A 144179-nucleotide genomic window follows, 5' to 3' on the forward strand; every position below is an offset into this window, starting at 1 on the left:
AGAGCCCGCTCTGCCAGACTGCTCAACAGCTTTTTCCCCCAGGCTGTGAGAGCCCTGAACTCAAATCACCCCGCCCCTCTCTGAACCCCCATACAAACCCCCTACCTCCTGAAACATGGACCATCTGAAACTTATGGACCTTTTTTTTTTTGTGCAATCAAAGTGTGCTACATGCAGGTGAGTGGGCCTGTACAAACCACCTGTAGTAGCACACTCTCCTCCTCTATGCGCACTAGTCACTTTCCACACACACTGCTGTGTACAAAATCCCACAAAAAGACTCAGTAATATATGTATGTTTACATGCTCATGCATTACAAATCATCCTGCACTGTTCCCCAGCCAGCTGCTGACTCACTATGTTTCTCTTCGCACATGTACAGTATTTATCTGAAGCACTCGTATAGTTTGTATTTTTTAGTTTATGTATAGGTAATTTTTTTTTTTTATATATATATATATTTATAGTCAAAATTTATCAGTAGGATAGTTGTGTATAGGTTTATATTGTTTTACTTCTACCTGTATTTATGTAGCACTGTGGTCCTGTGAGGCACGACATTTCGTTCCACTGTATGCCCCTGCATGTAGCGGAATGACAATAAAGCTCAACTTGACTTGACTTGACTTGATTCTTCCTCTCCTACAATAGAGAATTAATAAAATTGTTCCTCAGGGGATCTATAGTGCGCTATCTGATGCGATACTGTAGCTGACGGCTGCAAGGATACGATTTTATCTCTGATAGTATCAATCTTGGAAGTAAAGTAGTTCATAAAGTCATTACTGCTATGCTCTTGGGAAATGCCAACACCTGTTGATGCTTTATTTTTCATTAATTTAGTCATTGTATTGAATAAATACTGAGGGTTCACTGTATTGAATAAATACCGAGACAACGCCCCTCCTTCAGCGCCCCTCCTCTCTCACACACCCACTCCCGTCGGGAGCCTGGTGAAGGGCGGCGAATAAGGGACGGGGTGGTGATGATAATAAGGGGGAGGCAACCAACTCATCACAATATATATATATATATATATATATATATATATATTTATATATGTATATTAGGGTGCATCAAAAAACACAATTCTTGAATTTTGATATGTCTGGGTGCTAAAAGTGTTCCAATATATGTAGAAACATCACATGCAAAATATTTTTCCAGTACATGATGATTTAGGGGTGCCATCGCACATCTGTTTTTGTTGGATAAAGTGGTTAACAGTGCTCAATGGTCGCCATTGAGATCTGAGGTAAACAATACTACAGCTCAAGAAAACTGAGGTGATCTTTCTGTTTGAGGTGATCTTTCTGTGTTGGGTATGTATTATTACATATTACTATCATATCTATAGTTGTGTCTTTGTATACTTATTTATCATAAGTCATTTAAGTCATATTTATAGGTATTTGGTGCTCATTACATCTAGCTAACGTTAGTTTGCCAACCACAGTTAGCTATCTATGTTAGCTAAGCTTAATAGCTTAACATAAACAGTATTCTAGAGTGGACAAAGTCATATTCAGTGTATACAGTGGGTACGGAAAGTATTCAGACCCCCTTAAATTTTTCACTCTTTGTTATATTGCAGCCATTTGCTAAAATCATTTAAGTTCATTTTTTTCCCTCATTAATGTACACACAGCACCCCATATTGACAGAAAAACACAGAATTGTTGACATTTTTGCAGATTTATTAAAAAAGAAAAACTGAAATATCACATGGTCCTAAGTATTCAGACCCTTTGCTCAGTATTTAGTAGAAGCACCCTTTGATCTAATACAGCCATGAGTCTTTTGGGAAAGATGCAACAAGTTTTCACACCTGGATTTGGGAATCCTCTGCCATTCCTCCTTGCAGATCCTCTCCAGTTCTGTCAGGTTGGATGGTAAACGTTGGTGGACAGCCATTTTTAGGTCTCTCCAGAGATGCTCAATTGGGTTTAAGTCAGGGCTCTGGCTGGGCCATTCGAGAACAGTCACAGAGTTGTTGTGAAGCCACTCCTTCGTTATTTTAGCTGTGTGCTAAGGGTCCTAAGCTGTGCTAAGCTGTGTGCTTCCGTTCCCAGCGGTGAAGATCAACTCTTCACATCACCTCACCCCTCTCCAAGCCACGTACTGTCCGGGTACCGACAGGCCGATGTCGTACCTTGAAACTGTAGGGCTGGAGAGCTAGGTACCATCTCGTGATGCGGGCGATATGATCTTTTATTGTGTGAATCCACGTCAATGCTCGATGGTCCGTCTCCAGGTCGACCTCTCTCCCCAAGAGGTAGTATCGGAGGGATTCCAGGGACCACTTGATTGCGAGACACTCCTTCTCGATCTTGAAATACCTGGTTTCTCTGGGCAACAGCTTCCTACTCAGGAACACGACTGGCTTCTCCTCTCCTGCAGTCCCCAGGGCTAGTACCACTCCAATTCCCTTCTCTGAAGCATGCACTTGCACCAGGAACCGCTGATCGAAGTTGGGGCTTTGTAGGACTGGGCCGGAGCACATCCTCTCTTTTAGGGTGCTGAACACTTCCTCACAGGCACCAGTTCATGCTACCATGTTCTTCCCAGTTTTGGTTAGCAAGTCCATTAGTGGTGTTGCAGTGTTAGCAAAGTCCAGGATGAATCTGCGGTACCATCCCACTAGGCCCAGGAAGGATATCACCTACTTTTTCGTCCGAGGTCGGGGACTGCGCTGAATCGCTTCCACCTTGCATACCTGGGGTCACAGTTTGCCATTGACCAGATGGTATCCCAGGTAGCTGGTCTCTTGCCTAGCCCACTTTCACTTTGCCACATTCAAGGATAGTACCGCTGCTTGGATCTTCTCCAGAATCTGTCGTAGATGTTCCAGGTGGTCTGCCCATGTATTGCTGTAGATCACAACATCGTCCAAGTATGCAGCAGACCGCCCTTCGCAGTCCTGGAGAACTTGATCCATGAGTCGCTGGAAGGTCGCAGGTGCCCCTTGCAGCCCAAAGGGTAGGACCGTAAACTGTAACAGTCCCACTGGTGTTCTGAATGCAGTGTATGGTTTAGAGTTTGGATCAAGGGGAACCTGCCAGTACCCCTTACACAGATCCAAGGTAGTGAGGCCTGGTCCTATACGCTCCAGCAAGTCGTCAATTTTAGGCATCGGGTAGGCGTCGAACCTTGACTGGGCATTAACCCTCTGGGGTCTGAGGGTGTTTTGGGGCCCCGGAGAAGTTTTGACATGCCCTGACATTTGTGCTTTTTTCAGTTGCTTATAAACATTTTAATGGCTAAAGTCTAAAAACACTGTATTCAGCACAAACTGGGCTACAATAATATGTGAGCAGCATATACATACATGATTGTGTTTTTGAGAAAACGTTTATGCGTGGTTAGAAAAAAACTAAAATTTTAAAGTAACTGAAATAAGGCCATAAAACACATATAGAACATTTGTTCACAAGACTTTTGAGAACTGGATCTTGTAGCCTAGAATATTTGCTTCAAAATGATCTGAAAATAATCTAACTCACTCATTCAGAAAACAATATATTTATTTAAATTTTCTAAGTCACTTTTTGAGTGGAAAGGCTGAACTATCCTGGATAATGCTGTGACTCACACCTGAGAGGACAAAGGCCCGCATAATGAGCTCCATAATGAGCCATTCAGTCAGGTGTGTGACTCAGAGGGAATTGCTACAAGAAAGAATGTGAGGAAAAAAGAAATGTGTATACATATAACTATCACATAAAATAACTTGAGATTCACTTGCGAGTGCAGTTAAACAGTTTATTAGGAACAAACAAACAAATAAACAACAGAAGAGTCAAGACATCGTGGGTGCAATATCCAAAATATCCAAAACAGTGGCAGGAAACTGGAACCCATGAAAACGGAGTTAGCAGAAACTGCATGAGAAAACACAAAACAGACGTGAGCAACACAATGAACAGACAAAGACAAAGCAAACATGGTGACAATTCATACACTACCAATGGTTCAGGTCATACTTGGTTCAGGTCATACTTAGAAGGGAGAGGTTATTATGTGAGTATAGGAGAGCATAAGTCTAAGTGGACGTCCATGACATGCGGAGTCCCACAAGGCTCAATCCTTGCATCGCTCTTGTTTAGCCTGTATATGCTCCCACTAAATCAAATAATGAGAAAGAACCAAATTGCCTATCACAGCTATGCTGATGATACGCAGATTTACCTAGCCTTATCTCCAAATGACTACAGCCCCATTGACTCCCTCTGCCAATGCATTGATGAAATAAACTGTTGGATGTCCCAGAACTTTCTTCAGTTCAATAAGGAGAAAACTGAAGTCATTGCATTTGGAAACAAAGATGAAGTTATCAAGGTGAATGCATACCTTGACTCTAGGGGTCAATCAACTAAAAACCAAGTCAAAAATCTTGGGGTGTTTCTGGAGACAGACCTTAGTTTTAGTAGTCATGTCAAAGCAGTAACTAAATCAGCATACTATCATCTCAAAAACATTGCAAGAATTAGATGTTTTGTTTCCAGTCAAGACTTGGAGAAACTGGTTCATGCCTTTATCACCAGCAGGGTGGATTATTGTAATGGTCTCCTCACCGGCCTTCCAAAGAAGACCATTAGACAGCTGCAGCTCATCCAGAACGCTGCTGCCAGGATTCTGACTAGAACCAGAAAATTTGAGCATATTACACCAGTCCTCAGGTCCTTACACTGGCTTCCAGTTACATTTAGGATTGATTTTAAAGTACTTTTACTCGTTTATAAGTCTCTAAATGGCCTAGGACCTAAATACATTGAATATAAACCTAACAGACCACTCAGATCATCAGGATCGAGTCAGTTAGAAATACCAAGGGTTCACACAAAACAAGGGGAGAACCAGTGGCTCTTAGAATCACTTTTACTATAATCAATACATTAATTTAACCAGAGGTTAGACACACAATGAGTTGTGTTTATTCTCAATGAGATCAGCTCAGTAATAGATGATTGTCATTATAAATATATAACAACCAACTACTGATCACTTCCTCTGGGCTTTTGAGTTGTAACAAATATGTTTGAAGAACACATGGTTACAACAACCAGAGAAAAAGAGAAAACAAAAAAAATACTGACACAGAAGTCAAGGGTCAAGAGCCCAACTAAAGCAGACACTGATCTCTAACATGGTTACTTCAAATGAAACAAATCAACATCTAAACCTTAGTTAATTCTCAATAAGATCTTCTGTAGATGTCTGACAGAAATAAAGTCAGTCTGGTTATTAATAAGTGGAGCTGGTGATGCTGTTTGTGGGGTTGTTTAATCAGATCTTGAGATTTAATGTATTTTATTTCAGTTGATTTCATCTAAGCATGTGTCTAAAGTCAGTTGTTGTTCTTGTGTTTCTCTTTCTGTCAGTGATTCTGTTTGTTAACAGCAGGTGTTCATCACTAATGCTCAATCAGCACTTAATTAATCACTTAATTACTTAACTGCAATGTATATCTTATTTTAGTGAACTCAACTGAAATAAGTTCAGAGTACTCATCACTATTGGTTTTAAAAAACTTAAATGTTTTAAGGCAATCAGGTTCCTCAAACTTTTGAGTTACCCTAACTTGTTGGGTTTTACAGTGTGGGAGATGTTAAACAGTTGATCTCTGCCAACTTCCTCCAGTTAAATTAGTCTAAGACTGAGGTCCTACTCTTTGGCTCCCCTGCTTCTACAGAGGTTGTGGCCAGTATAATGGGGCCTCTATCTGGTAATCTTCATTCACATGTCAGAAACTTAGGCGTTACTTTTGACTCTGCTTTGACTTTTGATAAACAAATCAATGCTGTGGTTAGAAGTTGTTTTTATCAGCTAAAGAATATCGCAAAGATGAAGTCATTCTTAACATTAAGATACATGGAGTCTGTAATACATGCTTTTATCTCATCCAGATTAGATTATTGTAATGGATTGTATTTGGGTGTTCCACAGTCCCTACTGTCACGTCTTCAACTTGTTCAAAATGCTGCCGCTAGATTGTTAACTGGAACAAGAAAGAGGGAACATATTTCACCAGTGCTGATCTCTCTTCACTGGCTCCCAGTTAAATATCGTATCCATTTTAAAACATTGCTGTTTGTACATAAGGGTTTGCATGGACTGGCTCCGTCATATATCTCCGATCTCCTGTTTCACTGTAATGCTTCCAGGGAACTTCGATCAACCAGTAGTCTTCAGTTGACTGTTCCAAGGACACGCCTGAAATTGAAAGGTGACCGTGCCTTTTCAGTGGCTGCCCCATAGCTTTGGAAAAATTTGCCATTTTATATAAGATCTGCTCCAACATACGCTGATTTTAAGTCTCTTCTTAAAACATACTAATTTACTGTTGCATATGGTCTCATGTAAGCACAGTGGCATAACTGTAGTGTACTATCTGTTGCTGTGTTTTGTTTACTTTTGTATTTTGGTATATGTTTCAATTTTGTACAGCACTTTGGCCAACAGCTGTTGTTTTTAAATGTGCTTTATAAATAAATATGACTGACTGACTGACTGACTTAATCCTCACTGGAAATCCTCACAGATACCACTTTTTCTCTAAGAAGAAAAATAGTTGTGAGGATCCTACCTTTTCTAGTATTTTTGACACAAAAGGGAGATTCGAGATCGGTCTGTAATTAACTAATTCTTTAGGGTCAAGTTGTTTTTTTAGGGGGGTTTTTTGTTGTTTTTTTATGAGAGGCTTAATAACAACAAGTCTGGAGGTTTTTGGGATATATCCTAATGACAATGACAAATTAATAATATTCAGAAGAGGATCTATGACTTCTGGAAGCTCCTCTTGTAGTGGCTTAGATTGAATAGGGTCTAACATACATGTAACATGTTGGTTTAGATGATTGAACAAGTTTATACAATTCTTCCTCTTCTATAGCACAGAATGATGGGAATTGCTGCACAGGGGATCTATAGCGCATCTGATGCGATACCGTAGCTGACAGCTGCATGGTTACAATTGTATCTCTAATAGTATCGATCGTGGAAGTAAAGTAGTTCATAAATTCATTACTGCTGTGCTGTTGGGAAACGTCAACAACTATTGATGCTTTATTTTTTGCTTTATCGTTTATCTGCATTATATCCGTTTTTTTGTTTGTTGAACATAAATTAAATTGTTACCCTTAAATTGTTTTGGACGTTTTTGTATTTGTTAGTTCGGGGAACAGACACATGTCTCTATAGTGTGATATCTAGGTGAAAGAGTCTATATGTGCTGAGAATTAACTGACTTCTGTGATGTGAGGCGGCTAGCAGACGGTCGGTTTAGCCAGTCTGTCTGCTTCCTGTCCTGGGCTCCAGTTAGTCAAATACGAACTCTAAGACTATGTGCCATATTTCTAGAGAGAAGTGCGGCACCACCCCAGGAGGGATGAAGACCATCTCTTTTCAACAGGTCAGGTCTGCCCCAAAAACTCTTCCAATTGTCTATAAAACCTATGTTATTCTGCGGGCACCACTTATACTTATGCAGCCATTGAGTGATGACAGTCTAATGTATCTCGTCACCATGGTAAGCAGGGAGTGGACCAGAGCATATTACAGATGTCTGTATTTATCAAGTGCTACTGAAGTGATTAATTAGCTGGTTCACTTGTGTTTGATCAGGGTTGGAGCTTTGCAGGATGGTAGATCTCCAGCAACAAGAAGACACCCCTGTTCTACACTATTCTGATTAGTTAGCCTGAGGGGCTCTTATACTGTTTCTAGCTTTTAACATGATTGAACATGCATTCTTATGCCACTCAGTAAAATTTTGTAATAATAATAATAATTGATGTAACATAATAATAATAATTATATAATATAATTATATCATATAATAATACATATAATAATTCAAAAATATTTTAATAGCTCATTATTTTCAACGTGTAAATATGTGTATTAACAAGAAGTTCAACAAGTGAGACATAAACTGAACAATTTTCACAGATATTTGATGAACAGAAATATAACAATCTGTGCCTGAAAAAGGGACTTTACATTTGTTGCCAATATATGTCTCAGCTGCTGAACTTCCTATGTTTATACAAATATTTGCACGTTAAGAAATTCTGAAAATGAAAGCAGTCTATTATGAGAGGATGTTTCTTTCTTTCATTTCCCGTGTATTCCTCATCTTTAAAAGAGTTTTACTAATAAATAAATAAAAATCGAAACTTTTTTTATTAGAATTTGAGTCGTACGAGAATCTGTATTTCTTATTATGAACAGAAGACACTGAGATGTCAGATATGTTTATATATATATATATATATATATATATATATATATTATTTTTAATAATCTGTACTCATCTGCATATACTGTATCTGTAAAATATTAAATAAATATAAAATAAACTCTGCAACCTTTCATCTGAAAAAGAACGAACGTAGCTACGAATGTGCGACAAAGGTACTGCTATGCTTTTGAGAAACAATCGTGACAAGCTAATTAAGAGTAATTTTTCCAACAATATAGGCATCGAAGCATGGTGGTTAAGCAGTAAATTATGTCGTTGTACGGTAAACGGACTCATAAATAAGGTAGGCTACAACTTTAGTTAAGATTATCTCAAGAGCTTGTAACATTATAGGAACCTCGGGCTTAGATGGCTATGTTGTTAACTGTGGTTTCAGTGTGCTGAAGGAGGGGCTCCGCGTGAATGCAGTCTGAGCTGCCGCTGTAGTCTACAGGTCCGCGGATGACTGAGCACATGATAACGCGCCTCACCGCGCTGCAGATGCGCCTTCTTTTTTATTGACCTTTAACGCCATTCTCAATTTATTAATGACGGAAAAAACGATCGGGTTAACCTTTACAGAAGAGGGGAATATGCTCTCTCGCTCACCCACAATATCATGTAAGTGAATTGACTTGGTAGTAACCGGTTCGCGCTCACCTGTTTTCCACTGTACAGTACTTGCTTTTTTTCTTTTGTCTTACACCTATGATAAAAAGTAAGGTATGTGTTGTTCTTCAATGCGAGCTATTTAAATGTTAGACGTCAGACTTATAGGCTACTTAATTCGCGTATGTCATTTCACCATCAAATATGACTGCATGCTACTGAAAGAAATTGAAGCATGCATTATGATGCTGTTTCCTTTGATCGAATTGTTTGTTTGATTGATTTGTTATTTCAATATATTTATATACAGTATATTGTAGCCCACGATCTATTTAGGAACGACGTTTTGATGATTATGATTATAGTGAAATAGCCTATATATTGAAATGTGTTATGATGTTTGTTGCTTGGATTCTTATAATGAGAGAGGTGATTGTTGTGATTTCAGATTTCAGTGTTTGTTTTTTTCTTCTTTTTTTTCTGTCAGAACACTATATATTAACTATTGTTACTAAAGTAAAACTGTGGCCTGTGGCATCTTAGCCATGGGTATTAGCCACCTCACAGTAACCAACCAACCAACAAACAAATAAATAAATATTGTAAACACCTCTTACATTGTTTGAATGAGATCCATTGTAGATTTTTACTTGTTTTAAAACAATAACTGGAGTAACTTTTGACAGATAACCATTTTTTTGAAGTTCAAAAGTAACTGAGTTTGACATGTTAATCGTGTGATAGTACTGATAAAGAAAAACATTAAATGCATTAATACATTAATAACATCTCATGGCATCCTGTTATGTATTTTTAAAGGCACCTGTATTTGTGCATGCTTTAAAAGAACAACAGCAAAAAAGAAAATTAGATTATAATGTTCATATCCATTGCTTAAGCACAATGTTTTTTTTCTTATCAGCAAATGGCTCGGTCATTGGAGTTGTACAGTGGACATCAAAACGAAATGTGGGGGTGGAGGGATTGTATTATTAATACATGTAATATGAAGCTGTATTTGTAAATATGAAGATGCATTTCTGTAGCTCTGACATTAGCCAAGTTCTTCATCTTAATCTTGTTGAGCTGTATGTACAACGGACATTATTTGCTAAAATAAACACAACATTAACAACAACACTGAAATAAGAGTGCACATTACAGTTGCTGTTACTATAAATAAAATCACGCTGGTCCCCTGAAAGTCACTGTGTATATGCATTCTATATGTCTGGTAAAGACTGCCATGATATGCATTGCATGTGCACTGCATTTGGGTTTAGTTTAAACATACACATACTGAGCAAGTTGGCAGTCACAGCAGCTGCACAAACAGCCTATTGGTGGGATCTATCATCACTGTGATTTGTGTGGTTGGAGAAGGATTGTTGGTTTTCCTGAAGGGCTTTCGTACTAAAGTTAGCCACATCCACAGCACAGTTTCCTTTGCTGTGGCAGCATTAAGAGTTTTTTTGTGTTTTGGGAGATTAGATTTAAGCAGAAAACATGCAGATTTGTTGGCTTTTCTCAATTCTTTATGGTTAATGCGAACATTAGAAATATGTATTTACATTAAGGCCTCCAATAATGCATATTTGCCATATAGACCATCCATCCATTCATTGTCATGTGTACGGTCCACGGACCATTGTCTGAATGTCTGATGCACACGACACACACTTAGCTGGAAACTCTTCAGGAGTTTTGCAATCATCCTCTGACTGGTTGAAGTGTACAGGATTTTCAGGAGACGTGTGTGTCGCGTTCTTTAAAACAAATATGCCACGATGCCAAACCCCGTCATGGAAGAAGAAAGCCGTTGTGTTTACAACTGTGATGATGAGCCCTTATCAGGATCAACTAAACACTGGGTTTTCAAAAGTATATGAAATATTTAAAGTATGTGGCACAGAATCTTTCAAATATGTCCAAGTTTTACACACCTGAGGTTTGGCCATGCGAGACGAAGAGAATGCTGGAGCCTGTGCTTAGACTTTTAGCCTTTTAATGAAATCAGTTAGTTTATATTTAGAGTTAAATAAAAAAAATGTCCCTGGGTAAAATATGAGATATTGTCAGGAATCAATAAAAAAGGGAAAATCTTACCGTTGACACTGTATGGTTGAGACATTGCTTTGTCTTGAGTGTAGTAGACTGTTAGATGCAGATGAAGTTTTGCATTGGAAGGCCAGACATGCTGAGCAGTAAATTATAATGTTGGGTTTTAGAAGAGGGAAGACAGACTCCTGATGTAGCACTCTTTTGAACTGTTTCTTGACAGATTAAAACATTTAACCATTTGGGATGATGATCTGTATGAATGAGGACAATGAATAGGAAAAACTATTCAGTTATGATTATTAATATCATGTCACCTAATTCAAATTCGTGAGCCAGGCTGAAAAGATTTGTAACTCCCCCTTCCCCTTTTCACACAGTTCTTACACACTTATAGTGTCCTAGTTGTCTTTAAAGTTTGATTTTTTTTTTTGCCTTAAGATATTAGATAATTTTAGAACAGGGGTGTCAGACTCAGCTCCTGCACTGCAAAACCCAACAAGTTAGGATAACTCAAACCGTTTGAGTAAACCAATTCCCCTGGGCTTAAACCATGTAAGTTTTAAAACATGCAGTTAAGTAATTAAGTGATTAAGTAAGTGCTGATTGAGCATTAGTGATGAACACCTGCTGTTAACAAACAGAATCACTGAAGAAAAGAGAAACAAAAGAACTACTTCAACTGACTTCAGCCATAGCCTTAGATGAAATCAGCTGAAATAAAATACATTAAATCTCTCAAAATCTGATTAAACAACCCCACAAACAGCATCACCAGCTCCACTTATTAATAACCAGACTGACTTTATTTCTGTCAGACATCTACAGAAGATCTTATTGAGAATTAACTAAGGTTTAGATGTTGATTTATTGTTTCATTTGAAGTAACCATGTTAGAGATAAGTGTCTGCTTTAGTTGGGCTCTTGACCCTTGACTTCTGTTTTAGTTGTTTTATTCAGGCTCCTTTTTCTCTGGCTGTTGTAAACATGTGTTCCTCGAACATATTTGTTACAACTCACAAGCCCAGAGGAAATGATCGGTAGTTGGTTGTTATATATGTATCCTGACTATCTGTTAGTGAGTTGATGAATTCATAGACTAATTGTGTGTCTAGTCTCTGATTAAATGAATATTGTATTGATTATAGTGAAAGTGATTCTAAGAGCCAGTGGATCTGTGACAGTCAGTTAATATAAAGAACGTTCTAAACAGTTTGTCCATAAAAAGTTTTCCTCTATGGTAGCAATTAGACTCACACAGACATCAATCAGCTTATTAACCTCAACAATGGTGACCATTAAAAAAAAAAATCAAAAATTCATGCTTCAATGCATGCTGGGTACTAGCATAGTACAAAACTCATCCATGGCTCCCAGCATGCATTGCTGCATGATTTTTTTAATGGTCACCATTGTTGAGGTTCACAAGCTGATTATTGATGTCTGTGTGAGTCTAATTGCTACCATAGAGGAAAACTCTTTGTGGACAAACTGCTTGGTTGCTCTTAGAATTGCTTTTACTATAATCAATACAACATTTACTTAATCAAGGACTAGACACACAATGAGTCTACGTTCACTCTCAATGAGCTCAGTTCACTTACAGATTATTGTCATTATAAATATATAACAACCAACTACTGATCATTTTCTCTGGGCTTTTGAATTGTAACAAATATGTTTGAAGAACACATGGTTACAACAGCCAGAGAAAAAAAAAACTACTAACACAGAAGTCAAGGGTCAAGAGCCCAACTAAAGCAGACACTGATCTCTAACATGGTTACTGTGTTACAGGCGACAGCGGCAAGGAACCAAAACTCCCTCTGTGACAGAATGGAGAAAAAAAACCTTGGGAGAAACCAGGCTCAGTCGGGGGGCCAGTTCTCCTCTGACCAGACGAAACCCGCAGTTCAAAAGTTTATATTTCTATTTTTATTTTGTTGCAATTTCTAACAATAATAGTATTATGTAGTTAGGTATTTTATTATATTTTTAGTTATTTTGTAATATTTTTAGTTTTATTGTATTTTAATCGAGGTCTTCATCGAGGCTCATCTAGGTGTCCTGGTCTCCGCTGGCGATCAGGGCTGTAGACATCATCTCTTGGTGCTGATCCACCATCTGACCGGATACAGACTGAGAAACAGAATAGGAAAGAAACAGACAAATATTAGCGTAGATGCTATTCTACTTACAATGTAACGAGTACATCGTGTGTTATGGGGAGTGTTCCCGGTTCCGGTTGATCTAATTAATGCAGCCTAACAATCCTTTAACGGATTTGAATAATAGAAGCGTATTAGTGTGTTATGTGTAAGCCAGGCTAAAGAGATGGGTTTTTAATCTAGATTTAAACTAACAGAGTGTGTCTGCCTCCTGAACAGTGTTAGGTAGATTGTTCCAGAGTTTGGGTGCTAAATAGGAAAAGGATCTGCCGCCTGCAGTCGATTTTGATATTCTAGGTATTATCAAACGGCCAGAGTTTTGAGAACGCAGTGGACGTGGAGGACTATAGTGTGATAAGAGCTCGCTCAAGTACTGAGGAGCCATTCAGGGATTTATAAGTAGTTAACAAGATTTTAAAATCTATCCGATGCTTGATAGGGAGCCAGTGCAGTGTTGACAGAACCGGGCTAATATGGTCATACTTCCTGGTTCTAGTAAGGAATCTGGCTGCTGCATTTTGGACCAACTGTAGTTTGTTGAGCAAGCGTGCAGAACAACCACCCAATAAAGCATTATAATAGCCTAACCTTGAGGTCATAAACACATGAATTAACATTTCTACATTTGACGTTGTGAGCATAGGTCACAATTTAGATATGTTTTTGAGATGGAAAAACGCAGTTTTACAGATGCTAGAAACATGGCTTTCAAATGAAAGATTGCTATCAAACAGCACACCTAGGTTCCTGACTGATGAAGAAGAATTGACAGAGCAGCCATCAAGTGTTAGATAGTGTTCTAGATTATTACATGTGGGGTTTTTAGGTCCGATAATTAACACCTCTGTTTTTTCAGAATTTAGCACTCGTCATCCAGTTTTTTATATCGACTATGCATTCCGTTAGTTTCTCAATTTGGTGTGTTTCACCGGGCCGCAAAGAAATATAGAGATTATACTCTATATTCTATACTCCTATACTCTAGAAGGGTGCTCTTGTACGAAAATAGCAGTGAATGGGATAGACTTTCAGTATCACCTTTACTTAACTGATAAAATCTAAAATCTAACCCTGTTTATGTGAATTAAGCCTGCACCTGAGCAGGTTTGAGCTTACAGACCTGTTGGCAGAAACTCCAGGATGTGCTTTAAAGAATTTAACAATCCGGAATCATTAACTGGACTCCAAGTAACAGATTGCCATCAAATAACACACCCAGGTTCTTGACCGATGACAAAAGACTTGACAGAACATTGTTGTTGTTGAATTTAGTAGCAAGAAGTTACTAGTCACATCAATTTTAATATCAACTATGCATTCTGTGGGTTTTGTAAATTGGTTTCCCCAAGCCTCAAAAACTAACTCCATGTGTGTTAATGATATCTCCCAAAGTTAGCATGTACAGGGTGAAAAGCAACGGTCCGACTACTGAGCCTTGCGGTACTCCATGCTGCAAATGCAATCTCAGTAATTGCAATATAATTTTAAAGCCTATCCAAGAGAATGTTGTGGTCTATAGTATTAAAGGCAACACTAAGGTAGAGTAACACTAATACAGAGATGCAACCATGATTGGATGATGAGAACAAGTAGGGGTGTTCTATATGACGATTTTTGATCGTAGACGATAAAAATCTCTCTACGATCTGCTTTTGAAGAAATATCGTAGTACCATGCTACAGTGCACATTCTATCAATTACAGTTCTGGCAGCTCCATCTCTATATACTGCAGAACACGACATACAGCGGTAGAGTTACTCTGACAGGACACTGCCCTTATTCGTGATCGCAAAAGTACATTATTTGCATACAAGCCTTGCCGGTTCTGCTGGTCTGACGTGCGCTTTTTCTGAGCGCATACACCAGAAGCGCGTGCGCTAAAAAGCCTGTCTAACAGTGCCTGATCACTGAACTAATTTATCTATAGATTAATTTATCTAAAGATAAAATTGATCTTTTGCGCTAATACTGTCAAAACACACAAGGTTTACATATAGACTCAGTTGGTTATGTCTAAAATGAAAGTAAAGAGATGAGAGAGAAATGTGTGCAGGTCTTAAAGGGACAGTATTAAACATGCAGCCGACTGTCATTAAAGGGATAGTTCACCCTAAAATGTTTATTTACATTATTTACTCACTCACATGTTGTCCCAAACCTGTATTAATTTCTTTCTTGTGCTGAACACAAAATAATATATTTTGAAGAATGTTGGTAACCAAACAGTTGCTGGTCCACATTGAATTTGATAGTAGGGAAAATATCATGTGTAAGTCACTGTGGACCTACGTTTTCCACGTTCTTCAAAATAGAATTTATGTTCAGCAGAAGAAATAAACTCAGGTTTAAAACAACTTTTGAGTAAATGATGGTATAAAAATAAAACATTTTGACAGAATTGACAGACAGATGACAGATTTTTATTTTTTTATTTTTTGGGTGAACTATTCATTTAACGTTAATAAAACAACAAAACTCAAAGAGAAAAATCAGTCACTTCTCTTGACTGAAAAACTTTAAAACAGTTGCTTTAGGAATCAGTCTATATAGTGTTTTATTTTTATATTTGTTCATTCATGCTAAATACACCTATTGTACCTGAAAATAAAACACTTTATTTGTATTTTATGTGTATTTGTAAAGTGTATCTTTGTTCTTATTTTTTAATAAGAAATAAAATAATGACAAAGATTTTTATCTTCACCCACTTTGGCCTAAATATCTGCCATTCTTTTCTTTTTTTTTCTTTTGTTACCTTGAAAGGCTTTGTCTTTATAATAGGGACATTAGTTTTGCTGTAATGCTCAGACAACTTGCAAAATAGTAAAACCAACATGACAAAGAATCGTGATAAAATCGTGAACCGTGATATTTCAAAAAATATATATTTGTGATGGGTTTTTTTCATATCTCCCACCCCTAAGAACAAGTAATTTGTAGCTCTGATGAGTGCAATTTCAGTGCTATAAAATGCAGTGCAATGTCTGGCATGATACTTTGGGATTAGGGTTAGTAGAATAAGTTGACATATACTTGCAAAGTTACTTATAGTCAGTAGAATGTCTTTTTGGGGGGCCATCCAAGTGTTAGCAGATGATAATTGGACAGTCTACTATATTCTAATTGCTGGTAGTAGGCATGTAGTTGAAAAGTTACTTATAGTTAGTAGAGTAAGGTAGACTATCAAAAAGTGTTACCAATTTAAAATACACAAATTTATTTAGAAACATAGGCAGTAATAGATGGCATCCGTATACAATTAATTAATATCCAATTTAATTTAATTTCAAATGAATGAGTAAAATAAAGTCAGTTTAAGCCAAGGAGCTCTCTAAAAGAATTTTAGAATCATTATCTGAAGCTAATGGCTGATGGGGTTGTGGGGCATTCCTGGGAAGCTTATCAGTGAAGTGTGGCACATTAAAAACTGTATAATTTATTTAATTTTTTATAAACTTTATATTTCACAACTTTATATGCAGAGACAGCTATAAGCCTTTGTTGAATTCTTTGGATAGAACAATGTGGCTCTCTCAAATAATGTCATGTGTTTGGGGTGAGATTTGTTTGTCATGGGTAAAGGTCTATCCATTTTCCAAACCACTCGTCCAACATAGGGTTGCAGGGATGCTGGTGCCTTTCCATCATGAAAAAAAAAATTCTAGGAGAAAAAAAAAAAATAGCATCATAGTTCCTTCCTGTCAGGTCCATGGTTTTGTTCAGTTTTGATTCAGTTCTGTTCTGTCTCCCTGTCATGAGCTGAACTGGTGACCTAGTTTGTTTCCTCAGCTATTGATTGCATGTTATTTATGCTGGTGTTTCCCAAGTTCATTGTTCTGTGTCATCATTTGTTGGTTGTGGTGTTTTCTGAGTTGGTTTATTAAATTAAAGACTGTTTCCTCAAAGTTCCTTGTCTTCATGTGCTGAATACTACAACCAAGCATGACACTTCCTGATTTCTCTATTCTCTATTTCAGTAGCATGTTTTTTATTTTTTTTAATAGCCATTGTTGATGTATAATTTGCCACATTTGATTTTAATATTTAAACATAACATTCCTGAAAACTTGGAATGCAAAACAATTGTCTTAATCAACTGGAGAAGTAATGGTGTCTGTTAACATTTCTTTACTGAAAAATAACATACATGGATTTGCTTTTGAAATTTCAAGTAGTTTTCAAGGTGTTATAAAAGGTTACAAAAATGTTCTGAGTGTTTGTTTTAGCACAACTCAGAACACACCAATCTTCAGTTGTTTATTTCATTCTTCTTTCTTCTTTGTTTTGATACAAAAGTCCTTTTCTTCTTTTCCTCTCAGACGTAATGAATGAAGGTCTTTGTTTTAATTGTCTGTTCTTGTACTGTTCATTCTAACTATTGTAATGAAACAACACTGATATTTGTGTGCTCACAGGCCATTCTGTTACATTTTATTCATATTCTGTTATATTCTGTTACGGGCTTCTAAAGTTGATATGCTGCCTTAAAATGAATGACTGTTCACATCTATTACCCCTTTTCCACCAAGGCAGTTCCAGTGCTAGTTCGGAGCCTAGTTTCAAACCAGTTCTTTGTCTTTTGACACCCAAAGCACCAGCTCCGAACCAGGAAAAGGGGTTCATAAGTAGCACCAAAACATTGCTGGGCTAGATGGAAGAACCGCTTGCGTCAGGGGCTGGGGCGGGGTTACCGTGACCAACAAGACGACAGAAACTTTGGACCGCCATATTTGAAGTAGCAGCTAAACACGAACACGTTGGATTCGCCGTGTTTGGATGTCAATGTAGGTTCGCAAAGCCATGAACATCAATAGCAACGCAACGTCCGCCATTGATGATAGTTAGTTTAGGCTTGTTCGGGATGGATCGGCGATGAACGGACCGGTTGGTGCGAGGCATCGGGGTGACTGGAAAGCAGACAGCTCTTTATGCTCTTGGATCGCTCTCGCGATGCTTTTGTGTGTTGTGTGACGATCGATCTGTCTGCGTGGCGTCGATGTACCTCAAACAAATCTGTTGTGTTTGGCGCTGCCTCGGCCGTGCTAGTAAAACGAAACATGAAACGTATTGTGATGTAAGACCTGGCTCTATATTGGCTCTCTAGCCTGTGGAAAAGCAACTGGTTCTTAAAGCCAGTCAAACCAACTAAGAACCGGCAATAGTACTGGCTCTGAACTAGCACCTGGTTCCTTCTGGTGGAAAGGGGGTATATATGGTGTACAATTAAATGCATATTATAGTTCAGCAACCAATAGTTCCTCTACTATAGTTCAGAATTACAGAGCCCTTTAAGGGACATGGTGGTGGGAAAAATTCAGGGTGAGTGGAAAAAATTTGGGGTGGAGGAAAAAATATTTTTCAAATGTTTTGCGTTCTCTCGCAAAACCATTTGTTCGAACAAATTCTTACTGTTTACTTTACAGCTTGCGGTGGTCACAGCTCGTATGTTCACAATGGAGCAGTTCATAGAGTTTTATTTTGAACTTGGACTAAATAAGTCAGTGCTTAGTTCAAGGCACGGTTTTGGGACATAATAAAATGCTTAATGTGGCTTAATGTTTTAAAACAGTGACATTGGAGGACCAAATTCGATAATAATAAAAGCTGATAAAATTATTAGGCTAATATTAATAACCTTATTAATAATATTAGGCAAGGCAAGGCAAGTTTATTTATATAGCACATTTCATACACAGTGGTAATTCAAAGTGCTTTACATAAAAGGAAGTGAAAAAGTCATTAATAAAAAGTCACAACAATAAAAACAAGGAATTAAAAAAATAATAATAATAAAAACAAGATATAAATTGTTTAATTGATTTAAAAAGAATTTAAAATAGTTAAGAATAGAAAATGATTATACATAGTGCAATCAGTTCGGACGTAGCACAGTGCTCATTTAACGAATGCACAGCTAAACAGTTAAGTTTTGAGTCTGGATTTTAATATGGCTAGTGTTTTAGCACATCTGATCTCATCTGGAAGCTGGTTCCAACTGCGGGCGGCATAATAGCTAAAAGCGGACTGCTCTTGTTTTGTGTGAACCCTTGGTTTTTCTAACTTACTCCTAATGATCTGAGTGGTCTGTTTATATTCAGTGAGCATATCTGCAATGTATTTAGGTCCTAGGCCATTGAGTGATTTGCAAATGAGTAAAAGTACTTTAAAATCAATCCTAAATGTAACTGGAAGCCAGTGTAAGGACCTAAGTACTGGTGTGATATGCTCAGATTTTCTGGTTCTAGTCAGAATCCTGGAAGCAGCGTTCTGGATGAGCTGCAGCTGTCTAATGGTCTTCTTTAGAAGGCCGGTGAGGAGACCATTACAATAATCCACCCTGCTGGTGATAAAGGCATGAACAAGTTTCTCCAAGTCTTGACTGGACACAAAACATCTAATTCTTGAAACGTTTTTGCTGCTTTGACATGACTACTAAACCTAAGGTGTGTCTCCAGAATCACCCCAAAATTTTTGACTTGATTATTAGTTTTTTGACCCCTAAAGTCAAGGTATGCATTCACCTTGAGAACTTCATCTTTGTTTCCAAATGCAATGACAGTTTTCTCCTTGTTTAACTGAAGAAAGTTCTGGCACATCCAACAGTTAATTACATCAATGCATTGGCAGGAATAGTCATTTGGAGATAAGGCTAGGTAAATCTGGGTATCATCATTTTATTCAACAGGAATAAAATCGAGACCCCTCTGCAGAAAAGCCTCCAGACTGTTTCTCGGCTCTGGTATATATACACAAGATTTTAAGGCAGTTCCTATGCATTTAGGAATCTCTCTTGATGTATACAATTCTACATTTCACTTACGTATGCAATTCTATCTCTCCCTTGGGAGAGGAGACCTCCTAGACTTTGTTATGGTAAGGGGATGTAATAATTTTAGCTCTTTATTGAAGCTTTTAATTTGAATTTTAGCTTTAGGGAATCGAATCATAGAGATTCGCTGGATCTGATTAATTGGTATTAATCAAAACGTATAATTTATACTTTCTTAATGACTCGAGCCAGCGAGCATTAAACCAGTATATTTGAGCAATTCTGTTTATTTCGTGGCCCCGATAATAATACAGAATTCGTTGGGTAATTTTGAGCAACAGGTAACAAGATCTTTGGCAAATAGTTTCAAACTTGAAAAACACAGTACTAAACCATTCATCATAAACGAAACGAAAGTTTATTTACTATTCTATGATACAATACTAACACAAAACATACACACACATACACACGTTCGGGCAAGAGGGTTGCGATTTGAAGAAAGTTTAAGGTTCTCAGACCTGATGGAGTCACAAACAGAGGCTTTGACTTTACTCTTAAAGATTAATTCACATCAGCTCAGCAAATAGAGATGTTTTGTTTGGTTACTTGCGTTAAGTTGACTTGAAGGCTGAGCTGGCTCTCTGTATGGTTGCTTGAGGGAATCCCGGAGCTGATTTTGCGGCTGCGGAGTCGTTGTTGCGTGACGTCACTCCTTTTGGATTGGTGGCTTCCTGGCCGCGCGCAACTGGCAAAGCTTTGAAGTCCTTACGCTGCAGGCTTTGCAAGTTTCTTTGTCAGAAGTTGATAGTGTTGAAGTCTTGGATGGTCAACCTGATGTTAAGGCTGTAGACTTTCCAGCAGCAAAGGTTGTCCAGCTGCAAAGATCTTTCAGCGGCCCAGTTTTCAGCAGCAGCAGCAGCCCATTTTTTTTTTTTAGCAGCTTTTGCAGCTTTGTGTCATGGAGTTTTAACGTTCTGCATTCTGTCCACCCACTAAAGGCATCTTCCAATCAGATTGTCTGTACAGGGCTAAGCCACGCCCCGCACGGTTTCTTTCCGTGCATATATTAAAATAATGCTTCGTCTATCATGCGAGGGATATTTCTAATAGATGGTTATAAAAGTATTCACCCTTCATATGAACCTGAACATCGACATAACATTAATTACAACTTCCTGCATTTGAAATACGCTCTAATATGATACTACATACGGGAATCTATTCAAAAGAAAGTTATAAGGTAAAGATCAAAATATAGCACACCACGCATAACATAAAACATCAAGCATATATGTAAGACATCAAACATGTTATTTGTTGATACACTTGCATCAATGGCAATGGAAATAAATGATTGTCTTTAGAGATCATTTGTGTAAGTTAGTGTTTCTTTTGTTGCAAGAGAAAAGTTGGAGACAGAGCACGCGGGAGTCATCCGACAGTCATGTTACAGATCTCGTGGTTTTGATGGCCTGAGGGCTTTAAGTTCCTTTAATGGTCCTTTTCCTGTTTGAAATGTATGGATCCCTATATCTTGACTAAATCACGCGGTTGCTCCACGGGTTGCAAGAAAGACTCTTGCAGTTCTTTAAAACACAGGAGCTTTGTTTTTCCTGATTAAGTTAGTCATTATCATCCCTCTGAGTGGATGAGAAAACACTGACAGGAAACGGGTCAAACCGTGGTCTGAGATTAATCGTTAACTAGTCTCATGATCGTAGATGGCTGGTAGAGGACTTCTTTTAAGGACTGTGCTGTTTTCGCACTAATTTTGTGTGTCCGTTTGTTGAGGTCCTACATATCCCCCTTTTGCATGGTGAGGTTCCCTTTGCGAACGTCGCCAGGCACTGGAACAAGAGGCAGAGAGAACAGGCACACACAAGACACAAACAACATCTCCATCACTGACTGAATCCTGGTGCAGGGTAATTTGGGAATGAACGGGTTAGAAACTTGAGAAGACGTCGGAATGCATTCTTTTGGATTATTTGCAGTGGGGTCATTCTCTGTGGTTTAATTGTCAGGGGTTCGACGAGGCGGTTTTGGCGTGCTCTTGATCAGGTTGGTTGAATTCTCAGGTTCGGGTTCTTGGTAAATTTTATCACGTCAGAAAACGCGCGGGATGCAAAGCTCTGTGTCAGTGGCAGACCAAGACCGAATGATTGGCGCGCCAGCGGGCGGAAGGCGAGCAATAGCTTCTAAAGCTGTATCAAAAGGAGTTTAATCAATGAGTTGCGTTCCTTCCTCCTTGATCCTTTCTTCCAATTCTGGATCGTGGACGAAGGAGTGCTGTTTGAAGAAGGGTGAGATTTCGGCCTGATACTCGTCGTCGGTAAGGTGATACAAGGCTATCTCGTCAATATGGAGGATCGAGCCCTTAGGGACAGTGATCCATAGAGTTTGGTTGGGCAGGATAATGCGCGTGGCTGTATCGTGTTGGTCGTATGTGAGGGTCGCTGTACGCGCTGGGGTGTTGACTAGCCATCGGGTTCCGATGATTTCGGCTTGTGTTACTTCAACTTGAGAACTTGGTGTTGCTTCGGCAGGGCAGCTAGTGTCGGGTCGAATAGATTTGAGGCCGCAGATGCCCTCGGTATTATCGAGGACGAAGGGTTTACTCGGGCAGAGGTAATGAATGTCCTTAGTGAGCGTACACATTTTTAGGTTTGGGGCCAGATACAACTGCTCGTTGTTATCGTGATACGCAACGGCTTCAGGAGTGTGGATTTTGATGTAAGTGTACCCTTGCCAAAATCCCACATTCACAATGTCCTTGAGCCGGTAAATGTTATTAGAGTCGATAATGGGCAAACTGAGGAGAAAGGCCAAGTCGCCTGCTTCTGGGTCTACGTACAAGGTAATAGCGCTACCCAGGGAAAAGGCGAGATGGGTTTGGATGGGACTAGAAGGGCCCACGGTGGCTGAAGTTAGGATGTTTTGGATAAGGCTAAGAGGTATCAAGTAGTGTGGAATCCTACCCATGGCTAAGTTATCAATCGAGGAACTTACTTCACGTAGCATGTCAGTCATGAGGGTCGTTAGAAGTTGTGTCTGAGCTACATTGTTTTGCACAACCGAAAATAGTTTATTAATGGATTTAATAGTTTGGTTTAGAAGGGTGCTATGGGTATTTAGAATTGTGATGGTGCCGTTCAGAGACTTCCCGAAGGTCTGTAGGGCGTGGCTCTGGACTAAGAGCTGTTGTCGTATCCCCAGCATTTCAGCCTGGATTTCGCCAACATGCCGCCTAATGGTGGCCAGATTTACAGCATTAGCGGTGTTCATGCCAATGTTAAACAGAGTTCCTACAGCCGCAGCAGCCCCCAGCAGGGCGCCCAAAAATCGTTTTGGGATGCCGGTTGTACCCGCTTAATTCAGCTTGGGTTACAGTCATTTTCTGCAATTGGTGAAGCATGTGGTTCACATCTGCCTGGGCATGAGCGAGGACTTTTCGAGTCCAACGGGCTCCAGCCCACGTGGTTTGAGCGGCTGAGAGGGTGTAGTGAGCTCTGACAACATCACGGGGATCAAGTCGAACATACACCTTTTGGGCGTAGGTTTTGCAGTTCGTTATTAATAACCCCGGTTGTTCACGGAGTACTATCCCTGATGCTGGTCCCGGCAATGCAACTTCTGGCTGGGGCGTAACCCCGATCATGCAGAGTAACAAGGCGGCGAGTCTGAGCATCTTCCTGGTAACAGAACAGACAGAAGGCAGAATTAGCTGCGAAAGACCATGATTTGGCAGGTCGCTGCGCCCTTGTCTGATTTTGATTCGGTAGGCGACAGGTGAGAGCTTGTCTGTTATCTCGTGGGGTCCTGTCCAGTGAGGTAGGAACTTCTTTGACAGGCGATGAGGAGCGTTCTGCCTTGGTTGAGCGAAGCTGTAGTACCACACTTTGTCTCCGACGTCAAGCTCATGGTGAGAGGCCTTTTGGTCGTAGTAGGCTTTACGACGTTCCGCGCTTCTTTGGAGTTGCTGTTGCGCGAAGGCGAAAGCCGTTCTCAGGTGCGTCATACTTCTCCCTGTCATCATTGTGAACGGGGGTATTCCGGTAGACTGATGAGGGGTGGCCCGAGCGGCCATCAGTACCAAAGGAAGTTTGATATCCCAATCCTTTTGATTGGGAGATACATACTTCTTCAACATGCTGACCACTGTTCTAACTACGAGCTTTGGCACAGTAAGGGGCTCAGGGACATATATGAGAACGCCGTCTCGTAGATGCAGCATGTGCTTGATAGGGTGGAGCGTGCGGAGCTCGGAGGAAGTGGCCAGGTCGGAGGTGGCAATTGGATGAGTTAAGGGGTCGGAAATGTGAAGTGCCATAGTTCGCAGTGTCGGATCCGCATGACCTCAAACCTTTTTCCAGTAAACGATCATGTCGTGTTTGGTGACAATGGCATCGCCTGCTTGGAAGAGTTCCTGGTGCTTGACAGGCTTGTTGTTAGCTGTCTTGAATCCATTCTTTTTCCATCCAGCTAAATGGCAGGTGAAGCTGAGACGGGTGTAGTTCGAATCGGTACAGATGAGGAGTTCTTTGATGTCATGGGATGCAGCCATTTGTAGTGTGATGAGGATGGCCGCTATTTCTGCATACTGCGATGAATGAGGGCCTAAGTTGAATTGTTGCGGTGGGCAAGGGTCGTTGTAGCAACATGTGGTAGACTTTGGTGTCTTTGCTTCAATATTCTAAATAGCTTCAGGCTAATGGCTGAGTTTTCTGCCCACAAGGCTAGTGTCGCATCTGACACTGACGTGCCTTGGACATCTATTGCCGTCATGATTCGAAGGGGGCCTGTGTTTGATTCAGGCTCTTGCAGTGAGCAGAGGAGAGGGTCCTGGTCCTTGCTGCTTGAGCTTGGTTCAGGCCTTGGTTCTGATACTGCGTCATCATTCCGTGAAGTGGGGGCGGTGTCTGTGACTTGGCACTGCGACTCGTTGGAGTCTAATGACTGGCAAGGCAGAGGTTCGCGGATTTGTGTCCACATCTTTACATGCTTGAAGTCTATTAGAGGTTCGAAACGATTAAGCAGATCTTTCCCAATGAGGAATGGGTATGTTTTGAGTGGGGAGACATATATTGTATGAATGAGATCCATTGATCCCACTATCAGGTGGATTGGAGCCATATGTTTCAGTCGTAGGCCCGTGTGGGAATACGCTTGGAGGTTCAGCTCACACCTTTGGAGTTTGAGGGTTCTGTTAGTCCTCTTTGCTCCTTCTTGGACTTCCTCGAGGAGTTTGGCAGACATTAGAGTAATCTCGGCCCCCATGTCCAGAAGGGCTTCGACCCTGATGTATCGTTCGATGATGATGGAGAGGTAAAACTTTCTTGCTATACCTTTCTCAATGAGATCGCCTAGGAGTTGAGGGACTGGAGTTTGGGAGGAAATTGTTAGGTTTTCAGGACTGATGTGGTGTTCGTCGGAGGAGTGGCAGACGACCAAGATAGCACTTTCAGGAACTTGATAGGATTCGTCAGCAGGTGTTTGTTGGACGCTGCTGTGATCTGGAGCATTGGGTGTTGAGTTAGTGTCTAACTCTGTTGCTAGGCTTTCACGTGGGATTTCGTGTCCACCTGAAGTTAGGGTAGTTACGGTTCTCTGATAGTGAGGTGAGGGAGTGCTGTTTTCTGTGTCTGGTTGGGTCAGCTGGTCGCTGCCTTCTCTTCCGGCCGCTAGTCAGGCTGAATCTGGTTTCTCTTTCTTTTCCCACTTCCGATCCTCCTCCTTTCGTTGGAAGAACTCTTTCATCATCATTTTCATCAGCTCTTGTGAATCGAAACACGGTGATGTCTTTTCTCTTATGTGGATTCAGTTTGAGCTTGGTCAGCTTGGATTCTTTGTGACTTCCTTCGTCGATTCCTTGGACTGGTTGCTCCAGGGTGAGTTTGTCGTTTTCCCTTGAAGTTTCCGTCAGATTCCCATGAGCTTTTCCCTCTTGAGTTTCCAAATGAGCTTGGCTGGTTCCACAATCTCTCCCATTGATTCTCCTGAGGCCTTGATTGGTCCCATGACTTCTCCCAGTTCCGTCTAGGTGAGCGTTGACGTCCACGCAGTCCATCCCAGCATTCGTACCTCTGTTTAGATCGGGTACCAGCATGGGAGTCTCGTTCTTTGTTGGACGAGGGTGCATTCCACTCTCTGGGTGGCGGCTTGGCAGTGTCTTGGCGTTGGGTTAAAATCATAAGGACAGTTCATAATTTACTTAATCACTGTATTATCAAAGTAATGAGGCCAAGACCCAGAATTAATTCCTAATAAACCAGTTATTAAACTGATACCCGTTAAACCTTACCCAAATGCTTATTAAACCACAGGTGAGATTGCTAACTAATTTCCTATGATAATTAGCCACAGTGCACCGTAATGGTTTATTTAAGTTTGTATTTGTTAAAGTTATTTTAAATGGGAGGTGAGCGATAATAGATTCAGGATGATTAATCGCATCAATACTTCAAAACACTGCAAAACACACTGCATTGACATCCACAAGCTATGCTACGTGCTAATAGCTAGCCTTCAATGCTACTAGTTTGGCCTATGCTTCAATGCAAACTCATTAGCTAGCTTTTTTTTGCTATGCTATTGTTTACAAAAGCTAAAAAATGGCGGTGGGGCGGGGCCCACGCACTGAAAGTTTTCCGGAAAAGAGCCTTGGAGGACTTCCGGCCGAGGCTGTCAGTAACACGCCCACTTCGGCCGGTGAGTTTTAAACTACGGCTTGTCTAACTCACATGAACTAGCTCTGTCCTGCACAACCAAAAGCACTATGACGATTCTTGTCTCTGTATAGCACAGAATAATCTCAACTCATTTAGAGCGAGATAAATTAATCTACAGATTAATTATTATGACCCTTCTCAGCCCAAAGCTGTGGGTGCCTCTCACACTTGGAAAAACCACAAGCACTATTTTTAGATTTTTCTATCTTTATAGCGCTGACCACTCTCACTCCTTCGAATGAGGTGAATTCATGTACAGATTTACTGCAATTAATACAATAATGCTATCGAGGCCATGGCGGACCTCGTAACGTTACTTCTGATCTGTTTTCACAGACAAAACACCGTGGACTTTTTGAATCACACAATTTTCATTTCTTGATCAAGATCAATAATTCTCCCACAGAACGCGTTTGGCCACTCCTTCTGAGTGCCGCGTTTTACATTCACTGTTTCAGTGAATCAAAGTGGCAGAGACCATTAATTAGCTAGATTAATTGTCATCAAAACCAGGGAGACATAGTTCAATCGAAAGTGGGACACGCACTTGTCAATTAAAGCTATGAAGGCCTTATGACAGAATAAACAAGGAACACACTTGTTTTCCTATCCTATCCTATCTTTTGTCTCACAGACAAAAATATTACCGCAGTTCATTTCCTTTTAAACAACTAAAGTTGCTATTTCATTCAAAACGCCTCGTGTGCCACAACTAAGCATAACCACAAACAAACAAGCAAAAAAACAAACGCTGTCTCTCTGTATCTACACTATTTCTTCCGGTTAAAAATAGACAAGATACACAGATTGGCTGTTATGCATGTGTTATGAATTTTCAAATCAAACTAATGCCAGCTTTTATTCACTCCACCATTAATGTAATAATTTTAGCTCTTTATTGAAGCCTTTAATTTGAATTTTAGCTTTAGGGAATCAAATCATAGAGATTCCCTGGATCTGATTAATTGGTATTAATCAAAACGTATAATTTATACTTTCTTAACGACTCGAGCCAGCGAGCATTAAACCAGTATATTTTAGCAATTCTGTTTATTTTGTGGCCCCGATAATAATACAGAATTCGTTGGGTAATTTTGAGCAACAGGTAACAAGATCTTTGGCAAATAGTTTCAAACTTGAAAAACACAGCACCAAACCATTCATCATAAACAAAACGAGAGTTTATTTACTATTCTATGATACAATACTAACACAAAACATACACACACACACACACATACACACGTTCGGGCAAGAGGGTTGCGATTTGAAGAAAGTTTAAGGTTCTCAGACCTGATGGAGTCACAAACAGAGGCTTTGACTTTACTCTTAAAGATTAATTCACATCAGCTCAGCAAATAGAGATGTTTTGTTTGGTTACTTGCGTTAAGTTGACTTGAAGGCTGAGCTGGCTCTCTGTATGGTTGCTTGAGGGAATCTCGGAGTTGATTTTGCGGCTGCGGAGTCGTTGTTGCGTGACGTCACTCCTTTTGGATTGGTGGCTTCCTGGCCGCGCGCAACTGGCAAGGCTTTGAAGTCCTTACGCTGCAAGTTGATAGTGTTGAAGTCTTGGATGGTCAACCTGATGTTAAGGCTGTAGGCTTTCCAGCAGCAAAGGTTGTCCAGCCGCAAAGATCTTTCAGCGGCCCAGTTTTCAGCAGCAGCAGCAGCAGCCCAGTTCTTTTTTTAGCAGCTTTTGCAGCTTTGTGTCACAGAGTTTTAACGGGCTGGATTCTGTCCACCCACTAAAGGCATCTTCCAATCAGATTGTCTGTACAGGGCGAAGTCATGCCCCGTACGGCTTCTTTCCATGCATATATTAAAATAATGCTTCGTCCATCATGTGAGGGATATTTCTAATAGATGGTTAGAAACGTTTTTCATAAAAATCTAAATCTGAAAGTTGTCTTTTACATTCCCGCACATAATCAATATTATTCTGAATGACAATTGCTCCCCTTTTATCTGCAGGTTTAATCACAATTGATGTATCAATCTGTAAATCATATAGTACGCACTATATGATTTACAGATTGATACATCAGGGGATCCTACTCAGATGTTCAAACATGAAATTCATTCTGTTCTTGATTCTATGTTTCAAACTGGTGTAATTACTAAAAGAGAACTTGATTTCTTGAAAATTAAGAATCCTGTTATATCTACTTTCTATACCTTACCAAAAATTCACAAATGTCTTGAATTATGACAATCACTGAATCAATCACTGGTGGTGGATGAGGAGATTTTAACAAGAATCTCACTGATATAAAAAAATCTTTTTACTGTAGAGGCTATAAGACTAATCAAATTCAAGTAGCGGAACAAAAAATTTATAATAAGTCTCGTTCAGACTTATTATTGAAAAAAGAAAAAAAGAAGGCTAATTTCTCTGTTATGTTTACTACTAAATACACTAAGCGTTCAGAGCAAATAAAAAAGATAATTCATCAACATTGGCATATTTTGCGATCAGATGTGAGACTTGAATCTCTTCATAATCCCCCTCTTACGGTGTTTAAACATGGACGAAATTTAAGAGATTATTTAGTAAAATCAGATTTGTCTCCTCCACCTAAAGTAGCTCAAAGTACATTAACACCTATTCCAGAAGGTAACTATCGTTGTGGCTCTTGTAATCAATGTAACTACACGTATCGTTGTACATCGTTCAAACACCCACATACTGGTAAATCGATTCCTATTAAAGGAACTATAAGCTGTAAAACCAAAGTGGTCATTTACATTATAATCTGCCCCTGCGGTAAATCATATGTTGGAAAAACAAGTAGAGAACCTAAAATGCGCATTACCGAACATCGTAGTACCATAAGATGTAAAAATATGAATTACCCATTGGCAGTACATTTTATTGATTTTAATCATCCTATTACTTCATTACGTTATATAGGAATTGAGAAAATATCTTCACCGAGGAGAGGTGGTGATTTGGACCAAATACTACTTTTAAAAGGGAGGCTTTCTGGATTCATAATTTGAAAACGTTGACTCCACTTGGCTTAAATGTTGATTTTGATCCGAGTTGTTTTTTGTAAATTTATTTTGGATAGTAATCTGTATTTACATTCATATTTTGTCTGTATAGATTATTTTTCATGTTGGAGTCTAATTGTTAATTATTGAATGATTTGGATTTGATTATTTTCAGCTGTGTATAATTATCTTTATTATTTACACTGGTCTCCATGTTTATGAAGTTATACCTTGAAAAAGGCTACTAGCCGAAACGTTGGTTAATAAATGTGCTTAAGTGAGTGTGCAGTTGTTCTCTAATTTATTTATATTTTTTCCTTCAACTTGCACCTCATAAGGTGTGCGTTTGCCTTGCTGTGCTTGCTCTGAACCATTTGAGTACCATCCCAGAAAGCTAGACCCAGTTTTCCAGTCTCTCTAGAGGTATGTTATGATCAACAGTGTCAAACGCAGCACTAAGATCTAGTAGTACCAGCACTGATATTTTGCCAGAATCAGAATTGAAGCGAATATCATTTATTATCTTAATAAGCGCTGTCTCTGTACTATGATGCGCTCGGAGACCAGATTGAAAATTGTCCAGGTATCCATTTGAGTTTAAGTAGTTGTTCAGCTGATTAAAAACTAACTTTTCAATAACCTTACCTATGAAAGGAAGATTTGACATTTGTCTATAGTTACTCAACATTGTGTTATCAAGATTGCGCTTTTTTAGAAGGGGCTTAACAACTGCAGTTTTCAGTGAGTTTGGAAAAGTCCCAGTAAGAAGTGAGGCGTTCACCACTTCTAAGAGATCTGCTTCTAAACAGTTAAGCACACTTTTGAAAAAAGATCTGGGAAGTGTGTCAAGATAGCAGGTTGACGATTTAAGGTGCTGTACTATTTCTTCCAAAATTTAGCTATAAATTGCTTCAAAAACAGACATAGTCACTTCTTTTTGAAATTGCGGTCGAATCTGTGTGACCTCTGCATAACTTGAGGATGTGCCAATCTCCTTTCTGATATTATTGATCTTCTTAGAAAAGAAGGAAGCAAACTCATTGCATTTGCTGTCGGAGAGCATTTCACTGGGAAACTGACTTGGGGGGTTTGTTAGTCTCTCAACAGTAGCAAAAAGAGTGTGAGTGTTGTTTATGTTACTGTTTATGAGGTTTGAGAAGAAGGTCTGTCTAGCTGTGGCTAGTTCCACATTGAAAGCATGAAGGCTGTCTTTATAGATGCTATAGTGAATTTCAAGTTTCGTCTTCCGGCACATCCGCTCAGCTTTTTTGCATTGTCTTTTCATACTCTGAAGTGCTGTTGATTTTCTCCAAGATGATTTTTGTCTGCCATTCTTCTTGCTGACTTTTTCAGGGCGATATCATCAATAACATTCTTAACTTTTGAGTTAAATTAATCCAGGAGAAGATCAATAGAGTCTGCAGAAATGCTTGAAGTTGAAGATATAGCCTTCATAAATAGCGCACTAGTTTTCTCGTTAATGCATCTCTCTCTGACAGAGACAGATCTAGATAGCAGGTAACAGAGATCAATATATCAAAGAAAATACACAAGTGATCAGATAGTGCTACATCCTTAATAACAATAGATTAAGTATTTAGACCTCTACTGATGAGTAAATCTAGAGTGTGTCCACGATTGTGTGTGGGTCCATGCACATGCTGAATCAGGTCAAAAATGTTTAAAACAGTTATCATTTCTTTTGCAGTTTTGATTATCTATGTGAATATTAAAATCCCCTGCAATAGTAAAACAGTCAAACTCTGAGGAAATTATTGATAACAGTTCTGTGAACTCTTCCATAAAGGCTGGAGAGTATTTTGGAGGCCTGTAAATAATGATAAACAGAATGCGTGGAGCACCTTTCAGCACAATACCTAGATATTCAAAAGACAAATACTGACCAAATGACACTTGCTTGCGTTGATAAACATCTTTAAATAGAACAGCTCCACCTCTCCTAACAGTCCTGCAGACACTTGTAAAATTAAAGTTAGGAGGGGCTATTTCATTGAGGACTGTTGCACTGCAGCTGTCTTCTAGCCATGTTTCATTTAGAAACATAAAATCCAGGTTGTTTGTGGTTATTAAATCATTGATCAGAAATTATTTATTTTTTAGGGAGCGAATGTTTAAAAATGCTAACTTGATGGAATTACATTTTGTCTCTACAGCATTCTTAGATTGGTGCATTACAGGCCACAGATTGGGTCAGCCGTACGGCTTGAGAAGGCCTTAGACTTTCTATCACGTGCTAAAACAGAGACAGAGAAAGCTACAGGCACACTGGGTTCCCGCTTGTTCTGTAAACATTTGTGAATGTTGCTGCTAATATAGCGGGGAGCTGACACATATCACTGAGAGCTGTTTTCAGTTGTTTTTGGTTCACCTACAGCCGATGGAGAAGGGTTTGGGCCCTGGCGTTGTGGCAGCGGTCGAAGAGCTCTCACAGGAGGAGGAGGGAGAGCTGGGCCTGCAGTCTTTGGTGGTTGGGGGGCCCGCCGTTTTTTAGTTGATATCTGGGGGCTTGCAGTGAAAGAGTGGGAGAGTTTGGTCCCAGCATACACCAGTTCCTCCGTTTTCTGTGAGAAGCTTATAAGTGGAAATGCTGGAGAGAGGGATAATGTGTCTGGTGAGCGGGGCTCTGGCTCTGGTGTTTCCGGTGGCTGTGATATGTTGTCCTGGCTTCCCTGGCTGTTTTCCAGAAAGTCGTCCTTGGGTGCAGAGTCTTGGAGCTGATGTAGTACGTCACAATCTCTTTGTGATGAGCTCTGTGGGCAGGGCTCAGCTGGGATAGTCTCCGTGAGGAGAGCTTGTTTTGGCTGCGTGGTGTTATCAGTGTCCTTGTGGGATGTGTCAACCATATGATGACTCTGAAGCTGCTATGGAGTCCTGTGGTCACTCATATTCTGTCTAGGTGTGTGTGTGCCATCCAGGCTGAGTGGATTGGCACACACCACTGAAGGATGATGGAGGGAGAAATAGATATTGTCCTTTAGCACTCTTGCACCAAGTTTGTTTGGGTGGAGGCCATCCAATTTAAACAGCATGTCTATGGTCCCAGAAAAGATTGAAGTTGTCGATGATTTTGACTCCTTTTATACTGCAGGTTCTTTGTAGCCATGTATTCAGCCCAAGCAGCCGTGAAAACATATTAGTTCCCCTTGCTGGGAGTGGTCCACTGATGAACGACTGAACTTCAAGTCTTTGAAGTGTTTCAAAGAGTTCACTGAAATCCTTCTCAAGGAGTTCTGACTTCTCTTTCCAAATATCATTCTTCCCCACATGGATGATGATTCGATTTTCAGTCTTGTGCTTCATCAGAATGTTCCGAAGTTCCTTGTTTACATCAGAGATGGTTGCTTGAGGAAAGCAGCATGTAGTTGTAGTCCTGCTACTGATGTTTCTGATAATAGAGTCACCCACTATCAAGAGTCCTGGGCTCAGCTGCGCTCTGAGCTGAGTGCCGCTGTCTGCTTGACCTCAAGCGTCTGTTAGTAGCGATGGTAGCTGCTGGCTGATGCGATCTATGTTCAATCACATCTGGGGATTCCTCACCCACATTCATTAATGCTTCAAATCTGTTCTCAAGATGTATAGGGGGTGGTAGAATACCAGTGTTTACAAGTCTTGTCATAGCCGTATCTGGGGTAGAGGATGCTACGGCAGCAATACGAGATAGTTGTGACAATCTGATGTCTCAAGTGCCTTTGGGTCTCACTCCCTGTTTGTGCCATCGATTAGTCTGTTGATCAGTTTCGGCTTGTTCCTCTACACTTGGTATAAACTGTTGAGATTCACAGGACTCACCGGCTGTATGCTGAGGGGGTCCATGATTACCATCTGCTGTGTGTTCCGCCTGTTTTGGAAGTCCAGAACATAACTTTGCTTCAAGAACCACAATCCTTTGTATTGCAGCAATGCATCATGCAGCAAGTAGATTCCACGAGAGGTATTTTCTCTTGTCTGTTTGAATGTAGACAGCTGTGTTTTCCCATCTCCGGAATGTAAGCTGCTGGCAGTGGGAGGCAAAGAGTAATTTTTTTCCAAAAAAAAAAGTGTTGTTTGAGCACTGTGCTGATCTGCTGAAGTTAAAATCTTAAGTGCATAAATAGGGAGCAAAGCGCAGAGCATTAAGCAAGAGTGTCCGAACAGTAGCGAAGCCGGAAGCGGAACTTACTAAGCAGAATAGTCCAGAATATGAACGCAATGCCCTGCATGTAAGCTTTTTCTCCCCCATAAAACGCTTAAGGTAGGCTAATGACTGAAAACGGTGATTTAAAAATACCAAATCTGTTGCATTCATATTCTGGGCTATTATGCTTTATTAATAGTAATATTATTAATAAGGTTATTATTATAAACCTAATAATTTTATTAGTATTTGTTGTTGAATTTGGTCCTCCAATGTCACTGTTTTAATACATCAAACCACATTAAAGCCTTTTAGAATGTCCCAAAACCTTGCCTTGAACTAAGCACTGACTGTATTTCTTTATACTTGAGTCTAAGTTCAAAATAAAAACTTTATGAACCACTCCATTGTGAACATAAGAGCTGTATGAACCTTTCATTAGCCTACCTTAAGTGTTTTCTATGGGGAAGAAAAGGCTTAACGTGCAGGGCGTTGCTTTCATATTCTGAACATGCTGAACATTCATGTTCTGCTTTATTAATAGTAATATTATTATTAATAAGGTTATTAATGTTAGCCTGTTAATAATGGTAGCACTGACTGTATTACTTTGAGTCCAAGTTCAAAATAAAACTCTATGAACCACTCCATTGTGAACATATCAGCTGTAACCACTGTAAGCTGTAAACAGGAAGAGTTTGTCCAAATTCTTTTGCGAGGGAATGCAAAGATATTTGCGAGAGAACGCAAACGTTTTGCAAGAGAACGCAAATGTTTTGCGAGGGAACGCAAAGTTTCTTGAGGGAACGCAAAAGTGTGTCTGTTAGTTCCCCTTTGTGTTTTCCCTGCTGCTGTACCTCCTTTGTTAGTTCCCATAGTTACCCCCATGTGGTCCCTTGGAAACTAACCACACCCTCTTGTTACCTTGTTAGGTTACACTTTATTTCAATAGTCCGCTTTAGACATTCTACTAACTATAAGCAACTTTGTAACTACATGCCAACTACTTGTCATTAATTTGCAACTACAGTCATGGCCAAAAATATTGGCACCCTTAGTAAATATGATCAAAGAAGACTGTGAAAATTAATCTGCATTGTTAATCCTTTTGATTTAGATTTTTTTTTTAAATCACACAAATCTAACCTTTCATTGGATAATAATAATTTAAAATGGGGGGAAATATCATTATGAAATAAATGTTTTTCTCAAATACAAGTTGGACACAATTATTGGATCCCCTAGAAATTCTTATGAGTAAAATATCTCTGAAGTATATTCCCATTCATATTCAAAATTTTGAGCACTCCAGGGTGATTATGAACATTAAATTATCCAGCCATGGCTTCCTCTTTCACAGAAATATAAATAGGAGGAAAAACAAAGCCCAAATTCCCTTAATCATCCATCACAATGAGAAAAACCAAATAATATATTTCTGATGTGCAGCAAAAGATAATTGAGCTTCACAAATTAGTGAAGTGGCTTTAAGAAAAGAGCTAGAGCAGTGAAAATTCCCATTTCCACCATCAGGGCAATAATTAAGAATTTCCAATCAACATAAAATTTTACGAAACTGCCTGGAAGAGGATGTGTGTCTATATCATCCTAATACACAGTGAGAAGGAGAGTTTGAGTGGCTAAAGACTCTCCAAGGACTGGAGAATTGCAGAAAATAGTTTAGTCTCGGGGTCAGAAAAGCTTAAAAAAAAATTGTCAAACAGCACCTACATCACGACATGTTGTTTGGGAGGGTTTCTAGAAAAATTCTCCTAGCTCATCCAAAAACTCCAGCATATTCAGTTATCAGACACGACTGGAACTTCAAATGGGACTGGCTTCTATGGTCAGATGAAACTAAAAAATTAGCTTTTTAGCAGCAAACACTCAAGATGGGTTCGGTGAAGATAGGGATAAAAAGTACCCCATTTGTACAATGAAATATACTACTGTATTTTTGATGTTGTGGGCCTATATTTCTGCTGGAGGTCCTGGACATCTTGTTTAGACACATGGCATCATGGATTCTATCAAATACCAACAGATAAAAAAATCAATAAGTGACTGACTCTGTTAGAAATCTTATAATGGGCCATGTTTGGATCGTCCAACCGTACAATAATCCAAACACAAATCTCAAAAACAACACAAAAATGGGTCACTGAGCACAAAACCAAGCTCCTGCTACGGCCATTCCAGTCCTCTGACCTGAACCCTATAGAAAATGAGTAGGGTGAACTGAAGAGAAGAAGCACCAACATGGAGCTGGGAATCTAAAGCTTCTGGAGTGATTCTGGATGAAGGAATGGTCTCTGATCTCTTGTCAGGTGTTCTCTAACCTCAACAGGCATTATAGAGAAAAAATTATTAGAGAAAAACATTTCATTATGATATTTCCCCCCATTTTAAATTCTTATTATCCAATGAAAGGTTAGATTTTTGTGAATTTTTTGTAATAAAAGATCAAAAAGATTAACAATGCAGATTAATTTTCACAGCCTTCTTTGATCATATTTACCAAGTGTGCCAATATTTTTGGCCATGAGTGTACATGTCTACTAACTCTCAGTAGGGTAGGTTTAAGGTTAGTAGGATAAGTTGACATATACTTGCAAAGTTTCTAATAGTCAGTATGTTGTGGACCCATCAAAATAAAGTGTTAGAAGATATTAAACAAGACTCTCTACTAATACTCTAATGACTGCTAGTTGACATGTATTTACAAAGTTACTTACTGTTAGTAGAATGTCTAAAGTGGACTATCGAAATAAAGTGTTACCCCTTGTTAATCTTGTTTACTTATGTGTAAAAACAGTTCTTGTGCTTCATTTGTGCAGTGTCAGTCGATGTTTGTGTTTGCGCTGATAGTTCTCGCTCGCCTTGTTCCCATTGTTTTCTCATGGATGTTATTCTTTCTTTTTTAAACTTCCCTTTGCACCTACTGTAGATCCTTGCCTTAGCCTGCTCTCTCTCCTAATCTGACAGATCGATTGACCAACAATAGATCTAGCAGGAGTATGTTTGATTCTCCTTTGCCAGGGCCAGTAATCCCTTGAGAATTTTATTGGTCTTGAATGAACTTGGACTTGAATGAACCACTACGTACACAATTTTAAAATAATCATCCTCAAATAGTTCTCAAGGGTTGCTTTCTCAGTTGCTGGTCTATGCCCTTCAGAGAAAATTGGTCTATGTGATCTTGTCCAAATAATTTGTGCATGATGACTGAAACATGTTCAAAATATTAAAGCAGGACAAAACTTCATGCAGTGGTAGTCTAGGGCTACCATAAAGTGAAACTATTAAACCTAAATAATGTTCTCAGAGATCAGCGAATCAGGACACTACATAATGACTGAATCATCAATAAGTAACCATCACCATCTGATCAGTTTGCTTTCTCATAACTTTTGCTATAACAAAATTGCTTCAGAAACACACAGTTATAACAGCCAGAGAAACATTAAAGATAAGAAATCAAGGGTCAAGAGCCCAACTAAAGCAAGCGCTTACCTCCATAACGGTGACTTCAAACTTGATTATTTTCAATAAAACAACGCTTAGGCTTCCTGGAGGCTAAGTGAGGGCTGCCCGTGCAGGAATAATCGTTCTTACCAGATGCACGCTTCAAACAAAACAGTCCCTTTTCTCTTGGAATCAGTGAGCAAAGATCCTTTTTTGATTGATTTGATTAATTATCATTTGCATGAAGCAATTTTTCCCAAACGATGTTGATATTTGAAAGCACCAAAACAAACACGCCCATACCCCAACAGGACCTCACCCTTATTTTGAAATCTCCGCCCCACACGTACATACACAACCGTGGCAACGCTGATCGCAGAAACAAGTGAAGATGACACACAAGCATATTCAAACAAAAGCCAACACGGATAAGTTGTGTGAAATGAAGCAAAATCAACGTTTCTTACCTATGAAAAAGAAACAAAGCAACCTTGGCATCTGATTCGAGCCTTTCTCGCTCCTTGAGTTCTCTCCACCGCTGGAAAGCTGCTCCGATATTTACACAGGTCCTACCTCTTGCCTGATCGTAACCCTTCTTTTTAATATTTTGTTTCTCTGATATATTCCTCTTTTTTTTTAATCTGCCATCTCTCTCTATCTGTAGGAAGAATTTTTGGGGCAGACCTGACCTGTTGAAAAGAGATGGTGTTCATCCCTCCTGGGGTGGTGCCGCTCTTCTCTCTAGAAATATGGCACATAGTCTTAGAGTTCGTACTTGACTAACTGGGGCCCAGGTCAGGAAGCAGACAGACTGGCTAAACTGACCGTCTGCTAGCCGCCTCACTTCACAGAAGACAGTTAATTCTCACCACATAGAGACTCCTTCACCTAGATATCACACTATAGAGACTGTGTCTGTTCCCCGAACTAGAAAATACAGAAAACATCCAAACCAAAGTAAGAGTAACAATTTAATTGATGCTCAACAAATACAAAATAGATATAATACAGATAAACAAATGATAAAGCTTGGCTTATTGAGCATTAGATCCCTTTCTACAACAGCACTTTTTGTAAATTATATGATCACTGACTGTGAGGGACCGAGCCAAAGCATAAGGGAGAATAGAAAAATAAGTTTCCAAAAAAATGTATTATTTTAATCAATCAAACAAAAAAGTTTTTGTTATATATTTGAAATGGAAAAAAACAAACTTTCCACAAATCATCAAATAACTAGGCCTATTAAAGAAATAGTCTAAAAAACAACACTAAACAAAGACTTGCACTGACCAAACTGAACTCACACCAAATGACACAACAGAACCACATTTATACAATTGGACTAGTCCACATTACTCACAAAAGGGAGGAAAAAAAAAAAAAAACACAAACTACAAAGTACAATAACAAACAACAACTTCTTAAATACTTGAAACAAAGATTAAATATGAATCTTACATAAAACCAAACAAAATACTATTAAAGAAAAATAATTAAACCAGCAGCCTTAAATTTAAACTATATTGGTTCTCCCCCTGCTTCATCTGTCTGTTGGTGCCGGCCGGCAGAACTAAAGAGCGGTGGAAGCAGCACGACGGTCCTTTAGATACCCGGGACCCAACGCCGAAAGCTCGAGAACCTCCACAACTTGCCACAGCGCCCACTGCACGGCAACCTCAACTCAAAGAAACGGTATTAGCAAACAAAATACACAGAACAGCAAACTAAATTGTGTGCACTCCAATTAGCTACCATGTACTGTGATTTAATAAAGTGTTGAGATGACAGATAAACAGAATTTGCATCTTATTTGAAATACAAAATTAAGAATATGGTTTAAAAGTTGTTATCAGTCGGATTTAACTCAATCAATATGGAAATGAAAATGTATGCACTAACATGTGTGGGTACGTGTATGTGTACGCTCGTAAACACACATTACCATTCTCTAATGTGTGGCCACCTCGTGGGCCATCACACTGACCATAAACTAGATGTGCTTTGTTTGACCAAAACCTGGCTAAAACCAGATGATTACATTACCTTAAACAAGTCTATCCCCCAAGATTACAGTTACAAACATGAACCACGTCCAAAGGAGGTGTTGCTACAATTTATAGCAATGTTTTCAATATTTCTCAGAGGTCGGGTTTCAGGTATAATTTGTTCGAAGTAATGGTGCTTCATATAACGTTATCCAAAGAAACAAGTGTTAATGATAAATCCCCTGTGATGTTTGTACTGGCTACTGTATACAGGCCACCAGGGCACCATACAGACTTTATTAAAGAATTTTCTGATCTTCTATCGGAGTTAGTGCTGACTGCAGATAAAGTACTAATCGTTGGTGATTTTAATATCCATGTTGATAATGAAAGAGATTCGTTGGGATCAGCATTTATAGACATTCTAAACTCTGTTGGTGTTAAACAACTCGTGTCAGGAACTCACACGACTCATTGTCGAAATCATACTATAGATTTAATACTGTCAAATGGAATTGATGTCAGTGGCGTTGAAATTTTGCAGCAGAGCTACAGATGATATCTCAGATCATTATCTAGTTTCGTGTATATTACATATAGCTAAAGCTGTAAAGACAACTCCTTGTTACAAATATGGTAGAACCATCACTTCTACCACAAAAGACTACTTTATAAATAATCTTCCTGACTTCTCTCAGTTCCTAAGCATATCCAATAGCTCAGAACAACTTGATGATGTAACAGAAACTACGGACTCTCTCTTTTCCATCACTTTAGATACGGTTGCTCCTTTACGCTTAAGGAAGATTAAGGAAAAGAGTCCAACACCGTGGAATAATGAACACACTCGGGCCCTAAAGAGAGCAGCCCGGAAAATGGAGCGCAGCTGGAGAAAAACAAAATTAGAGGTATTTCGTATTGCTTGGCAGGAAAATACTCTCTCCTACAGGAAAGTCTTAAAAAGGGCTAGATCTGTTTACTTTGTCTCTTTTAGAAGAAAACAAACACAACCCCAACTATTTATTCAATACAGTGGTTAAATTAACAAAAAAATATAACATCAGCAGGTGCAGACATTACCCAGCAGCACAGTAGTAATGATTTTATTAACTATTTTACTTCCAAGATTGAAACTATTAGAGATAAAATTGTAACCATGTAGCTGTCAGCCACAGTATCGCATCAGATAGTGCACTATAGATCCCCTGAGGAACAATTTCACTCATTCTCTTCTATTGGAAATGAAGAATTGTATAAACTTGTTAAATCATCTAAACCAACAAACTGTATGTTAGACCCTGTTCCATCTAAGCTCCTAAAAGAAGTGCTTCCAGAAGTAATAGATCCTCTTCTAATATTATTAACTAATCATTGTAATTAGGATATGTCCCAAAAACCTTCAAACTGGCTGTTATTAAGAATCTCATTAAAAAAACACAACTTGACCCCAAAGAATTAATTAATTGCAGACCAATCTCTTTTCTGTCAAAGATATTAGAACCTTTTCTATCATCACAACTATGTTCCTTCTTAGAGAGAAAATGATATATGTGAGGATTTCCAGTCAGGTTTTAGACCATATTATAGTTCTGAGATTGCTCTCATTATAGTTATAAACGACCTGCTTTTATCATCTGATCGTGGTTATATCTCTCTATTAGTGTTACTGGATCTTAGCGCCGCATTTGACACTATCGACCACAACATTCTTTTAAATAGACTAGAAAATTATGTTGGCATTAGAGGAAGTGCACTGGCATGGTTCAAATCGTACTTATCTGACCGCCATCAATTTGTGGCAGTAAATGAAGAGGTATCATACCAATCACAAGTGCAGTATGGAGTATCTCAAGGCTCAGTACTTGGCCCCTTTTCACGCTTTACATGTTACCCTTGGGAGATATCATTAGGAAACATGGTGTTAGCTTTCACTTTTATGCTGATGATACCCAGCTCTATATTTCTTCGCGACCTGATGAAACTTACCAATTTGAAAAACTAACGGAATGTATAGTTGATATCAAAAACTGGATGACTAGCAATTTCTTACTGCTAAATTCTGAAAAAAACGGAGGTGTTAATTATTGGACCAAAAACTTTTGCATGTAATAACCTAGATCACTGTCTAATACTTGATGGCTGCTCTGTAAATTCTTCGTCATCAGCTAGGAACCTAGGCATACTTTTTGATGGCAATCTTTCCTTTGAAATTTTTTTTTTAATACATATATATAATACATTATAAGGGTATTCTTAAGGCATTATAATGAATGCATTATATAAAAAAAAAACTTATAATTTGTTATACTGTCTTATAAATAATCATAACAATAATTACAATACATTATAATGCTTATGCATTTGTGGTTATAACTTTTAAGATTATGATTATTTATAACACAATGAACACCATATTAAATCTACTTTTACATTCATAATGGACTATACATGTATATCTTGACATTATTTAAGATCTGCATAGTATCTTACTACAGTACATCTTGTAAGTGGTTAGGTGTGGAGTGTTATTTGAGTGTTCCCTGTGAGGCTAATATTAATTTTGATGTGAGCTAGTTAATTATTTCAACTGGAAAAAAAAAAAAAAAAAAAATGCAATGTTTATATGTTAGGTTAAATTTTATTTTGATGGTCCCGTTAGTCTATTGACTATAAGCAACTTGGCAACTACATGTCAACTATTAGAGTATTAGTAGGCTTAGGTTAAGGTTAGGTTAGGTTAGTGTAGGTATAATGTTGACGTACTTGCAAAGTTACTTATAGTTGGTTTGTCTGTTGGGGAACCATCAAAATAAAGTGTTAGCATATATTTAGCAGACATACTACTAATACTCCAATGACAGCTAGTTGACATGTAGTTGCAGAGTTACTTATCAACAGCTGTCTAAAGGGTACCATCAGAATAATCAAACTGATATTAAAATAAAAATAGTTCAAAGCAAATGTGTCATATTACACATTCATCTGATCTGATATCTGATCTTATGGCTGTTTGAGAGAAAAAAATATATTACTATTATTATTACTATACTTATAAGTGGTCATTGATGGCTTTAAGTAAAGTAGCATAAGAAAGATGGCAAGATATGAGACTTATAATACATTATAACTATGAGAAATATAATCCATTGTAAAAGTGGATGCAACATGTTCACTGTGTGTTATAAGTCATCATACTCTTAAAAGCTATAACCACAAATAAGTAAATATTGTAATACATTAAAACTGTTCTTATGAATATTCATTAGATGATATTACACATTATAAGGTTTTTTATAATGCATTATGCATTTATTATAATGCCTTAAAAATACCCTTATAATGTATTATAAATATGGGCTTCATAGAAAGTTACCAAAATTATGGTCACACTTTATATTAGGTGGCCTTAACTACTATGTACTTACATCAAAAAATAAGTGCAATGTACTTATTGTGTTCATATTGTATTACAAAACTCTTGCTGCTATTGAGGTGGGATACGGCTAAGGTTAGGGACAGGTTTGGTGTTATGGGTAAGTTTAAGGGTGGGTTAAGGTGTAAGTGATGGGTCAACAGTGTAATTATAAATGTAATTACATAAATTAATTACAGATGTAATTACATGTAGGTATTTTTAAAAATATAAGTGCAATGTAAAAACATGTATGTTGTATGTGCACAATAAGTGCATTGTACCAAATTATTAATTTAAATGCAAGTACATATTAGTTAAGGCCACCTAATATAAAGTGAAACCAAAATTATTTTAATGTGGGTGGGGGTAGGTTCTAAATTTGCACAGTTGCTTTTTGTTTTTCACTACTGTTTCCAGAAGAAAATTTAATAAAAAGTTGTTAGCAAAAAAATGAACAACACAAGATCAAAAGAAAGACAAGGAGAGGGAGAAAGAACCCAAAGTAAAGTCTATGTGAAATTTTCCAGAATTCCAGAACCAATTGTGAGCGATCAAAAAAAGCTCAGACTTTTAAAGACAACCCGATCTCATGAAAGTGCATATAAATAGTACGCCAAATAAAAATGAAAACTTGTGGTATTGATATGCAAAAATGGACTTTGGCGTGTATATGCTACGCGATGGGTAGGATTAGGGTTGTGGGGTAGATGCGTATCATATCTACTTGAAAACATATGCACGCCAACAATTTTGTATCATATGCAAGCGAAAACTGCGTTTTATATGCACGCCAAACACGTTCGTATCATATATACGCCAAAGTCCATTTTTGCGTATCAATACCACGAGTTTTCGTTTTTATTTGGAGAACTATTTATACACATTTTCATGAGACACTTAAAGACAGTTGTGAGAAGTAACTTGGCTGCGATGGAACAAACACAATTGCACATGATTCCAATCCTTCCACTTGAGAAAATTATCAGTTTGGTAACAGTAACTGGATCTTTTAGGAAGGTGTATAGACAACAAAGATTTCTACAAAGAGAGGCTTTTTGGATGTAAAGCAACTGGTGCTGTCAAACGATTAATCACATTCAAAATAAAAGTTTTTTGTTTACAATATATGTGTGTGTAAACTGTGTATATTTGTTATGTATATATAAATACAAACACATACATGTATATATTTAAGAAAAATATGTTATGGTTATATATTCAATTTATAATAAATATAATATAAAATATAAGAATATAAATATATAAATGTATATACATAATAAATACACACATACATATATTATGTAAACAAAAACTTTTATTTTGGATGCGGTTAATTAATGAATTAATCGTTTGACAGCACTAAAAGCAACTGCTTTTCCAGGTTTCAAAGAGTTAGATTTAGATCCATAGTTGTTGTTATGGGACTGACGAGACGTGAGACGTGCGGATCCATATGCAAGTTTTTAATGAGCAGAGACGTGGTCATAACAGGCAGGGTCGAACAGTGGCAAACAGGTATAACATGGGCGAGATAAAGAGTAAACAAAGACAAGCGTGGGTCGACGATAGGCGAACAGTATCAAAAGCGGCTAGACCAGAGAGGTAATCCAAAATGTTAGCGAGAGTCCAGGCAGGGGAAAACAATCCGAAAAAGGCAAGACTAGGGAAACTAACAAGGCTCTGTAGGGCAGCGATAATGCATACAATAATCGGCAGTGGGGCAGAGAAAGTCCAAGGCTTAAAAAGAGTGTCTGATTGGATACAGCTGTGTGCGTGTGATCAGGTGAGCGTGTGATTAGTGAGATGGCTGATGGGAAATGCAGTCCATTGTGATGTGTGGTGTGAAAGTCAATATGATGGCAGGGCGACCTCTTGTGGCAGTCGGATAGAAGAGCAGGCACAGGATTCGTAACAGTTGTAACTTTCTTTCTTTTTCTTTCTTTCTTACTTTCTTTCTTTCTCATCATTGTATTGTATTGTATTAAGTTTTTTTATTTTCCTCTTTGAAGTTTTGGTAACACTTTACAATAAGGTGTCATTTGTTAACATTAGTTAATGTATTAACTAACATGAACAAACAATGAACAATGCATTTATTACACTATTTATTAATCTTTGTTAATGTTAGTTAATGAAAATACAGTTGTTCATTGTTTGTTCATGTTAGTTCACAGTGCATTAACTAAAGTTAACAAACACAACTTGTGATTTTAAAAATACATTAGTAAATGCTGAAATTAATATTAATTAAGATTATAAATGCTGTAGAAGAATTGATTATTCTTAGTTCATGTTAACTAATGTTGTTAACTAATGTTAACTAATTAACCCTATTGTAAAGTGTTACCGAAGTTTTGCTTCTTCTCAACTTAGCAGTTAACTGCAAAAGTAGTGCCTTGGACTTTTTTCTAAAGTTTCATATACATTTTACTTAATATGACAGTATATTTCACATATGTCATATCAAAGTCTAAAACACACTGTATTGACCACTTCTACTTATAATAAAGCACACAATCTACTGGTTTTACTAAGCTGCTCACCCAGTGCACTCATTGGTTTTTTCAGCAACTTATTGTTCAAACCTCACAACTATGATCCTGTAATATTTGAATCAAGGTGCTTTGTGTAATAGGCAGAGAAACAGAATCAACCAGCTTTACTCCAGGAGCTGCATTAGACACAAGATACAAGGGACAAAGCAACTCCTGTCATAATTTATTCACCCTATTGCCATTATAAATTGTATGCATTTCTTTCTTCTATTGAACACAGGGGAAAGAATAAATGCCCACTAAATTATAGCGATATCAGTGTAAATTGGTTTTGTAATACCACCTTTTACCTCAATCACTGGTTGACCAATTGTTGTCATTTTGAATTACTACACACTATTTTTCCTAAATAATAGTGTAAAGCTGCTTTGACACAATCTGTATTTTTAAAAGCCCTATATAAATAATGGTGACTTGACTTGACTTGACTTGACCAACTATTGTGTGTTGATATTGCTAATGAAAACTGATGTATTTCTATTTCAGATATACCCACCATCTGTTTCAGACCGATTTCAATGGAAGGCAGTGATAAGGATTAGGCATCATACTTTATCTGAAATACAGGAAATACTTATGGTATAGATAAATGGTATAGATATTTCTGATCAAAACATTGCATTGTGTGTGTGTTGCTAGAGTTCAAAGTGAAGTTGTTATTGGTGATGCTTGGATGTTCTGATTTGAGGTAGGTAGTAACTGGCGTGAAAAGTTTAAGAACCACTATTTAAATCTCACAGTGCGTAATGGTGCTTTGTTGTAGTATTTGTGTAGTTAAAGAGCAAATACTTAAAGGGGTCATATGATGGTATTTTAAAGATCATTATTTGGTGTATTTGGTGTAACAGAATATGTTGACATGCTTTAATGTTAAAAAAAAAAAATATTTTTCAAATACTGTACATTATTGTAGTTTCTCTATGACCCCCCTCTCTCAAACGCGTCATTTTCTACAAAGCCCCTCCTTCCGACAAGCACAGTCTGCTCTGATTGGCCAGCCGACCCAGTGCATTGTGATTGGCCGAACACCACAAGCACACGTCGGAAATGTAACACCCCTTTCCATAATCGCGAGCTTCAGCTTTCAAAATGTAAAGACAGTTAATAATGTCCTTAGTTTTACCAAAAGTTCAAGCCCGAGAGGGGAACAGAGTCGCGTGACAGACACAGTGATGATGCTCGTATGTATTTGCAGTACACAAGCCGCGATTAAGAAAGCTGACTCCACTGTGATGTGTGACCCTGTCTCTCTCTCACACACACGATGCAATACTCTACACGGCGCAAAACTCCGCATTTGAACAGTCAATAGCAAATACTTAAACTATTAACAAAACATACTTACAGTTGCTGGTTCAGAAGCGCCAGATTGTCATAGCAAAGTAAGAATTTACCCATTTTTTTTTTTAGAAATAGCCTTTGTGCACAGCCAGCCATGTACTCTTCTAGGTTGTGCAAATGTGTTGCACAAATTCAAACATTTGGGTTCTGCTGTTCTGTTGTAAGTAATCTTAATGATTACTAACTGCATCTACTTTCGGAAGACCAAATAAAGTGCTTTTGCATTCGTATAGAAACACAGCGTCTCCCTGTCATGGCTGCATCAACACTACTGCGGTTACTGAAACCACGCCTTCTTTCTTTGCGTGCACATTTGGGCGGCTGTAACAAAGTCAAAGTCAATGTTTCAGGAAGGAAGAGGACGAGGTCGACTGGGCTGTCACTGGGGTTTATTTAGCTTCAATTGTCAACAAAAAGTTGCGCTATCAGCGCTCAATATAACACAATGCATACGCAATATAAAGTTCTGCTCTCCTGAGCAATAGAGGGTTCCACGCCCGCACAATCCCCAGCCAGCAGTCAGCAGTTGGTCTCTCTCTCCCTCTCTGACGTTCCCAGGTGTCTTTATGCGGTCTCCCCACGCCACTTACTGGAACAAGACACAGGTGTTTGTCATTTGCACTTGACCCACTTACTCACCGCTTGTCTCCCAGCTCTCTCTCTCCCGCTGACGAGTGGTCCGCGCGTTGGTATCCTTCATGCGGTGGAGCCACCGCAGAGGGGCGTGGTCCGAACAGAGAGTGAATTCCCGTCCCAGGAGATAATATCGGAGGGTGAGGACGGCCCACCTGATGGCCAAACACTCCTTCTCTATGGTGCTGTACTTAGTCTCTCTCTTCGAGAGCTTGCAACTAATGTACAGCACCGGCCGCTCCTCCCCCTCTATCTCCTGGGACAGGACTGCACCCAGCCCCCTGTCCGACACGTCAGTCTGCAACAAGAAGGGGAGAAAAAAGTCAGGAGAGTGTAATAGTGGTCCACCACACAGAGCAGCCTTTACCTGGGTAAAAGCCTGCTGACACAGCTCCGTCCACTGACACAGCACAAACCTTCTATAGTATCCCGCCAGCCCCAGGAACTGTCTCACCTCCTTTTTGGTCTTAGGTCTCGGACAAGTTGCAATGGTTGCAGTCTTATTAATTTGGGGACGCACTTGTCCGTGACCCAAGTGGAAGCCCAGATACCTGACCTCCACACGCCCAACCGCACACTTCCTCGGGTTGGCCGTGAGTCCGGCCACCCTCAGCGCTCTCAGGACAGCCCTCACATGCTCCATATGCCGCTGCCAGTCATTACTATAGATGATGATATCATCCAGGTAGGCAGCGGCATATGCAACATGGGGCCGGAGAATACGGTCCATGAGTCACTGAAAAGTAGCCGGCGCCCCGAACAAGCCGAACGGAAGCGTAACGAATTGGTGTAATTCAAACAGCGTTGTGAAAGCTGTCTTTTCTTTAGACACCGGCGATAAGGGGATCTGCCAATATCCTTTCATTAAGTCCAGTGTCGAATAAAAACGAGCTGTGCCCAGCCGATCAAGCAATTCGTCGACTCGCAGCATTGGATACGCGTCGAATTTCGACACAGCATTCACTTTGCGGTAATCCACACAGAATCAGACCGAGCCATCCGTCTTAGGAACTAAGACTATCGGGCTCACCCAATCACTGTTGGATTCTTCTATCACTCCCATTTCGAGCATTGCCTCTAATTCCGTTTGAACCACCTTTTTATTGTGCTCAGGTAACCGATACGGCCGACTGCATACTACTACGCCTGACTCGGTCTCGATATGATGCTGAATGAGATTTGTTCGACCAGGTAGGGGCGAGAACACATCAGCAAATTCTGCTTGCAACCTGGCCACGTCAGTGAGCTGGGAGGGCGAGAGATGATCTCCTCACGGGGCCAGAGCGAGAGATTGCGTTTTGATGCTCACTTCTGGCCCGAGATCATCTTCTCCGTCACCAGCATCACTGACTCCGCCTCGCTCCATTTTTTTTAGGAGGTTGAGGTGATAGATTTGATGTGCCCCACCCCTATCTGTTCGTACCACCTCATAATCGAGATCTCCCACTTGCCGTGTGACCTCAAACGGTCCTTGCCACTTCGCAAGTAATTTGGAAATCGAAGTTGGGAGCAATACAAGCACTTTATCTCCCTGTGAAAATTTCCGCAAATTGGTTCCCCTGTTATATAGCCGGCTTTGTCTGTCCTGGGCCTGTAACAAATTCTCCCTAGATAGCCGCCCCAGAGTGTGGAGTTTTGTTCTCAGGTCCAGTACATACTGAATTTCATTTTTACTTTGAGAAGGTCCGTCCTCCCAAGTTTCTCTCAGGACATCAAGAACCCCTCGGGGCTGACGTCCATAAAGAAGCTCGAAGGGGGAAAACCCCGTGGAGGCTTGCGGGACCTCCCGCACAGCGAACAAGAGGGGTTCCAACCACTTATCCCAATTTTTGGCGTCTTCGTGAACAAACTTACGAATCATGGTTTTTAACTTGCGATTAAATCGTTCCACCAGTCCGTCCGTTTGTGGGTGATAGACACTGGTGCGAATCGATTTAATGCCCAATAATTCGTATAGTTTGCGTAACGTACGTGACATAAACGCCGTGCCTTGATCAGTGAGGATCTCTTTCGGGATCCCCACTCGGGAGATTAAGCGAAACAGCGCGTCCGCAACACTCTTCGCAGAAATGCTGCGGAGCGGCACTGCCTCAGGATATCGGGTTGCATAGTCCACCAGGACTAATGCAAAGCGATGTCCTCTCGCTGATCGCTCTAATGGCCCGATGAGGTCCATCCCAATTCTTTCGAAGGGGACCTGCATTAACGGTAGAGGGCGCAAAGGCGCTTTTGGGAAGGCCGGTGGGTTCACCAGCTGACATTCACGACAAGACGCGTACGTTCTCGTGAATGCCCGGCAAAAAAAAACGGGTCATGAGACGATTTAGTGTTGTCGTTTGGCCTAAATGTCCAGCCATGGGATTACAATGAGCCGCCTGGAAAAGCATTTCCCGACGGCTTTTTGGCACTAACAACTGTGTTGTAAATTCCTTTGTCTGAGCGTCTTGGGTCACTCGATACAATCGATCTTTCACAATTGAAAAATAGGGATAGGATAGCGGCCGAGTAGGCTGGAGAGGTTGACCGTCGATATAACGGACCTGTTCAAAAGCATGTTTTAATGACTCATCCTGAGTCTGTTCCAGAGGAAAATCATCGTGCTCCGAGAGGATCAGCCTCTCGATTCCACTCTGTTCCTCTGGTTCAGGACTCAGTGGTCCCGGTTCAACCTCTCCCACCTGTACGAGCGTGCCCCTTCCCTGTTTTCCTTTTCCCCAAGAGACATCCGCACAAAAACATCCCAATAATTCACTAAAAGCAGGCCAATTAGTTCCCAGAATCAGCGGATGTCGGAGGTGCGGGTTAACTGCGACCTCCACACTATGATTTTGTCCCCTAAATTGGATCACAGCGGACATTAAAGGATATCTCACCACATCCCCGTGCACACACCGTACCTGAACCATGCGGCTTGTATCCAATGCCTCGGGCCGAATCAGACTTTGATGGATAGAGGTTTGGTTACATCCTGAATCCACCAGAGCCTGATAGGTACCCCCCTTAATACTCACAGGTATTTGGTACCCGCCAGCCTGACCGGGGGCAGCCTGCGGTGCATCCGGGACCCGGATCATTGTCCCCACCTCCATCACCGGACACATGTCAGTAAAATGCCCCAGGTCCCTGCAACGCACACAGGCCGGCCCAGACCTCCCCGCCGCCCTAGTGGCAGGAAGTGGGTTAAGTGAGTTGCTTGGAGAGAGCGGGGGAACGGAGACAGTATCTGTCCCAGCGGTAGCCCTGGGTGGGACTGTCAGACCAGAGGCATAATCCTGGCCGGTCCCACCCTGCCCTCGGGGCGGGACTCGAGGAAGACCTGGAGGACGGGACCTAGGAAGGGGGACATGTCGAGCGGCAGAGGGAGAGAGAGAGGGAGAAAGTAAAGGTGACGAGAGAGAGACAGCTGGAAGGGGTTCGCCGACCCCGGGGCACGCTACCATCTAATCCTCCGCCAGTTGGATGGCTGAGTCCAGCGACGTCGGTCGGTGGCACTGGACCCACTCTGCAGTCTTCCTCGGCAGACGAGTGACGAACTGCTCCAGTACCACCCAGTCGATGATGTGGTCGACGTCGCTTCCCTCAGCCAGCAGCCATTTGCGGCATGAGTCCCGGAGCTGTTGTGCCATCACAAAGGGCCGACCGCTCTCGCCCAGGACCAGCGAACGGAACCGCTGGCGATGTTGCTCTGGGCTTCGGCCGACCCGCTGGAGGATGGCTCTTTTCAGATCATCAAAGACCAGGAGGTTCGGCACGGGCAGTTGCTGAGCAGCCACCTGCGCTTCCCCTGACAACAGAGGTATCAGACACACCGGCCACTGCTCTCGAGGCCACCCCCCAGCTTCCGCGGTTTTGTCAAAGAGATCTAAGAAAGCTTCGGGGTCATCCTGAGCCCCCATCTTGTTCAGAGGCAGGTGGGGAGGTGGGATTGCCCCTGCTGTTGTTTCTGCCCGAACCTCCCGGTTCATCCAGCTCCGGAACGTCTCGCGGTCCTCCTGTTGTGCCCGGAAAATGGCCTGGAAGAGGTGCTCCTGGTCAGTCCGCATATCCAGCAGCGTCTGGTGTTGTTCTTGGTGGAGGACTGCAAGAGATGAGATGACTTCCGCAAACGGCGTGCTTGTTGGAGTCTGTATGATGGCAGCGTCCCTCCTGCTTCCTTCCCGGGTTTCGGTACCAGTGTAACAAAGTCAAAGTCAATGTTTCAGGAAGAAAGAGGACGAGGTCGACTGGGCTGTCACTGGCGTTTATTTAGCTTCAATTGTCAACAAAAAGTTGCGCTATCAGCGCTCAATATAACACAATGCATACGTAATATAAAGTTCTGCTCTCCTGAGCAATAGAGGGTTCCACGCCCGCACAATCCCCAGCCAGCAGTCAGCAGTTGGTCTCTCTCTCCCTCTCTGACGTTCCCAGGTGTCTTTATGCGGTCTCCCCACGCCACTTACTGGAACAAGACACAGGTGTTTGTCATTTGCACTTGACCCACTTACTCACCGCTCGTCTCCCAGATCTCTCTCCTGCTGCAGACCTCACTGAACCACGCCCCCCTCGCCACAGCGGCATTACGCAAATATTTCCACATTGTGACGTAGACACGTGGGGGCGTGTTTTAGCCCGGTCTGGATCAGCCTTCTCTTTTACATCGAATAAATCCTCTTGTGGGAGACTTTGAGATTTGTACTCTGCAGATCTTATACATGCACAAACAGCTACATACCACACTAAAAAGGAAAAGGAAAAATAGAAATCGCATCATTAGACCCCTTTAATTAGATCAGTGATAACATTTTTAAGCAGAGTTTTTGGTTTTGTTACACAAGGTTGAAGATTAAATAAGCTTAATTTTAGGAAATGTATTTTAGCTATTAGGAAAAAATTGTAAATGTATGGTGATATTTAGGCTTAAGTTATCTTGTGTTTGCTTTTCTAGGTAGATGATCACACAGACAAGATTAATATCATGAGAGAGAAGACTAGCATCCTGATCACACTGCCCTGGATTGACCTGGATCCTGATCACTGTCGTTAGATGTTTGATTTGTCCAGAAAGATCCTCCAGAAAATATCGCAGAATCTTATGGATTTTTTCCGGAGAACATTTTTATGATTGAGGACTGTATGGTGTTTTTGGGTTTTATCTTAACAAGGATTTTTTTTTCAGGGATTTGTTTCATTGTTTTTCCTCCCAAACCATTGTAAGGTTCACATGTTCTTCTTCACAATGTGGATACCTGCTGGAGAGTGAAGAATCACATAATTGCATATTTTCATTTTTCTCAATGATTTTTGTGGGAGAACAAAGAATGCATAATAAATCCCTCCCTCTTCTTTGGTTTCTTTTGGGGTGAGAGACAAACTCAAACTCAAAATGTCTCTGTTCACACAGAGGAAAATACGCACATTAACAGGACTTTTGTGTGCCATGACCTTCTCAATGTTTGTGTTCAGTTACACACTCAGAGAACCCTCGCTGTACTTTTTGAGGTCCATGCTGGGCCTGTCAGGAAATGCATGTTCCTGTAGACGCTGTATCATTCACCTTGATGATGAAGATGATAGCTGGTTTATGGAACGGTTCAACCAATCCTTCCACCCACTGATGTCCAGGAAAAGCAGCATGCTCTCAGACGACACATACAGATGGTGGCAGGTTAGTCACATAGCATGACTTATAGCAGAACAGAACTAGGTCTTTAAAAGGGAGAAGTTGAAAGAAGGGAACTTGGAATCAGTGAACAAAAAATTATATTTTGAGAGGATGTTTTATTTTATTAAAAGACTACAAAGAGAAACCTTTTTTCCTTTAAAATAACATGCACAGTCATTCATTCAAGATCGGCATGAAAGCACATAATGGTTGCAACAATGTGTATTAAAAACCATAATTATTTCTGTAAAGTTTGTTCTAAAAATTTTAATCCATCTAAAACGAATGAACACAGTTTATTTCAGTGATGTATCATCAGATAATCCTGGAATACATATGTTTGGAGCATGTCTCTCCTCTTTATAGTGCCCATTGGTGGATTAACCATGTCCATGGGGAAAAGGAGCCAAAAGAGTGTAGACTAAACTTAGTTCAAAACCAGGCACAAAAAAATTCCCTGATACCCCCTGATGGACATCAAAACTAGATGTAGGGGGGGTTGGATAGAAAATAACCTACGCATAATATGGAGATTTGTAAATATTAAGATGCATTTCCATAGCTCTGACTTATTTTAAATTGTAATTTTGGCAGTGAAAGTGCATGTGAATGTTGCATATGTTACTATAATTAACACTGCGTGTTTTCTTTCAGAATCATCATTGGCTGGTAGAAAAAATAGGTTACATAAAAGTTTTTACTTAAAAATGAAGATATATTTATGAGGAAAATATTTGGGGAAAATATTTATTACGTCATCTTATGTTGTTGTCGAACATGATGCAGGACAACTGATTGCATGATGAAGCCTGGCTACTAGAATGCAGTTATATGCCCCTAAATTTAGAGATATGAGGACAAAAATGACCCTAGATGAGTTTGTCTTATATTTGTATCATATGATATACAGTAATTTAGCAATATCACACGACACGGGAAAGAGAGCTGATTTTTTCCCGAATATCTGCATGATGTGATATTCATTTTATACAACAGTTTAATAGACAATAATTCATATTGTGTTACATTTTAGAAACATTGTCAATACAGTCTGTTTTTGTGTAATTTTGCCAACAAAAATAAAGCCCTAGGAGAACTGTTGCATGTCTCTGATCAACACACAGCAGTGTTTCATTACTGAATGAATTTTTTTTTAATGAGTCAATGATTCAGTGAACCATTCATAAAGGCAGTCCTTGCTTCCTTTCTTAATGAATCAGCCGTTTGAACAAATCGATTGAATGAATGACTGAATGGCTCGCATAAGACAGTGATTTTCCATCACCTACTGATGCTTTTAGTTTACTCATCTCAAGTCTCTGGGGTTGAGATTCAATGCCAAGAAAAGGGTTCTCTCTCCTGTCCAGAGGACAACATATTTAATATGGGATTTAATCAGAATGCCGGCACAATTGTATCTCCCGCACATCATGAATCCATTCTAAACACCCTGAAGAATATTAGGCTAGGCCAGATAATTACTTTCCATTACTTTCAGAAGCTTCTAGGTCTCATGGCGGCTGCAATCCACAGTGGTTGTCATTGCAAGATGCTAACGACGGCCCATACATGGCCCAGACAGTTGCTCTGTTACCATGTCAATAAGGGTCTTGCCTCTTACTGATAGCGTCTCGTTGGCTGATCTTAGTTTTTTTTCTTAGGCCTTATATCCCTCCTTGAATTTCTCCCCGTTGTGGCCAATTCCCATCAGGAGGGATCTCCTATCTCAGGCGCAGTGGATGATAATTCACTCCTAGCCCAAACTTTGGAACCTACCAGTGGCGTTCCGTCCATATAAGCTTAGAATGTGCCGCATACCCAGGCCGTCTGAGAGAATGAGTTCACGGGCTAATTAATATAAACATGATTATAAGTTGATACCTTTTCATTTGAGATGTGACTTAAAGCTTAATAAAGTGGTAATTTTCTGTAAATCTCCGTCAGTGACGGAAGCTTCTGGGTAAGCGGATTCTCCACAGCTTTGGCGCCTCCGCTCTATTGCAATGACACCCCATGCCCGATTGGGAGGGGCGGAGGGACGTGTCTACTTATTTCAAAAGAATGGAAATTTGATAGTCTACCATCTCTTACCGGCAGCAGTTCATTTGAATCACATGCAATTACTACTACCCACCCTGTTACAATCGATTTTGTAGTTATTTATCGTCCCCCAGGTCAACTGGGTAACTTCTTAGATGAGTTGGATATTTTACTCTCAAACTTCCCTGGGGACGGTACTCCTTTGCTACTACTTGGGGACTTCAACATCCACCTAGATAAACCACAGGCTGCTGACTTCAACACTCTGCTTGCCTCATTTGACCTCAAGCGTGTGTCTACTACAGCTACTCACAAATCAGGTAACCAATTGGACCTTATCTACACATGCTACTGCTCAACTGACAACACTTTAGTTACACCGTTGCACACTTCAGACTTTCTCATCACTTCTAACCTCACATTGACTCCGGACACAACACACACTCCTCCTCAGGTCACCTTTCGGCGTAACCTATGCTCACTCTCTCTCCCACTCGCCTATCCTCTATGGTTTGCTCCACTCTAACATCTTGCTTAGACAACTTTTGCCCCCTTTCATCCAGTCAAACACACAATACCTCCCCTGCCCCTGGCTGTCTGATATTCTCCGGGAACATCGCTCTAGACTCAAGGCTGCAGAGAGGAAGTGGCGCAAATCAAAAAACTTTACTGACCTTATTGTATATCAGTCACTCCTCTCCTCCTTCTCTGCAAGTGTCTAAACTGCTAAAACAACATACTACCACAACAAAGTTAACAACTGTTCTGACTCTCGCACGCTTTTCAAAACCTTTTCTTCTCTTCTTTGTCCTCCTCCACCCCCTCCTTCATCAGCTCATACTGCTGATGACTTTGCAATATTCTTCATAAATAAAACAAGAAGCATCAGCGACCAATTCTCCACACCACAAACTGACAAAAACTTCATAGCCACAAATACTCATTCTCTCTCCTCCTTTTCTCCACTCTTGGAGGCAGACATTTCTAAACTTATCCTTTCCAATATCCTACTACCTGCCTGCTTGATCCTATTTCCACTCACCTCCTTCAGGCCGTTTCTTCTTCAGTTATACCCGTGCTCACTCACATTATCAACACCTCTCTTCACTCTGGTACATTTCCCGCAGCATTCAAGCAGGCTTGGGTAACCCCACTGCTTAAGAAATCCTCTCTAAATCCAGCACTTTTAGAAAACTACAGACCGCTATCCCTTCTTCTGTTCATTGCAAAGACACTTGAGCGAGTTGTGTTCAACCAACTCTCTACGTTTCTTGCACAGAACAACCTCCTGGACAGCAACCAATCTGGCTTCAAAAGCGGCCACTCAACTGAGACTGCACTGCTCTCGGTTACTGAAGCCCTGAGACTGGCAAGAGAGACTTCCAAATCCTCAGTACTCATCTTGCTGGATCTGTCTGCTGCTTTTGATACTGTTAACCACCGGAACCTCCTGTCCACCCTCATGAAGATGGGCGTCTTAGGAACCGCTTTCCAGTGGTTCAAGTCTTACCTGTCCGGTAGGTCCTTCAGGGTGTCTTGGAGGGGTGAGGTTTCTAAGTCACAACTTCTTGCTACTGGGGTTCCTCAAGGCTCAGTGCTTGGACCACGTCTCTTCTCCATCTACATATGTCATCTTTAGGATCTGTCATTCAGAAGCATGGCTTTTCCTATCATTGCTATGCTGATGACACTCAACTCTACTTCTCATTCCAACCAGATGATCCGACAGTAGCTGTTCGCATTGCAGCCTGTCTGACAGACTTTTCTGGTTGGATGAAGGTTCATCACCTTCAACTCAACCTTGCTAAGACATAACTGCTCATAGTCTCAGCCAACCCAGCACTTCATCACAACTTCTCTATACAGATAAGTTTGTCAACCATAAATCCTTCCGGGACAGCCAGGAACCTTGGAGTTGTGATTGATGATCAGTTAGCCCTCTGAGGTCTGAGGGTGTTTTGGCATGCCCTGCCATCAGAGTTTTTGCTACAAAATTAAGTGAAAATTATCCTGTTCACTCCTTCACAGAAAACAATATATTGATTTAACATTTGTAAAACATGTTTCATGATCGAAAGCCTGTATGCAAGGGAGTGACAATGGCCACGTTAGTGATTCACACATGAGAGACAAAGGGCATCCCATAATGGGCCATCAATATGAATGTGACTGAGCTGAGGCAGGTAAGAAAGAGTGTGAGGAGAATAAAAAAATGGGTTATTTCTTCCAGAAACAAAAAGTAGTCGTGATGAACGCTTCACGTTTGTTTACGCGGAGGCGATGTGGGCATTTACATGCGTGCGTGTCTCGCGTAGATGCTTAGAATCTGAAAAGCGTGATCGGCTCGTGGGCGTGACTGCATTAGATTTAATGAATTGAGACGGGAAAACTGGACATCGCGTTGGTTTCATACGGATTACTTTAACAGAGAATATTTGTTTTGGATGTGACTTACTTTATGTAAAAGTAGACATTTCAAGCTTTCTATACATACAGTATATTCCCCATGTCTTTGAGGCAAGTATTCGCGGAGATTCATGTTGTTTTATTTACGTGTCTGTGAAGAGAGATAACAGAGACAGAGCCGGCAGAGAACGCAGCCTGTGTATTTTCTTTATTTGATAAAAGCACATTTTGTTGTTATTATGACTATACACAAATAAAAGTAGACCCTTTGCAGTTTCAAACGATATCTTATTCTTATCTGTACGATCAAAACTCAATGACTCTTTTTAGTTCTTTTCGCTGTCATAAAGAAAATACGAGACAGACCACACTGGTTCGGGCTTCGACCCCAGGGGGTTAAGCTTCACAGACCATATTGCTACAACAGCCCGGTCCTGCAGCTTTGCCTTATATAACATTAGGAAGATTAGACCCTTCCTAACAGAGCAGACCACACAACTCCTTGTCCAAGCTCTTGTTCTCTCCAGACTGGACTATTGTAATGCGCTCTTGGCGGGCCTTCCTACATGTACTATCAAGCCTCTGCAACTGATCCAGAATGCAGCAGCTAGAGTGGTCTTCAACGAGCTGAAGAAAGCTCATGTCACACCTCTCTTCATCAGCTTGCACTGGCTGCTAATAGCCGCTCACATCAAATTCAAGGTACTGATGGCTTGCCTACAAGACAACCACTGGCGCTGCACCAGTATACCTAAACTCGCTAGTTCAGACCTATGCACCCTCCAGAAGCTCGCATTCTGCAAATAAACAACGCCTTGTGGTGCCATCCCAAAGAGGCACAAAGTCACTCTCACTGACCTTTTCCTGGACTGTCCCCAGCTGGTGGAATGACCTGCCTATCTCAATCCGAGCAGCTGAGTCTTTAGCCACCTATTCTATTCTATTGTATTGTATTCTATTCTATTCTATTCGTTTTGGTCTAATTCATTTATTTAAAAAAAAATAATAATAATAATTTTAAAAAATCCTTGCTATGTGCACTGTGCTAGACTAATCTGAGACTTGTCACAGCGCTTGTACAACCTGAATTCCAGAAATTTTGGATCATTTTTAAATTTGAATAAAATGAAAACTAAAAGAATTTCAAATCACATGAGCCAATATTTTATTCACAATAGAACATAGATAACATAACAAATGTTTAAACTGAGAAATTTTAAAATTTTACACACAAAATGAGCTCATTTCAAATTTGATGCCTGCTACAGGTCTCAAAATAGTTGGGACGGGGGCATGTTTACCATGGTGTAGCATCTCATCTTCTTTTCAAAACAGTTTGAAGACGTCAGGGCATCAAGGTTATGAGTTTCTGGAGTTTTGGTGTTGGAATTCAGTCCCATTCTTGCCTGATATAGGTTTCCAGCTGCTAAAGAGTTTGTGGTCATCTTTGATGTATTTTTCGTTTAATGATGCGCCAAATGTTCTCTATAGGTGAAAGATCTGGACTGCAGGCAGGCCAGTTCAGCAGCCGGACTCTTCTACTATGAAGATGCTGTTGTAATAGCTGCAGTATGTGGTTTTGCATTGTCCTGCTGAAATACACATCGTCTGGAGGGGAGCGTACGTTGCTCTAAAACCTTTATATACCTTTCAGCAATCATAGTGCCTTTCAAAACATGCAAGCTGCCCATACCGTATGCACTTGTGCACCCCCATACCATCAGAGATGCTGGCTTTTGAACTGAACGCTGATAACACACTGGAAGGTCTCCCTCCTCTTTAGCCCGGAGGACACGGCTTCTGTGATTTCCAACAAGAATGTCAAATTTGGACTCGTCTGACCATAGAACACTTTTCCACTTTGAAACAGTCCATTTTAAATGAGCCTTGGCCCTCAGGACATGACGGCGCTTCTGGACCATGTTCACATATGGCTTCCTTTTTGCATGATAGAGTTTAGTTGGCATCTGCAGATGGCACGGAAAATTGTGTTTACCGACAGTGGTTTCTGGAAGTACTCCTGGGCCCATTTAGTAATGTCAATGACAGAATCATGCCGATGAGTGATGCAGTCTCGTCTGAGGGCCCAAAGACCACTGGCATCCAACAAAGGTCTTCGGCCTTGTCCCTTACGCTGTGCCAACTTTTTTGAGACCTTTAGCAGGAGAAATTAGCTCATTTACTGGATAAAAGTGTAAAATGTCTCCATTTAAACATTTGTTATGTTCTCTATATTCTATTGTGATTAAAATATTGGCTCATGGGCTCATGTGATTTGAATGTCTTTTAGTTTTTCTTAATTTTATTCTAATTTAAAAAAACGTCCCAACATTTCCGGAATTCGGGTTGTATATTGTTGCTCTCTCGTTGGTCTGTTTGCTTCTGCTTTGTAAGTCTGCGAAATGACTAAATGTAGATGTATTGTTGTTTGCAACATTACTTGCCAATATTTTAAATATATTATTATTATTTTATTTTATAATTTTTTTTTTTTTTTGGTATTTTGCATGGCCTATTATTGGAGTAGTGCCACATGGGTGGGAGTTTTAACTCCTATTCACTGGGAATAAAAAATAAATGAATAAATAAATAGCCTGACTAAAATAAAATAATATAAAATAAAAATCATTCAGTCAAGTCAAGTCAAGTTGAGCTTTATTGTCATTCCGCTACATGCGGGGCATACAGTGGAACGAAATGTCGTGCCTCACAGGACCACGGTGCTACATAAATACAGGCATACAACAATGGAGTAAGACAATATAAACCTATACACAACTATCCTACTGATAGATTTTGACTATAAATATACTATATATAAAAAGTACCTATACAAACTAAAAAATACAAACTATACGAATGCTTCAGATAAATACTGTACATGTGCAAGGAGAAACATTGAGTTCAAGCAGCTGGCTGGGGAACAGTGCAGGAGGATTTGTAGTGCATGAGCATGTAAACATACATATATTACTGAGTTCTTTTTGTGGGATTTGTGTACGCACAGCAGTGTGTGTGAAAAGTGACTAGTGCGCATAGAGGAGGAGAGTGTGCTACTACAGGTGGTTTGTACAGGCCCACTCACCTGTGTGTAGCACACTTCGAATTGCACGTTACATGTTACAGGAGGTAGGGGGTTTGTATGGGGGTTCAGAGAGGGGCGGGGTGATTTGAGTTCAGGGCTCTCACAGCCTGGGAGAAAAAGCTGTTGAGCAGTCTGGCAGAGCGGGCTCTGATGCTCCGGTACCGTCTCCCTGATGGTAGGAGCTGGAAGAGACTGTGGGAGGGATGTGTTGTCCTTCACGATGCTATTGGCTTTGCTGGAGCATCGTGTGAGGAAAATGTCCAGGATGGAGGGGAGAGGAGCACCGATGATCCTTGCAGCTGTGTTCACTGTCTGCTGGAGGGTCTTGCGGTCTGCTGCAGTACAGTTCCCGTACCAGACAGTGATGCAGCTGGTCAGCACACTCTCAATGGTGCCCCTGTAGAAGGTGGTGAGGATGGGTGGAGGGAGACTTGCTCTTTTCAGCCGGCGGAGAAAGTGTAGGCGCTGTTGTGCCTTCTTGGAGAGTGACATGGTGTTGGTGGACCAGGTGAGATCCTCTGTGATGTGCACCCCCAGGAATTTAGTGCTGCTGACTCTCTCCACAGTCGAGCTGTTGATGGTCAGTGGGGGGTGATCAACGGAGTTTCTCCTGAAGTCCATCACAACCTCCTTTGTCTTACTCACATTGAGGTACAGGTTGTTAATGCCACACCATTCAGCCAGCTGTGCCACTTCCTCTCTGTAGTGCGTTTCATCGTTGTTGCTGAGAAGACCTACCACTTTTGTGTCATCAGCGAACTTGATGATGTGGTTGGAGCTGGACTTGGCAGTGCAGTCGTGGGTCAGCAGCGTGAAGAGCAGCGGGCTGAGCACACAGCCTTGTGGGGCACCTGTGTTCAGTGTGGAAGTGCTCGAGGTGTTGTGGCCGACACGGACTGACTGAGGTCTTCCAGTTAGAAAGTCCAGGATCCAATTGCAGAGGGAATTGTTAAGGCCCAGCAGGTTGAGTTTATTTATGAGCTGTTGTGGGATTATTGTGTTGAATGCTGAGCTGAAGTCAATGAACAGCATTCTAACATAAGAGTCTTTGTTTTCTAGGTGGGTAAGAGGAGGAAATTGCATCGTCCGTGGAACGGTTTGGACGGTATGCAAACTGGAGCGGGTCGAGTGTGTTGGGGAGGCTGGTTTTGATGTTGTGCATGACTAACCTCTCAAAGCACTTCATTATGATTGGAGTCAGTGCTATGGGACGGTAGTCATTTAGACAGGACACAGGTGATTTCTTTGGTACCGGTATGATTGTTGTGGATTTGAGACATGTGGGGACGACTGCCTGGCTCAGCGAGGTGTTGAAGATATCTGTTAGGACATCTGTCAGCTGTGCAGCACAGTCTTTCAGTACACGGCCAGGTATGTTGTCGGGACCCACAGCCTTGCGTGGGTTGATCCTAGATAGGGACTTCCTTACGTCGGCTGGAGACAGACAGAGCGCCTGGTCGTTGGGAGGTGTGGGCAGTTTTTGTGCAGGTGTGTCATTCTGCATTTCAAACCGTGAGTAAAAGTGGTTGAGTGTATCTGAGAGGGATGTGTCATCATCACAGGCCTGTGGCAGGGGCTTGTAGTCTGTGATGGTCAAGTCAAGTCAAGTCACCTTTATTTATATAGCGCTTTTACAATACAGATTGTGTCAAAGCACTTAACAGTATCAAATTGGAGGATAGAGTGTCAGATGGTCTGAATAGCTTGCCACAGGCTCCGTATGTCACTGCTGTCTGTGAAGTGATTGTTGATTTTTTTGAGCATATGACCGTTTTGCATTTTTTATGCTGCGGGACAGATTGGCTCTTGCTGTTTTGAGGGCTGCTTTATCTCCTGATCTGAATGCTTCATCTCTGGACTTTAGCAGCCCACGAACCTCTGCTGTCATCCATGGCTTCTGGTTGGCACGTGTGGTGATGGTCTTGGTGACTGTCACATCATCAGTGCACTTTTGGATGTAAGCAGTCACAGTTTCAGTGTACTCCTGCAGGTCTGTGTGGTTGTTGTAGGTGGCCGCCTCTTTAAACATGTTCCAGTCTGTGTCCTGGAAGCAGTCCTGCAGTGCTGAGGTGGCATTGTCTGGCCATACCTTGATCTGTTTGTGAACCGGTTTGGCCAGTTTCAGAAGTGGTATATATGCTGGGATTAGCATAACAGAGATGTGGTCCGAGTACCCGAGGTGGGGGCGGGGTTCGGCTTTGTATGCGTTCTTTTCTGTTGTGTAAACAAAGTCCAGTGTGTTATTTCCCCTTGTTGCAAAGTTCACATGTTGGTAGAACTTTGGCAAAACTGTCTTTAAGTTTGCGTGGTTGAAATCACCGGCTATGATGAAAAAGCCGTCTGGGTTATTTGTTTGTTGTTCGCTGATGGCGCTGTACAGCTCGTGAAGCGCGTCCTTTGCGTTTGCGCACGGGGGGATGTATACCGCGACAATAACAATGGTCGTGAACTCCCGCGGCAGATAGAACGGTCGACACTTCACAAACATAAACTCCACCAGCGATGAACAGTGTTTTGACACTACCCCAGCATTGTTACACCATTCTTTGTTGACGTACACACACAAGCCACCGCCGCGAGTCTTACCAGACAGTGATGAATCTCTGTCCGCGCGGTAGCAAGTTAGTCCGTGCAGCTGAATGGCGGAGTCCGGGATGTTGTCTGTGGTACTTTTAGAGTCTATGTGGCTGCTATTTTGGCTTGCCACACTCTGTTTGATGTGGTCTCTGTAGGAAAACACCCTCTAGTCATTTGTTTCATTTGTGGAGCTAAGCAGTTGAGGCCACCTACCAGAGTGAGAGTCCCTTTGTGGGCTATAGTGCCTGAGCATCTGGTTCGGACCCCTTTTGAACCCTTAGAATCAGCACCAATTAAGCTTATATCTCTAAAGATAGTTTTTCTCATGGCTATTACTTCTCTGGAGAGAATTGGGGATTTGCAGGCTTTTTTGGTTTTGCCATCCTGATTAGAAACTGCCCCTGGACTGGTCATAGCTATTTTGCACCCTTACCCTGATTATCTTCCTAAAGTTTCATTCTCGACCATGCATCCGGTCATTCTGGAAGCCTTATGCACTCTGCCATTCACAATGCTGAATGAGGAAAGATTTCACATACTACGTCCAGTCTGTGCCCTTCAGACTTACAGGTTGCCTTGATTTTGCCAAGGAAGACATGTTTATCAAGATATTTTGTTGATCCTGGATCAACGTCATTGTTCAGAAACATAGACCTAACCCTATCCCTACCCCTAAACCTAACTCTACCCATAATTTTAACCCTAAAATCAGAAGGAAATTATGTTGAATGAAATGGGTTGAAATTAAATTAAATGAAATATGTTGTGAGGCTAAAACTGACATTTCCTGTAAACTTATGCCTCAATTCTGATTGGTTGCTTGGAATGTTGTTCCAGGATTAACAATGCTGTTGATCCAGGAACATTTTGCACTTGGTGAAATTGCAAATGGCTGTTATTTTAAGTATTATGACATTAATGACAAATTACAGTATTTCACATTTTTTTATACAGAAAAACTACTGTATTTTTATACAGTATGTTTTCCGTTTTCTTAAATTACAAACAAAGGTATGTAAAATTACAAAAATAAACTGTAATTAATACAATAACAACACCGTTAGATGATAAAATGGTCAAATGACTGGCAGCGGCAGCTGCCAAATAAAAACCATAAAATTAAAGTAAAATATCCTTATTTAAGCAAGCTGACAACACTGTTAATTTACAGGCATTTCCTAAATCATTACAATCAAACACCTTCACTGTAAAATTAACTAATTTAATTAATTAAATGTCACATGACTGGCAGCAACAGAACATGAAACAGTAACAGATCTCTCTAGATCTCAGCATCTTCACTTATTACAAACCAGTCTGACTTTATTTCTTTCATACAAAAAATCTTATTGAGAATTAACAGAGGTTTAGACGTTAATGTTTCATTAAAAATAATAAAGTTTGAAGTCACTGTTGTGGAGATAAGCGTTTGCTTTAGTTGGGCTTCTGACCCTTGACTTTATAATATCAGTTTTTCTCTGGCTGCTGTATGTGTTTCTCTAAGACACATTTATCATAGCAATAATTGCTAGTGAAAAATCTGCTCAGATAGATCTAGTAACTTATTGATGATGAGTTAATCATCATATAATAGCTTGAGCACATCATGAGTATTGTCTGCGAATCGTTTTATAGAAAGTGTCTTTTTGACTCACACAAACATCAAGAATCAGCACATGAATCTCAACAATGGTGACAATCAACAAAAAGCTTGTTTTGTGATGATCAGAGCGGATCTGAATATTTTGTCGATTGTCACCATTGTTGAGGTTAATATGCAGATTCTTGATGTCTGTGACTCTACATGCTCTTGTCTAAATATATATATATATTTTAAATGATATACAAACCTTCAAAATATCAACGCAGGACTGCATTTCAAGCAGTAAAATTCCAGGACTGCAATAAAATTAATAAATTCAACATGTCTAACAGACATTAGACACTTCTGATGAGATTAGTGAATCAGGCCACTTGTACATTAACAACTTCATCTGATCAGAATTTTTCTTGCAGGTTTTGCTGTAATAAATGTGCTTTAGAAATGCACAGTTACAGCAACCGGAGAAAAGTTATTGTTAAAAAGTGAAAGGTCAGAAGGCCAACTCAAGGCATTTGTGTAGTTTGGTTTGAAGTCGTCTAATGTGCCAAAAGAAGCTGCGTGAATGTGAACATTTGACACAAAAATTAAAACATCAACACAACACCAGGAAGCGCAGCTGTTTAGAGGTAATTTCCATGTAATGATATCACAGAATTTACCCATAATTTGAAACCGATGTGTGAATGGTGCTTAACCGGAAAAAAGATGGAACTTCGTTGCATGTATGAGCAGCACATTTTTTACGGCATAAATTAAGGCAATTTACTGGTATTACAGTGTGAAAGGGGCTTTTGATTACTTTTTGTATATATTTTAAACATGCATTCCATGCTACTGAAAGGAACAATGTGAAAATGGCCATTCAGCTGATGGCTTAATTTTGCTAATGCATACATTGAAATAAATGATTTTGGGACAGAATGGCTGACTGCATATCAAAACAACCATTTATCACAGTTTGGGCTTTAAAATTTACTTAATCAATCACTTCTTACAGTATTATAGTAATCTCCATCTTTCACTGAAATTGTGTTTGCAAAGCGTATGTCCAATTGTGACATAAATAATTATGCTGCACTGACACAGCCATTTCCCAAATGTTAAAATCCTTCAGAAGTATGCAGAGACAATGTTCTTCCACATCTAAAAACTGCACAACATTTGGAAAACATAGCAGGCATATAAATCTATTTTTATTCCAAGTGATCCTGTAATAGTATCTCTCCCTGTTACATCAATAGTACATATAGTATTTAGTTATTCCTAGATTTTTATTATTTTTTTAGTAATGTAATATTAATAATTTTGTTATTCATTTCCATATTGTGATTTCTGTGTATATTGAGTGTAGTGGCTACAGGCTGAGAAGAGTCCATCCAATCTAACCATAGTGTTGGACAGATTATTCCAGCTGATCCCTGCTGAGGAACGCTATGTTGATGCGAATCCAGATCGCTGTCGAACATGCTCTGTAGTCGGTAATTCTGGGAATCTTCGGGAGTCCCGTTATGGGTCCTACATCGACTCCAGTGATTTTGTCATACGGTAAAGATTTTTTTATTTTTATTTTCCAAACATCAAAGAGAAATACAGATTTAGGTTGAGGTGGAAATAAATTCAGAATCAGAATTTTAGATGACTTAATGAATTTAAATGATTAATGAATATTAACAAAAGACAATACTAGCAAATAAACTGAGCAAACTGATCACTGTTTTGTATCATGTGTTTCATGCACTGCCATATTATATAATTATATATAGTTATATTCTGAGCTTTTAGGTCCCGTTTGGAGGGAAATTTCAAGCTTTTAATCATTCATGCTTAAAATTTATCATGTCTCTAAACAGTAAATGGAAAATTCTGGCTATCTGTGGAGAACGTGTGTTTGGATCTACTTCTTACAGTTGTTTCTTCTTACATTTGTGCTTCTCAAAATTTTCTTTGAATCACAAATGTCCTTTGAGAGCCCAGAATTCTGTATGAACAAGAAATGTTTTGTGCACTTATGGACATTTTACGGTATTGTTACTGAAACTGATTGCTCATTATACCTGCTACAGTTATTGGATCGTAACATCCTATGAAAAAAAAAAAAAAAATGCTGCATTTCGATAAATTTAAAAAAAAAAATTAATACTATACCACACTTTAATTTGTGGGTCAGAGCAGGAAAATTTTAGCAAGCTTTTATGTATAAATTTTGGCAATAATCAACAGAATTCGGCAATAATCGACCTTGCAATGTAGCTGAAATATATAATTATAAATATGCCACACCTTCCTGCTGTAACAGACATGCACATAACTGTGTAATACTTTATAACATGATCTTAAAGTGTGTGCAATTTCTGTATTAACAGAATGAACCAGGCTCCAACACAGGGTTTTGAAAAGGATGTTGGCTATAAGACTACTCATCACCTGATGTATCCAGAGAGTGCCATCGATTTAGACAACTCCACACGTCTTATACTCATTCCCTTTAAAACTCTGGATCTAGAGTGGATCATCAGCGCTCTGACTACAGGAGACATCTCAAAGTTAGTGAATTATTATCTGATATTTGGAATTACATGATAAATGTATCATTTAGTACAGGAGCACCAAACTCAGCTCCTTGAGAGCCACAGCATAGTTTCATTTGAACCCTGATTCAGATCAGGTGTGTTTAATTAAGGTTCAAGCCAAATTCTCCTAGACTGCAGCCCAACAGGAACTGTGTTTGGTATGTTACCAAATCAGACAATATTGTCATCGCTATATTGCTAATTTAGATAAGTTTTCTTGTTTTGGTTTTTGAAGCCTTAATAATAATAATAATAATAATAATAATAAATATTAGTGTGCAGGGAGATAGAATAGTGCATAAGTATGCGATTTGAGACGCACCTACACAGTGAAGAAATAGTGCTGAAAAGTTGACACAGTTATTTTTGTGCCTTGCCTATACTGAATATGCATTTGTAGGAGTTTCCCTTTCAGACGCAACATTTATGGGAGGAGTGTATTAAAAGGAATCACACAGCGCAATATACTAACGTTTGTGCTCGTCAAATTACTGGTATTTGCACCATTATTTAACGTCCAAAAAAGCATGTCTTAAAGCAGGCGGTAATTTGCTCTGCTCTTGGTAGAGCATCTGGCTGTGTCTGTGTTCTTTAATGTGCACATTGTCAGTAAATCACCCGCAGAACTTTCTCCTCCCATTGGTGCTTTTATGGAATTGCATTTAGTATATAAATATACTAAATATTTACAAGCATAAACCAGGTGATTTTGTATAGGCCTACGGGGGAGTGACTTTATTGTTTCATAGAGTCACTTTGCTCACAGATTGAATCTGTGATTGAATCACACTGCTAAAATCTAACACACCTTCCTGAGAATGAAAAAAACTGAATTTGCTCAAAACGTTTGTGTCTAAGGTGTCCACATAAACCATGTTCATGTCATAATGCATTTAAATAGGCCTACAGTATTTGTGCACCATTTGTAAACTATATACACTACTTTAACAATCTTAATTGTCATTTAAAAATATTTTTTCATTGACTGAACAAACAGCGTTCATCTAATCTAAGATATTCATCCAACGGTATTTTTCTTTATTTCTTTTTTTCCTGTATCATCTTTTGACCCACATGTACATTCTAGAGGGAAAAGATAGCTATACAGGGGAGGTTTGAATCTGCAGGATAATTTAATTAGTACAGTGAAGCATTGTTTATCAATCGATATAATTGTCTCTGGCTTTTAGGACATATGTACCAGTCAAGTCACGGATCAAAGCCAATAAGGACAAGGTTAGTGGATTGTGTGCCATTATTAAAAAATAAAAGAGGGGGGCTTTTTGACTCTAGTTTTGATCCGTTCTTTGCTTTTCTTCTTTATTCCTATTTTTAGAGATTTGATTCATGATCTTTTCACAGGTGTTAATCTACAACCCAGGCTTTTTAAAGTATGTATATGACTCGTGGCTAGAGGGTCATGGAAGATATCCATCCACTGGATTCCTTTCTCTGATGTTTGCAGTTCACATTTGTGATGAGGTATGTTCATTTTAGTTGTATTGTTTTTCTTTCTTTAGTGTCTTCACTGTTATTCAGTTTAATAATTTTCTGTGCTTTGAGGAGTGTGTTTCACTCCCATTCTAAAATGTAGTTTCCACATGAGAATATCTCCCCCTTGTGGAACCAGCCCTCTGCTGCAACTGTGTGTTGAGAAGTACAGTATATGTTTGTCGGATCATTACATTTATCATTTTATATGATCTAATAAACACGGATTAACACGGATCTTTCTGTCATTTGGTATGATTTTAAAGAAGAACTGCTTTAGAATAATTATAATAGAAACAGATTATGTGGTGTACAGCTATGTTGATGATTTATCAAAACCCAGACTGATAGATCTTACAACCAAGCACCAAATTTAAATGACAAAAAAAAAAAAAAAGAAAGTTTAATATTAAAATAAATGAATTATTTCTACTACTACTATTGCCACTGCTGCTGAAATTACTGCTGCTAATAAAATAATCAATAAATGATGATGATCTAAAGTAACTGCTTTCAGTCTTAAAGCCTGTCTGCTCTGTTGGATGTAGGTGAAAGTGTTTGGATTTGGTGCTGACCAGGATGGAAACTGGCACCATTACTGGGAGGACAACATGCTCAGAGGAGCATTCAGACACACAGGCGTCCACGATGGAGACTATGAGTACAACATCACACTGCTCTTAGCAGACAAACACAAGATCACCCTCTACAGAGGAGGCTGAGATCGCACATGAAATTTTCCACAAAGCCTTAACAGAACAGAACTACCACAAGTCAGGGGCTATTTGAGCACTTATTGCCATTTATGTACGGATTGAAAGCTTTAGAGATTTTATTTTATTTTATTTTATTTTTTATTTACTTTTAGAATGAAGATAAAAAAAATGTTTGGTGGTTAAAAATAATTAAATGATTGGTACTTCAAAAAGGACTTTGAGGCTGTTTGCAAATGTTGCCCATATACTGCAGACATGGATAATATCAGTTTCACTGACTGATAACAAGTTAATATTCAAAGCTCTTTTTTTTTTTTTGCACATCATTCCTGATGTATTTAATACTTCTTTTTAATCATTCTTTTTTTTTTTGTCAGAAACATAATAGAACTCACTTTATTAATGTGTTGTTGTTTTTTTTAATGTATTTGACTCTATTTCTAACATTTTCTATATACATCTTTTTTTTTTTTTTCTTTTTTTTTTTTTAAAGCAACATTTTATGTAAAATTCACTTTACATTTCTCAGTTTTATTCATTGTGATAACATGAATAATATGCCGTGGTTTAGTGGAAGATTGCTTCCATCTACTGCAAAAATATATACTTTTAAAATTAAAATAACATGAAATGAGGACCACTCATTGGCTCTTTTCCCATTTCCATATAGGTATACATCTGTTCACTTTTTTATTTACTGTAGTTTTGTATATAGACATTATAAAAATACATATAAAATAACTCTTTGTGATATTAACTCCACATTATTACAGTCAAACATGATGTTATGTATTTTATATGTGTGTATGTGTGTGTTTGTTTGTGTTAATCAGCCTAAATCAGCCACAATGCCAAAAAATTGCACAGAAATAAAAAGGAGAGTTCACCCACAAATTTAAATTCTGTCATTAAGTACTCACCGTCATGTAAGACCTTCTTTCATCTTTGGAACTCGATTTAAGATATTTTTGATGAAATCCAAGAGCTTTCTGACCCTCCATAGACAGCAACGCAACCACCAGGCAGTAAGGACATCGTTAAAATAGTCCAAGTGACATCAGTGGTTCAACCTTAATTTTGTGAAGCTACGGAAATACTTTTTGTATGCAATGAAAACAAAAATAAAGACTTTATTCAACTACTACTTCTCTTCCGTGTCAGTCGACGAGCGTTCACAAGAGTACCACGACACATGCGTGTGATGCTACTGATGCAGGACCCAGCGTTCTGACGTAGAACCTGCATGTGCTGCGCCATGTTTGCAAGCAGAGGAAAGCACATGCATGCATCATGGTACTGTCGTGAAGGAAACATGTAAATGGGGTTATTAAATTGAAATGTTTGTTGATGGGCTTCATGGATTAATTCATGTGAGTTCATATTTGAAGTGCCTTTTTTGCCAAATAACAGTGCCTTATTTTAGAGAAAATGAATGAATGAATTAAATAATGTTTTTTTATTCGTTTTAATTTTCCATTTCTCCATGTCTGTTTTGTAAGTAGTGTATATTAATTCAGTGGTAATTTTCACCAAACATATGTTTTAATGTATGACAAATAAATGAATAAACAGACTGTTTTGAGTCTAGTTTTGTACTGTCATCACTTGATCATCATTATGTAAAAGGTTGATGCAAATCAGATCCGAGTCAGACATGATGATGAAAAAAAGTTGTCAATTTATTCATAAGTTTTTCAAATATACAAAAGAAGAATACAATAATCATATCTGAAGACTGAATGATTAATTAATTTTAATGAACATAACCACTTCAAGAGGTTTCAAAAGAAAGAAAAATAAGTACACTTCACACTTACGAAGATAAAGAAATGTACTTAATCTATAAGTCTTAATTCTGAATTAAAATAAGTCATATCACTCTATGGATGTACCAAATTTACCAGTATACCAAGAAGTCACTCTTACAATCTGAGTAAAAAGTCAAAATCATAATCAATCTATAATACGGTTTCACTTTATTTTGATGGTCCCTTTAACACATTCTATTGACTATAAGTAATGTTACACCTACATTTCTACTGACTCTCATTAGTGTTAGCAGTGTATTAGTTGACTGGTAGGGTTAGGGTTAGATTAAGTTGACACGTTCTTGCAAAGTTACTTATAGTCAGTAGAATATCTGTTGGGAGACCAACACAATAAGGAGTTAGTAGATATGAAGCAGACAGTCTACTAATACTCTTATGAGAGTTTGTTGACATGTAGTTGCAACATTACTTAGAGTCAACAGAATGTTCAAAAGGGACCATCAAAATAAAGTGTTACCTATAATACCAATCAGTCTGAGTAATATAAGTTTACCTTTGACTGGGGCAGGGACTGAAATGCACTCCTGAAGGAACTCCAGCACTGTACCAACCGGGCAGTGGACTGGGTTCAAGTGATGTTGTTCACACCACAACACAAAGAGCTGACATTTTAGTGCATACAGCTTCCTCATGGTGGTAGATCTCCAACTCAGAATTGTCTCAACAACCTCAGTTGAAGCTGGAATCTATTAGCTGGTGTCCCTCAGGGGTCAGACCCAAAGTTTCACATTTCTGGCCAGGGGTGAAAGATCAAACAACGCACTTGAGACAAAACCCATAGGAAAGAAAAATCAAAAGTGAGATCTCTTTAACATCTCAAATATTTCTCCTCGACAGAAATCAGGTTATTTTCAGATCAAATGGAGATTTTTGCTCGAAGTCATCTGCTTCTCAAACTCCTGAGACAAAAACTCTAACACTCTCACGATGGTCTCCTTTAAAGTTTTGGAAGAGATCTCAACAACATCACACACTGTGCTCAGATATTTCTCCTTAGCTAAATAATCTGTGGGTCTCATATTTGTCTCCTGTAAAGCTTTAGAAGAGATTTCAATAACTTTACAAAGTGTGCACCAAGTCAAATACTTGAAAGTCACTAAATAAAAGCGGGGAAATCATAAATTCAGAGTTAAAGGCTGTATTGAGAGAGAAATTATGGAGAAATAAAGATAATGTTACTTTTTATGGGACATTATTTACAAAAATGTTATTTACATAAAATGTAACCCTGGAGCTATCTTTGCTGAAAGGCACATAAATGGCTTATGACTCAGTCTTGATTATTAATTGACCAATTTGATTATTAATACATATCATGTGGTAGAAATGTTTGAGCTCATATTGAGGCATTTGACTTGGTGCACACTTTGTAAAGTTATTGAGATCACTTCTGAAATTTAGAGGAGACAAATGTGAGAGCTCCCGAGTCTTTAGTGTAGGAGAAAATTCTGAGTACAACGTGCGATGTTGTTGAGATCTTTTCTAAACTTCTGAGGAGACAAATGTGAGATATCCAGAGTCTCTAGCTAAAGAGAAAAATCTGAGCACAGTGTGTGATTTTGTTGAGACATCTTCTAAACATTTGAGGAGACACAGGTGAAAGTGTCTCTAGCTGAAGAGAAAAATATGAGCACAGTGTGTAAAGTTGTTGAGATCACTTCTGAAGCTTTAAAGGAGACCATTGTGAGAGTGTTTTTGTCTCAGGAGACAAGTTTGAGAAGCAGGACACTCAAGCAAAAGTTTCCATTCAATCTTAAAGTAACCTCATTTCTGTCTTGGAGAAATATTTCAAATGTTAAAGAGATTTATTTTTTGTTTTATTTTTCTTCCCTCTGGTTAGCTTCAATGTCATTTATCCACACCATTTCAATCAAAGACAATACATGTATTGTCATATTTGAAGTTGTTTTATGTAGACAGTGATTTATTAGACAATGACTAAACCATAACCTATATTTACATACATGCAAAAATGGGATGTACGAGACAATATTTTAATGCTACTAAACAAAGCAAAAAAAAAAAAAAAAAAAAAACTAGTACTCCAGTGTTACATTTGTTTAAAAAAGGTATTGCTCTTATACTAAACATCTTGCACTTTTAAGTCATTTCTAGTGTGTTTGGAATACTGGACATTGTTGATAAATTTAAACATTTAAACTAATAACCCTTGATATTCTTAATTTTTTAATGCTATTGAAATAGTTTTAGTATTTACAATATTAGTAAGAGTTTAACGTTTCTCCTAAAATAAAACAGAATAAATCTTAAGACAAAGCTGATATCTCAATCTTCTACTGTCCTGACCATTAAAGGTGAAAAAAGCCATTGCAATAATAAAAAAGCAACCTCTGAGCTGTAAAATATTTTTTATAATGAAGTCTTCCAAGAGACTACAGCAAGACAATCAAGAGATCTCCCATGTTTCTCACACATTTCTCTCCTTTTGTGATTTTGGATTCCTTTCTTTCAGAATTTTCTCAAGTCTCAGTTGTGTCTACTTTTATTTCTCCTAAGGATTTTTAGGAGAAACATCTGAGACACTGTTGAGACTAAAATGAGAAATACATGAGAATCACAACTAAGTCTTATGAGCTTAGAGAGAGCAACCACTGAGCAATAAAATATTCCAATATTGGAGTCTTGATAGAGATTGCAGAAAGACAATAAAGATATATTCTATGTTTCTTCCACCACATTCTCAGTTTTGACTCTTTTTTTCTAAAAAATATTTATCATGTCTCATTTGTGTCTACTTCTATTTCTCCTAGAGAATTTTAGGAGAAACATCTGAAATGCCGTTGATACTAAAATGAGAGATATATGAGAATCTCATCTAAGTCTTCTGAGCTTAGGAATAGCAACCACTGAGCAATATTTTTTTTTCCTATGGGAAGGTCTTTCTGAACGTGATTCTCCCAAGGAGCATCATCTAGGAGAGACACCAGATGTGAGAACGAGACTCTGGCTGGCCAGAACAGAGCCACAAGTAATATATGAACTCTGTCTTGGTAAACCCTAACTAGAACTTCTGGGAGTAGAGCTATTATATACAGGTGCTGGTCATATAATTAGAATATCATCAAAAAGTTGATTTATTTCACTAATTCCATTCAAAAAGTGAAACTTGTATATTATATTCATTCATTACACACAGACTGATATATTTCAAATGTTTATTTCTTTTAATTTTGATGATTAGAGCTTACAGCTCATGAAAGTCAAAAATCAGTATCTCAAAATATTAGAATATTTACATTTGAGTTTGAATAAATGACCATCCCTACAGTATAAACTCTGGGTATCTCTTGTTCTTTGAAACCACAATAATGGGGAAGACTGCTGACTTGGCAATGATCCAGAAGACGAACATTGACACCCTCCACAAAGAGGGTAAGTCACAGAGGGTCATTACTGAAAGGTGTGGCTATTTACAGAGTGCTGTATCAAAGCATATTAAATGCAAAGTTGACTGGAAGGAAGAATTTGGGTAGGAAAAGGTGCACAAGCAACAGGGATGACCGCAAGCTTGAGAATACAGTCAAGCAAAGCCGATTCAAACACTTGGGAGAGCTTCACAAGGAGAGAACTGAAGCTAGGGTCAGTGCATCAAGAGTCACCACGCTCAGACGTCTTCAGGAAAAGGGCTACCAAGCCACTTCTGAACCAGAGACAACGTCAGAAGCATCTTAACTGGGCTGGGGAGAAAAAGAACTGGACTGTTGCTCAGTGGTCCAAAGTCCTCTTTTCAGATGTAAGTAAATTTTACATTTCATTTGGAAATCAAGGTCCCAGAGTCTGGAGGAAGAGTGGAGAGGCACAGAATCCATGTTGCTTGAAGTCCAGTGTGAAGTTTCCACAGTCAGTGATGATTTGGGCTGCCATGTCATCTGCTGGTGTTGGTCCACTGTGTTTTCTGATGTCCACAGTCAACACAGCCATCTACCTGAAATTTTAGAGCACTTCATGCTTCCTTCTGTTGACAAGCTTTATGGAGATGCTGATTTCATTTTCCAGCAGGACTTGGCACCTGCCCACACTGCCAAAAGTACCAAAAGCTGGTTCAATGACCATAGTGTTACTGTGCTTGACTGGCCAGCAAACTCGCCTGACCTGAACCCCATAGAGAATCTATGGGGTATTGTCAAGAGGAAGATGAGAGACACCAGACCCAACAATGCAGATGAGCTGAAGGCCACTATCAGAGCAACCTGGGCTCTCATAACACCTGAGCAGTGCCACAGACTGATCGACTCCATGCCACGCCGCATTGCTGCAGTAATTCAGGCAAAAGGAGCCCCAACTAAGTATTGAGTGCTGTACATGCTCATACTTTTCATTTTCATACTTTTCAGTTGGCCAATATTTCTAAAAATCCTTTCTTTGTATTGGTCTTAAGTAATATTCTAATATTTTGAGATACTGATTTTTGACTTTCATGAGCTATAAGCTCTAATCATCAAAATTAAAAGAAATAAACATTTGAAATATATCAGTCTGTGTGTAATGAATGAATATAATATACAAGTTTCACTTTTTGAATGGAATTAGTGAAATAAATCAACTTTTTGATGATATTCTAATTATATGACCAGCACCTGTATACCTATCCTACAGAAAAGCATTAAAAACTGCTAGATCTGATTACTTTTCGTCCCTTCTAGAAGAAAACAAACATAACCCCCGGTATTTATTCAATACAGTGACTAAATTAACGAACAATAAAGCATCAATAGGTGTTGGCATTTCCCAACAGCACAGCAGTAATGACTTTATGAACTACTTCACTTCCAAGATCGATACTATCAGAGATAAAATTGTAACCATGCAGCCATCAGCTACAGTATCGCATCATATAATGCACTATAGATCCCCTGAGGAACAATTCCACTCATTCTCTACTATAGGAGAGGAATAATTGTATAAACTTGTTAAATCATCTAAACCAACAACATGTATGTTATACCCTATTTCATCTGAACTACTAAAAGAGCTACTTCCAGAAGTCATAGATCCTCTTTTGGCTATTATTAATTCATCATTGTCATTAGGATATGTCCCCAAAACCTTCAAATTGGCTGTTATTAAGCCTCTCATTAAAAAACCATAACTTGAACCCAAAGATCTAGTTAATTACAGACCGATCTCAAATCTCCCTTTTCTGTCAAAGATACTAGAAAAGGTAGTATCCTCACAATTATATTCCTTCTTAGAGAAAAATGGTATCTGTGAGGAATTCCAGTCAGGATTTAGTACTGAGACTGCTCTCATTAGAGTTACAAATGACCTGCTTCTATCATCTGATCGTGGTTGTATCTCTTTATTAGTTCTACTGGATCTTAGCGCTGCGTTCAACACTATCGACCACAACATTCTTTTGAATAGACTAGAAAACTTTGTTGGCATTAGTGGAAGTGCATTAGCATGGTTCAAATCGTACTTATCTGACCGCCATCAGTTCGTAGCAGTGAATGAAGAAATATCATATTGAGCACAAGTGCAGTATGGAGTACCTCAAGGCTCAGTACTAGGGCTGTTACTTTTCACGCTTTACATGTTACCCTTGGGAGATATTATCAGGAGACATGGTGTTAGCTTTCACTGTTATGCTGATGATACTCAGCTCTATATTTCTTTGCGGCCTGGTGAAACACACCAAATTGAGAAACTAATGGAATGCGTAGTCGATATAAAAAACTGGATGATGAGTAATTTCTTACTGCTAAATTTTGAAAATACAGAGGTGTTAATTATAGGACCTAAAAACCGCACATGTAATAACCTAGAACACTATCTAACAATTGAAGGCTGCTCTGTTAATTCTTTTTCATCAGTTAGAAACCTAGGTGTGCTGTTTGATAGCAATCTGTCATTTGAAAGCCATGTTTCTAGCATCTGTAAAACTGCGTTTTTCCATCTCAAAAACATATCTAAATTGTGACCTATGCTCTCAACGTCAAATGCAGGAATACTAATTCATGCGTTTATGACCTCAAGGTTAGACTATTGTAATGCTTTATTGGGTGGTTGTTCTGTACGCTTGATCAACAAACTACAGTTGGTCCAAAATGCAGCAGCTAGAGTCCTTACTAGAACCAGGAAGTATGACCATATTAGCCCGATTCTGTCAACACTACACTGGCTCCCTATCAAACATCGGATAGATTTTAAAATCTTGTTAATTACTTATAAAGCCCCGAATGGTTTAGCTCCTCAGTACTTGAGCGAGCTCTTATCACATTATAGTCCTCCACGTCCGCTGCGTTCTCAAAACTCTGGCCGTTTGATAATACCTAGAATATCAAAATCGACTGCGGGCGGCAGATCCTTTTCCTATTTAGCACCCAAACTCTGGAACAATCTACCTAACACTGTTCGGAAGGCAGACACACTCTGTCAGTTTAAATCTAGATTAAAGACCCATCTCTTTAACCTGGCTTACACATAACACACTAATACGCTTCTATTATTCAAATCCGTTAAAGGATTGTTAGGCTGCATTAATTAGATCAACCGGAACCAGGAACACTCCCCATAACACACAATGTACTCGTTACATCGTAAGGAGAATGGCATCTACGCTAATATTTGTTTGTTTCTTTCTTATTCTGTTTCTCAGTCTGTATCCGATCAGATGGTGGATCAGCACCAAGAGATGATGTCTGCAGCCCTGATCGTCAGCGGAGACCAGGACACCTAGATGAGCTCCAGAGACATAAATTTAAATCATAACAAACAAACAAATATATATTATAAAAATAAACCGAGAAACAATAAATGCATTAAGTCAAGTCAAGTCACCTTTATTTATATAGCGCTTTTAACAATACAGATTGTGTCAAAGCACTTAACAGTATCAAATTGTAGGATAGAGTGTCAGTAATGTATAATGATAAGATTAAACACTCAATTTTCAGTTAAAGGCATTTCATTATTTATATTATTATTATTATTATCATTATTATTATTTATATAAGACATTAAACTATATATTACAATTATAGCAAATAAATAAATCATATAAATGAAAAACTTAAAATAATGAATAATACACAACTATAACAAACACATTAAATTATAAATTAAAATGATCCATCGGGACAAGACCGCGGGAATCAGATAAGCCCTTTACACAATCTGACATGGCTGCGGTTGGAATTGAACTGCTGGTTCGTCTGGCCAGAGGAGAACTGGCCCCCGACTGAGCCTGGTTTCTCCCAAGGTTTTTTTTCCTCCATTCTGTCACAGAGGGAGTTTTGGTTCCTTGCCGCTGTCGCCTCTGGCTTACTCAGTTGGGGACACTTAATTTCTAGCGATTATCGTCGATTTGTTTGCACAGATACTATTTAAACTATTTAAAGATACATCTAACACACAGGTTACCTCAACGACTGGCTCGTTCTGGCCCAGTCAGATGTGGAGCTATTATCGCACAGAACCCTCGTCCTCAGCCACCTAGAGTGCCTGGGACTCAGGGTCAAATTCGCCAAGAGCACACTGTTTTCCAGCCAGCAAATATCGTTCCTGGGTACAGATCATGCTGTGGCCATGCAAAAACTCGCGACCTCCTTCGAGATCGGTGCCACCCGCCCCCTCAAGGCATTTCAAAAGATGCTAGGCCTCATGGCCGCAGCATCGTCAGCGCTACAGTTTGGTCTGCTTCGCATGCGACCTCTCCAGCGCTGGCTGAAACCACAAGTTCCATCACACGCGTGGCGTCACAGACGTCTGCGTATCAGGGTGAGCCAGGCCTGTATAACAGCCCTAGTCCCCTAGGGAGACCCTTACTGGAAGGGAAGGGCCATGGGAATGGTTTGGAGGAGAAAGGTTGTCACGACAGATGCCTCCAACACAGGTTGGGGGACGCTGTGCGAGGGCAGACCGGCTTTCGGCCATTGGTCGAAAGCAGAGAAAAGGCTTATATCAACTGCTTGGAAATGCCAGCAGTATGTCGAGCCTGCCAGTTCTTGCTGCCAGACCTGAAGGGACACCACGTGCTATGTCCTACATAAATCACCAGGGAGGCCTTTCCTCGAAGCTCCTTTGCCTATTGGCAGAACGCCTTCTGGAATGATCTCAACCCTACCTGCCTATTGGCAGGAACACTTCTGTCGTCCGCTTCTTGAGGGGTGCCAAGAGGCTGAATCCGCCTCAGCCCCTCACAGTCCCTACATGGGACTTGCCCATGGTTTTGGGAACCCTGAAGGGCCCTCTCTTTGAGCCGCTAAAGTCCACTACCCTCGCTAAAAGACTGCTCTGCTCTTAGCACTAGAGTCGGTCAAATGAGTAGGAGACCTGCAGGTGCTCTCCACTAGCCCTGCCTGCCTGGAATTCGGGCCTAACGACACTGAAACCAAGGCAGGGTTATGTGCCCAAGTGCTTTCCACTCCATTCAGAGCTCAGGTCATCACGCTCTCCGCGCTTCCTCCCTCTGATGAGAACCGGGAGTTATCCTTGCTCTGCCCAGTCAGAGCCTTGAGAATCTACTTTGAGCAATCCGTCCTTTTAGGAGGTCGGAACAACTCTTTGTTAGCTTCGGTAATTGCGCCAGAGATTCCGGTTACGAAGCAAAGGCTCACCAGATGGATAGTGGATGCCATTACAATGCCCCATCAAAGTACGAGCCCGCTCCACAAGAGGCATCGCCTCGTTGTGGACGTGGTCTAGCGGTGTGTCTATTACAGAGATTTGTGCGACGGCCTGTTGGGCTTCGCCGTCCACATTGCTAGGTTTCATAACCTGGATGCACCGGCCTTACAGGCCGGAGTCCTCTCTGCTTAAATGGGCATACTTGCATATGGGAACAATACTAACAGAGAGTCCTTGACCGCACGCGCTCAAGCTCTCTGGTTGGTTGCTTGCATGCTTCGGTCCTGGGAGTACCGAATATGTAAGAGTCATCTGGAACGATCACCCAGGCCGGGCGTAACCTCTATGAGCTTAGCCTGTTTTAGCCTTGGAGTTTACTATTATGCTTCCCTATGGGCACTGAGTGCTTAAGGAGGTATATTATGTAGTCGTTCCCCTACCATAGCATGGCGTGATTGAATTGAGTTCCCATATGCGTCTTTATCAAGATGCAGTACGAGTGGAGTATCGACAGGGAACGTACTTGGTTACTGTCGTAACCTCGGTTCCCTGAGATACGGAACGAGTACTGCATACTTTGCCGTGCTAGGTAGCTGCACGACTCAGTCGTCGCTTCAGTCGAAGTAACCTGAGGATCCTATGGCGAAATGGCCGCTTATATGGCCAGATGGCTCCGCCCATTCTGGCGGGCTTCGTCGCCATAGGCTCGTGCAGCTCCGCTGCCGACCCATTGGTTTGTTTTTTATACACTGCACAAACCAATAGTCGTGCAGTTTCACTGCGTGATTGAATAAGGCTTCAGTTCAGGAGAAAAAAGGCTTTTTCCCATATGGGTCTTTATCAAGACGCAGTACTCGTTCCGTATCTCAGGGAACCGAGGTTACGACAGTAACCGAGTACGATTTTAATATTAGCATTATAGCTTCTGTGAAACGACAGGGGGGAAAAAGATCAGTAAGTTAGGCCCATAAGACTAATTTAGCTTTAACTACAGTAACGCTGTCATCGGACCGGTCTTTTGGATAATCAGTTTTCCCAGAAAGATAAAGAGAAAGAAGCTAATTTACACACTCACCGTTTCATGATGTTTTCCAAATCCATCGCGTGCATCATCAACTGATCTCAGGTCTGTTCAAACATTGCACGCTCACGCAGTGTTCGAATGGGGCTCCTGCGTTTAAAAATGAATAATAACATTTAACACAGGCAGCCCAACAAGTTAACAGAGAGAGAGAAAGCAACATTCAACGTGTAAACAATATAAAACTATTGTGTACATGTGAACAATCTATTGTAAACAGGTCTAAAGGGCTTAGATTAATAAGCCAAATATGAGCTTTTACTTCATAACCTATAAAAACAATTAACTTTATAGGCTGCATAAAAATATGAGAGACTGAGAGAGAGAGTGCGCACAACATCCAACGTGTAAAAACAATATAAAACTATTGTGTACATGTGACCAATCTATTTTAACCAGGTCTAAAAGGCTTAGAGCGCACCCTTTAATATAATCACTAGACCTACAGCTGTTAATCAATGTCAATACAGCTGTTAATCAATGTCAATACAGCTGTCGATTGGCTACAGTGCAGTGTTTGCAAATCCCGCTGTAGAAGCCCGGTCCTCAGACAGAGCGCGCGAACACAAGCACGGTACAATTTGAAAGGAGCTGCCTATCAGAGTGTACTGGATTAAGTCGAAATAGTCTTGGTTATAATTATACCCGCAACCCGCCCGTGCCTGTCACCAGTCCAACCCGCACCCGACCCGTCAATATTATTCCACCCGTTACGTAAATTTTTGCGGTTCACCCTTCGGGTACCCGCCTGCGTGCAGGACTCTGCGTGGAGGACTATAACGTGATAAGAACTCGCTCAAGTACTGAGTATTCAGGGCTTTACAAGTAATTAACAAGATTTTAAAATCTATCCAATGTTTGATAGGGAGCCAGTGCAGTGTTGACAGAAACGGGCTAATATGGTCATACTTCCTGGTTCTAGTAAGGACTCTAGCTGCTGCATTTTGGACCAACTGTAGTTTGTTGATTTTCTGTAGTCCATGTGCCTATTTGTGTAGTCTTTCTGGTCGACAGAAGGATACTCAGTGCTGCAGCTTCCTTTCGGCTTTCACTGCTGCCCGTCATAAGGCTTCTGGACGAAACTCCTTCCTCTCTCAGGTTTTTTTTTGGTTTCTTTGCTGTTGGTTTGTCATCGATGTTTCTGTGGCATACGTTCTTTTTATGGGGTGGGGTTGCTGGGGTTCTGTCAAACAGTAGAACTGAACATTTTAATTGTTTTAGTAATGATTATATTATTAATCAATGTTATCTGATTTTTAAAAAAAATAATTTATAAAAAAGTAAAAATTCAAACCAGTGAAAGTTTCAAAAGATGTAGGTTCTGTTTCAAAGGATCTGTGCACAAATCAGTTAAAATCAGTTTAAAAGAGCTTGTGTACATTGCACTAAAACATTCAGAGATATGAAAACAAAGAAAAATCCCAAATAACAGCATAATCATTAACAGATTGTTCAATAATAGTGGTTTATGAGAAGTGCTTTTGCTAATGAAAATTAATGTTTTTTTAAAGAATTCACTGCTAATTTAAGAACTCATGTCAACATCCAGCTGTTAGTCACTGATTCCATAAATGTACAAAGTAAAATGTATGTCATTGCAGTAAGTAGCATAAAATATTGTAGACAATAGTGATAGCATGCACTTTCAACAGTTGCTGAAGTAGAATTAATTCAACCAGTCAAGTCAAGTCAGGGGCACCGTAATGGTGACTTCAATCAGGCCATACGAAAGAAATAAAGACAAAATGGTACATAATAATTGATCATTAGATCATCAGATTATGTTTTTGGAGATGTTTAAGCATGCTCTGGTGAGATATCATTAATTTAATTTGCAGTTGATTTCATATAAGGCTGTGTGGCTGCAAGTCAGTTGTAGTTGTGCTGTCTTTGTTTTTTTAACACTGCAACACTGATTCAGTGTTACGTTTACTCTATGGATTAGGACCATATGAAAACTGAGCAGTGTTTAAGCCAGGTTTCCTGAATGTATATGCTTATCTGTGCCAACTGAGATGAAAATTAATCATCAGAAGACTTTTTTTTTTTTTTCAATAATTTACAGCCAAGCCAAATACAAAACAATATTTTACAAAGAAAAGAAAAATAAATTTATAGTAGCACATATTTAAGTGTTTTGATCATTTGAATAAGAATATATATATATATATATATATATATATATTTGTCTGTTTGTTTAGAAGTGTCTCTTAGTTTCCTATGATACCTAAATGTAAAAAAACATACACCCTTTGCATACATCCCTTCCTTTCAGCAAGATTACAAGAGGCAGATGAAAGAAAGCAAACATAGTCCTGCCCATAGTGCGATTCAGGAATGTCTTTCCCTACATCTCCCTCTCGTTTTATTTCTCTCTTTTGTATTTGTATTTGATTGCAGTCACACCATGTGGGCTAGAGCTCATTTGCGAACCCTTGGGGGTTTGTGAGGGAACTGCAGGGGTTTTGTGAATTGATAAAAAACATATAATTCATTAAATCAAATGTCATTAACATAAACATTAAAATAAACAAATATGACCAGACAATTATTTAAAATATAATGAAAATAGATCTTAGGATATAAACCACAGATACTATATATTACTGTAATGGTCGCTGTGTTACATATAAAGATATAAACTGTAAATCAAGTGTGTTCAGGAAATATTCAGATCCCCTTTTTTACATTTTGTTATGTTGCAACATTATGCTAATTATGCTATATATATATATATATGTGTATTTTTTTATAAAAAAAAAATTTCAGATCCTTGTACACTCTAAAAAACAAAAAAACAAAATGTCCAAATACCTTCTGAATGTACTATGTATATATAGCTATACCTTCAGACTGATGGTAGAAGAATGTCGGAGAACCTTGATCGCTTGGAATGGCCAGGGACTGCCAAAGAGACCATATGACTGACAGGTAAAGCAACCAGTCATGTTTTGTTTTCTGCCATGTCATGTCTAGGGGTGTTGAAATGTCCCCACAATAACAGACCAGTGTGTAGAACTCTTGGACATATTTTAAAGACACTGTGCCATGAACATATTTCACATGCTTTTGAAAATCCAGCATTTAGTTGATTCTGAAAAGCTCTCGTTGTCACAGTTGTGAACACAATGGCTTTCTTCCATGAAAGTGTTTGGCATCACTGCATCTTTGTTTCCAGGCGGAACCTTAAAGAACACGACACGCACGTCTCCCAGAAATCCTGTATAATGGATGGATTCCTGCATAATGTCCTGCAAATTACTGTTGTGTCATGGAATGTAGTTTTCAGGTTTTTTTTTTTTTTTTTTGCAGTTTTTAGGTGAGAATACCTGTTTAAACTTAAAATATGTGGTATGTTTTTTGGATAAAAGCGTCTGCTAAATGACTAAATGTTTTTTAAAAGGTATCCAAATAAACTTTGACAAGCATCAAAAATGGCACCCACAACAGAGGTAGAAATACTGCATTGGGCATACAGATATGTTGACACAGAAGGACACTGTAAAACTGTGTTATAGTGCTGTGTTATAAATAAAAAATAAAAGGTATTTTAATGCCTGAGGTAGGAAAATATGATTTGTTGGAGGTTTGATATATGCCTGGGGTACACACACACACACACACACACACAAAGATAAATATTACCAAATCCCAGGAATGACCCTTCTCTGTGTCACCTTCTCATCTGAACTACTCCAGCAAATTTTCCTAAATTTTCATTCCTTTTAAATTTTAAATGCAAGTCAGTGGTTATATAAGTATATTTGTATGAATACATCACGTGTGTCTCTCTGTCTTTCTGAGTGTGAGTGACCCAAATAACACAGGGCACAGAATGTGATTTTGTCTGAAAACAATGTGCATTAGGGACAATCATTGTTTAGACAGTGGACTTTTTTGTGTGTGCCAAACAAAGAGATCATTTAATGCAGCCTAAGAATGCTGTCTCCTCATTCTGTCATTTTTCATATTACTCCTACACTTCAAAACTTTTCCATTTACACACACATTTACCAAAATGCACTCTTTCCAAAGAACACTAAATGTACATTGTTCTAAAGTAATCTTCAAATTGTATTCATGACTGTATATATGACCAAATATTGTAGATTCTGTGAGTCATGATGGTTTAGATAATCCAAAGATGCTTGTGTGATCTTTGTTTATGCAACGTGATATGTCCCACCCTTTAGCAGCACACATAGACTTTAGGAACGGATTATGCCTTTATCTGTCACCTGCACATGGATCAGTAAAACAGAGAATGTGATAAGTTTGAGCATGTTACAGGTCCACTAATTCTAAATGTATTTCACCTCATTAGAATCACACATGGGCATTCAGAGATCACATGGTTTGTTAAAGGGGAAATTAAGCTATCATTGTTAAAATGATTCCGTTCCTGTAGTTCAGCACACATCTCAACTCAACTTTTATTTATAAAGCACTTTCAAAACCATAAGAATAATATTACAAACATACAAAATCAACACAGCATGACACCAATATAAATTGTACAACAAAATCACTTACATTAAACAGACCCGCTCAAACGGCAAAAGCCTGATGAAATAAGTCCTTAAGTTCCTTTATTCATAAAGTCTTCGTCAACTATGAACATTTTTTAGAGGCAAGACATTCCAAACTGAAAAGGCGCAATCTTCACAACACCTTAAATGAGATTGTGGAACAGTTAAGAACAAGCTTAGTGAAGAGCGCAGGTGACATTGAGATTGATAAGGAGACAGCATGTCTTTCAAATACTCAGGGGTGTGATTGTGCAATGCTTTGTACACAAACTTTAACACCTTGTATTGAATTCTATAGTTTACAGTAAACCAATTAAGAGATATCAAGACTGGTGTTCTGTGATCCAATTTTCTTGTAAAAAACATATTGAGTATTGCATTGCTGGCCGTAAGGCCTCAGCAAAAGCTGAGAAATGTGTGTGGCTACAGACCAGACTCCCACTCCCCGTCTGACTAAATTTCTGGGGTTAGTTTTACCTACATTCACCACACTTGATACAAATATAACTTATCAAGCCAAACAACTTTTAACAGTCATTACAGGCTACAGTAATTAGCTTCGCCCCAATAGGAAGTTGGCCACTTTGAATTTAATTTGGATTTTTTGAAAAACACAGGCTCTAAACTGTTACAGTTTATTTCACTTGCTATGAAGTATTGGTCAATACTGAATAAACTTTTTCAAAACTTAATTACAAACATGAATCTTGGCCGAACAGTTTATCTCACCACCAAATTGATGGAAGCACACGCCTTATTGTGAGGACTAAGTATTCACTTAATACCTCTACGCCCTTGCAGTCAACCTCTACCTCAGGGTGCAGGATGATCAAGGTGAGAGTCATGGAAAACTAGAGAGCAGAGTTGGATCCAGGATATTATCTCAAGGGGCCTGTGAGCGTTCTTCAGGGCCATAACCTTCCCAGTCAACCAAATATTTTAGATGACCACATACACCAGGAGTCCAGATTTTCTCAAGAGTGTACATGGCTCCATCTTCAAGGATCATTGGTTTCTCTGCTGGGCCAGGGTATGTGTAGATATATGTATGTGGTTCTCGAGACCATGGGAACAGAGGAGGCTGGAAACCGAGCATGCACTGGAAAGGAATTAGTCCAGTGGCAGGCTGATGAAGGGAATTTTGGGGGCGTACTCAGCCAAGCCTAGTAACCGGTTCCGAGAGCTCTGGTGGCTGTGGCAGAAGGTTTGTAGAAAGCGACCAGTCTCTTGGATTTTTTTCTCCATCTGCCCATTCGATTGGGATGGTAACCAGATGTCAGGCTCACAGTCACACCTAGGAGGGTGAAGAAAGCCTTGGAAATATACTAAGGACCCAGGTCTGATACAATGTATTCAGGGATACTGAAGTATCTGAATACATGGTTGAATATGAGTTCTGCCATTTCCATTGCGATGGGGATTCCCTTAAGATGACATAAATGACATGACTTGGAAAACTGATCAATGACCTCAAGGATGCATGTGTTACCATTAGAGGGCAGGTCTGATGTAATCCACTCACAGTTTGCCCGATTCAACATGTTGAATCAGCATCGGGAATGTCGGCGAGAGGGAGAAGTCTGATTGGATGTTCAGTTTAACGAACGAGTCAGTGCCCGAGAATTAGAGCGAAAGTGATGAAAACGTGCACGTAAACGAAGGCGGTACACACAAAAGGCTGTTTAAATGTTACGTGATCTTTCCCAATCATTTTAATACGCAAATGTTTTCATAACAACATGAGCCGCTTAAAATTAATAAGGTTATCAACGTTACTGATATTCAAAATGGTAAGCAAGCGCTGCTTTGTTTACATTTCGTATATCTGCGTTTATCTTGTATATCTTTGTTTTGGTTTCTCCTTTTGTGTGACGAATATATACTATTGATAGCTGCTTAAATAGACAGTTAATTCCTCTCACGCATGCGCAGAATGCACATGTTAGTTTGCCATCGGCTGTAGTCTGTGCAGTGAGTTCGAGCGCAGCTTTCTGGTCCGACGCTGCCGACGCGAGGCGACAACATAAAAAATTTTCAGAAGGCCATCTGAAGGCCCGAAGACCACGGGCATTCAACAAAGTCGTCGCACAGAGATTTATCCAGTTTCTCTGAATCTTTTGATGATGTTATGCACTGTAGATGATGAGATTTGCAAAGCCTTTGCAATTTGACGTTGAGGAACGTTGTTTTTAAAGTATTCCACAATATTTTTACGCACTCTTTCACAGATTGGATAGCCTCTGGCCATCTTTACTTCTGAGAGACTCTGCCTCTAAGACATCCCTTTAATAGTGTAGATTGAATAGAGACACATTTAAAGATGAATGAATTCTGTATGGAGGAGGGAGTTGTAGCTGGTATGTGACAGGGCTGATTAGTTTGGTGATGGTGAAGGGGCCAACATATCTGGGACTTAACTTCTTGCAGGGCAGGCGCATCCTGATGTCCCATGTTGACAACCAAACCTTCTGTCCAGGTTGGTAGGTAGGAGCATCGGATCTTCGAAGGTCTGCTGTCATCTTGTGTCTGCACACTGCCCGCTGGAGTTGATGATGAGCAGCGTCCCAGACCCTCTTGCTCTCTCGGAACCATAGTCAACGGATGGAACATCGGATGGTTCCCCAGACCAAGGGAATAGAGGTGGCTGGTAATTGAGTATGCACTGGAAGGGAGTGAGTCCAGTGGAAGGCTGGCGAAGAGAGTTCTGTGCTTATTCTTCCCAGCCTAGGAACTGGTTCCAAGAGATCTGGTGGCTATGGCAGAAGGTTCGTAGGAAGCGTCCAATTTCCTGGATCTTCCTTTCCGTCTGCCCGTTAGACTGGGGATGGTATCCAGATGAGGCTTACGGTCACACCTAGGAGAGAGAAAAAGGCTTTCCATATTCTCGAGATAAATTGTGGTCCCTGGTCTGAGACAATGTCTTTAGGAATTCCATAGTATCTGAAGATGTTATTGAACATAATTTCAGCAGTCTCCATGGCTGTAGGCAGACCCTTGAGGGGGAGAAGACGACAGGATTTGGAAAACCGATCAGTGACTAATAGAACACATGTGTTACCGTCAGAGGCAGGCAGGTCCGTGATGAAATCTACTCCTAGGTGTGACCAAGGACGGTTGGGAATGGGCAGCGGAAGGAGTTTGCCTGATGGTAAGTGGCATGGGCTCTTGGAAATGGCACATTCCGAACAGCCTTGGACGAACCTTCTCACATCCCTGGCCATATTGGGCCACCAGAATCGATCCTTCAGCAGCGAGAGGGTGCTGTTGGCCCCAGGGTGGCAAGTGCCCAGAGATGTGTGCACAGAGTGGATCAGGGGAGTGTGTTGTGCTCTAGTGACGTATTGCAAACCGGGTGGTTTCTGGTCCCTCACTGATCTCTTCTGGAGCATAGAGTCGAGAGAGAGCACCAGCCTTCACGTTCTTGGGGCCAGGATGATAGAAGATGGTAAAGTTGAATCGAGTGAAAAAGAGTGCCCACCGAGCCTGGCGACGATTGAGTCTCTTGGCATCTTGCGGATACTGCAGGTTCTTGTGACCAGTGAGAACGACGAATGGATGTTGAGCACTCTCCAACCAATGCATCCACTCTTCCAAGGCCAATTTGATGGCAAGGAGTTCCTTATTGCCGATGTCGTAGTTCTTCTCTGCCGGGCTGAGTTTGCGGGAGAAGAAGGCGCATGGATGGAGTTTGGCTGGAGTCCCCTGCTGCTGAAACAGTACCGCTCCTACCCCTGAGGTAGAAGTGTCCACCTCCATAATGAAAGGTTTACTTGGGTCTGGATGAATGAGGAGCAGTGTGCTGGTGAAGGCTTCCTTGAGTGTTTTGAACGCTTCAGTGGCAGCAGGTGTCCAGGACAGAGACTTGGGCTTGTATCTTAATAGGTTGATAAGTGGACTGGTGATGGTACTGTAGTTATGGATGAATCGCTTGTAGAAGTTTGAGAATCCCAGGAATCGTTGAAGTTCCTTGATGGTGGTAGGAATAGGCCAGTTCTTAATGGCTTCCACCTTCCCCTCGTCCATCTGGATGCCACTGCTGTCGATGTTATAACCAAAGAACTGCACAGAGGATTGATGGAAGGATCATTCTTTGGCTTTGAGTAACAGATGGTACTCTGTCAGGCATTTCAGGACCTCCACAACATCGTGGTGATGTTCGGCCATGCTCCAGGAGTATATGAGAATATCATCAATGTAGGCAAGGACAAATCGATGGAGATACTCTCGGAGAACCTCATGCATGAAGTCCTGGAATACAGAGGGGGCGTTGACTAGACCATACAGCATCACCAGATATTCATAATGGCCAGTAGGGGTCACGAAGGCTGTCTTCCACTCGTCCCCCTCTCGTATCCGGATGAGCACAGTCCCATGGCCGGTATGGAGGTAACTGGGAGGCTTTCTTCGGGTAGAAGACGTCGCTGAAGGAGACATAGCAGGATGGAATATCGACTGACTGTTTTTCCAGAGGGTTTTCGAAGGATGTAGAGTTGATAACAAGTGTCTTGGAGAGGAGTGACGATGACTGAGGGACGTGAGGGAAACAGTCAGGAAAACATTTGCTGCCCCACTTCAGGACCTCGCCAGTACTCCAGGAGATGATGGGATTGTTGCACAAACCATGGGCACCCAATAATCAAATCAGCGGTGGATCCCTCCAGAACCAGGAGATGGAGTGTTTCATCATGCAACTGTCCAATTTGCAAATGGAGGGGACCCACTCTACATCTTACGTGTCTCCGGTTGAGTGGTTTTCCCATTACCGACTGAACTTGGTAGATGGTTTTGGTTGCAGTCGTCAGGAGGTTGAGCTGGCGGCAGAGACTCCCGGAGATGAAATTCCCGGCTGACCCAGAGTCGATGAGGGTATGTACTGGAATAGAGACATTGGAGGCAGTAAGTATTACAATAACGGTGAGGGGCTGCATATTAACAATCGCCGGATTAATAACACTCACCATGAGTCGAGGAGGACGAATTGGGCATGTGGAGATTACATACCCACCAGCACCACAGTACAGACATAAGCCCTGGGTCAGCCGCCTCAGCCGCTCAGTAGAGAAAAGGCAGGTAGTATCCACTTGCATGGGCTCGTGGCCTGGTTCTGGAGTGCTGATAGTCTCTGGGTGATGGAGTGAATTGCACGGTGAAGACTGCTGTTCCTTGAAACAAGATTGCATACAGTTTGCACACCTGATGGATAGTTGAATGAATGTTCCAATCCGTATGAAACATCATATGCGGAGAGCTGCAAACGTACTCTTGATTCTAAGCCTTGCCGATAGGTAGTGAGGAGCGAGCGCTCATTCCACTGGCCGCTTCGAGGGTCCTGAACTTAAGAGCATAATCATTAATTGACATTGAACCTCAACAGAGATGATATAGTTGCTCACCAATCGATGAATCATCTGCAGGTCTGCCAAAGACTTCTCGAAAATGTTCAATGAATTTGTTTAGAGATTGGGTTACAGTACCGGATTGAGCCCAGATGGTTTCGGCCCACTGCAGTGCTCGTCCCGTCAGCAGGGAAATAATGAAGGCTATTGTAGCCCTGTCTGTTGTGTAGAGATGCGGTTGCATTTCCAGAGCCAATGAGCATTGTAGGAGAAATCCGTTGCACTCCTCCACCACACCAGAGAAGGCAACTGGTTTGGCCATGGGACTGGATACCACTGTCGCTGAAGAACTGGTAGTGTTGGTGATGGAAGTGACAGGGGGGGATGTCGGTGGTGTTGTGGTGGTGATGAGAACTCGACGAAGAGAATCCACGAGTTCCTGGAATGGATTGGGATTGCTCATGTTGTTCAATCCTTCGGTTTATGGTCCAGTCTTCTGTTACGGAAGCAGACTCAAACAGAGGATTAGAATTCAACAGGTAACTTTTATTTAAAACAGCAGAGTCAACGTGAAGCTGGTAAAGGTGAGGATTCAGTTCTAATATGCAGTATAATGGAATGATGAGGTTTATAATGAAGGTAATATATGATTCCACAGGAACTCGTGGATAAGACGGATGGAGCACACACCTCACAATAACAGACGATGGAGACACACACTAGAAGACTCTGGAGAGAACAGACGTTGGAGTGGAGCAGAGGAGAACACGCTGGAGAGGACACAGGAGGTAAGTACACTATGGAGGTAGGAATACAGGTAAATCGCTGGAGTAGCATAGAGAGTCCACTTCGAATGAACGAGACCAGACACTGGAGTGGTGTGTGCTTAAGTAGCCAGCTTGATGAGGGTGCTCATGAGGTGCAGGTGTGTGCAATTAGAACTCTGGTCAAGTCAAGTCACCTTTATTTATATAGCGCTTTTACAATGCAGATTGTGTCAAAGCACTTAACAGTATCAAATTGGAGGATAGAGTGTCAGTAATGTATAATGATAAGATTAAACACTCAATTTTCAGTTAAAGGCATTTCATTATTGAATTCAGAGATGTCATTGTCTAGCTCAGTTTAGTTTAAATAGTAGCTGTGCAATCAAATCGGCGATAATCGCTAGAAATTAAGTGTCCCCAACTGAGCAAGCCAGAGGCGACAGCGGCAAGGAACCAAAACTCCTCTGTGACAGAATGGAGAAAAACCTTGGGAGAAACCAGGCTCAGTCGGGGCCAGTTCTCCTCTGACCAGACGAAACCCGCAGTTCAAAAGTTTATATTTCTATTTTAATTTTGTTGCAATTTCTAACAATAGTAGTATTATGTAGTTAGGTATTTTATTATATTTTAGTTATTTTGTTATTTTTGGTTGATATATCTAGGGATATATCTCTGGGGGTCATCTGGGTGTCCTGGTCTCCGCTGACGATCAGGGCTGTAGACATCATCTCTTGGTGCTGATCCACCATCTGATCGGATACGGACTGAGAAACAGACTAGGAAAGAAACAAACAAATATTAGCGTAGATGCCATTCAACTGACGATGTAACGAGTACATCGTGTGTTATGGGGAGTGTTCCCGGTTCCGGTTGATCTAATTAATCATCTCTGGTGATGTTGTGCGCTGTGACTGGGTGGTAAATGAGCCTGGCCGATCTGTGACAGTTACAGACCTGATGTCAATTAACTTAATTAGTTGCTAGATGTTCTCACAGCTGAATCTTTTGAATTTCTTGCTTTTTCAGCCCTTTGTTGCCCCCGTGCCAATTTTTTTTGAGACCTTTAGCAGGCAGCAAATTTGAAATTAGCTCATTTAGTGGATAAAAGTGTAAAATTTATCCGTTTAAACATTTGTTATGTTCTATTGTGAAAAAAATATTGACTCATATGATTTGAAAGTCTTTTAGTTTTCATTTTATTAAAATTTAAAAAACGTCCCAACATTTCTGGAATTCAGGTTTTAGATGTAACCAAACACCTATGAAGGTGTTAGTGTATTATTATTATTATTATTAATATTATTATTATTATTATATTAATTAATTATATTATTATTATTGTGTAACTTATACTGCAGTGAATTCTAAACAGTGTTTTATGATATTTCAATATTTTATGACTGACAAATGTTTTTTTGTTGGGTGAAAAACTTTGCTAGTTTTATGGAAGAATGTATTACATGTATGAAGACATGTATTAAGTGTTTTGATAGTTCCCTTTCAAATGGAAATCACAGCTGCGTCATGGTGTTGAGGCTTTGGGAATGCCTTTGTATGAACCGGTGTCTTAAACACATGTGTAGACATGCCAGTCTCTCTTTGGCTCAAGTTTATGGATGTTATGACGTAACACAGCATTGTCACCAAGCTAGGCACCTGAAAAATGCACATCATCATCATCTTCTTTGTCTTCAGGAGCTGCATGTTTGTTGAGCATGTGTGTGTTTGTGAACAAAGAAAACTGTGTGAGCCTGTTATTTAGTCAGGAGTTAGTATATTAATGTCAGGAAAAAGCTTTAGGAGCTGTGTTCCCCAACTACAGAGTGTGGATCTGACCATCATCTACTCCAGCGGTTCCCAACCACGTTCGTGGAGGCCCCCAACACTGCATGTTTTCCATGTCTCCTTAATCAAACACACCTGATTCAGATCATCAGCTCATTAGTACAGATTCCAAGACCTGAAATGGGTGTGCATTACCGCAGGAAGTAGGTAGGGGTGTTGAGTGTAGCCCACGAAAAAATGGGGGTGCTGGGGGTGCGGTGTTAAAAATAAATGAATGAACAATTTGTAACAAAAAATAAATAAAATTAATTGTATTAATTTGTATATTCATTAAAATCCATTGACAAAAAGTAGCCTGAGCCTACAATGACCTGAAGCAATGGTTAAACATGAGTTGAACTAAACTGACTGTGAAAGACGTTTCAACTTATTAAACTTATCAAACTGAATAAAAATCATTTGATGCCATGGTTTTTTTATTAGGCCCTATATTATTACCTGTAATGTCTGTACCGTACCCAAATTAAGAATTAACGATTATTTCTACAGACATAGCAAAGAGACAGCAAGAGTGAACGAGAGCGCTTACCTCAGCAGCAAAAAATCTCGCATTATCACATCTGTAGCGCTTATTTTGATCTTTAACGGTTTGGTCTTTCCTATTCTTGAAACAAAATTAATGCTTACGGTTGATTCAATATTACTCTTTAAAAAAAAACACATCAGCAATCCTACAATGACAAAGTCGCTTATATTAAACAACACTTTTATGAACTTAACGAAGACTGATGTACCCGCGTTGTAACACAAGTAGTCTATACATGAAAGGTTTTTGGATTTTCCCCTTCCTTTAAATGAATGCTTATGGCTCATTATTATTAATGGAGGAAAAAAAAACAAAACATAGGCTATACAATAAAATAGTACAATGACAAATTTACCTAGCCTATATTAAACTTTGAACCTTTATTAACAAATGAATAAGGATATGTTTTACTCACGTTTAACACACAAATGTGTTTAACACACAAAATATGGTTTCCCCCTTAGGCTACCTTAAAACGATCATATTTTGTGGTTTATTATATTATTAATTAAAACACATCAGCCATGAAATAGTAGCTACAATGGCATATTTGCATGTATTAAACATCAAACTTTTATTAACATAATGAATAAGATGGATATAGCCTTGTATTGTAACCCAAATAAATAAGGTGTTTTCCCTTATTTAAAACGTTTGTGGTTCATTGTTATTTTTTTTAATGATAACCCAGCAACAATACACTAACTTATATTAAACGAAGAAATATAAATTTTATTAACAAAAGTAGCACCATCGTAGTGCTTCTACGTAGTCTTTCTCGCGTCACTCTTGTCACCTGTCCCCATTCAAAAAACTAGTCAAAATGCTTTACATGTCTTAAAATAATTTCTGAACATTAAACATTGAGGTCTTGTTATGGCCCAACTGTTTAGTGTGACAGGGCACTCGAGTGTGCAATTGTTGGTTTTGTTCTTTTCACTTAGCAATACGCTATAGCTTGTTCTTGAGCAATAGATACGGTAAATTCTCTGTGGCAACAGAATGCCTCTTATGTTTTTCTTTCTGATACATGCCCCAAGCACTTTTTTGCATTCTTCAATTGACCATACGTTTTCTGGATCAAAACCAAATTTTTCCATGAGCTCTCCTAACATGATTTGAACTCACTGTCTGTCCATAAAGGGCTAGCTAGCCCACCTTTCTCAGTTGTCAGAATCAGCCTAGCATTCCTTCTCAACATTTTTAAATGTTTTTATGTCACAAGAGAACACCTCCCTGGCAAGCAGAGGATAAAACTTCTTAACACAGAGTTGCTAAACTGTTGCTAAGCTTCCCTGGCAAAGCAGAGGACACACCAATAATGTCTCTGACAAGGCAGAGGATAATCTAGTTAAAGGTGCACTAAGCAATTTTAGCCAAACGATGTTGATATTTGATTTCACCAGTTTCTCTGATTTTTTCCTCTTTTTTTCTGTCATCTCTCTACCTATAGTCGATCTGCTAATGTCCATACTGTACACTCAAATTGAGCACTCTCTTCTCTCTTTCAGTACAAGACACACCCCCTTACTGCTGATTGGCTACAAGAGTGTTTTGGGACTCGCTCCAACACTGTGGTCAAAAGTGTTTTTCAAATATTGCTTAGTGCACCTTTAATACACATCATAATGTATTAAACCTTCCCTATAAAGCAGAGGATAAACAATTTGCCAAAACACTGTTTAGTCAAGGAAGGTTAGCAACAGTTACAGAGGATGAACCATCTTCTCTGGCAAAGCATAGGATAACTAGTTTGTTGACCAAACCCTGCAGATGTTCATTAAAATATATGTGAAAAGAATGAATCCGAAATACTGCAAAGAACAATATTTTGTAGATGAATTTAAACCCAAATGTTAGCTAAATCGGACATTTTTTATTTAGTTTTTTAACTGTACAAAAATGCAGAAAGTTTTCTGTTAGGGTGTGGATTACATGTGTGATTGCGTGCATGCTCTTGTGTGTGTACACATGCTTGAACATGCCAGAAACCTGCAGTCATGTACAAATGTCTGTTCAAACATTCCTTATTCTCTGAGCCAAAAGCCAACTCAGTCAGTACATACTTTGATATATTTACCACAGTAATATGTTGCCAATTTTCTCTGAGAAACACACAGGGATGAGCTAGGCTGTCTGTGTGTCTGTCTGTCTGTCTGTCTGTGTGTGTATGTGTGTGCGTGTGCCTGTGTGTGTTGTTCCATTACAGGATTTTTGTTGTTGTTTTTTGTTTGTTTGTTTTTTGGACTGCTTTCCGTTCTTCGTTTGGGGGCAAAAAGAAGTTTGAAAAGGCTGAGCGACTGTAAACTGTTTTCGAACTAGTGATGTTACGTTCGTGAACGAATCGTTCTTTTTGAATAAATCTTTTAGGTGAATGAATCGTTCTCGTTCATGTAATCCATTGACTCATATTTCTCGTTCACTGAAATCCCTCCCTTCACAGCAGCGTGGTGCTATTAGCTCTATGGACTGTTTCATCCTGTCAAAGAATGACTAAACCTCGAGCCAATAACATAACTCCACGACACCTTAAACATAATCCCAGATTTATGAATGTGTAAGTCTGGCCAAACAATTAAAAATAATGCTTGTGCTTTGGTCATCTGAACCACCTATTTAGACTTATTTCATTTATTTAATGAGTAGATTAGGCACGCATTTAAAGCCGAATCAGTTTTTTAGCAAGTATACGTTCGTTGACTTGATAGTCAAGTATCATGTTTGCAATACAAAAGAATCATTCCATTTCCATAATCGGTCCTTGAAGTGTGAATGGCTCATAGTCTGAAAACTTTAGAATCAGAATCAGAATGAGCTTTTATTGCCAGGTATGTTTACACATACGAGGAATTTGTTTTAATGACAGAAGCTACCACAGTGCAACAGAATGACAGCAACAGAACAAAAACACAGATAATAAAAAGAAGAATTAAAAAATAGAAAAAGTAAATAAGGAATAAAAATATACAAATTGAAAATTGTTTGTACAGGTATATAACAATAGATAGTTGTATGTACAGGTATATTATGTGCAAATTGAAATGTAGTCTAAGCAGAGGTGGACAAAGTACACAACTTCATTACTTGAGTGAAAGTACAGATACTACTGGTCAAATACTACTCCACTACAAGTGAAAGTTGTAAAGACAGATTTTTACTTAAGTAAAAGTACAGAAGTACATGTTTTTAAAAGTACTTAAGTATCAAAAGTCAAAAGTAAATGCATTGTTTTATTGTCGCATTGTTGTATATTTACAATAACTTATACCACAAATGCAACCTGAATACACTGATTAGCTTGTATTATCTTTGGAATTAAGAGCTTTTATGTTACAAAACCTACTGAAATGGAACAACTGAATGAAAATAATCATGAATGAATGAACGAATGAATGATGCATTTATATAGCGCTTTATTGTGTATTGCTGTACACCCAAAGCGCTTTACAATCATGTGGGGGGGTCTCTCCTCAACCACCACCAGTGTGCAGCATCCACTTGGATGATGCGACGGCAGCCACAGGACAACGGCGCCAGTGCGCTCACCACACACCAGCTACAGGTGGAGAGGAGAGAGTGTCATAGAGCCAATCAAGTGGATGGGGATTATTAGGAGGCCATGATTGATAAGGGCCAGTGGAGGGAATCTGGCCAGGACACCGGGGTTACACCCCTACTCTTTACGAGAAGTGCCATGGGATTTTTAATGACCACAGAGAGTCAGGACCTTGGTTTAACGTCTCATCCGAAAGACGGATCATCTTTTTTTTTTTTTTTTTTTAACACTCCTACAACTACATTGAACTCATTTTAATATTTGTTTAAAAGTTACAAAGTTCTTTTTGATACTGAAGTCTATGATATGGTTCATTTTAGGCAAACAAAGCAAACATTGAAAAGAAAACAAATCTTTAGTCTTTTCAGAAAACTGGAACATACTCTCTCAGTATGACTATGGGTGTACAGGTTGCACCAAAGAACCGTGTTTTTTAATTTTTCCATCAACTGATCAGTGTTCATAAAATGCTCAGAAATCAGTGAACTTCACAACATGTGGCTAGGGTTGGGCATTGTTTGAATTTTATCCATTCCAATTCTGATTCTTCTTATTGATTTCAATTCTTATCAATTCCCAGTTTAGATTCTGATTCCCAGGAAAAAAAAAGAAAAATGGTTAAGTGAATCTGAAAATGCGTGCACAGGAAAAACTGCTACATATAATGACTTTCGACTTGGGGACCTTGATATAAATGTAGTTGAGTAAAAAGTACGATATTTGTCTTTCAAATGTAGTGAAGTTAAAGTTGCAAGTTTCCAGAAAAAATAATACTCAAGTAAATTTACTTCGTTACTGTCCACCTCTGAGACTAAATGTCTTAGTTAGATAAGTAAATGTATAAGTGTATAAATAGTGTGTTTTCCACAATTATTGTCAGGTGTTCATGAGATGGATTGCCTGAGGTAAACTGTTCCTGTGCCTGGCTGTTCTTGTGCTCAGAGCTCTGTTGCGTCAACCAAATGGCAACAGTTCAAAGAGGGAGTGTGCTGGATGTGAGGGGTCCAGAGTGATTTTGCCAGCCTTTTTGCTCACTCTGGATGAGTACAGTTCCTGGAGAGTGGGGAGGGTTGTACCAATGATTCACTCAGCAGTCCGGACTACCCTCTGTAGTCTTCTGAGGTCAGATTTGGTACCTGAGCTGAACCAGACAGTTATTGAAGTGCAGAGGACGGATTCAATGATGGCGGAGTAGAACTGTTTCAGCAGCTCCTGTGGCAGGTTGAACTTCCTCAGCTGGAAAAGGAAGTACAACCTCTGCTGGGCCTTTTTAACAATGGAGTCTATGTGAGTGTCCCACTTCAGGTCCTGAGAAATTGTTGTGCCCAGGAACCTGAATGACTCCTCTGTCGTTACAGTGCTGTTCATGATGGTGATTGGGGGGAGTGCAGGGGGGTTTCTCCTGAAGTCCACGATCATCTCCACTGTTTTGAGCGTGTTGAGTTCCAGGTTGTTAAGACTGCGCCAGACAGCCAGCTCCTTAACCTCCTGTCTATAAGCAGACTAGTCACCATCCTGAATGAGGCCGATAAGTTTGGTGTTGTCTGCAAACTTCAGGAGCTTGACAGAGGGGTCTTTAGATGTGCAGTCGTTGGTGTACAGGGAGAAGAGCAGTGGGGAGAGAACGCAGCCCTGAGGAGCTCCAGTGCTGATTATGCGGGTGCTGGATGTGTATTTTCCCAGCCTCACTAGCTGCTGCCTGTCTGTCAGGAAGCTGTTGATCCACTGACAGATGGAGGTGGGCACGGAGAGCTGAGTTAGTTTGGGCAGGAGGAGGATTGAAATGATAGTGTTAAAGGCCGAGCTGAAGTCCACAAACAGGATCCTCACATCAGTCCCTGGTCTGTCTAGATGTTGCAGAACCTGTTTGCTCTGTAGGCAAACTGAAAAGGATCCAGTAAGGGTCCAGTAATGTCCTTCAGGTGGGCCAGCACCAGTTTGAAAAGACTTAAGTGCTTTGACACAATCTGTATTGTTAAAAGAGCTATATAAATAAAGGTGACTTGACTTGACTTCATGACCACAGACGTTAGAGGCACAGGCCTGTAGTCATTTAGTCCTGTAATTTTGGATTTCTTTGGGATGGGGATGATGGTGGAGTGTTTGAAGCATGAAGGGACTTCACACAGCTCCAGTGATCTGTTGAAGATCTGTGTGAAGTTGGGGGCCAGCTGGTCAGCACAGGATTTCAGACAGACTGGTGTAACACAATCTGGGCCTGGTGCTTTTTTCCTTTTCTGCTTCCTGAAGACCTGGCGCACCTCATCTTCACTGATCTGAATTGCAGGTGTGGGGGAGAGGGGGGTTGCTGGTGGTGTTAATGGTTATGTGGAGAGGTGTTCAGGGCAGGTGTGGGGTGTTTTTTCAAACCTGCAGTAAAACTCATTCAGATCGTCTGCCAGTTGTTGATTCTCCACAGTGCTGGTGGATGGTGTCTTGTAGTTGGTGATCTCTTTCAGACCTTTCCACACTGATGCTGAGTCACTGGAAGTGAATTGAATCCTTATTGATGAACCAAACAGTGATCAGAGAGTCCTAAAGCTGCCCGTGGGACAGAGTGATATGCATCGTTTATTGCTGTGTAACAGTGATCCAATATATTACTATCTCTGGTGGGACATGTGATGTGCTGTCTGTAGCATGATGTGGAAAAAAATACTGGAGTCATCTCAATAACACAAACCTGTTCATTTATTTTATTAAACTGGATAAATTATTACACCTTTTTATATTTTATGTGGTGTCATGATTTGATGAAAACAAAGGTTCATTATTGTATGTTCTTTTGGCATTTCATTTATTGTATACCTTTTAAATTTGCTTATTGAAAGAACAACAACAACAGCAGCAGCAGGATGGTGTAACATTTATTTGAAACACATGTACAGTATTTGGTACTTTCTACCTTATATCTTTACTCTTTCCTTTCATTCTTTACATGGCTTTGGAAAACTTGCATCTGATGTTTCTCTATGTCGCTTTTTGCATAACTCCGGGTCGTCGACACTAAGCTTCGTTGCAATTTCTTTCTAGGAATTAAATGCTTTCTCTGACATTCATAGCTATTCGACATTCGTATTCATGTTGTTAGTGACTTGGAGATTGTGTTCTCCTGCCTGACCTCTGTGGAACGAGAAATGAACCGGGAAAAAAAAAATATATATATATATTTTTTTTTTAATCGCACGTCAAAGACGGTGGAGTTCCAGAGCACACCCACCGATTGCGCAATCGCCACAGACCAATGGTAGCTCAAAGGTGTTTAGGAGCCAAAACTCTCCCAGAAAGTTCACTTTGGTGAGCTGTTTCGAATTGCCAAAACAAATTCAAAACAAACTTAGTTTCTGCCTGCTTTTGTTCGAAATGACATCATATCAGTTCATTCTTCGATTTCGTTTGAAGTATATTGGGGCCTTAATTTCGGGAGGAGTACACCCATCTAATCTTCCAATTAACCCTTTAGGCGCCAGGGTTTTTTTGAAAAAATGCTGGATTTTGACATCAAGATTTCAAAAGCTTTTAGCTTGAAAGGGTTTAAAGATAGAGATCTACTGTAAATTAGAAAAATGTTGGGCATGACCTAAAGTTTATGTGGGGTGTAAATATACTCATCTAATTTGCATATTATGATGTCATCAGGGGGCGGTCCTCTTGAATTTCATAATATTCAGGAAATAGTAGATATTGAATTGATATTTGAACTTATTTGCATGTTTTTTTTAAGTTTTTTTTTGTCTTTTTATCCTCATTCCACATGATCAGGAAAAGAGGAAACCAACAATAAAACAGGAGAAAGTACTAAATTATTACTATATTACTATACTATGTAAAACGCATGTGAACAGTAGCCTACTTTTGATCAGTTCATCAGTAATATTCAGGAAATAATAGATATTGAATGGATGTTTGAACTTATTTGCATGTTTTTTTTTTTTGTCTTTTATCCTCATTCCAAATGATCATGAAAAGAGGAAATCAACAGTAAAACAGGAGAAAGTAGTAAATTATTACTATATTACTGTGCCATAGTAAAATACATGTACCTATTTTTTTTATCAGTTGACCAGCTATCTGCCCAATCAGGTATCTAGGTGACAGTTTATAGTTCTTGAGAGTATGGTACCTCTCATTGCATGGCACAGTGCACAGACCTACCCCTCACTGACTGCACCTGTACTGTCTGCGGCGGCCCTTTGAGCGCGTGATCAGAAAAAAAGTCGCAGTCTGGCCGACCATCAGTAACGCGATGCCTCTCCTATGGACACTAAGACCACGTCCACCCCTGCCACCCTCATCCCCGTTGGGCAAGGCTCGAAATTATCACTTGATGGTGCTTTGTGAACACTCTCGCCATTTACGGCGGCGCCATTGCGCATGCAAAGATGTACCGGGAGATGCGCGATCATTAGACGGCCGATCGTCATTTCCAAAGGCAAATATTCCCCTTCAGAGTCAGAACAGGCGAATAACATTTGCAACACGTCCTCACAGTACAACTTTTTATTAGCCATTTGGCGATTTTCTCTCACAAATCTCACAATTTACTCAGACGCTAAGAACTGAACTGCTTCCGCATCAATGACACGATAGCTCACTTGCTCTGCTATTTCCTCGAACAATTTTGGTCTAGAATCGAAGTACTACATGTCTGCCATCTAGTGGTAGGGAATACAAATGAGATACTACACCATATTAGGAACTACAGTTTGTTTAATGAAGTATGACGTCTTGTCGCAATTTTGCGACTTTGGCGCTTAGAGGGTTAATATCCAAGTATCAAAGACAGCCTTTTACCACTTCTGTTGTTAGTTCTTCCGGCATTCCTCCACCTCCCCATCTCCTCCTTTTATGCATATGTATTTATATTTCTATCTATAGGGGGGCTATCGGAGCTAGAGTAGAATAGTCTCTCTGAGCCCTCCATTGCAGACATCAAGTCAAATCTGTTTAACACTAATACTAAGATTATATGGGCACATAAACTCGTGAAGCATTGGTTAAAACTGAAGTCACATTGTCAAAACTCGCACACAGTCAGTGAAAAAGAATCATATTTGTACCAAACTGTGAATCATTGTTTTGTTGTTCAGAATCCTCATAGTACTCTACAGAGTCCCAACACAGTGTTCACCGCTCCCTATTCCCTCAGCATGGAATATCCTTTGAGGTTTCATTTTAATATATTTCATTCAAATCACTCTGTATTGTCTTCACACACAGACGGAACTACAGTAAAACACATTAGGAAAGTTTGTGGTATGATGACACTTTTATCATTTTTATAAATTTAAAATAACTTTCACATCTCCTTACCAATTTCAACTTGGAACAGCAGTGAATTTCACATCTAAAAGGCACCAAAACTACCACACCACTTAATACATATTTCAAATCAAGTTATTCTTCCATAACACATGTTTTCACCCAACAAACAGACGTGGTCACTCATGAAACAAATACAATGACCTAAAACACTAACAACAGGAAGCATTATACAATGTTTTCCTCTATAAAATATCTTCACAAAACAAGGACACCTCTCTACTATTATATTTCACTGCAGTATATTACACTACACATTGTCACACTCTTCCTAATCAAACACATCTGATTCAACTCATTAGCTAGTTAGTAGAGATTCCATGACCTGAAAGGGATGGGTCAGATAAGGGAGACATCTAAAATGTGTACTGTTGGTGTGCCTCCAGGAAAAAGTTTGGGGAACACTATAGAGAACTGTAAGATGATAGCATCCTGGGATGGGCTGACATGCCCTATGCATGGGAGTGGTGAACAGCTGCAACAGTTACAAAATATTATTACTTGTCTATAAGGCCCTAAATGGTTTAGCTTCTGCGTACCTAACTAGTAACCTAACCTAACACGCTACAATCCAACCCGCTCCCTAAGGTCGCAAAACTCTGGACTTTTGGTAGTACCTAGGACAGCAAAGTCCACTAAAGGTGGTAGAGTTTTTGCACATTTGGCTCCCAAACTCTGGAATAGCCTTCCTGATAACATTCGGGGTTCAGACACACTCTCTCTGTTTAAATCTAGATTAAAGACATCTCTTTAGCCAAGCATTCACATAATGCATCATATAATCTTGTACTGCAGTTATATCTGCTCAAATGCACATTATTATTCTTTAGCTTGGGTTGAACAAATTTTTGCTTGGATGGAACAGCAGCTACACTAATTATGTCTCCCGTGGTAACTAGGAATTACAGAAGCTTCAGTCTGGATCCAACACTTAAATGATCTGAAATGACGAAACACCTGAGAAGAGATGATCCCAACCCCTCAGAAGACCTCAGTTAATGCTAACCCTCGGACAATATACAGAATTACCAAATTTTGCCATAAGTTAAATATATTAGGTTTCTACAATATATAATTTCCTGTAAAGCTGCTTTGCAACAATTTGTATCATAAAAAGCGCTATACAAATAAACTTGAATTGAAACTTGAATTGAATTGTTTTTGAAAACTTTCACATAAAGACAACAGTGTTGTCAAAACAATCCCTGTTCATACAGATCTGTGAAGACAACTAAAAACGCTGTATTATGCATGCCAGGCCAGTAGCTAACAATGTCACCTTGTAAAGAAACACTACTCACCTGCCTTTCACCCAATCGCTCTGCTCCCTCAAGTCATCAGATGAGTCAGGAAGGACAGTTGCTCAGCCCTTCTGCTGGCCCCACTCTGGTGAAACAAGTCGTGGTTCCCCAAATTGGTACAGATGCTATACTCACAAGAGTACCACATCACATACGTGTGTTTCTGCTGACGCAGGAGCCGGCGTTCAAACACAGTACTTAGATGTGCTGCCTCTTGTTTACAAGCAGAGGAATACACACACATGCGTCATGGTACTCTTGTGAATGCACGTCAAAGACTGACACGGAAGAGAAGAAACTGTTGAATAAAATCATTATTTTGTTTTTTTGGCACATAAAAAGTATTCTCGTAGTTTCATAAAATCAAGGTTGCATCCACTGATGTCTGATGTCAAGGAACCACTGATGTCTCATGGACTATTTTAACGATGTCCTTACTACCTTTCTGGGCCTTGAACGTGGTAGTTCCCTTTCAGTCGGTCACTCTCAACGTCCCGTCCGAGCCTTAAGATGATACGTAGACCAGACACGAAGCTTCAGGACCTCAGACCAGCTCTTTGTCTGTCACGGAGGCCGGCAGAAGGGGAGTGCTCCTCCGTCCCCTCAACAGCCAGACGTGGTGGAGCGTCCGGCGCCAGGCCCTCACTCGATGAATCCGTGAGAAACGGTAGAGGGCTGGGTTCCATATGTAGAGACCTAATTAGATCTCATATGTGTTCCATAAAATCCACGGTGTAGCCATAGAGCCTGTGTTCCCCGGCAGATTTTCTGCATTCTTTTAGAGGGTTACAATCACCTATAATCTTCCATATGCGCCTAAACGGTCGATCATATGAGTAAGTGTTCGGGAACCTCCTTCGGGAAAGGTAGGACTTCCGCAACGTTCCTGTTCCAAACAGAACGGGTATGTTCCCAGTATTGTCCAATCTCACTGAGTGGGTAGTGCTATGACGATGCTAGCTGGCCTTCTTGTGGTGAGCCCTGACCTACGCTAGGAAAGAGGGGGCACGGGAGACTCCCACAGGACACTGGAAGGGGCAGCATCCGTGGCGCTTTGGTAGTGATCCCAGTTCGTCGGTCACCATCCGACGTGACGTCTCCGTTCCCTTCTTCAGTGAAACGAGGGTTACATACGTAACCGAGACGTTCTCTTACTGTCTATGCAGGGTCAGAGAGGATTTCATCAAAAAAAAAAAAAAATAATTAATTAGTAAAAGCTAAACAAAGGTCTTTAGTTGGAATGACAAGAGGGTGAATAATTAATGACAGAATTTTCAGTTTTGGGTGAACTAACCCTTTAAGGTCTGTAAATGGCTAAAAATCATGACTGAAATACTGCATCCGTATAATTCAATTTAATTGAAAATTTAGTCCTCTCTTGCTTGAATTTTGGAAAGTAGTTCTTCAAAAAATGTACATCCTATATACACTGAAAATCATAGTGCATTGTGGGTATAAACGAGAGAAAGAATGCAGAGAACATAGCTGTTCACACAGAATTCAGGCACCACTACAAAATAACCGAAACTATGCAGGACTTCAGATAGCATTATTCTTTCCTGCTTTAGTCTTTCTTGTGCTTCAGTCAAGGTTCTTAATTATTTTGTTATCAATGTGCTACTTTTGGATTCTCTCAAAAACCTTTGTTTCTGAAACTCTATAGGACACTCAATATTTAGAAAAGCAAAAAAAAAAAACAATATTAGATCCAGTGTCACTAGGATCTTGTTCAGGCTAGCATCAATTAAACCTTATTAGTGGTGTTTGCTAAGGCAAGTATCCCTTATTATTTGTCATACATTTAGTGGTTTGTTCACATAATTCCAATAAATATTAAATTTTAGGGTGTAACTTGTCCTGCAGCAGTTGTACTACAGATGTGAATGATGCTGCTTTTGGGGAGCGGTGTGCTTTTACTTAGCAAATTGAAGGATTGACTGAGCCACACCTAGAGTGGCATGTACTATGCTGTTTTACTTTCCTCCGATGCTATTTATTTAATGTACTAAGACTGTAACATTAAAAGACCAAACTCAGTATACATCTTAGTGATGATGAATACTATACACAGATTAGCAGATGCACCCTGAATATGAATGCATCATGCTAAATTGTGCATTATTATGTGTGTTTTCCCATGGAAAAACATGATAAAGAAAATGCTTTTTACATTTAATTTTATTCAATTAGCTGACGCCTTTCTCCAAAGTGACTTACAATTGAGGAAAACAATAAGCGATTCATCTTGAAGAGGCAAATAAACACAGGAAGTGGTCGTAATTCAAAGTTTCAGGCATTGTTTTGATTAGTAGAAGCTAGACAGGGACAGGTTAAGGAAAGAGAAAGCATAATGAATTAAAGAAGGATATCAGAAAAAAAATATTAATTATACATCTTATAAATGAAACATACTACACTGAAAAAAAAAAGATATATATATATTTTTTTAAGGTAAGTGGTTGCAAACAATTTATTTTAGCTACATTTAAATAAAAAAAATAAATTAAAAAAAAATGAAAGTTTGTGGACTAAATTTGTTTATTTAGATGTAGCTAAAATATACTGATTGCAACCACTGACCTTAAAAAAAAAAAAAAAGTAAATTCAATTAATTTTTTTTTTTTTTTGAGTGTATGTACAAGCAAGCAGATAAACCCAGAATAATACTATGTACAAGCAAGCGGATAAAACCCAGAATATGAACACAACATGCAAAGTTTCAACACCGATGTATATGACTGTTTAAAGAAGCGATTCTTAACCGAGAGTTCAGGGTATATGTGACGGTAAGTCTTGCTTTCTGTAATACCCCCAGGTGTGCACTGAAAAACTGAAAAATCTGTCATTTATTTAAGGTTAATTTTATATTGTTCTAATACAAAATTATGATTTCTATTTATTTATTTTTTTTTCTGGATGCAAAAATTATTGTAGGTTTTATTATTATAGGTTTGTTTGTTTATTTATTTATTTATTGATTGTTACTACGTAAAATATTATGCATATTTTAAAAGGAATTTGTCTTGATGATAAGTAAACTACACATTGACTAACAAAAGATTTTTTTGTTTTATCTTAGGTAAAACTGTTACTTTCATATTATAGCTTAGTTTTTGTTTATGGTGATATAAAAGGGTTAGTTCACCTAAAAATGAAAATTCTGTCATTAATTACTCACCTTCATGTCGTTCCAAACCCGTAAGAACTTCATTCAACTTCAGAACAGGAATTAAGATATTTTTTATGCAATCCGAGAGCTCTCTGACCCCTCATAGACAGCAACACAACTGTAATGTTCCCAGGTCCAGAAATGTAGTAAGGATATCGGTAAAATAGTCCATGTGACATCAGGGGTTCAACCGTAATTTTACTAAGCTACGATAATATATTTGTGTACAAAGAAAACAAAAATAATGACTTTATTCAACAACTCTACTCCTCCTCATCCAGTCTTCTGCAATGCACCGCCAATGTGGACAGAGTATCACGATGCATGAGTTTGCTTTGACCATGTAAAACGAAGAATGCACTTGTGCGTGTTACGTAAGCAGCGGCACCATGTGCATGCTTTGTTTACACAATGCAGAAGCGCATGCATCGCGATACGCTATTCAACAACTCTTCTCCTTCTCCTTCTCATCCAATCTCCTGCAAATGCATCGCAATTGTGGACAGAGTATCACAACGAATGCGCTTGCTTCTGCATCATGTAAACAACACATGTGAACAATAAAGATTTTCAATACAATGTCATAGGCCAATCAGCTGATGGATGTGACATAACCCCCCCAATTAAGGAGCAGATTCCAGACGCTCCAACAAAAGACAGAAATCCAGGAGGGAAGCGGAATGAAGGCAGACCAGGGGAAGGGATGGTGGGCCAGGCCTGTGTAGTGGAAGAAGGCCTAAAGACAGAGGTAGATCAGGAGGCCAGAGTGGGGCCGGCAGAGCAGGAGGCCAGGATGAAGCCGGCAGAGTAGGAGGCCAGGTTGTTCCTGAGAGTTCAGGAGTAGATGTCACTGCCCAGAGGAGCTGAAGCGAGGACCGCCACCTTGGGAGGTTCTGCAGCAGAAGCCACCACTTTAGGAGGAACTGGAGTTGGCTCAGGAAAGGATTCCAGGACTGGAAAGGGCCCAGGAGTGAGCTCATAAACTTGAGAAGGCTCTAGAGTGGACTCGTAGACCTGAGTGGGCTCTGGAGTGAACTCATAGACTTGAGTGGGGTCTGGAGCGGACTCGTAAACTGGAACGAGCTCTGGAATGAACTCACAGACTGAAATGGACTCTTGAGTGAACTCTGAGGGCTCTTGGACTGGAGCGGGCTCTGAAGTGGACCCTGAGGCAGACTCCTGGGCCAACAAAGCAGGAAGCCAGCAAAGCAAGTAACATAGTTGGAGCCGGCAGGGCAAAGAGCTTGGTTGGAGCCGGCAGGGCAAGGATCATGGGTGAGACAAGGAGAGCGGGCTGCTTAGAGACCACCAGACTTGGGACCACAGGAGTCCGGTCCTCCAGGACCACCAGACTTGGGACCACAGGAGTAGGGTCCTCCAGGACCACCGGACTTGGGACAACAGGAGTCGGGTCCTCCAGGCAACATATCCCCTCCTCCTTCTCAATCTTCGCTTCTCAGTGGGAGTCAGAAGGTTGGGTCTGAAAAATCCCTGTAGAAGGGTTCTGGTTAACCTGGTGTTGCCCCCGACTACAATGATGGAGGAATCTGATGAAATTCCAAAGTCCAGGATCCTAAGTCCCTCCATCTCACACTGGGGCAGAGGGTCATCCAGGCAAACATTATAATGATGTGGTGCTCAAGGATTTTTTTAATCAAGCCCCACCATCAAAGTCCAGAAAAACTGGGCGAAGCCTCCTACCTCCACCCCTTGCTGGTGCAGAGGCATCAAAGCCAGAAGTCGAGCCATCTGCTCCTTCATAGTGGCAGGAGGACAAATCCAGATATCCATAGTCCAAATGATAAAACTGCTGGATCTTGAAATGGCTGGAGTATTCTGTCACGGAATGACTTGGGAAAACATAAAAGATCCAATTGCAGTTTATTGTAGTCCCAAACAATGATCCAAAAACAGGGCAACAGGCACAAAACAAGAGCAAAAGGTAATTCAACACTGAGAAACAAAAAACACAAAGTAACAGAACGTAATTCTCCAGCAACCCAATATTAAGTGAGCATGGTATATATCAGGGTGAGCTAATAGGTAAATCACAAACAGCAGAGGGTAATGGGACAATAATCAAAGCAAAGGGTGATGGGAATTGAAGTCCAGAACCAATAAACAATAAACCGGAAGAGTGCCCGCTGGTGGCTGTCATAGGCAGGCCAGATAATGGATGTGACACTTACATCTGAAGATAATTTATTGATTAATTATGGTACACTAAAAAAGGGAAAACATAAATTGTCTGAATTGCAAAATCATATTACGTACATGACAAAATTGTTTCTTTTTAAACTTGATTGCTTTGCTTTCAATTAATGTAATATGTGTAATGTACTATTTTAATTATGTAGTACTAAAAAGTGACTATTCAGTTTAAATCAGTTTCTTGTTGATTTGGTTTAGTTCAAAAACTGCGTAAAATTCCATCAATTATAGAATGATTTTAATTCATCTCTAAAGCAGCTCTGGAGAAAACAGTGATGTCATCATCTGGCTCAGTTCACTTCTCATCCAATAGTGTCTGTGCAGTCAGGTCAACAATATTGCCAGAAATTAAGTGTCCCCAACTAAGCAAGCCAGGCGACAGTGGCAAGGAAACCAAAAAGCAGCCAGAGGCCTGCTGCTAAAATGGTCCTTTATTCAAGCAGTTGAACCATATTGACATTATAGTGTCACATAACTCATGGCGGTTTGATAAAACAAACACAGACAAAATATGTGTGCACAGAGAGGGAGAGAGATTTGACTATACCACAAAGCAGGATCCATTGGTGCAAGTCACACTGCTCGCTGTATGGAAATATGGAAGTTTTTTGTGGAAGATAATTGACGTTTGTTTTCAGGTTTGTACTGTTTGTTTAGAGCAGGGCTATTCAATTAGCTTCATTTGAGGGCCAGATTATCGCATTGAAAATTTGAAGGGGGGCCAAGGGTGTAGGGGCCGTCTATAAAATTATAGATTAAATTTAAATTCATATTCAGCAGTAAAACGAAATAATATTACAAACAGTAACATCTATAAAAGGTTAACATTAGTGCCGTCTGTCAGTCAATTAAAAATAAATAAATAAATAAATAATCATCCTCCAAATTAAAATAGAAACAACATAAAAATGGCATATTTTAAAAGTGTTTAGCATCTTTTTACTAGCCTATTATTAATGAAGACCAGTATCACTCATACCAATAATGTTACTGAGATCTCTATTAAATAAATTTTCCCCTCAATTTTAGCCATTATTTTCAACATTTAATAGGCTTTGAAAAATATAACTTTTAATTTAAGTGAACTTGAAAAAAATGTTAAACTATAAATTGTATGCACAAGCTATATTGATTAATCTTTATTCAAGTTACAAAAGTTAATCAGCAAGCAGAGCAGTCAAGTGATTTCTCTTCCGCGCTCAAGCATGCGCATAAAGCTTGCTGCAAAGCACCGGCAAAAGTAATGATTATGAATGCAATCGGGGAAAAAGAAGACATTTTAATTATTTATTACTAAACTAGTGCTTTCTAAGTTAGTGTCGGCTGTAAACGCCAGTGCTTAGTCTCCATCTCCACAGTAGGCTAATGGACGTGCACATTTTCATACGGACTACATAATTAGAGAAGATTTGTTTTTTATTTGAATTAGTTCATAGTAGACATTTCAAGCTTTCTATAGATTTTTTTCAGTTTAGTTTATGTCTGTGAGCGGTTCATTGTTGCGACGCGTTCCATCCACAGAGACTGCATGAGACGACAGAAAGCACATCCAAAAATGAATAAGTATTTTAAGTTCTTTCCGCAGGAAAAAAAAAAAAAAAGATTGCGCGGGCGCCCCCATGTCATAAATTACGCACGATAATAGGCCTACTCCTACACTCCTCATAAATACTTGAAATGCACCTACAGTGATTTTAATATTAATATAATAATAATAATAACCTGTTTTGGTCATATTTACTATTGCCCAGCTCCTCCTGTCATTGATCTAGCATCCCCTGAGCACCTGCGTTTAAAATTCTCTGGCGCCGCCCCGATTATTAATGTTACGTTATGCCAGAAGGTTGCGAACGGTGACTGTTAAAATGTATCTAATGTCTAATTCATTCAATCAAGAGATTCGTTCAAAAACAAAACAAGTTCATACATTTCAAATAATTTTTACATATTTTTATTTTAATAGGCCCATTTATAACATTTAAATAAAACATTTTGTGAGAAACCTAAGTGAATTAGCCTACATATTATTTTATATTTGCCTAATGTTTTGCTTCTGAATCTTGGGAGAACCATGATCTCTATTCTAAAAATCAATTATCCAGAGTCTTAATAAATAGGCTAATATCTGGCATCTAATACTAACTGTTTCTAATATTAAAATGTAGACTAGGATGTAAAATGTACAATCTTACACACTTTATTTAGTACAATAACAAGGATTTGGTACATTTATAATGCATTATAATGCCACTTCTAATCCATTGTGCCAGTGTGCAAAGTCAATTTCAATTTCAATTTCACTAAAAAAGATGAGAATAATTTGTTCCAGAAATCCATTAGCCATAAATCCATTAATTCTTTATTTATTTATTTTATTTTTGTGAGTTTGTTACATATTATTACACATATTAGTATCAGTATTCCAGTATTACAGATTTAATACTGTCACATGGAATTGATGTCAGTGGCGTTGAAATTTTACAGCAGAGCGATGATATCTCAGATCATTATCTAGTCTCCTGTATATTCCATATAGCTAAAGCTGTGAAGCCAACTTCTTGTTACAAATATGGTAGAACCATCACTTCTACCACAAAAGGCTGCTTTATAAATAATCTTCCTGACTTATCTCAGTTCCTCAGTATATCCAATAGCTCAGAACAACTTGATGATGTAATAGGAACTATGGACTCTCTCTTTTCTAGCACTCTAGATGCGGTTGCTCCTTTACGCTTAAGGAAGATTAAGGATAAGAGTCCAACACCGTGGTATAATGAGCACACCCGCGCCCTAAAGAGAGCAGCCCGGAAAATGGAGCGCAGCTGGAGGAAAACTAAATTAGAGGTATTTCGTTTAGCTTGGCGGAAAGTACCCTATCCTACAGAAAAGCATTAAAACTGCTAGATCTGATTACTTTTCATATCTTCTAGAAGAAAACAAACATAACCCTCTGTATTTATTCAATACAGTAACTAAATTAACGAAAATCAAGCATCAACAGGTGTTGGCATTTCCCAAGAACATAGCAGTAATGACTTTATGAACTACTTCACTTCCAAGATCGATACTATCAGAGATAAAATTGTATCCTTGCAGCCGTCAGCTACAGTATCGCATCAGATAGCGCACTATAGATCCCCTGAGGAACAATTTCATTCATTCTCTACTGTGGAGAGGAAGAATTGTATAAACTTGTTAAATCATCTAAACCAACAACAAGTATGTTAGACCCAATTCCATCTAAACTACTAAAAGAGCTGCTTCCAGAAGTCATAGATCCTCTTTGGCTATTATTAATTCATCATTGTCTTTAGGATATGTCCCCAAAACCTTCAAATTGGCTGTTATTAAGCCTCTCATTAAAAACCACAACTTGACCCCAAAGATCTAGTTAATTACAGACCGATCTCAAATCTCCTTTTCTGTCAAAGATACTAGAAAGGTAGTATCCTCACAATTATATTCCTTCCTAGAGAAAATGATATCTGTGAGGAATTCCAGTCAGGATTTAGATCGTATCATAGTACTGAGACTGCTCTCATTAGAGTTACAAATGACCTGCTTCTATCATCTGATCGTGGTTGTATCTCTTTATTAGTTCTACTGGATCTTAGCGCCATGCTCGACACTATCGACCACAACATTCTTTTGAATAGACTAGAAAACTTTGTTGGCATTAGTGGAAGTGCCTTAGCATGGTTCAAATCGTACTTATCTGACCGCCATCAGTTCGTAGCAGTGAATGAAGAGGTATCATATCGATCACAAGTGCAGTATGGAGTACCTCAAGGCTCAGTACTAGGGCCGTTACTTTTCACGCTTTATATGTTACCCTTGGGAGATATTATCAGGAGACATGGTGTTAGCTTTCACTGTTATGCTGATGATACTCAGCTCTATATTTCTTCGCGCCCGGTGAAACACACCAAATTGAGAAACTAACGGAATGCATAGTCGATATAAAAACTGGATGACGAATAATTTTTACTGCTAAATTCAGAAAAACAGAGGTGTTAATTATCGGACCTAAAACCCCACATGTAATAACCTAGAACATTATCTAACACTTGACGGCTGCTCTGTCAATTCTTCTTCATCAGTCAGGAACCTAGGTGTGCTGTTCGATAGCAATCTGTCATTTGAAAGCCATGTTTCTAGCATCTGTAAAACTGCATTTTTCATCTCAAAAGCATATCTAAATTGCGACCAATGCTCTCAACGTCAAATGCAGAAATGTTAATTCACGCGTTTATGACCTCAAGGTTAGACTATTGTAATGCTTTATTGGTGGTTGTTCTGTACGCTTGATCAACAAACTACAGTTAGTCCAAAATGCAGCAGCTAGAGTCCTTACTAGAACCAGGAAATATGACCATATTAGCCCGGTTCTGTCAACACTGCACTGGCTCCCTATCAAGCATCGGATAGATTTTAAAATCTTGTTAATTACTTATAAAGCCCTGAATGGTTTAGCTCCTCAGTACTTGAGCGAGCTCTTATCGCATTATAGTCCTCCACGTCCGCTGCGTTCTCAAAACTCTGGCCGTTTGATAATACCTAGAATATCAAAATCGACTGCGGGCGGCAGATCCTATTCCTATTTAGCACCCAAACTCTGGAACAGTCTACCTAACACTGTTCGGGAGGCAGACACACTCTGTCAGTTTAAATCTAGATTAAAGACCCATCTCTTTAGCCTGGCTTACACATAACACATTAATACGCTTCTATTATTCAAAGGATTGTTAAAGGATTGTTAGGCTGCATTAATTAGATCAACCGGAACCGGGAACACTCCCCATAACACACGATGTACTTGTTACATCGTAAGTTGAATGGCATCTACGCTAATATTTGTCTGTTTCTTTCCTAGTCTGTTTCTCAGTCCGTATCCGATCAGATGGTGGATCAGCACCAAGAGATGATGTCTACAGCCCTGATCGTCAGCGGAGACCAGCACACCCAGATGACCCCCAGAGATATATCCCCAGATATATCAACCAAAAATAACAAAATAACTAAAATATAATAAAATACCTAACTACATAATACTACTATTGTTAGAAATTGCAACAAAATTAAAATAGAAATATAAACTTTTGAACTGCGGTTTTCATCTGGTCAGAGGAGAACTGGCCCCCCGACTGAGCCTGGTTTCTCCCAAGGTTTTTTTTTCTCCATTCTGTCACAGAGGGAGTTTTGGTTCCTTGCCGCTGTCGCCTCTGGCTTGCTCAGTCGGGGACACTTAATTTCTAGCGATTATCGCCGATTTGATTGCACAGATACTATTTAAACTAAACTGAGCTAGACAATGACATCTCTGAATTCAATAATGAAATTCCTTTAACTGAAAATTGAGTGTTTAATCTTATCATTATACATTACTGACACTCTATCCTCCAATTTGATACTGTTAAGTGCTTTGACACAATCTGTATTGTAAAAGCGCTATATAAATAAAGGTGACTTGACTTGACATATTATCAAGTTCAAGTTGATTTACATAGCACCATTTACAACAGCAGCAGATGACCAATATGATTTACAGCATTAATTAAAACAAAATACAGTGAGCAATCTAAGACTACCAGATCCAAGAGCTCGAGAAGGGTTATGTAAGGAAAGCAGTTCAGATAAATATGAGGGAGCTAAATTGTTTAACCTCTTAACTGTCACCGTCCACCCTGTGGGACGCCTACCTTTACTTCACTATTTTACAATTAAATCCTAATCTAATCATGACAAACTATATATCGTTGGAAAGGTCTAAGACTCCTAAATAGGTATTTTACCACTTTTTCTGTTAAAAAATTATGTAGGAAAAGTAATAGATTAATTTATGACCAGAGGTGCCAAATCCAGGGTCAGAAAGTAAAAGTCCTGCCATGTGTTTATTCCACCCATGAACTCAGCAGCTGATTTCACCAGAGGAGGAACCAAGTCATTCCTTTCAAGTCACAAGCAAGTTTCGAGTCAAATCCCAAGACCTCAACGAGTTGATGTAATTAAGAGATAATTGAGAGACTAATTAAATGTTGATTGTGCATTAGTGATGAACACCTGCTGTTACTGTGAATCACAGAGGATCAGATGTTGATGTTTTATTGGTTAAAATGATGCCACCATCACAGAGATCAGTGTTTGCTTTAGTTGGGCTCTTGACCCTTTTAGTAACTGAGAATGGATTGCTTTTAAGCAATTGCAATATTGTTTCACAACAAACATTTGCACATTGCTGAATTAAAAGCTTGAGGAAGCAGATGAGCTTATACTTTTGGCTTTTATGTCACTTGAATGAACATCATGAAGGTGTCTCTCTTTGGTTTACTTACTGACGTTCAGCGGTTACAGAACTGCAGGAATTTACTATTAAACAAATGCCATCGTAATATTAAATATTGGAAAAAACTAAGAATTATATTGCTCAGGCTTTTAGACATGAACACTTATCATACGATCCTCAACAGTGGTGACAATAATTATTCATACTGTGGTGTTACCCAGCATGCATTGCAGCATGAAGCATTTTGTTGATTGTCACCATTGTTGAGATTCATACGCTGGTTCTTGATGTCTGTGTGTGTCTGAGTAGGACTGGAGCTTAAATATTTAAATGCATTAGATTTAAAATTCTTTCTCTATAACTACTACAGCAGTAAATCCGTTGCGTACTGTGGTTTCACAGAGTTGTTTATTTAAAAGCAGAACATAAATTAAAAAAATGAAAAATGTTGTATGTGTATATATATATATATACACACAGTATATTGGATGCAAACAGGTAAGCACCTGATGATTACCTCATCATATGAAAACAACTAACAGCTGCTCACTGCACAGCACTGATCTCTCCGCTTTACAACAGCACATGCATTGCTACAGAGAGATCTAACACAGGAGTCAAGGGTCAAGAGCCCAACTAAAGCAAACACTGATCTACATGATGGTGGTATCATTTTAACCAATAAAACATCAACATCTGATCCTCTGTGATTCACAGTAACAGCAGGTGTTCATCACTAATGCACAATCATCATTTAATTAGTCTCTCAATTATCTCTTAATTACCTCAACTCGTTGAGGTCTTGGGATTTGACTCGAAACTTGCTTGTGACTTGAAAGGAATGAGTTGGTTCCTCCTCTGATGAAATCAGCTGCTGAGTTCATGGGTGGAATAAACACATGGCAGGACTTTTACTTTCTGACCCTGGATTTGACACCTCTGTTTATGACAAGAGTGCACCTGAAAAAAATCTACATCATGACATGAATTCTGACCTTTGTCACAGAAAGTCTTCTTAGTTGCCTTTTTCTCTATCACGAATTAGAAATCATAAGAAATTATTTATCAGTAGAAAACTTAAAATTTCAAAATTCATCCTTTGAAACCCATTTTAAAATCAGACATTGCATTACCATGGAAATGGTACATTAAAATCATGTTACAAAATATTTTCATTCATGAATTATAAAAAATTAAGTTTGGATAGTGCACTATAATGTCTCTGTTCAAAACTGTGGGTGACAGTTAAGGGGTTAAAGACTTAAAAACAAAAACAAGGATTTTAAACTCCACTCTAAACCGCACAGGCAGCCAATGCAGGTGAATGAATGCTTCACAAATGAACAAATTAGTGCACATATTATCTTAAATTATGAAGTTATTCTAACTCAGAGGTCTCCAACCCTGCTCCTGGAGATCTACTGACCTGCAAATTTCAACTCCAACCCCAGACAAACACACCTGAAGCAGCTAATCAAGGTGTTCAGGGTTACTTGATGATTACGTGCAGAGTTGGATATCCAAAAAAAAATTCTTACAAGCATGATTTTTTGTTGGTATGTATGCTACAATGTAGCTCATTAAGATCTCCAGGAGCACTTGATAAATACAGACAAGTGTGTTAGATCAGGGTTGGATCTGAACTGTACAAGTAGGTGGATCTCCAGGAACAGGATTGGGAAACCTTGTAATAAATTAACCAAAAACCTGTTGTTGATAAAAAATAAATGAATTTTAAAAAATCAGCAATATGTTACTTCTTAGTTAGCAAAGTATACGGTTGCACTAGAAAGTTTGAACCCATAAAAATTGCTGCTATTTCTGCTAATGTTACATTTTTAGACAATCCTTCAACATGGACTAAATTAAACAAATAAAACTTGATCTAAGAGAAAAATTTTTTTTTTTTTTTTTTGCTGTAAAAAGTATGTTAATACTTAACAAATGTTTCTAGTATAATGTATATACTAGAATAATGTTTCTATTATTATGACATCACCAATTACAAGACACCATCCCCCAGCACTGTGGAAAATCAACAACTGGCAGACGATCCGAACGAGTTTTATCGCAGTTTTGAAAAAACACCATTCACACCTCCTGCAACACCCCCCCCCCAAAATAAGCAGACATTAACTGTTTTCATATGATAAGCTAATTATCATGAGTTGGCCTGGTTATAATCAAATTATTATTGTTATTTTCCTATTTTCATTTATATGTTTAGGTTTTGTTTAATCAATCCTGTAACACTACAGCATGCAAGCGAAGTGCTGCTCAAATAATTATAATGAAATATTTTTAAACCTTTGTAACGCATATAAAAACTTGAATTTTTGTATTATTTAGACACACACAGACATCAAGAACCAACATATGAATCTCAACAATGGTGACAATCAACAAAATGCTTCATTGTGCAATGCATGCTGGGTAACACCATAGTAAAAACTCCCAACATGCACTGCAGAATGAAAAATTATTGTCACCACTGTTGAGGATCATATGATAAGTGTGCATGTCTAAAAGCCTAAGAGCCTATACAGTTCTCTTTTTTCACTATTGAAGCATTATGGTGGTATTTGTTTATTAGAACTTTTTTGGGGGGGGGGTTCAATGATGCCCATCAATAAACCAAAGGGAGACCACTTCATGACGTTCATTCAAATGAGTTTCCATTTTCAGAAGCCAAAAGCAAAAGTTAATCTGTTACGTCAAGGTTTGATTCAGCAATGCACAAACATTTGCAGTGAAACAATATTGCAATTGCTTAGAAGCAAATTATTTTAAGTTACTAAAAGTCTAAAGAGCCCAACTAAAGAAAACACTGACCACAATTATGGTGGCATCGTGTTGTTTGTTGATTTTTTTCAGTTGATTCCATCCAAGGCTGTGGCTCAAGTCATATATTCTTGCCTTTCTCTTTTCTTCAGTGATGTTGCTTTCTTCAGTCACTTAATTATCTCATTAACTCTTTGAGGACTTGGGATTTGACTTGAGACTTGCTTGTGACTTGAAAGGAATGACTTGGTTCCTCCTCTGGTGAAATCAGCTGCTGAGTTAGAATAAATATATGACTTTCCACCTCTGCCAACTGCTGGGTCAAAACAACCCAACCGCTGGATTCGTCCCTTTTTAACCCAGCGTTGGGTTATATTTAACCCAGCATTTTTTAGAGCAGGGCTCCTCAAATCTGGACCTCGAGATCCACTTTCCTGCAGAGTTTAGCTGTAACCCTAATCAAACACACCTGAACATGCTAATCAATGTCTTCAGGATCATTAGAAAATCACAGACAGGTGAGTTTGATCAGGGTTGGAGCTAAACTCTGCAGTGGATTGTACCTCCAGGGTAAGATTTGAGGAACCCTGTTTTAGAGTGTGTGACACCAGCCTGTCTGAAAACCTGTACTGACCAGCTGGCCCCCATCTTCACACAAATCTTCAACAAATCACTGAAGCTGGGCTTCAAACGCTCCATTATCCCTGTCCCAAAGAAACCCAAAATTATTGGACTTAATGACTACAGACCTGTGGCTCTAACGTCTTGTGGCCATGAAATCATTTGAAAGACTGGTTTTGGCTTATCTGAAGGACATCACTGGGCCCTTACTGGACCCCCTGCAGTTTGCCTACAGAGAAAACAGGTATGTGAATGATGCAGTCAACATGGGACTGCATTACATACTGCAGCATCTGGACAGACCAGGGACTTATGTGAGGATCCTGTTTGTAGACTTCAGCTCCGCTTTTAACACCATCATCCCATCACTCCTCCAACCCAAATAAATTCAGCTATCCATCCCCACCTCTGTCTGTCAATGGATCAAATGCCTCCTGACAGACAGGCAGCAGCTAGTGAGGCTTGGAAAAAAATTCACATCCAGCACCCGTACGATTAGCACTGGCACCCCCCAGGGCTGCGTTCTCTCCCCACTGCTCTTCTTCGTCTACACGAACGACTGCACATCAAAAGACCCCTCTGTCAAGCTCCTGAAGTTTGCAGATGACATCACAGTCATCGGCCTCATTCAGGAAGGTGACGAGTCTGCTTACAGACAGGAGGTTAAGGAGCTGGCTGTCTGGTGCAGTCTTAACAACCTGGAGCTTAACACACTCAAAACTGTGGAGATGATTGTGGACTTCAGGAGAAACCCCCCTGCACTCCCCCCACTCACCATCATGAACAGCATTCTGGGTAATATTTGTCATTTTCGAGAAAGTAGCCTGCTGCTATATAACGTGAATTAACAGCATTCAAAGTCGACGCTCAGAGATTGTGTTTCAAACCACACCCTACACCCTCTTTCACTATTCCCTACATGAGTTTACGAATATAGTCCACCTGACAGAGAGAATGAAAGCTAATGAGTGAATTCAGACACTGATGAACACCTGCTGTTAACGAGCAGAATCATTAATGGAATGAGAAACAAGACAAACGCAAGAAGTACAACTGACTTCAGCCACAGCCTTAGATGAAATCAACTGAAGATTTAAACAACTCAATAAACAGCTTTACCAGACTGACTTTATTTCTGTCAGACATCTACAAGAAGATCTTATTGAGAATGAACAGAAATTTAGATGATGAAGTATTATTGTTTTGTTTGACGTTACCATTGTGGAGATAGTGTTTGCTTTAGTTGGGCTCCTGACCCTTGATTTTTGAACATCAGTTTTGCTTGAACATCAGAGATGCATTTATTACAGCAAATTGATTATGGTTGGTCAGGTGATGTTGGCTGGTTCTGCTAAAAATTATCATAATCTTGCTAGACTCGTTCAAAGTTTGATTATATGAGTGTATTATTATTATTTTTTTTTCAAGTGATTTACAGCATGATTGATTAGTGTCGTGACAACCAGAAAATAAGAATTTGAAAACAGCTTGGGTTTAAAATGTTTTGAACTACTATGTTATTTACACTCAAAGAGAGACATCAAGAATCAGCACAGGACAAAACTCATCCTTTACTCCCAGCATGCATTGAGGCATGAATAAATTATGCTGCTGAATTAACCACTTATTTTCTTACTATGTGCTTTTATTTTTGTGTTGAGTTTAAGTAGCGTTTTGTGATGTTTAGAGTTGATCTGTTTATTTAATTTGTGATTAGTCACCATTGTTGATTCTTGATGTATCTGTCAAAATTATCACAAAGATTTTTTTTTATTAAATGGGTGATGTTTTTCATAACTGATTGCTGAGCAGTGCTTGTTCTTTTGCTCTCATATCAACTTCCAGTAAGTGATATTGAGCAAAATCAGGAACAAGAGAATGACCGTATTCATCAACCTACAAGCAATCGTACCAATTTCTTTACCATAACGAACAGGTTTCAAATAAACATTGCTACAGCAACCAAAGAGTAGCTTGTTAAAAAGTTAAGGTTCAAGTGCCCAACTAAAGTAAACACTTATCTCCGTCATGGTAGTGAAGAAGAAAAAAAAAAAAAAACATCTAAACCTCTGTAACTCTCAATAAGATCTTCTGTAGACATCTGACAGAAATAAAGTAAATCTGATAATAAGTGCAGATAATGATGCTGTTTTAGGAGTTGTTTAATCAGATCTTGAGAGATTTAATGACTTATTTTATTTCATTTGATTTCATCTAAAGCTGTGGCTGAAGTCAGTTGTAGTTCTTGTGTCTCTCTTTCATTCAGTGATTCTGCTTGTTAACAGCAGAACTGTTACCGTGGGGTGGCGTACCGTGGGGTTTCAGTTAGGGCCTTCAGTAAGCAACTGTAAACTACATGTACACATCTTACACATCTCTGTTACATCTAACGCAGCCATATGCATAAATGCACATATTACGCCGCACACAGGCTCTCAACAACAATGACGGCTGATCAACAATTTCAACAGTAGGCTAGATTAGGTTGGGTTAAATGCAGAGTAAATTTCCCTACACGGATCAGTAAAAGTAATCCGCCAATACACGGGTAACTATGCACATTCACGTCACTCTAAAATGATGACCTGCCCAAAGCAGCAAAACTGTACAAACGCTGGACATCCACACACCACACCACAGTATTATCAACGCACCATGTACACCTCCATAAGAATTTGCATGATACAATACAAATCAAATAATAAAGCACTCACCTGTCACTTGTAAATAAAGTCCATGCGTCTGTCATTCCATGTCCCTTCACTTGTATTAAAACGTAAACACGGCCAACAAAATAACTTGTGCTCGGTGCTAGCTGTTAGCCGCTCATAGCACTCACAGTTGAAAACTTTGCTGGCCTTTGTTAGCGAATTCAGTTTGGGTGTTGGTCTTCCTTTCTCAGTTATTCTCATTTGTCTGCAAAAGAGCGTCTTGAAAATGGAAACATGATCTGGTGTAGGCGCCGATAACTGCGGCTGTCATTTTCTTTTCGTTGAGTTTCACTTTCTTTCTTTGGAAATCCCACTAAAGGGGCAGTCACGCTGGGGATAGCACTGGGCACGTTGCTAGACCCAGAGGGTGGGTTGTCATTGAACGTCACTCTGGCTCTTGACCCTTGACTCTTTAACAATTGTTTGTCTGCTGTAATTCAGTTAGACAACAGTTAAGACAAGCCAAGAGAAGAAATGATGCTGATTATATTTTGACATTGTCATTTGACCTGACTCTCTGAGTTGGATTTACCATATCTATTTCTACCATCCTGATTGTACAATGTAATGTCTAGAATTTTCAAAATACACAGAGATTTGTAAAAAAAATTTCTGACCAAATAACAATAAAAAAAAAATCTAGGAACACAGACATCAAGTATCAGCATGAGAACCTCAACAATGGTGACCATCAAATGTTGCAGTGCATTCTGGGTGCCACCAATCAAAACTCATCAATAGCTCCCATCATGCATTGCATATTTTTAGTAGCTTGTTTTGTGATGTTCAGAGTTGATCTGTTTATCTGAACATGCTGTTTATCACCATTGTTGAGATTCATGCTCTGATTCTTGATATCAGAGCGTGCCTAAATGAACAACTTTTTTGCTCAGAACAATTAAGAAACACTTTTGGATTATACTGAAAATTCCATACTGTAGAATTATAGGGCTGCTGTAATCAAAGTCAATCTAATTCAGAGATTCAGGTCAAATGATAATGACAAAACATAACCCAGACCACCTTTTCTCTTGGCTTGTCTAACTGTTGTTTAACTCTGTTACAGCAGCCAAGCAAAATCTAACATTAAAGAACCAAGGGTCAAGAGCCCAACTAAGGCAAACATTAACCACCATAATGGTAACCTAAGAATTTAGATTTTCTCCCTCAGTGATTTGTTAGCGTCAGGTGTCTTCAATAACTTTGGGAGCCTGGAAACACAAGCTTTTGAACACGATGCCTGTATCATCTCCATGTGAACAACAAAAACATGAATTTGTGAAAAAGGTGACGTCATGTGCATGCGTATTACATTTTTGCGCAGTGTTTCTTCATCGCCAACTACTGGCCTGGCATGCATACTATTCATTGACATAGTGTTTTTTTGTTGTTGTTGTTGTTGTTGTTGTTTTTGTCCAGTGAAATCAATATTTTTGTTTAAATTTTACTTAATTTTTTGTGCTATTTTACTCATTTTGAATGGTTAATTTGTAATCATCTCATTTGATTAATTCTAATGAATTTTTATGTGTTCAATTTAATTAATAATATTGCTTGTAATCTTTTGACACAATTTTATTGAGTAAATATAGTGTATCATTTTTTACAGTGTACTGCACTGTAAAAAAAAAATAAATAAAGTTGACCTAACTCAAACAAATAAGGCAACCATAATGGCAATATACAATATATATCTCGGTATTTTCTACAAAGTGCAAGAAATGTTTACTTGCAAGTAAAAGCTTCATGTGAGATGTCACAATCATCTTTATTAAAACAGCTTGTGAAAAAAAATCACATTCCATCCCCATTTGAAAATATGCAGCTGCACAACATAATGTAAATTGTCAAACTAATAATAATAAACAAATGAAAATATATATATATATATATACATTTATCTCTGAAAATGTGCAAAAACAACTGATAAAATTAAATAGAGTACAATTCCTCCTGCTTAACTAAATAAGCAGCTCTGATGTGCAAATAACAACGTAAACAGAACAGTAGAAAACCTAACTAATTTGTCAGAACAAGTAGGTTGTTTTTGAGGTAGAACTTCATTACTACACAAAATATTGTATAGTATATATCTCTTACAGGTTTTGCGCAAGGAAAACTAGTCTATCAACAGCTTCAGACTTCAGAAATGCCCTGTGACAGGTTACAATGTTACCACTGCAACTGAAAACTCTTTCGGAAGGGGAACTAGTTGCTGGTACCAACAGATACTTCCTTGCCAAGTGGCTCAGTGCTGGAAAGAGAGTTTTGTGTTCCTTCCACCATTTGAGAGGATCGGTGTCACTCTCTACATTAACTGACTGCAAGTAGCTTGAAAGTTTAGTTTCAATTGTTTCATTTCTTGTCAGTGCTGTGCTGATTGTGGTTGTTGTGCTTTGTTTGAAAAAGCTTGTCGGTGACATCTTCTTCTTTGCTGTTGGTGGTATTATTGTTATTTGGTCTGTAGGCGTAGGCACACTGGGTATTCCTGGATCAGGCTGACAGCTGCCCTGATTGACCATCAGAGATTCTGTCTCCATAACAGCTTGGTTTTTTTATTGCATTGATCTTTTCACTTGGTGTGTGTTTGTCCCTGAACCGTGGATCCACAAGTGAGGCCATGTCCAACAGATCATTAGTTGCTGGGACAGTGTACTTGGAATTAAGGTAATAAGCAACGCAGATATTTATTGACTTGCACAGCTCACTGTCATTCTCTTCATGTGACAGAAGACTTGCGTTGAAAAGGTGTAGTACAGGTCTGACATATGAAATGGTGACATACTCCTGACCTGACAGAGCATCAGTGAAGTCCTGAAGGGGTTTCAGAGCCTTCTGAACTGACTCCAGGACCTCGATGTCCTGTCAGGTAGGAACAAGATACCTGGATTTTTTGTCAGCAGACAGGACTTTTGTGATTGCTGCCTCCTGCTCCAGGAACCTCTCGATCATTTGTTGCCGTGATCCCCAGCGTGTGGCTGACTCAGTGATGAGCTGGTGAACTTTCTTACACAGAGAAATGGCCCGGGTGATGCGGTTGTCATCCATGGCGTGCCCTATCAGAATGAGAATCAAGCTTATTAGGAATAATAAATGCTCAAAACGAACTCTCATATAGCAGCATCTAATATTACACATATCAAAAACAAAATAGAAATGCAACAACAACAAAAAAAAAATAAATAAAAGAGATAAATTAATAAAATAAAAACTAACCAAACATTGGAAGTAAGTATAAAATGTACAGCAATCTATATCACAACTATAGTGTTGTTATGGCCAAAAAAAAAAGTAAAACCAATTGATAAATCAGTATACAGTATACATCAGTTTATTAATTAATAAATATTATTTATAATTTATAAAACACTTACAGCAGTTGTATATGCTTTCCTTTTTTTTTTTATTTATTTAAATAGGCTGATCACCACCTGTGTTTAATATGGATGTGTGATGAAAACTACACATTTAAATGTTGCTTTAACATTAAATACATTTTCTCATGCTCGTTAGGCATTCAACTGTAGGCAGTTATTACTGCAAACAATTATTTTACTGAATATAATATGCTTTACAATTTCAGAACTATTTTTTTCCAAATCAAATACAAACTTAGCACTCACCAATGGCCAGATGAAGTCGATGACCAAAGCAATGCATCCTCAGCCACTTCTTCAGTTCAACCGCTTTGATAACGTTGCTGCCATTGTCGGTCGTTATAGCAACCAGCGCCTTCTCATCGAGCTTCCAGTTCACAAGTGCATCCTGTAGGGCTTCAGCTATATATGCTCCCCGGTGTGGTCTTGGGAAAAATAGCTGGTTTGGAGACACGCAGTTTTCATTTCCCAGTCTTCAATAAAATGTATTGTCAAACTCATATATGGCTCGCATGTTCTGCTTGACCATATATCGGTTGTCAGCGCGAAATGACCCACTTTTGCGAGCCGGTCCGAAAGCTTCCGTCTGACATCAGTGTACATTTCTGGCAGGGCTTCTGTTGCTGTGTTTTCCTCCATGTCTCAGGCGAATTTGTGATGAAGTGGGCGGGGCCCAGTTTGCGCGCAGAATGAGAGCTGGGGAGGGTCGCATCAAACTGTTTTCAGTTTAAAGCGGCACTGTGCATGTCATACACAATCGTTCTGCACAGCGCTTCTTCAAGTCGAACACACCCATATCGCTATAAACGGTATTGTCTAATCCCGTATCACGTTGAACAAAGATATCGATATACTGCCCAGCCCTATAACAAACCTCTTTCTATTAGATTCATGTTTATTGTCAAAGTTTTCTACATAACATGGGTAGTATTTGCCTCTAAAAAGTAAAGGCAAACATTGACGCTAACAAACAAATATATCAAACAAGTAGCAAATAAATGAGATGCAAATATACAGTACCTCTATGGCAAGCCGTTTTGACTTTTATTCATTCTCAGGATATGACTTTGTGATATCAACAATTCAGTTTTCACTAGTTAAAATGTTCATTCTTGATATCAGGAATTGGATTTCCACTAGTAACAATGGCTATTTTTGATATCAGCAATTGCGTTTCCACTAGTAACAATGTTAATTCTTGATATCAACAATTAGATTTTCACTAGTTAAAATGCTAATTCTTGATATCAGCAATTAAATTTCTACTAGTAAAAAATATTATTCTTGATATCAAGAATTTATATCATGGTAATGGCAATAGGCAAGCCGTTTTGACTTTTATTCATTCGCAGGAAATTAATTCTTGATATCAACAATTCAGTTTTCACTAGTTAAAATATTCATTCTTGATATCAGGAATTGGATTTCCACTAGTAACAATGGCTATTTTTGATATCAGCAATTACATTTCCACTAGTAACAATGCTAATTCTTGATATGAACAATTCAATTTTCACTAGTTAAAATGCTAATTGTTGATATCAAGAATTAAATTAAAGATATCAACAATTTAATTCTTGATATCAACAATTGTATTTTCACTAGTTAAATGTCACCATAGGCTGCCATTCAAAATCAATTGTTGATATCAAGAATTAACTTCTTACTAGTTGAAGTTCCAATTTCACATATCAGAAATACAATTCTTACTTGTAAAAATGTCTATTCTTGATATCAACAATTTAATTCTTGATATCAACAATTTAATTATTGATATCAACAATTTAGTTCTTGATATCAACAATTTAATTGTCACTAGTGACAATGTTAATTTCTGATATCAAGAATTAAATTGTTGATATCAAGAATTAAATTGTTGATATCAAGAATAGACATTTTTACTAGTAACAAAATAATTACTGATATCAACAAAGCCAGTTGATATCTGAAATTGCCCTTGCAACTAGTGAAAATAGAATTACTGATATCTTAAATAACATTTTAACTAGTTAAAATATATTTACAGATATCTAGAAATGCCATTTTTACTAGTAATAATAGCTATGGTAATGAGTTAATGAATATTAATGCGTTCTGGTTTTCCCATAATCCTTACGTCAGCACTGGCCAAAGATGGCGGAAGAACGTCCAGCAGAAACGGCTCCTTTATTCATTTGTTTTGTCAATGAAACATGAAATTACGGCTGGATATATTTATTTATTGTTAATCGTTTTTTGTTTTTTTTTAAGTAATTTTATCCTGTTTCTTTTTATTGGCCACCAAGTCCTTCAGATAATTAAAGGAAAAATGAACAAGGCATTCATTGAGCTATAACAAAAAATAATGTCGTTTTTTTCAAATGTTTATTTTTGGTTTCATTACACTTTCTTCTAATACATCAAATAAAAAATACAACCAAAATGAAAAATAAAACATAATACTGCGTCATACAAAGTTTGAACGTTTTGCTGGAATTATTATTATTTTTTTTTTAATATCGTTGTACACTCAAAAAAATGATTCGGTCTAAATTTACATTTTATGTAATTCAATTTCATAACAATTTTCCATCCATTTAGATTACATAGTTTTAACATAAACAAATCAATATACTTAATGTGAGTCATATGCATCAGTCATACGTGAATGAAACAGGTAAGATTTATGTAATAATTCACAGCAAAGTCCCCACACTGCTCAGTGTTCATGTGTTTCCACACTACAGAGTGTTCAAGTAGAATTGAAGCAGTGTTGGAGTTAAGAAGATAATTATGTGATGATTAATGATGAACAGCTGCTGTTATTATGTTACGATGATTGCTTTATTTGTGTGATTATTTAAAACACACTTAGCTTAACCAGTGAAGCCAAGTGAAAAAGAGTTGTGGGTAGATGATCCACTGACCTCATTTCAAGTCCAATTTCTGATTATATAGACATTATACTGTTTTAGATTTTTTCATAGCTTCATATCTTGCAGTATTGTAAATATCAGATAATTTACAAATCACTTTGTGCACATAAAGTTTTCATCTGTAGCAATACAAAGACCACAGACATCAAGAATCAGTATATGAATCTCAACAATGGTGACAGTCAAGAAAATATTCAGATGAAACTCTGAACATCACAAAACAAGCTACTAAAAGTCACAACTATAAAAGCATACGTAAAATAAAATAGTAAGAATAAAAGAAAATCAGACAATTCAGCTGTGTTGTTTATTCATGCTGCAAAGCATGCTGGGATACATGGGAGAGTCTTGTACTACGCTGGTACCCAGCATGCATTGCAACATGAAGCGTTTTGTTGACTGTCACCATTGTTGAGATTCATACACTGATTCTTGATGTCTGTGGTCTTTGCATTGTTTCAGATGAAAACTTGTTGTGCACAAAGTGATTTGTAAATTATTTAAATTATCTGATTTTACAAGACTGCTAGATCTGAAGCTACATAAAAAATCTAAAGCAGTACTACATTCACGCAATCACATGTTGGACTTGAAATGAAGTCGGTGGATCACTCACCCACAACTCTTTTTTTTTTTTTTTTTTCTTAGCTTTGCTGGCTAAGCGAAGTGTGTCTTATATAAACACACAGTTAAAGCAACCAGTGTAATATTAACACCAAAATGTCAAGGGGTCAAGAGCCCAGAGCCCAACAAAAGGAAACACTGGTCTCTTTGATGGTGATTTCAAACAAAACAATAAAGCATCTAGACCTCTGTTAATTCTCAATAAGAGCTTCTCTAGAAGTCTGACAGAAATAAAGTCAATCTGATGCTGTTTGTGGAGTTGTTTAATCAGATCTTGAGAGATTTAATGTCTTCTTTTATTTCAGTTGATTTCATCTTCGTCTGTGTCTGAAGTCAGTTGTAGTTCTTGTGTTTCTCTTTCCTTCTGTGATTCTTCTTGATAACAGCAGCTGTTCATCATTAATGATCAATCATCACATAATTATCTTCTTAACTCAACACTGCTTCAATTCTACTTGAACACTCTGTAGTGGAAACGCATGAACACTGAGCAGTGTGGGGACTTTGCTGTGAATTATCACATAAATCTTATCTGTTTCATTCACGTATGACTGATGGATATGAATCATATTAAGTTTATTGATTTGTTTATGTTAAAACTATGTAATCTAAATGGATGGAAAATTGTTATGCAATTGAATTACATAAAATGTCAATTTAGACCGAATCATTTTTTTGAGTGTATTTAGGCCACATGGACGAGTCGTTATATTGCGTGCCCAAATTCGTGCCGGCGTTTCTCTTTGTGTAAAGGCAGGTGCAGAATTTATTATTTTTTTAAATTTTTTTTTTTTTTATCTGTACATTTTGATGTATTATAACACCGACACGTTTGATGACCCGACATATTTGCACTCTCTGCCCAATTCGGCTCGGATTTTCTTGACCATTGGGACCAAACGTGATACACACTGTAATGTCCTAATACTTGCATTATTTTTTATAAAAGATGTTGTCTAGCTGTTGAAGTATCGGTGGACAAGATGAATGATAAAATCTATTGAACCTCTTTCTCATGTCTGTCTCAGCCATTTCAATGTTACGTTAAATTTGACACTGCACTGATACACTCTTCTGAAAGTTAAGACATGAACAATTGTAGTGGGTTCGGAGTGGAAATGGACAACAATTTAATAAGAATTATATAATCTTGCACAGAATTTTTTTTTGGGGTGTCGTTTTATAAAGTTAATTTATAAAAATGTTTGGAGCACTTTTTGTTTGTTAAATGTAAGTTTTTTTTTTTAAGTACGACCAAGCGGCCAGCGGCACAGTGAGCTGATCATAGCCTATGTTCAGTGTTGGGCTAGTTACTCAAAGAATGTAATATATTACTCATTACTAGTTACTCCTTTCAAAAGTAATATTGTTACTTTACTTATTACTTTCTGGCAACTGTAATTAGTTACACTACTAGTTACATTACTTTTTCTTCACGCCCCACAGAAGTTGTAACTGTTTATCTTCCAGATCAAACTCTTCTAGAATGTTACTAACAACATATTTCTGCCTCATCATTTGACCAAAATCCACATCACATCGCAGTGACATTCAAGTAGAAGTGTTGTATTCGTCTCATTAATTGTCATGTGTAGCTTGAAGTAATTTTTCCATTACCCATATGAGATTAAATTTCGTTATGCATTTTATCAAATCACATGAGTTTGTAAGAAACTGTTTAATTTTCCAAAAATATTTTGAATTATATTAATATAATGTACCACATGCTGATCAGAGGGATGTAATGCCAGAGTAAAGTAAAGCCACAACTTACACAACAGATCTTTTTTCCAGATAAAATCAATATAATGCAATATTTCTATCTGCTGAATGTAAGCTTTTCCATATTCCAAGCTTGCCTGCTGCATCGGGGACATCACATGCATGTGCGAGTCATGAAAATTAGCTTGCATTTTTTATTGATAGTGGAAACAACTTTCAATTGTTGATATCAGCAATTCAAATGTTGATATCAACAATTCAATTGCTGATATCAACAATTAAATTGCTGATATCAACAATTCAATTCCTGATGTCAACAATTAATTCCTGATATCAAGAATTGAATTGTTGATATCAATAATTAAATTGTTGATATCAACAATTCAATTGCTGATATCAACAATTCAATTGCTGATATCAACAATTTAATTGCTGATATCAACAATTTAATTCTTGATATCAACAATTCAATTGTTGATATCAGCAATACATATGTTTAAATGTTAAAAGGGCGACAAAACTATTACAGATATCAAAAACGCATTTCTAAATGCACATATCAGCTTTGCATTTCTTACTAGTAGAAATATAATTTTTGATATCAATAATTACATTTTTACTAGTAAAAATGCCTATTCTTGATATCAGCAATTTAATTCTTGATATCAACAATTTAATTCTTGATATCAACAATTTAATTGTCACTAGTGACAATGTTCATTTCTGATATCTGAAAATGTATTTCTGATATCAACAATTGGGAGGGTAATTTTTGATATCAACAATTTAATTCTTGATATCAATAATTAAATTGTTGATATCAAGAACTAAATTGTTGATATCAAGAATTAAATTGTTGATATCAAGAACTAAATTGTTGATATCAAGAATTAAATTGTTGATATCAAGAATAGACATTTTTACTAGTAAGAATTGTATTTCTGATATGTGAAATTGGAATTTCAAAATTAATTCTTGATATCAACAATTGATTTTGAATGGCAGCCTATGGTGACCATTTAACTAGTGAAAATACAATTACACATATCAACAATTTAATTCTTGATATCAAGAATTAACATTTTTACTAGTGGAAATGCAATTGCTGATATCAAAAATAGCCATTGTTACTAGTGGAAATCTAATTCCTGATATCAAGAATGAACATTTTAACTAGTAAAAACTGAATTGTTGATATCAAGAAGTCATATCCTGAGAATGAATAAAAGTCAAAAACGTCAAAACCTCAGCACATGATTCTCAAACATAGTGAGGATCAACAAATTTTAAATCAGTAAAAATATATCACTGTAAAACCTGACAAGTCACGGTAACTCAAACCGTTTGAGTAAACCGATTGCCTTAAAAACCCAAGTTAGGTTAACTCAAACCGTTTGAGGAAACTTATTGCCTTAAACCATTTAAGTTTTTAAAACTAATAATTATGAGTGCTCTGAACTTATTTCAGTTGAGTTCACTAAAATAACATATACATTGCAGTTAAGTAAGTGAATAACTAACTTTAGTCAGAGATGAAATCAACTGAAATAAAATACATTAAATCTTAAAATCTTTTCTACTTCATATAGTGCACAAAGCTGCTGTACCAGGAAGGACTCAAAATTACGGCCCTGATCAGAATGGATCCGACTGCGGACCCCAAACTTACAGAACCATTCAACCACCAAAACTTAGGCTACTGTCTTCACTCGTTGATCTCGTGTAGGCACGGCCAAAGTGTATTTCGTGAAAACCCCTGTCAGGGTCAGCACGTTCTCCAGCCCTGAACGAGTCGGCTCTAATGTGGTGAAATCTATGGCCAATATTTAATTCGGCCTAGATGCCAACAAATGGCCCATAAAGCTACTAGGACGGAGTTGGTGGTCTTTGGCAGCCTGGCACCGTTCACACTCTCGACACCATTGTCAAGTCAAGTCACCTTTATTTATATAGCGCTTTTAACAATACACATTGTGTAAAAGCACTTAACAGTATCAAATTGGAGGATAGAGTGCCAGTAATGTATAATGATAAGATTAAACACTCAATTTTCAGTTAAAGGCATTTCTTGAAGAAGGCTTTGTGCCGAAACGCATAGATCTACTTTTAACTATTTGTAATGATTTAAGCCCAGCACATTAAAGGCTTTTTATCTTACCCCGTAAGTGCCTTGGAAGTATTTTGTCTACATAAAAGGCATTTCATTATTGAATTCAGAGATGTCATTGTCTAGCTCAGTTAGTCTGTCGAACCATTGTACCACATCTGATGTCAAGCCAGGCCAATAGCAGCGCTGCCGCACCAACTCAGTGGTGCGTTCCACCCCTTGGTGCCCATGCTCCTGGTGAAGCAGTGTCAGTACTTCATGATGCAATAGTAATGGTAACACCACCTGAAGTGCCTCCTCTTCCCTATCCGAGCGAAACACTCGGCGGCCTCACATGTAGTATCTTCAACGAGGGATAGACTTAGAGATTGTGATGCTTCATTCCCCCCTTCACCTTTAACATAAAAACCAAAGTGTTAAAATAAATCTACTAAGTCCCATTTGCAGAAAAAAAAAAAACGTACTTACGGTTAGGGTTGAACAAAGACCAACGCAAAGCTATATGGTTACTCCAACAGGTGTCGTGACTCAATGTACCGGATAGCACTCACGCACCCGCGTTTGTTGCCATTACTGAGAGCAACACACAATTTTAGTAATTTTTTACTGCTAAATTCTGAAAATTTAAATTTAACTTAATTATCAAATCTAAAAACCCCACATGTAATAATCTAGAACATTATCTAACACTTGATGGCTGCTCTGTCAATTCTTCTTCATCAATCAGGAATGTAGGTGTGCTGTTTGATAGCAATCTGTCATTTGAAAGCCATGTTTCTAGCATCTATAAAACTGCGTTTTTCCATCTCAAAAACATATCTAAATTGCGACCTATGCTCTCAACGTCAAATGCAGAAATGTTAATTCATGCGGCAGACACACACTGTCAGTTTAAATCTAGATTAAAGACCCATCCCTTTAACCTGGCTTACACATAACACACTAATACGCTTCTATTATTCAAATCCATTAAAGGATTGTTAGGCTGCATTAATTAGATCAACCGGAACTGGGAACACTCCCCATAACACACGATGTACTCGTTACATCATAATTAGAATAGCATTTACGCTAATATTTGTCGGTTTCTTTCCTATACTGTTTCTCACTCCGTATCCGATCAGATGGTGGATAAGCACCAAGAGATGATGTCTACAGCCCTGATCGTCAGTGGAGACCAGGACACCTAGATGAGCCTCAAAGACATATCCCCAGTGAAGACCTCGATTAAAATACAATAAAACTAAAAATATAACAAAATAACTAAAAATATAATAAAATCCCTAACTACAATAATACTATTATTGTTAGAAATTGCAACAAAATAAAATTAGAAATATAAACATTTGAACTGCGAGTTTCGTCTGGCCCCCCGACTGAGCCTGGTTTCTCCTAAGATTTTTTTCTCCATTCTGTCACAGAGGGAGTTTTGGTTCCTTGCCGCTGTCGTCTCTGGCTTGCTCAGTTGGGGACACTTAATTTCTAGCGATTATCGCCGATTTGATTGCACAGATACTATTTAAACTAAACTGAGCTAGACAATTCTGAATTCAATAATGAAATGCCTTTAACTGAAAATTGAGTGTTTAATCTTATCATTATACATTACTGACACTATCTTCCAATTTGATACTGTTAAGTGCTTTGACACAATCTGTATTGTTAAAAGCGCTATATAAATAAAGGTGACTTGACAATAAATACCACCACCGCAAGCGATCGAAAAATTTGATACGATCACAAAACATACCTGTAAGTGAACTCTGCCACAAACTTGCCGCAATGTCGATGCCACCAGCCCCACTCTAAATCAGACTATAAATAGCGCAGATTAGCTTCAAGCCATTCACAGCAATACAGTCAATCGAGTCTTATTCTACCTGACCACTAACAGGAACGGAAAGGGGAACGCCAGGAGGAGGAGAACTCAGAATCAACAGGACATCTCCACACCCCTCAAAATAAGAGTCCTTAAGTAGCAGGGCTGCTTACATCTCACTGGTCCACCAATCACATCCAAACCGGGCCAAAAGCAGATAAAATACTTACCCTGCTACAGTTAGCATAAATATTTGCCTTTACTTTTAAGAGGCAAATACTACCCATGTTATGTAGACAACTTTGAAAATAAACATAAATCTAAATTAGCTCAGGGAGCTCCCCTATACTGGACTCAGATGGTGCAACTCTCATTACTGAGAAAACTCTGATTCTACAGCACTGGGCTGAGCACTTCCAATCCATACTGAACTGCTCATCCTCCATCAATAATGAGGAGATTGACAGAATGCCTCAGTCGGATATCAAACACAGCCTGGATGCCCCACCATCAGAGACTGAAACCTTACAGGCCATCAGCCAGCTGTCCAGTGGGAAGGCCCCAGGATCTGACGCGATCCCAGCGGAAGTCTATAAGGCTGGTGGTGCGGTGCTTGTCGACAAACTCTCTCAGCTGTTCCAGTCCTTCTGGAATCAAGGATCCATTTCTCAGGAACTGAAAGACGCGTCCATCGTACACCTCTATGAGAGGAAAGGAAATCGACAAGTCTGCGATAATCATAGAGGAATATTACTGCTTTCTATCGCAGGCAAGATCCTTGCACGAGTGTTGCTGAATCGCCTGACTGACCACGTGGAACAGGGTTTACTACCCGAGACACAGTGCGGCTTCCATAAAGAGCGTGGCATGGTGGACATGATCTTCGCTGCCCGACGGCTCCAGGAGAAGTGTCAAGAGCAGAATCGTGAACTGTATACCATCTTCGTGGATCTCACCAAGGCTTTTGACACTGTCAGTCGCGAAGGTCTGTGGTGCATCATTTTGAAGTTTGGGTGCCCTGATAGATTCAATGATACATCAGTTCCACAACAGCATAATGGCGTGTGTTCTGGAGGATGAAGAAGCTTCAGAGGCTTTTACTGTCACACATAGCGTCAAGCAAGGGTGCGTGCTGGCACCGACCCTGTTCAGCATGATGTTTTTGGTCTGCTGTCAGATGCCTTTCAGAACAGTTCCTTGGGAGTCAGCCTGAGATACAGGACTGATGGGAAACTGTTTAACTTGCGAAGACTCCAGGTTGTCATCAAGATAAAGGAGACTGTGCTATGAGACCTCCTCTTTGCTGACGACTGTACCCTGAATGCTGGATCAGAGCAGGAAATGCAAGCCAGCATGGACAACTTTGGCCTCCTCATCAACACAAAGAAAACTGAAGTGATGTACCAGCCAGCTTCGAAAGCCCAACACCAAGAGCCCACCATCACAGTGAAGGGACAAAAGCTGCAAGCAGTGGATCAATTTACATATCTTGGCAGCACCCTCTCCAGCGCAGTGACAATTGACATCGAGGTCAACTGCAGAATCGCCAAGGCAATCTTTGCATTTGTGTGTGGAACCGCCGTGGAATAAGCCTTGCTACAAAGCTTAAAGTCTACCGGGCTGTAGTGTTAACTACCTTTATGTATGCCAGTGAGACTTGGATTGTATCACTTCCATACGACTTGCCTCCGGAGACTTTTGAGGATGCCAGACACAGAAGTTCTCTGTAGAGCAGGCCTGCCATCAGTTCACACCCTGCTGATGAAAGCCCAGACACACTGGGCAGGCTATGTTGCCAGACCACCGCATCCCCAAACAGCTCTTCTATGGTGAGCGGAAAACATGCGGAAAACCTCTCTCAAGTCCCTAGATATCGACAGCACCTCCTGGGAAACCCTGGCACAAGACCGATCGACATGGCGCACGCTGATCCATAGCACAAGAGAAGCGAGCACTTCGTAAAGCCAGAGCTGCAAATGCTGCAACAGTGGTGCCCACACATTTGATTTCTGCCCGGTATGCGGCAGAACATTCCGTGCCCGTATCGGCCTTACCAGCCACCAGCGGAAACACTGTGGACAGCCCACAACCTGATAGATGTCAAAGTCCTCTTCGAAAATGATGGACGAACAACTTGATCACTAATGCACAATTATCACTTAATTAATCACATAATTATCTTATTAACTTCAGCACTGATTCAGTGTTACTCTGTAGTGCGTAGGGATGGGTATCGTTAAGGTATTAACGGTATTACTACTCTTACTGATACTGCTTATCGATCTGGTACTTTAACGGTATTCTTATCGGTACTTTTTGTTATATATATATATATATATATATATATATATATGAATGAGACAGATTAGGAGCTGGATTAACATTGCTTTATATTCTGAAATGTAAAATAAATATTTAATTAAATTAATATAAAACATCAATTTGTAAATGCACCAGTGTGCAGGCATTTTTAGTGTTTTATATACATAAGATACAGTAAGAACATGAACAAAGAAACAAAGTAAAACAAACCAACAAATATACAAATTAAATGAAATTAAATAAACAGTGCTTTCATTTTTCCATGAAGGTCTACTAACATTAATGTTCAGGTAAGTAATAGCTACAAAAGAAATCTAAAAGTAATCAAACGTAAAACCAAAAATTAAAATGTAAAATAACACTGTATAATTTTCACTGTATGTATTGATAGATTAATGCTTATTAAAGCTATAACGTTATTCAGATTAAGAGCTGTGGGTGATTTTCTCTTTGCATTTTGTTATTTAACATTGATGGCCCAAGCACCAGTCTGTCACTTTAAGACAAAATATTGACACACATCGGATTTTCTCCCAACTGATCTCGTCCACTTAAGACATAAACTGTGTTTAAGTGAATACTCGTAGCTGGCCATTTTGACATTTTGTGTGCATTTGATCGTTTGGATGCGCCTGAAACTCAAAGTGTAATCTGCTTGTCCGTTTTGGAGCGCGGCGCACACATTTCATCCTGAGGAACAGCGTCTCTCGCGCTGATTGTGCTTTCAACGTTTTATTATCAAACATGTCCCGCAATGTAGCAGCAGTAAAGACAGCATTTTACAATAATCACCGATTGAGCTGATTCTGACGTTAAGTTTTGGTTAGGGAGGAAGGAATGCGCACCGCTGTAAAGGGAAGGAAGTTGTGCTAGAAGAAACACGGCTACCCAGTCAACAATTTGATCTCACAGTGATGTCACCATGATCTCACAGGATACTCGTGATGAGGTCACAATGTGAGGTCACCGTGAGCTAAAAGTGTAACCTCACAGCGCCCTCACTGTGTGCTCATACTAATGTGAGGTCAAAGTGCACTCACTGCACAGAGACTAGGTACCCAGCATGCATTGCAGCATGAACCTTTTGATTGTCACCATTGTTGAGATTCATACACTGGTTCTTGATGTCCCTCTTTATGTTTGAATGACAGGGTAGTTAATAATGTTTGTGTCTTATGCTTTTATAATCCTTCATAACTGATTATGAGACTGCTGGATCCTATGCTTTATAATCACAGAGCTATTATATTTAGAAATCTTAGATTAATAAAACCTCAACAAGACTGCATATTAAGTCTAGGTGATGACTGTGTTGTCGTTATCATCAACAACAAACCAATATCACCTGGTTGCAGTCTCTTCTTGGGTTTTCTTGCCATAACAAATGTGCTTTACAAACACAGTAACAACAGCCCCAAAAAACATAATGTTGTAAAGTCAAGGATCAAGAGCCCAACTAAAGCAAACACTACTCGCCACGATGGTAACATAAAGCAAAACAATAAAACATCATCATCTAAATCTCTGTTAATTCTCAATAAGCGCTTTTGTAGATGTCTGACAGAAGTAAAGTCAGTCTGGTTAATAATGAGTGAAGCTGGTGATTCGTTTATTTCAGTTGATTTCATCGAAGGCTGTGTCTGGAAGTCAGTTGTATGTTTGGAGAAGGTTCTTATAACAGAAATCTGTTAGCTGGGCGTGCACTCATGAGCTCATCATGTGAGAGCACTGTGATATCTCTGTGATAGTGTTGAGAAACAGGAAGCAGAATGTCCCCCGGTGACCGATATTTGAACTGCCTCCTCTCAACCTGCTCAACATTTTGAGTTCACAATGAGCTCATATATTACTCACACTGTGAGGATCACCGTATGAGAATGGTGTGATGTCACTGTGATCATCGCGTGATCTCACGTGTTGACTGGGTATAATACTTAGAAGCCAAAATCGAAATAAAAAAAAAATAAACTAAGCTTAATATAACAGCCACAGGCCTAAAGCATAAGCAGATGTTTGAATAGTTAGTTCTCTCTTCTATCATAATTAAACAGGGCTTTCATGTTGCACGTGCTGAAACTCCTCCGCCGTAACGCCGTTCTGGTTTCTGATTGCGAATAACAAAAATGTATCATAGACAGATGTTTGAATATTATTGCACATAAAAACAGCTGGCAACTCTGGTGAAATATAATTTGCAAAATAATGTGTATATATAGTAACAATAAATGTATGTGTGTTTTCTTGATTTCTCCAGTACCGACAGCAGAACCGATAACGTCAGAGTTTATCAATACTCTGGTCTTTCATAATTTAGCCCCGAGACCGATTTAATACCGGGTTTCGGTACCCATCCCTAGTAGTGCGGACACATTATAAGAGGATTTTGTTGTGGGGTTTAAAGGGTTAAAGATGTAAGATGAAGGGGAAAAAAACAGCATGAAGTGTAATTTAACAGTAATAAACTGTAATTAATCTACGGCAACACACTGTAGAAAAACAGTAACATGCTGGCAACCAGAGCTGCCAGTAGATTACAGTTAATTCAAGGAAAAAACAGCAATATACTGTAAGACGTAACAGTCAGATTTAGCAAATGAAACAAGGTAATTTCTCTAAAATATTAGTGAATGTTTATAGAAAAAAAAGTTTTGCAGAGTCATGAACTGATAAGTAGAGTAAATATTAATCTGAACTGTATTAATGTGTTTTTGCACAAGAGAGATCTGTTAGTTTTAATTTAGTTTTGTGGGTTACCATTGTGCTGAAGAGTAGAGCCTGTGCTTCAGTCACTGATGAGCCACAAACACTGAAGTTCTGCTGCTTTATTTAAAAACAGTAACTGTATGTCACGGATCTGTCTGTTTTTCCTCACCACGTCATCACAATAAGCACTCTCATCTGAATGCTAATCATCTGCACCTGTTCCCAATCACAACAGCCACTTAACCACAGTATTTAAGCACACACCTCAGTATCACTCACCGTCCGGTCACGTCTTAACGTAGTGGACTCTCCTGGCTTTCCTAAGCTTTGGATTTACAAGAAACTTACCTGATATACTTACCACTGGCTTGCCTCTTCGACGCCTGATTCCTCCATCGTCTTCCCCACTCTCCAGTATAACCATCACTGAGGTGTGTGCTCTCCTACTCCATCCCAGTATCTGTAAACAAAGACATTTTCTTTAATTTTCCATTCATCTGCAAGTCCAGTTCAGAAGAATTCCTCATCTGCATCTCACGCTGTTAAAAAAAGATTGTGTATTTCCATTAGCATCTGTCCCGAGTCTGTTTCGTGACACTGTATAGTTGCTGATACAATGACAGTCTCTTTTAGTACTCGTTTTAGTACATAAATGTGTGCTGTTGCTAGTTAACTCTACACAGATTTGAGTAAAAGTCATGTTTTGGTTGCTTTATTATTACATTTTTAGTGTTTGCAGTTTTATGTTAAGAAATATTTCTTCTTAGTGGACTCAAATTAAATAAGTTCACTGTACTAACACCATATAAACATAGCTTTTTTAAATTCGAATGGTTTAAAGCAATCGGTTTCCAAAATGAAATAAGTTACCACATGGTATAATAACGGTAACATAATGTAAAAATGAAGAGCTGTAAATTAATGGTAGAGAGCTGTAAATTAACAGTACAATGCTGTCAACCACAGCTGCCAGTAGATTACTGTTATTTTACAGCACAATTTTTTACAGTGTACTCCGCCATCATTGAATCTGTCCTCTGCACAGGGGCGGACTGGGGCCAGAAAGTGCCCCTGGACTTTTTGGCATACCAAACCCGATCCGCAACACACTGCGCCACACAATAAATGACTGGCATACTTCTTTACATTATAATTTCTCTTGGTGTATATGGCAAATAGTAAATAATTTTTAAGAATTTTGGACAATTTAATATCACTGAAGTTAAATACCTATATTATCAGTCCATATGACACAATGCTCTGGTATCGTCCCAGACTTGAATAGTCTAGAATGCAGACTGTTTTTATGGGCCTTTCTATTGGTCATCATGTACAGTATTTGTCCTTTTGCAGGAGCTTGACATCTATCATTTTAAGGAATAGAGCTCCAATTGTGGAAAAGAGTATACAAATTATTTTGATAATGAAAAATACAGTAAACAGTACTGTGAAATATGTTACAATTGAAAATAGCTTTTATGCGAATATTAAAATAATTTATTTCTGTGATCACAGCTGAATTTCCAGCATCATTACTCCAGTCTTCAGTGTCACATGATCCTTCAAAAATCATTCTGATATTCTGATTTGCTGCTCAAGAAACATTTCTGTTTATTATCAATGTTAAAAACTGTTGTGCTGCTTCATATTTTTGTGGAAAATGTGATACACTATTTAGACTTGGGTAAGATGAAAAAATATAAATATATATTTTTCTTCAACAAGCTTGCATTAAATTGATTTAAGTGACTGTAAAGATATTTACACTTATTATGAAGTACTTATATTTCAAATAAATGCTGTTCTTTGATGAGCTGAAGGCCACTGTCAAAGAAACCTGGGCTTCCATACCACCTCAGCAGTGCCACAAACTGATCACCTCCATGCCACGCCGAATTGAGGCAGTAATTAAAGCAAAAGGAGCCCCTACCAAGTATTGAGTATATATACAGTAAATGAACATACTTTCCAGAAAATTAACTAATAAAATGAAGTTTTGATGTAGTAAAACAATGTTTTTTAGTGCTTGACTTCCATTTGTAAATAATGGTTGGGCAAAAAATTCCACGTTGTCTGATGATACATTAAAATCGTCTTCCATTGTGATGACCTGTACTTCTAAATATATTTAGATCTTCACAGTGGCAGGGAACACTTCCACAATCTCTGTGCACTGTGTAAACAATGAGCCAGTCTTGGCCAAACTGAGCAAGTGGAGAAGAGACTTGGTTAGACTGGTGACCAAGAACCTGATCATCCTCCACCTCCATGATCATACGTGGAGATAGGAGAAACCTACAGAAGGACAGTCATCACTGCAACACTCCACCAATCTGGGCTTTAAGACAATGTGGCAAGACTCAATCCTCTCCTCAGTGAAGACACATGAAAACACACTTGGCATTTGCAAAAAAGCACCTAAAGAACTATGAGAAGCAAGATTCTCTGGTCTGATAAACCTCAGTTTTAAGCATCATGTTTGAAGGAAACCAGCTCTGCTCATCGCCTGCAAAGTACCATCCCAAAAGTAAAGTGTGCTGGTAGCAGCCTCATTCTGTAGGGCTGTTTTTCAGCAGCAGGGACTGAGGGCCTCGTCAGAGTAGAAAAAAAGTTCAGTGCACCAAAATATTGAGATATATAGCATTAATGATAATGATTCAGAATCTCAGACTGGGCAGAAGGTTCACCTTCCAACAGGACAACGACCCTAAGCACACAGCCAAGATAACAAAGGAGTGGCTGCGGGACAACTCTGTGAATGTCCTTGAGTGGCCCAGCCAGAGCCCAGACTTGAACCCGACTGAACAACTCTGGAGAGATCTGAAAACCGACACACCGGCGCTCCCCATCCAACCTGATGGAGCTTGAGAGGTCTTGCAAAGGAGAATGGGAGAAACTGCCCAAAAATAGATGTGCCAAGCTCATACTCAAAAAGACTTGAGGCTGTAATTGCTGCCAGAGGTGCTTCAACAAAGTATAAGGCTGTGAATACTTATGTACATGTGATTTTTTTGTTTTATTTTTTTTTTCTTATAAATTTGTAAAGATTTCAAGCAAACTTTGTTCACGTTGTCATTGTGGGGTATTGTTTGTAGAATTTACTTAACACTGAGATGTGAAAATCTCGGCAGAACACACGTTCACACACACACACACACACAGCTTTAACATGGACATTACTACATTCAACATATGCATGTGGTATAAGATTCTTGATCAAATATGATAATTAATTTAAATTACTGGATAACTTCAGAACCAAAGTGTTAAAAACACAACCCCATCACAATCTCACAACCCCGTTATGAGCAAATAAGTAACGTGGTTGAGTGTGACGGGGTTGTGATTTTTCGCTTAAAATGGCCCCTGCCCTAAATGTATACAGTGAATAACAGGAAAGCACATGGTATGCATGATATTAAGAAATCATGTATATTGTTAAAATAACAAACATAATTTTCACAAGTAATAGTTTTCTATCATTATTTGTTGTAACGGTGTTGAGTCATTAAGCTTGACAATCACAGTATTAATAAGTTATAGTTATAAAAGAAGGTGGTAACTTGACTATGTCTGCTCACAATGTTGTTCAGAAGAGTTATATGATGTCACTTCCTGTTAATAATGTCACATAAGTATCAGTTCATTATTTTTATGGGGGGAGAATTATTTGTGTTAAGGGGTTGAGGGGTTACTGAGGTACGGAACTAAATAATATGATTTTAATGAATAATCATGAATTTACTTAGGAAAAAAACATTACCATCAAAAAAGCACAGATAGATATTTATGAGAATAGCAAAATTGATGGACTTTTTTTCTAATTTTATTATTCATATCCCAAGTATACTTTCATAAAAGGCCATGAGGGACATGACAAAATAGGTGGTGTCAACTGAAAAAACAAGATAATTTCTATACTGTAGATAAACCTTATTAAAGGAGATATTTCAATTAATGCAAAAAGATTTTAAAAATAGATTTTGGTGACCCAATAGATAAAATACACTTAAAAAGGTCAGAGAGACTGAAATCGTACCGGTTTCGTGGAATGACTCTTACTTCTTAAAGAATTGATCTGAATTATGTTTGCTTCACTAGGCTGTTTTCAAATTTAACTTCACAAACATGCGCATTTTACTATTATATCCTTAAGTCGTAAACATAGGTCATGGTGCACTGAAAATAACCTGCTCCTCAACACCACCAAACGAAGGAGCTCATCGTGGACTTCAGGAAGGAGTCAAGAGGCACACACGACACCATCCACATCAATGGAATGGCTGTTGAGCGTGTCTCCAGTTTCAAGTTCCTGGGGATCCACATCTCGGCGGACATGTTGTGGAAATCCAACACCTCCAGCCTGGTCAAGAAGGCTCACCAGCGCCTCTTCTTTCTGAGGACACTGAGGAAGAATCAGCTCTCCTCGGCTATCCTGGTGAACTTCTATCGCTGCGCAATAGAAAGCATCCTGACCAACTGTGTCACAGTATGGTATGGGAGCTGCTCTGTTGCGGAGCGCAAGGCACTGCAGCGGTGGTGAAAACTGCCCAGCGCATCACAGGGACTCCACTACCTGCCATCGAACACATCCAGAGGAAACGCTGTCTGCATCGAGCTCGCAGCATCCTTAAGGACTCCTCTCACCCAGCCCACAGACTGTTTTCTCTCCTGCCCTCCGGCAGGCGTTTCAGGTGCCTCCGGACCAGGACCAGCAGACTAAAGAACAGTTTCTTCCCCAGAGCTGTCTCTTTACTGAACTCTAACCCCCGTTGATCCACTCCCTCATATATTATTAACTCTTCTCTCCTACCTCACATCTGCCTTATTTGCACTACTGAATGTAAATTTTTATTACAGTAACAACTGTTTACTTTTGTATCTTGCACTACC

General features: G+C 39.2%; 1 protein-coding gene across 7 annotated transcripts; it reads left to right on the forward strand.

Moving 5' to 3' along the window:
- Positions 1–8709: 8709 nt before the first annotated feature.
- Positions 8710–70804, forward strand: LOC131526454 (CMP-N-acetylneuraminate-beta-galactosamide-alpha-2,3-sialyltransferase 1-like). Of its 7 annotated transcripts, none has more exons than XM_058754794.1 (8): positions 8710–8864; positions 45621–45822; positions 52036–52755; positions 65815–66008; positions 66827–67006; positions 68224–68269; positions 68396–68515; positions 69073–70804. In XM_058754794.1, exons 3-8 carry the CDS (start codon positions 52474–52476, stop codon positions 69244–69246), a joined length of 996 nt encoding a protein of 331 aa, XP_058610777.1. In that variant the 5' UTR covers positions 8710–8864; positions 45621–45822; positions 52036–52473; the 3' UTR covers positions 69247–70804. The 7 variants fall into 7 exon arrangements, with proteins under 7 accessions (XP_058610777.1, XP_058610780.1, XP_058610776.1 ...); XM_058754797.1 differs by lacking the exon at positions 45621–45822 and having other exon boundaries at positions 52036–52449; positions 52554–52755; XM_058754795.1 differs by lacking the exon at positions 8710–8864 and adding an exon at positions 39940–40069.
- The last annotated feature ends 73375 nt before the right edge of the window (positions 70805–144179 follow it).

Source organism: Onychostoma macrolepis, chromosome 19 (assembly GCF_012432095.1).
Source record: "Onychostoma macrolepis isolate SWU-2019 chromosome 19, ASM1243209v1, whole genome shotgun sequence".
Taxonomy (NCBI): Eukaryota; Metazoa; Chordata; class Actinopteri; order Cypriniformes; family Cyprinidae; genus Onychostoma; species Onychostoma macrolepis.

Bases quoted from the DNA above. Each gene is read 5' to 3' on its own strand.
- LOC131526454 (XM_058754794.1), top strand. From the start codon at position 52,474: ATGTCTCTGTTCACACAGAGGAAAATACGCACATTAACAGGACTTTTG. The intron at 68,270-68,395 runs GTTAGTGGATTG...ATCTTTTCACAG, and splicing joins TCAAAGCCAATAAGGACAAG to GTGTTAATCTACAACCCAGG. The intron at 68,516-69,072 runs GTATGTTCATTT...TGTTGGATGTAG, and splicing joins CAGTTCACATTTGTGATGAG to GTGAAAGTGTTTGGATTTGG.